Source organism: Phascolarctos cinereus, unplaced genomic scaffold, assembly GCF_003287225.1.
Source record: "Phascolarctos cinereus isolate Bilbo 61053 unplaced genomic scaffold, phaCin_HiC Scaffold_1;HRSCAF=81, whole genome shotgun sequence".
In the NCBI taxonomy this organism is placed as follows: Eukaryota; Metazoa; Chordata; class Mammalia; order Diprotodontia; family Phascolarctidae; genus Phascolarctos; species Phascolarctos cinereus.
The window spans coordinates 253,934,453-254,078,631 of NW_027555514.1; the positions used below are offsets into that span (position 1 = coordinate 253,934,453).

The 144,179-nt window shown below is 37.1% G+C and overlaps 2 protein-coding genes across 4 annotated transcripts; one reads left to right on the forward strand and one right to left on the reverse strand.

Moving 5' to 3' along the window:
• Window positions 1–2,005: 2,005 nt before the first annotated feature.
• RASSF9 (Ras association domain family member 9) lies at window positions 2,006–58,216 on the reverse strand. Of its 3 annotated transcripts, XM_078146520.1 has the most exons (3): window positions 57,768–58,216; window positions 39,019–39,063; window positions 2,006–3,735 (listed from the first exon to the last, which is right to left on the reverse strand). In XM_078146520.1, exon 3 carries the CDS (start codon window positions 3,717–3,719, stop codon window positions 2,475–2,477), a length of 1,245 nt encoding a protein of 414 aa, XP_078002646.1. In that variant the 5' UTR covers window positions 3,720–3,735; window positions 39,019–39,063; window positions 57,768–58,216; the 3' UTR covers window positions 2,006–2,474. The 3 variants fall into 3 exon arrangements, with proteins under 3 accessions (XP_078002646.1, XP_020849168.1, XP_078002645.1); XM_020993509.2 differs by lacking the exon at window positions 39,019–39,063 and having other exon boundaries at window positions 57,768–58,215; XM_078146519.1 differs by lacking the exons at window positions 39,019–39,063; window positions 57,768–58,216 and adding an exon at window positions 8,760–9,113.
• A 42,309-nt stretch (window positions 58,217–100,525) lies between these two features.
• Window positions 100,526–120,988, forward strand: NTS (neurotensin). The gene is made up of 4 exons (XM_020993499.2): window positions 100,526–100,829; window positions 103,824–103,885; window positions 112,581–112,802; window positions 120,161–120,988. Exons 1-4 carry the CDS (start codon window positions 100,757–100,759, stop codon window positions 120,311–120,313), a joined length of 510 nt encoding a protein of 169 aa, XP_020849158.1. The 5' UTR covers window positions 100,526–100,756; the 3' UTR covers window positions 120,314–120,988.
• The last annotated feature ends 23,191 nt before the right edge of the window (window positions 120,989–144,179 follow it).

Sequence of the window (144,179 nt, forward strand, 5' to 3'; positions counted from 1 at the left end):
ACCCTCATAATTAATAGAGACTTCCACATGGTATAATATGATATGATCACATAGCCCACCAAAATCCTAGTGAGCCATGCTTAACTGACCTCCTGTCCAGGTGTGAAATATACATTTGTTTCAGTTCACATAAATATCTGATTTTCCCTTCCTATGTTTTATCATTCATAACATTTACCTTATAATAATAGCTCTTGAATATACTGAGCCATCTCAACTTCATTTTTGTACTAGCATTTTCTTCCTTCCTTCCTTCCTTCCTTCCTTCCTTCCTTCCTTCCTTCCTTCCTTCTTCTTTCTTTTTCTTTCTTTCTTTCTTTCTTTCTTTCTTTCTCTTTCTTTCTTTCTTTCTTTCTCTCTTTCTTTCTCTCTTTCTTTCTCTCTCTTTCTCCTCTTTCTTTCTCTCCTCTTTCTTCCTCTCTTTCTCTCTCTCTTTCTCTCTCTCTTTCTTTCTTTCTTTCTTTCTTTCTTTCTTTCTTTCTTTCTTTCTTTCTCCATATGTGTGTGTGTGTGTGAGCACATATATTTCACTCATTTATTTACTTTGAATTCAGAAAGCTTTGCGTGTCTAGTAGAAAAACTCAGGCTATGAAGTGGTGATACAAAAGCTCCCCAAAAAAGTCAGCCTCTGAGAAATTAATCTCCATATTGGAGAGTAAGGAGATGGGTAAAAGAGGAGGGTAGGAGTAAAAAGTTGGATTTAAGAATTCCCTTAAAAAAAATCCCCTTGGTAAATAGCACTGGGAATCATTGAACAACATTGTTTTAAAAATAATTTAAAATCAGCACATCTGTATTCATATATGCATTGACATATAGAAAAAAAGCTATAACTTTAAATAATGTTCAACTGTATGATGGTGAGATTTAATGTTTTTAATATAAAACAAACAAACCTGATGTACTCTATCTTATGCCTCTGTAAAGACAAAAATTATGCTAGTGAATAACTACACATATTGTCTGGTTTGACAGTGACTGTAGTCAGCAAATCGTGAGCTGAAAAGAGTTGGTTAAATTAGTAACCTGGAGACCATTTTCAAGGGCATGCAGTTATTGGTACAGTACTTCTCAGTTCCCATTATACAGTTCAGCCAGATAGTTAATAGGAAATTGATGATTTGACTTAATAAGTTTAAGTCATCCTGAAAGCATTCATTTTATCTGATTTACTCATAATGATGTTTCTGAATCTAATTAATGAAATTTTAGTAATTTCAAATAGGAGCATTGGCATCATTGATTTAGAGCTTAGGGCTCATCTCAATCTTATCATTCTCTTTTCCTCACAGGTGAGGAAAATGAATCTAGATGCCCCTTTTGGGTTTTTTTATTTGTTTTGGTACCCACAGAAGGGTTAAAATTTGTAGCTCTCAGTATTTGTAGACATTTGGTGCATGTGGATACAGTAGAATACAATGGAAATATACTCATTCGAGAGTTAGAGGACCTACGTAAAAATAATTCTGGAGCCAACTACTCTGGTTATCTTTCACTTTCTCTGGGCCACCATTTATTCCACCTTAAAATGAGAGTATTAGACCAAATGACCTCCAAGGTCTCTTCCAGCCTTTGAGCAATAATCCTATATCAAGCTTTCTATTTGGTGATTCTTTCTGAAATTCTGTTCTATGTGTCAGTGAAATAAAGAATTCCTATGCCCCATTAATTTTGGCCTGGGCTCCTTGCCAGGCAAAATGGGTGAGAGCCACATAATTTTTTTTCTGTGGTTCTGAGTTGCTCAGAATGGTTGTTTTTTATAGCTGATGATTCCACTGCCCTCCGCTCACAAATTACTCCATGTTAGCCTCCAACACTGTAGCCCAAAGTCCTCCCAGCAGACCTTTTCAACATTTTCCAACACAGGCCTTTCTCTACAGGTTAGGAAGAGTCTAACTGAATGTGCTGAATGTCCTAAGTAGATATTAACAAACCAAAGATTAAGAAGAAGTCAGGTAAAAATAAGCTAACCTCTATCACCTTTTCAGACATGAAAGTCCAACCATTTAGTACTGAAGAAAGCTTTTATAGGTGACATTTATTATCCTTATTATAGTTTCAATTCGTTTGACCCTTTCAAAATGATGATCACTTTTAAGTTTTTACAAGTCATGTGAAACACAAACTAAGGGAAAAAAAATAACCTCTTTAAGCTCATGTTATAACTGTTGCCATTCTGTATAATGTCTCTTCATACTTGAAGTTTTTTTGTTTTAATGTTTCTAATAAACAGTATTTTTCTACCATAGAGCTTATAAAGCTTAAATTGGCATTTTTTTAAAAGTCAGCTCATTTATTATCCTTGTTTTCACCTACTATGTAAGTACTTTAACCAAGTAGCCATGTGATTTAGTTATGGCCTCTGTAGCAATTATGGAACCAAGACATCATAGCAATCTAGCTTTTACCATTAAATGTTCCCATTTAAGCAATCTTTTAGAACACGGTAGTAGGTCACGAAACAACTGTTCCATTTATGTTGACAACAGCACTACATCCCCCAAGGTGGTTTCTGAGTCTTGACTATGAGTAGAACTTATTCCAGTATCTGAGTCTGTGTCATTGGTATAGGAATGAAATACTTTCTGAGTAAAATGAGGGCCTGCCACACTACTATTGGTCCCCTCCAGTCCTTTCTCCCTATCTTCATTAGGTTGGCATCCATCTTTGATGCTGAAATGAAGCGAATTCAGTTCCTCTGCCAGGAGGTCATATTCTATCACTTTCTTCTCAAGCAAGGAGTCGTTATATTTAATCTCTTTCTGGATACCACTTAAGTGAGAATGGATTTTTAAACCAGCTTTCATACTTTTCTCCAAATCATGCTTAACACTTTCCAAGTTTTTCTTTTCTAAGTCTTCTGTAGCTGTCCCTTCCGTTTCTTCATTCACATCTATGCAAATGCTTTTGACTTCTTTGTCTATTTCAGCAGATAGCTTGTCAATAAGCAGCCGGTAATATTTCAATCGTTCTTCCAGCTGTAAAATCCCTTCGCTCTCGCTCAGATAGTCGGGTGTCTGATTTTCTTCTAGCTTCATATCTTTTTGTTGTTTGACCTCACCAGGACTGGGTATTAGATAAGAATCTTGGACGTAGTTTTCTCCCTCATATTCTACCCGATCCAGATGAAATTTTGCTTCACATTTCTCAATTTCCAGATCTAATTCTTTCATTCTTTTGACCTGCTGATGAATGGTGTGGTCCTGAGAAATGATCAAATGCACCAACGTCTCCATGCTGTCCCGGTCTTGTATAACAGAATCCTGCTTAATTTTTGCTAGTTTCCTGAATGTTTTCCTCACGATCCTCTTCTGTTTATCTAGTGGCAACATCTTCATATAATTGGCTGGACTGAGGTCCCACTGTTTTTCTGTGTTCTGAACTAGTTTAGCTTCTGCTGTCCTCCATAATGGAAGTGGAACCAGAGCATCTGCTTTAACAAGGACAAAGTGCATGTTTGGCTGTTCTTCTCCCCAGGCTTTCCAAAGTCTCAGGATTTTTGTGAGTGGAGGAAGGACCCTTTCTGAGCCTCTCCATTTTTCTATGATACAGTAATCACTGGGCTGTCCAAAAAGAAATCGTTTCTCTCCCAAGGTAGCTTCATGTTCTTCAAGCAAAGCCTGGATTACATCAGCTGCAGTGGTACGTTTGGTGAGTCCACAGACAATCTTTTCTTCTTGGCAAACCCAGACGATAATTTCCTTCTCTTCTACATCCATCTCCTTAGGTGGTGATCTAAAATGAAAATAACAAAAAATATCATCTTTCTGCAATCCCATATTAGAATTCAGAAAAGTAGCTGAGCAGTCCAACTCCTTTCAGATTTTAGGTAACTTCCTATCAAAATACATTTACCAGGCTGTATGTGGTCAATAGCCCTTGGTTGTAAAGTGAAAACAAAAACAACAAAATGAGTAATCTGACCACCAATCGAGTCATCATAATAGCTTTTCATAAAATTAAATCTTTAGAAATAGAAAGAATCTAAATGATCATCTAATCCAACCCATTTTACAGATAAGGAATCTGAGACTCATGGAGTTAAAATGAGATGCTCATGGTGACATAACTAATAAAGATCGGAGGCAGGCTTTGAACCTAGGTCCTCTGACCCCTCAGCTTATCTTCTTTTCTCATACTGTCTTCCACCATGCTGTCTGCCACTTGCTATCACAGGATTTAAACCTAGAAGTGGCCATATTGATCTTTGCCCTCATCTTACAGATAAGAAAAGCATAATGTAGAACACATGTGATCATTGATTTAGAGCAGGAAGGGCATGAAATTACCTGTCCAAAGCCACACAAATAGCAAATTATAGTATCATGGGATTAAAGAACCAAGCTTGGAAAAGACCTCAGAGGCTATCTAATCTAACCCCTTCATTCAGCAGATAAGGAAAGTGAGACTTTGGGAGGTTACATAATTTGGCTGATGTCAGATAGTAAGCGTTCAAGGCAAAATTTGAAAACATGTCCTATGATTCCAGAATCAGTGTTTTCATTTTTTGTTTTGTTTTGTTTTTCCCATTATTCCACACTATAGGTCTTCCACTTTCAAAGTCAGTAGACTTTCTGCTATCTCATGCTTCATCCAAGAGCAAACTCTATTTTTTCATTAAGGTCAGCTAAAGTCCTTTTTGAACATGGTACAATGGTAGATCCCTAGATTAAGAGTCAAGAAATTTGAAAATCTGTCATCTATCTATGTGGTCTTAGGCAATTCTCTCTCCTTATCTGGGCCTCAGTTCAACAAATGGTAAAACCACAGAATAACAGATTTAGAGATAGAAGGGATTTTTTTATGTCATTAAGGAAACTGAGTCCTAGGAAGGTAAAATGATTGACTCAAGGTCATATACACAGTAAGTGATAGAGTCAAGATCTGAAATTGATTCCTCTGATTCCAAATAGTGCTCCTGATTGTAATGGATGATCTCAAAGACCTCTTCCAATTCTAGTCCCCTGCCTGAACCTTAGTTTCTTTATCTTTAAAATAAGGGATTTGGGAGTAGGGGGTCTCTAAGATACCTTTACACACTATGTAGGGACATTTTTATCTTCTCTATTATCAGGCCTTATAATAATTTACTGTGTTGATACCAATAGCAAAATTAGAAAAAGTCTAAGGTCAAGTGAATCTATGGGGGTCTCAGTCTAAAATGGATTAAGAGCCTCAACAGCTAATACATTTCTCCCAGTACTATGAAATGAAATTTAAAATGTCTTCCACCAAAATTTAGCTGCTGCTCTTGTCTAATGTTACCATTATTGTAGTTATCATACCTGAGAATGTGGGGGGAACCACTAAGGGTTGGAAAGAGTATCATGAGAGAGCGAGGAAGATAATCAAAGTGATGTAACATAAAACATTCTATAGAGGTGTGATAGTTGGGGCCTGGAGAGAGAGATGATCATCCATTGAAAATATAACCAAGGCTTTGACTCTGCTTCACACTAGTGGTATCAAACTCAAATAGAAACAGGGCCAGTAAACAGTATGTAAGAATCCCTGTGAGTTACATATTGAATAGAAGAGGAAAAAAAATATTAAAATTATTTATGTTCCATTGCATTTTTATTTATTTTATTAAATATTTCCATACTTCTTTTTAATCTGGTTCAGAATACCCTGGAGTATGGCCAGTGACATGTGGTCCATGGGCTGAGTGTTCGACCACCTCTAATTTACACTATAAATAGACAGGAGGGTTTGGATATTTGGAAAATTTGGAAAGGAAATTTGGGGAAGGAAACTCCAATAGATTTTGAAGTGAAAACATCATTCATTGACCTCAGTTTCCTGAACTATAAAATGGAGGCATTACATTAGGTGGCCTCCAACATCCATTATAATTCTGTATCTATGATCTTTGATGGCAAAAAGATTAACAGAAGTCATTGATGCCTTAAGAGGTTCATAGTTCTTATTAATATGTAGTACATACTTGTATATACTACATAATAATATATAGTGTACATACATATTTCACATTAATGTGTACATACTCATATGTGTGCCTTAATTAAAACATGTTAATGAATATATATGTATGCACATATAACAATTGATAAGCATCTTCTTTGTAGGCAGCATTAATGCTCACCAGCCTAACAAATCACAGATTTTTGATTATGTAAATTCCATTGCAAAAATAAATCAAACTCATTTTTAGTCACATCTATTTGAGTGATAAATACAAAGACATAAAAGAAAACACATGCCTATAATATTTATAATTATGAGGAGTCAGCTTTCTACACAGAGTAAAGCATATTGGTTTTTGACTCATGGGACCTGGTTTCAAAGCCCACCTCTGACTATCTGTACGATTTGGGGCAATTTAGTTAACCTCCCTGGGATTCAGTTACTTCAGATATAAAATTAAGGGATTTAATTACATGATCTCTAAGGTTCCTTCAATCTCTAAATCTATAATTCTATGTGGGAATTTTCAGTAACAATTGATCTATTTTTAGTATTGTATAAAAGTAGGTATTGTAAGATATTCCAAAATATTTACTGGATTTATGTGAATTACAAAGGAAATACCAAAGACAATGTACTTTAAAATTTAGATTTTGAAATGTCTGTGATTTAGTAGCAATGGAGACACATTCTTCTTTATTAACTTTATCTTAAAACTTATTCTTAAAATGAAAGAATTATTGTTTTTTTTCTCAGTATAAAAAGGTGCATTAACACCCCTAAAGGCAAAGTTACAAATGAGGTGCAGAAGACTACTCAGTTGATTTCAGCCTAATGCTCCTAACTAAAAAGTAGTGTTCTGTTCCTTGGAAAAGTATTCAGAACATAGCAACTTTTTTACAAGTGATCCTCCAAAAAATTGGACCAATTTACTGCTGTTTTGTTTTATGGGACTTTTTTCTTTTGATCCTCAAGATAATGAAAAAATGTGATCCTCTGAAAACTGCTGGCTCTTCGAAGGACTTTCAAGACGTGCTGATGTAGAGTGATAGAATTATTTCCAAATTCAGACCAAAGGGAAATTACCCAAAAATATACTTGGTATTTAATTTAAGAAAATAATTTCCAAAACTAATTGTATAAAACTAGGTGAAATAAAAATAAAAATTGAAGCCTGTTTCTATTATATAACTGACCTAGAAATCAGCTTGTAAGGCTGAGATCATGCAGTCATTTTCTACTTGTCTCCTATATAATGGTTATATATTTAGGTCCCAGATTTTGCTATTCAGCTGATATTTCTGTTTTCCAGAAATTAGAATCTCTCAGGTCCAGGCTTTACCAATGGAAAAAGAAAGATCTCCTATTAACCTAGTATCTCCTCCCGACTTTGATGCCCCTTTGCATAAGAAGTTAAAGAGGCTTTTAATAGTGATAAAGCCCCCAGCCCAGATTCACAGGTTTAGCTGTATTATTCCACCCCATGAGGACTAGCCTCGTGGAAAACAAAAGCAAAAAGTGGTTCTGTCAGTATTTTTCCATGCAGGATCAGAAGGATATAACTTTCATCCTTGTTCCAGGTGGGGAGGGGAGCTTTGAGTCACTTAGGGACTGGCGTGGTGGTCTTGACTGTCAACATGCATTCATTTGGGCTTGCTGTGTTCCACAGTAATTGGGAATCAGAGATGATGTACAGCTGTTTAGGCTCTTGGTCCAGAAACTTCACTGAACTTCACTTACTACATGTGGGACTGCTAGTCAATAGCTGTTCCTCGTTATCCTTGTAATAAACCTTTTTCTCTATAAGTTTAAACCTCTCACTTCCTTTCTGGAAGCTCTTAATTAGAAACAAGTTCTGATTGGCTTGTCCATCAGGCTAATTCAAAGTCCTTATCTTGATGTGCTCTAATTAATAATATAATACTAAAGATAATAATTCAGATTTAAATCCTGCTCTGTGGGCTCCAGAACACTTTAAACATATTGTCTCATTTCATCCTTAACACAACCCTGTAAGGTAGATACTGCTATTATTACCATTTTATAAATGAAGAAATTGAGGCTAAGATATGTTATAGGGTCACACAGCTTTTAGATGTCTGATGCTGGGTTTGAACCCAGGTCCTCTGATGTCCAAGTCCAGCACTCTGCCCACTACACCAGGCATGCTTCTCAAATATGTAAGTAAATAATATACTCAAAACTCCAAGGAAGATCAGTAAATCACATGGCATCTTGATAGTTATTTTCACCCTTCCAAAAACAGACAACAGAGAACTAAAAGGATCATGGATACATTTTGAAAAACTCAAATAGGAATTTTATATCCCTGGCAATGGAAAATGAACTTTCATTACAGAAGACATAATAGTTTTCATAGCAATAATTATTAATAAAAAAATTACTGAAATCTGGAAAAAAACAATGTTGTGGAAATCAGTGAGACTACATCAAGGCAGTTTACCATTAAGTACATGATTTTGATGACTTTTTTTTCCAGAAAACTAAAAATCATCTCATTAAAAACACAAAGAAAAAACAATTCGTTCTATTTTTAATTAAATTGGAAAGTGGTCCTTTCTCCTTCGGTGATACTTGACATTCCATTTGTAGTGTCTGATACATAGTAGGCTCTTAATAAACATTTTCCTACTGAATGATTGACAAAGTCCATAGGAAGATATCCTCATCTATTTACACCAAAGTCAAAGACTTGGCAACCCTGAAGAAAGTCCCTGGCCCTGTCATGCCACATCTGGCTAATTCAGGAAACAGAAACAGAAGAAACAATTACAAATGACCACAAAGGATACCAGCAAACACAAACTTACCTCTGTACCCTCCTGTCTCTGGCCCTAGATGCTGATGTGCTTATTCCAAAACAGTAATGATGATTTTTCCAATGAACTGAGATTATTTCCTCAGTAAATCTGAATCCAACTAACTGACGCAGAACTCAGCACAATCAGTGAGACGATTCATTGGTCTACCCCGATTATAAGAGTCTCTATGTTTTGTCTCCCCTTCAGCCCCAGGGGAATTTGAAAGCCAGGACATCCACACTGGAGCCTGGGTCAGGCACCCCATGGCTCTTATGAGTCCAGGACTTTGCTATCAGGTTTCACTGCAGGACAGGACAGGGACTATGGAGAAGGGATGATTAGCTTTGGGAAGTATCTCTGCCAGCTGGAAAGCTGCCATAGGGACTCTGGACTAAACAGTCCCGAGGAAGCAAAAGGCCTATGTCAATACAGCTGTGCTCCACAGAAATGAAGCTCAGTATTGAAAAAAAGAAAGATCTGATCCTCTCAGAAAGACTAATTAGGGAGTGATCATTTATACTTCAAAAGGAACATGACTCTACAAAAGAATTCACATTTCTTTAAAATACTTCCCATATTACATTTTAAATGAGATTTGATTTATATATAGCTTAAGGAACAAATTGATGCATAAGTTTATTAAGTACCCACTGTGTGCCAGGCACTGTGCTAAGCAGAGCAAGCAAAAACAAATATTAAATTATCTTTATTTTCAAGGATTCTGTCAGGAAAGTTCATAATAATAATTATAGCATTTATGATGATGATAATAGTTAACATTTGTATTACATTTTAATGTTTGCAAGGATATAGACATATTTTCATGAATATGAAATAAGTATGTTATGCAATATAATACATAAAGACATATAAATATGTTATAAAGTGTAATATATAAATATTCTTTGTAAAATTGGATCCTCACAAGAACCTTGTAAGATAGATGCTTATTTTTGTTCCTATTTTATAGATGAGAAAACTGAGAATCAGAGTGTTTAATGACTTCCCCAGGGTCATACAGCTAGTATCTTAGGCAGGATTAAAACTCATATGTTTCTACCTCGAAGTTCAACGTCTTTATTTTTTCCCGGTACAGTAAACAACATGTACATATAAACATATGATGGAGTGCTTATGCTTGGACCCCAGCCCTAGGACCATATCTCTTCCCCAGACCAAAGACCCTAGCTCTGGCAAAAACTCATGAGCGGGCCCCAGTGAGGCAAACTATCTCTCCCTGTTACAAGAACAAGCTGACCTCTGTAGAATTTCCCTTGTATGAACAGGACTAACTTGTATCAGCAGTACTGTACTGGTTTCCACAGTTACTTTATACAATCTAGAGGTCAAGCTATAGACGTCAGTTCCCAAGGCCATCATGTTACAGACGTAACAGACCAAAATTACATCCTTCAGAAGCACTTCTTTTTCCCTCACCAGGGTTTCCAGTAGCGAATGACACCTGCACCCAAGGTGCAGCAACTGTATGTTCTTTTAGGAGCTGACCACTCCTTTATTCTGCCCCACACCACCTAATTAGCATACTTGGCACACCATTCACTGAACTTTTTCTATATAAGTTTTAGCATCACCCCCATTAAGTTGCAAGTTCCCTAAGGAGCTCTGCCTGCTGTATTAGATACATAAACTTTTTGCCACTTGGCTGGAAGACTATTCGAGTCCATGAATTCATTCCAGATGACCCTGCCCTATATACCAGGTATTTTGGGGTCCCTGTGCCCCTAAAACCACATCACATATACAGGGTGTTCCAAAAGTCTTAGTGAAGTTTTTAGCCTTAATAACTTTAAGATTTTAATAACTCTCAGGTTTTAGTAGTTTAAAACTACACTAAGACTTTTAGAACATCCTGTATACAAAATATATACAAAATGAATACAAGGAAATTTGTGCAGGAGAGAGGGCACCAGTATATGTTCTGGAAAGCAAAGAAGGTTTTCACGTTGTTAGTGTTTCTACCAGGGGTAGGGAACCTAGGCCACAGGTCCCCCATTCCTGACTATCCTTCTTGACAGAACACATAGAGCAATACTTGAACAGGCACCAGGAAGACCTAGGTTCGAATCTTGCCTTCAACCTCTACGAGCTGGGCAAGGCACTTACGCTTTCTGAATCTGTTTCCTCATCTATATCATTAGGACAATGATATAGATAGATGATAATGATTTAGATATAAGGATGATCTCCAATTTGAGAAAAGCTTCACAAACCTTAAAGAAATATATAAATATTAGTTGTTATAAATTATGCCCCAAACACATTCATGGAATTTGACTTTAGAACACAACACAATCACAGAATCTCTAGAGTTAGAAGAAATCTCAGATGTTACATGGGCATATGCTGCTTCTCCCATTCTTTTTTTGTACAGCACTAATTGTTAGGAACTGTTTTTTTCTCCTATGTTGTTCAAAATTTATCATTTGGTAACTTTCACCTATCCTTTTTATTTTGGCCTTTGGGATCATACAGAATAAATCTAATCTTTCTTCCATGTGATGGCTTTGCAACTATTTTTAGACAATTACCATGTTTCTGCTAGATCTTCTATTGGCCATGCTTAACAACTGTATTTCCTTCTAATGAGAAGTATGTGGTAGAATTTCTGCTCACCTCACCACCCCTGTTGCCCTCCTCCAGCACACTCTTGATTTTCAAGTTGGATCAAATCAACAAGCATTTTTAAAATGCTATGCGCTAGACACTGTGCTATGCACTGGGGATAAAAATACAGGAAAAGAAGCAGATCTCTCTTAAGGAGCTTTCATGTCAGAGAAATGATTATTAAATAACCAAATATTGGGGAGATCTAGCATGTCTTTCCCTTCTGCATTTGAAGATTAGGTCAAAGTTTAGTTCTCTGGAGGGCAGGGCAGATGATGAGATGAAATCTTGGAATTACTCCACCTAACTAGAGAACCTTACAAAGAATTCAGTCTAAGGTGAATTCCAGCCCATTGTGTTCCACTCAGCTGGGTCTGAGCAGGAGTGGACCCCTTTTTGTTTAGACTGCCCTACCCAGGGGTAGTCTGGATAAAAGATAAATCTCTTTGTCCAAGACTGAGTGATCAGAGTCACATCTCTCAGTCCTGATTAAAATAAGCCCACCTCTCATTATTATGTCATTCTTCTCATTGGTTGTTAACCAATCAGAGTTGATTGCCACCCTTAGGAAAACTCACTATTCCAAGGGTATATAAGCATTGAGTGGGCTCCATGAGGGGTCTTTTGCATTCCAGAGTGCTACTGTCCCCTTTTATTATCTGCTAACATGATTAATAAAATGATTAATTGCCAAGAAACTATGTCTCTCAAACTTTTTATATGTCACAATCCCAATAGGGAAAATCCAGTTTAACAAGATAATAAGTATTTATTAAGCACCTACTATCTGCCCAACATATAGTAGATGCTTAACAAATGCTTATTGATTAATATTGATTTATGGTCAAATACTGTGCTAACCTCTGGGAATAAAAAGGAAAGGGAAAAACAGTTTCTTCCCCCAAAAAACAAACAAGCAAACAAACAACTAATGGGGTAGACAACACACAAACAACCATACATAAACAAAATATATACTGCATGCATATATGATAAATTGGCACTAGCATTAAGGAAGAGCAGGAAAAATCGTTCAGAAGGTGGGATATTGGCTAAAATTTGAAAGAAGTGAGGGAAGCCATAAACAAAGATAAGGAGGAAGAACATTCTAAGAATAGAGGGTAGTTAGTGAAAATAGTCAGAAGATAGAACCTTGGGTGTGCAAGGATCAGCCAGCAATCCAGTGTCACAGGATTATAGAGGATGTAGAGGGAAATTAGGTATAAGAAAACAGGAAATATAGGAATTGTCAATCTCCTTCCCAAAATATGGAACCCAGAACAGAACACCTTATTCCAGGTTGAGAGACAGAATACAAAGAGGCTGTAAGTGTTCTTTTCTGGATGTTATGTTTCTACTTCCTCCAGCCTTGGAGTCAGGAAGACCTGAGTTCAAGTCCTATGTCTGATGCATAAGAGCTATGTGGGCTTGGGAAAATAACAGTATCTTAGTGCTTTGGGCAACTTTCTAAGACAGGTACTCTCAAGCTGAAGTTAAGGTAAATTTCAGGGGATCTTTGAACTTGAAAGAGAAAACTGCATCCTTGTTTTAATATAATTGGCTTTCTTTATAATCCTATTCATTTGATTTTATGCATTTAAAAACATGATTCTGAAATGAGATCCATAGACTGTCAATAGACAGCCAAAGAGGTACATGGCAAAAAGAGGGTGAAGAATGCTTACTTTAAGACTATATAACTCAGAGATTTATTTGCTAAACTGTTTCAGTGAAGATAGTTTCCACACTGACAGGAAATTAGTGGAATTGGTTACAATAGAGTAATATACTTTACACTCAATTTCCAATCATTATCTTCTTTTGAGGTTAATATAGATTTAGCAGAAATATATAAATATACATACATACATACATACATACATTTAAAACGTTGAACTGATGACTAATAATAAAAATAACAATAACTAAAATGTAAACTACTTATTGCTACAAAACGCTTTACAGACAAAAATATGGTAAATTTTAAGAGAAATGCTTTTTTTTGAAATGTTAGCACATTAGGAACAAAAAGCCTTCCACAACTCATCTTTCATTTGTATGGTCAGCATGATTTAAATGCTGGTAATTTTTATAGTCTGACATATAATTTACAAAAATTGAGCCACTAGCCTGAACAAGTTTAAAAGTAATGACCATTCATTACTAAACTTTGGCAAGAAACCTTCCACACCTGGTATGTGCTTCATCATGTCTAAAGCCTACTCTATGGCATTGTTTGGGTTTTGAAAGTTGCATTTATTTCATAATCCTACTATGATTGGGTTATTCATTAATTCTTTAATTCATTCAGCAAACATTTATTTAACTCTATGTGTAAGGTCTGGGCAAGTCACAAAACATCTTAGTGCCTTAAGCAACCCTCTAAGAAGCTAAATTGCAAAGATCCAGACCTACATTGGTAGAGAGACTTTGCTCACCTGGGAGTTCCCTATAAAAGAAAATCACTCATCCAATCACAGGTACTGTATCAGATATCAGATAGGGATATGAAGATTTTGTGTGTATATATATATATGTGTGTGTGTGTGTGTGTGTATGTGTATATGTATATATATGTATATATATGTATATATAATATATATGTATGTGTATGTATATGTACACATGCAAATATATAGTGTTTACACATTTTTTATATAATATATCATATCTATATATGCATAATTTTGTCCCTGTTTTCAAAAACTCTGAATTTGATAATAATAATTTCAGGTTCATAGAATGTCAGAGTTTGAAGGAACCTCAGGAAGCAACTTGCCTGATGATGATGATGATGATGATAATGATAATGATAATCCTTTCTACAACATACCTAAGAAGTTGTATTTCAGTCTTTGCTTAGAAATTTCCCATGACATTCCAAGTCAGAACATAATACTTTTGAATATCTAAAATCTTTGGGAATTTTTCCCTGACCTTGAGCTTACATTTGCCTATTTTTAACTTTTGTTTATTGCTGTTAGTTGTGCCCTCTGGGGCCAAGCAAAACAAATTTAATCCGTCTTCTGTGAGCTACTTGAAGATAGCTACCATATTATTTCCAGGCCAAATAGATCTAGTTTCTTCAATGAGTACTTTTGTGGGATAAAAGTGAGACATTTCATCACCCTAATTACCCTAACCTGATCATCCTCAGCTATCAAAGTCTTCCAAAATGATGTCACCTAGAGTTGAACTCAATTTTTCAGATATGGCCTGATGACAACCTAGGGTGATGGGACTTTCACTTCCTATTCCTGGATTCCATACTAATGCTCCTTAAGATCTAATTGTCTTTCTTGGCTCTTATATCATACCCTTGTTATCACTCTGTGTTAAATTTACAACAATACTTACATTATTAATCAATAATAGCTCATATTTGCATATTACTTTGCAGTTTCCAAAGCACTTTGTATCTCCCTAATCAAATTCAACACTTCACATTGTATTATGGTTGTGTGGCAATTGTTTGTTTATATCAAGTGACATAAAGCACATTCAAAAGAATCATTAGCTTAACTATTTTAGAGAAGTTAGAGTAAATTAGCAGAAGGACAGAGCTGATCCTAGTCACTTAGCCTATGTCTGCCTCTGTATGCACAACTGTAAAATGGGGAAAATAATAGCATCTACCTCACAGAGTCTGACTCTTCATGACACCATCCTGGGTCCTCTTGGCAGGGATCCTGGAGTGGTTTACCATTTCCTTCTGCAGCTCATTTTATAGATGAGAAACTGAGGCAAATAGGGTTCAATTACTCACCCGGGGTCATACTGCTAATAAGGGTCTGAAGCAAGATTTGAACTTAGGTTTTCCTGACTCCAGGACCAGCACTCTATCCACTGTGCCACCTAGCTGCCCATGTAGTACATTGCAAACATTTGATAAATGCCGTTCCCTTTTCTTCCCTTTCCACTGTCAGAGAGAAGAAATTATTGAAGAGTTTCTGGAGGAAGTCAGTTCTCTGAAAACCCTAGAAAAAAAGGTTTCTTGTAATATACAGTGTCTCAAATATAAGATCTTCAAGGTGTCTTGCAATTTGGAGATTTTATCATGACAAGTAACACCAACGATTTTGTATAAGGTAATACACATTCCTATACTTTTCTAGTCAAATGTGTTACTGTAAATCATAAAAAAAAGTATTTGATTTTTTGTTACATTTTCATAGCTAAGTAACACAAATATAATACATTCAGGTAATAACATTTTTTAAGTTAGTATTGGGAAGATGTTTCATTTTTACTCCTACATGTGAATAACTGATTTTGAGAAAAATTTTGATGACTAAAGAAAAAAAGAATATAACTTTGTCTTTAAAACCAAATAAACAATTGCAAAGTTCACTGAATATCTGTTAGGATAAAGGATAGGAAATATAATTTTACTGACATAGGAAATACCCTGGTGAGGAAACTCTACCTTTTAATGCAGGTCAGCACCTTCTCTCTGATTTATAGTCTTAGAAAATTGCCTAAAAATCAGGGGGGTTAAGTAACTTGCTCAGAATCACAGACCCAGTAGGTATCAGAGACAAGATTTGGACCTAAGTCTTCCTACTGCTAGGATCACCTCTGTTGCTCCTCTACTATGCAACCACTTGAGCATATCTTAAAAAAACAGACAGATTAGGGAAGGAGAGGGAAGTAAGGAGGAAAAAAAAGGAAAAAGAAGAAATTTACATGATAATTTTGTTGTATATTTGAAAAGAATAGCAAGTTGTGCAGAGTAGATTTGCTGTTTCATGTGCAATCATCTTTTTTGTTGTACTATGTTATAGAAATGCTTCCCCCATAAATTAAAATTAAATATATTTTCAAAAACAATCTCAATTATGTAATATTATTTCTTGCTACTTTTTAGATACTGGGTTTAAAATTCATTATTAAATTGTTGAATTAAATTTGAAAGTTCCATGATTTACATCCAGTTGGTACAGGATTTTCTAATAATTTATTAAACTGCATTTTCAAAGCCTATGGCAATCAGTGCTATATAGTAGAAAAAGTGCTGTATTTGAAGCCAAAGAACCTAGGTTCAAATTTTACCTCAGATACTTATTGTTTATGTTATTGTAATTGTTGCTACTGTTCAGTCATTTTTCAGTCATGTCTGACTCTTTCTGACCCCATTTGGAGTTTTCTTGGCAGAGATACTGGAGTGGTTTGCCATTTCAATCTTCAGCTCATTTTACAGATGAAGAAACTGAGGCAAACAGGGTTAAGTGATTCGCCCAGTATCCGAGGCTAGATTTGAACTCAGGAAGATTCCTGACTACAGGCCCAACATATGCCACCTAGCAGCCCTCCATGACTTTGGACAAGTCATTTAATCTCTTTAGCCCTCAGTTTCCTTGCCTGTAAAATGAGAAAATTGGTTGAGTTGATCTCTAATGTGCTTTCCAGATCCAAATGCTATGATCTAAATTCTAAACTAAAATTAAGCCAAGCTTCAAAAAAGAACATGTATATATGTATATATATATATATATATATATATATATATGTATGTATTTATACTATATATATATACATTTAAATATATAATTAATTATGAATTTTAAACCTAGTATCTAGAAAGCAGCAAGGTATAATATTATATGACTGAGGTTGGTCTTACACAGTCTATGTCCTTAAAAAAGAAAAGGATATTCTAGAGATTGTAGATATATGTAGATAAACAGATGTGTATGTGTATATACACACACACACACACACACACACACACATAGTTTTTCTTCCTCCCTCTCACTCTCCTTCCTCTCTCTCTTTTCCTGTCTTCCCCTGTCTCTAGTATATAAACATTGTATATGTGTGTACATTGTATATATAGTATGTGTCTATATATGTGTATGTTTATAATATATAATGTATTATATATTATATGTTACATATTACATACATACAAATACACAAATAAGTATATATACATACATATATAGAGATAGCCAAACATTTGGATGTGTGTGTGTGTGTGTGTGTGTGTGTGTGTGTGTGTGTGTGTGTGATTCTCCAAAGAAAAAGTCACAGATCTAGAAGTGGATGGGACCAGTTCTCAGAAGCCATCTATTCTAACCTCCTTATTTTACAGATAAGGAAACTGAGTTCTAAGGAGGCTAAGTCATGTGCCTAGGGTTACCCAGGTAGTAAATATCCGGAGGAGGAGTTTAGCTCAGTTCCTCAGATTCCCTGCTTTGGCATTCTTTCCATTAGGAAATACTGACTGGAGAGTAGCAGGCAATAGCTTTGTCTTGCTATTCTGCAGGTGGTGATCTAAGTTACCAGGCCAAGAAGGACTCTACTTCTCCATCTGCATAGCATTCCTTAGGAGCCCTGACAATCTTAGGCCAAGCAAGCATCTAAGTAGTTGTGTTATGGGAATTGTTGGAAATGAAACTGGCTGAGTGCTGAACTTCCCCAAAGCTCACTAACCTTGTCCTTCTACTAGAGACCATCACCAGGCCCTTATTAGAATCGCCATTTTCTTTTTATACTAAACCTGTAATTAATTTGGTATAAGGTTCTCTCAGTGGGAAATTCCCTTTACTAACATATATTGACACTTTCTCTGAAACCTATGGCCTCTGCAGCGTAGAAACTCAAATCTTCTGAATCAGAATTGAAAGTATATAAGGCAATGCTCTCAGCCGGATCATAACATTGACCCTGCCAAATAACCCTTTGGCTATTCCAGAACTCCAAGGCAGAGCCCAGGAAGACGGATGAACTGGGCTAGCCTGAGACCCACAGGGCTAGGGAGGCAGCTTCTGTGTCTGAAAAGAACACAAACCTTCCACACTTGCCAGCCCAACTCTGTTTTTAAGCCAACTCAATACCTAAGCAAAAACATTAAAATAGACATAGGTGAACTGGAAACTTTTCATTTGTGGATCGTCCCTCATCTTATGAATGAGATAGGTTTCAAAAGTACATATAACTTGGTTATTTTTCTCATGGAGAATGTCGTAAGTGGGAATTGGATACCAGCATAGCCCACAAAGACTATTTATTTAACACCCTTCCCCCAGCAGAATTATAAGTACTCAGTAAGCACTATTGGATCAATTGCGCCCTTGGTATAATGTGGCCTATGTAACGCATAAAGTAAGTTTGCTTTTTCTCTGTTCCTACCACACCCACATTTTATTTGCTAGCAACAAGTAGGATTAGGAAGAGTGCCATGCAAATAGTACTATTATTAGTAATGTGCTAACATTGTAGGATATGAGGAAGGATTTAGAAATGGGGGAAGAAGGGTGAATATAGCAGTGGTGGCTTCTATGAGCCTTCTGGAGGGGGCAATGTCTAAACATAGAGGGGAGAAAGGTCAGGCTCTAGCAATAGAAGCTTCCAAAAGGCCTCTGGGACCCAGACTGTTCTTGCTTGTCCTATATTCTCAAAGAGGACCAATGACATCAGGAGGGTGATGTCTTGACTTGAAAGTAAATTGGATTTCAGTGAGGTAGAACTGTGCTAAGTCATTAGCCTCACTCTCCTCTCTAGTCACCAGAGTCCAGTGACAAGACCTGAGAGGTGTTCAGGGGCCCCTTTGAGTGTTTACCATAGTGGAAAGAACACTTTACCTGGAATCTAAATACCAGGTTATTATTCTCAGCAACAAGTTGTATTACCATGGGAAAGTTACATACTTGTACAAGCCTTGGACTCCTCACCTGTCCTATGAGGATAATAACACCTTTCAATCCCACTTCACTGTTTGTTTATTTGTTTTAAAACCAGTCTCGATATTGTATCAGCATGGGGGAACTCTCAAGGTGGAAACTCCCTCCGCTGATGCAGATGTCTTCTTAAATCATAGTTTTAGAGAGTGACTGGATGCAGGAAGAGATTGGATGTGACTTGCCCATAGTGACTGACTATCTGAGTATCTGAGGCAGCATTTGAACCTAATTCTTCCTGAAACCAACGCTGGCCCTTTCCCACCACTCCAATTTGCCTCTTACATAGCTATTACAGGAGCATGTGAACTTATGGATATGCAAGCACCAGCTCAAATGTTGTAAGCATGTAATACAAGCATTATTAAACTTAGTATTATTATTATAGGAAGCAAATATGATGTAAGACAGATGTATGTAACTCAAAGACTGACTCTGTTTGTATAAATCAATTGATATTAAGAAAGCCCTATTTATTCAAAGCTTGCCTAATCTGTGCAGGGTGTGGTAGTGTCCAGACTCCCTTAGATCTAGTCAGTTTAAATTTAGATTGGGAAATTTGGTCTGATCTGGGGAAAATACTACTTTTTCCTACTAGGAAAAAAAAAGTTACATACTTCTCAAACTGAAGGTATTTCAGACAATGACTACTTTTCTGGGTATTGTTTATGCCACGTCACAATTTATGAGCTTACCAATTGTCTTACTTAATGGATTCCTTAAAACAATTAATTAGTGGGCTGTTTACTTTGCTAATATTCATTGATTTCTAGGATCAAGAATTAAGAACAGGAAGGGATTTTGAAGGATATTTAGCCAAATTTCCTCATTTTACGAAGAAACTGGAGAGGTTTGATTTCTAGTTGTCCACTTAGATTGAAGTGAAATATCCTTAAACTCTCTTAAGCATGGGATGTAGAGCTTTTAGACCTTTCAGCTGTATCCAGCTCTTCATGACTCCATTTGGAGTTTACTTGGTGAAGATACTGAAATAGTTTTCCATTTCCTTCTCCAACTCATTTTACAGATGAAGAAATCGAAGCAAACAGGGTTAAGTGACTTCCCTAAGGTCACACAGCTAGTAAGTATCTGAGTCCAGATTTGAACTCATGAAGGTGTCTTCCTGATTTTAAGCCCAGGGCTCTATCCACTGTACCACCTACCTCTCTTTTCTAGAGCTAGGTCTGGCTATAAAAGGGAATAGGAAGCCTGGTATCCCCACAAGAGCACCTTATCTACAGTCAGAAGGCCTGTGTGTTAATCCCATTTTTGCCTCTTGCTACCCATGTGACTTTGGGCAAACCACTTTATCTCTGAGCTTCAATTTCTTCATCTGTAAAATGAGAAGGTAGGAAGGACATGACATCTTTTGACACTCCTTTCAACTCTAAATCTGTGAGACAACTGGATGGCCTAGTGGATAGGTTGTAGTACTAGGAATCTGGAAGAGCCAAGTTGGAATCCTGTCTCAGACACTTACTAGTTGTGTAACTTGGGCAAGGCATTTAAATTCCCTGTGCCTCAGTTTCCTCATCTGTAAAGTGAGCTGGTTGGGCTCAATCAATGGCCTTCAAGGTTTCTTCCAGCTCTAAACATATGCCTCTATAATCTTATGATCCTGTCATCAATAACAAACACAATCAAACTAAAAGAAAGATCTTTAAATATGCACATTGCTTGAGATAGTGGACTTTACTTTTTTTTTTCTACAAACTTTAGTTGAACTGGTTTGTCTATTTGCAGTGTATTGTTCATGACTGAACTATAAGAAATCTCAGTAGCTGAAGAAATATGAAATCCTGGTGTACATTATGGTCTTAAAATGTTCTTTTATTACTCTTAGTAACAACTGAAACCCCAATTATGGTTAATGGGAAATCTTATTTCACCAAAAGTATTCTCTTTTAATGACTGCATTTATATGTAAAAACACTGCTTCTGTAATTACACAGTGTGCATTTATGACATTCCTACAGACACAAGTTATATGTGGCTATGAATGTCTTCTTTCCATTTTTATTACAGACTCTATCACACAATCCTTTAAAGTTAAAATTCCCACAGAAATCTTAATGGGGATTCACTTGTGGGTACATCCTGGGAAAAAAAAAATCTTGCATCGCCTGGTCAGTTAAATAAGCTTTGATGCTCTATTTCAATAATATTTTTGTTGCAAATCTTTTTGTGCTGTTATGCAATGTTTTTTCACCTGTGTGAGCTGCAGTCAATATTTTCTAAACTTAGACTATTGAAGTAGCACCTAACTGTTTTGCTAACCACAGACATTTCAAAGGCTATTATCATCTCTCAAGATCATAGGCAATCCTAGGTCACTTATTCTTCTACAAAATCTAATTTCTACTGTTTGCCTTTACAGATTTCATTTCAGTGAGACAGCTTTTGAGATTTCTGGACCATTCCTTTCATTAAATTTCCATGTTTCTGATGGTCCTTCCATATGCCCTCTCATTAATTATCCTTGAGTTTTCAGAATGTCTCTATGAGAAAATCAACAACCTTCCAAAGGGTCCAGTTCACATTTGAGAGGCAGTGAAGGACATCAGAGTTTGTTCGTCTGTAAAATAAGGGTATGAATAGCTATAGTACCTAAGTTGAGGAGTAGTCCAGTTTAGTAGAAGTCTGGTCTCAGAGTCTCAGAGACCTGAGTTCTCCTAGCATTTATAATTTTAGGAAGATTCTTGGGACCCTGAGAAATGGTAAGACTTGACTATTATCACGTAGCTAGGATGCCAGAGACTGCACTTGGGGATAAAAATTCCTGGGATCTTAGAGATCGTAAGGTCTTAGATCTAGAACTAAAAGGAAACTCAGAGCCCATCAAGTCTAGTCCCTTAATTTTCCAGCAAGGAAAATGAGATTCAATAACTTGCCCCGGATCACAGTTAGTAAGTGACAGGGCAAAGCTAATACTCTTCTTCTTGATGGATTACCAACTATTTCAGCAGTAGTTACTAGATATTAAATGGCCTAGATGGAGGCAGTACCCGTGTTTGGCTGATCTGCAGAGGGTTCACGTGACTCATTCAGATGCAGAGATTTACAAAGGTTGGGATCTCTGCTATTGAAGAAAGTAGGTAATGGAAGATCCACCAAAGTCTATCTCCTCCCCACCCCCAAAAGACTAATCATATATTTTTTATATTATTTTCACCTCTGCACAAGACTCAGCCTTGCATGACAGCCCAGATGAATGGACCTAACAATTTTGACTACGGATGAAACTATAGCAATGGAGTTTTCACTGAAGGATGCATTGTTCTATACGTTTGATATATACAGAGGGGTGTGTGTATGTGTGTGTGTGTGTGTGTGTGTGTGTGTGTGTGTGTGTGTGTGATGAAATACACAACTATAAAACTAAACTCAATCTATTTCAATCTTAGTGTGATTGTTCAGAAAGCATTGGAGTTCCTCAGAATTTTTGTCATGAACATCAATAATTTTATAATAGGTTAGAGATACGCACTGAATCCGTAGTTTCAATGGTGTAGGGAATTGCTGGGGGAGAAAGTACCTTCTGCTAGTGAAGGTTGGCAGCTTTCTGCAAGTTCTAGATAGATGCCTAGAGAACTGGGGCATTAAGTCACATAGCTACTATGTGTCAGAGGCCAGATTTGAACCAATACCTCTCTGGCTTAGGGCAGTTAGGTGGATAGTGGATAGAAGATGGGATTTTAGTTGGGACTAGATGTTCCTGGGGCAGCTAGGATGTGGATAGAGTGCCATGCCTGGAGTCAGGAAGACTCATCTTCCTTAGTTCAAATCTGGCCTCAGATTACTAGCTGTGTGGCACTAGTTAAATCATTGAACCCTGTTTGCCTTAATTTCTTCATTTGTAAAATGAGCTGGAGAAGGAAATGGCAAACAATTACAATATCTCTGTGAAGAAAACCCCAAACGGGATCACGAAGAATTAGACACAGCTGAAACAACTTAACAACAACAAGATGGTCCTGAATTGCCATCTACATAGGAAAATCAGAACCTAATTTATAAATATTTCCTTGGCACATAATGCTTTCCATTTTTATTCAGACTACCCTTCAAGCAAATAGCTAAAGAATCTGACTTTTAAATTAAAATTCAAAAATACCTTGAAAAGTCAAGGGAATAAAGCCTATTTTCCTCATGTCACAGACACAACTAAATGTGTGGCTAAGAGGAATATCAGAATTAGAACAGAGATTAAGCCCCTACCTATGAATAATAGCACCATGCTAACTACAAGTCGTATTTTTTAAAAGCCAAAAGTTACAATCACTGTCCAAAATTTCTGGAAATAGGAAATAATTAAGAGAGTAAAGTCATTAAAAATTAAGAGAGATTGGCAAACGTTTCCTGTAGAAGATAAGATTTTAGTTGGGACTAGATGTCCCTGAGCTGAATTGCTATCCACATAGGAAAATCAGAACCTAATTTATAAATATTTTTGGCACATAATGCTTTCAATTTTATTCAAAACACCCCTCAAGCCATAGACTAAGGAATATGACTTCTAAATTTAAATTCAAATTCATCATGAAGAGATGAGGGAATAAAAGCTTAGTCTCCCCAATGTCATAAAGACAAAGACATAGCTAAGCTGCATCTCAGAAAACAAAGATTATGCTCCTACCTATGAATGACACCAAGCTAAGTATAATGTTTAAAAAATAAGACTAATAAGTCAGAAGTTATTGCCCAGAATTTCTGTTTCACTGAGCAACCCAGCCCTTTAATGACCGACTAAATAATTGCTAGGCTTTTTATAGAAAGAGTACCAGATGCAAGGATGACCTCAAAGCAGATAAAGAGTCATTTCTGAGATAGTCCTTGCTCATTATAACTACCTAAGCAAGTTCACAGATTGATATCTTGCTGAAACTTTCAAGTACTGTCATTTTGTGATATCAAATACAATAATTATAAAGCACTTAGCATAGTGCCTGGAACACAGTAAGCACTATATACATATCAGCTAATTTTTTATTGTTCTTCATCCTTTGTTCTCAAAGAGGACCAATGACATCACAAGAGTGCCATCTTGACTTGTGCATGAATTGAATTTCAGTGAGTCAGAGCTGCACAAAGTCATTAGCCTCACTCTCTCCTCCAGAGGCATCGAAGTCCAGGGGCAAGACAAAAGTCAAGACAACTAAAGATGGCACAGGATGCAGCGGATGACCTTGACCTTTCTAAATTAAGGTATTTCCCATGCCTTAGTTTGTCTAAGGAAAGATCCATTCAATGACTAAAGGATAGGTAAGAACTGAGATGAAAGATGGCCTAATTTATCATCACAAAATATCAATCTGAACAGGGAAGATTCTCAAAACTGAAAACAACTGCTACTTACACTCATTCTAAGCCATCAGAACTAAACAATGAATCATAAAGGATTGGGCTGGGGGCTATTATTGTCCATTCAATACTGCACCAGCTATAATAATGATGATGATGATGATGATGACCACAATGATAATACTTTCAAGAGCATTCCCTTACACTACAAAATCACCATTCCACTCCATATGCACATATTAATAATAAAAGAAATGAAAATGTTTTCTTTCATTCTAGTCTTGACTTCAATTATTCTTTGTAAAAAATTCAAGCTGTGGGGCAGCTAGGTGGCTCAGTGGATAGAGCACTGGCCCTGGAGTCAGAAGCATCTGAATTCAAATCTAGCCTTAGACACTTGACACTTAGTAGCTGTATGATCCTGGGCAAGTCACTTAACCCCATTGCCTAGTCCCCCCCAAAAAAAATTCAAGCTACTTTGAACAAGATGAACAAAAAATTCATAAAGAAGGAATATTAATTATTATGAAAAAGGTGAAAAGCTAAGAGAAAGTTTGGGATTGCAGTGGAAAATAATGGCAAATTTGGAATCAAATCTTTCCTCTGCCAGTAATTACCTACTAACCTTGGGACAACTCATAGAAATAAAGCTGGCAAGGATTTCAGAAACCACCTATTCCCACCTCCTGGTATTTACAGATGAACATACTAATGCCTGGGACATTATGTGTTTTGTTTGATACTACTTTGATAGTAAAATCAGAGGTAGAATTTGAACACAGGTCTCCCAGCTCCAGAGTCTATGCTCATTCCATTCAGTTTTCTCATCTGTAAGATGTGGAAGGTAGCCTATATGACTAGTTTTAAATCTATTATCCTATGATTGTTATTGGGGCAGCTAAGTGACACAGTGGATAAAGTGCCAGGCCTGGAGTCACAAAGACCTGAGTTCAAATGTAGCCTCAGACACTTATTAGCTATGTGATCCTGGGCAAGTCACTTAACCCTGTTTGCCTTAGTTTCCTTATCTGTAAAATGGGCTGGAGAAGGAAATGGAAACCCACTCTAGTATCTTTGCCAAGAAAACCTCAAATGTTGACATGAAGAATTGGACAAAAAGCTCCTTGTGGGCAGGATGCTAGGGTCATAGATTTAGGGCTAGATGACAATAATAAATAATGTTTATAACCTATGGGATACAGCAAAAGCAGTAACTGGGAAAATTTGTATCTCTAAGTGTTCATATCAAAAAAAAGAGAGAATGAGAAAGAGCAGACCAATGAATTGGGTATGCAATTAAAACACACTGAAAAAGAACAAATCAAAAATCCCTAATTAAGCACTGAATTGGAAATCCTAAAAATTAAAGGTGAAATTAATAAAATTGAATATAAGAAAGCCATTTAATTAATAAAGGTAGAAGCCAATACTATGAAAAAATCAATAAACTAGATAAACCATTGCTTAATATGATTTAAAAAGAGAAGAAAACCAAATTACTAGTATTAAAATTGAAAAATGACTATATCACTAAAGAAGATGAAATCAAAGCAATTATAAGGAATTCTTTTGCCCAATTATATGCCAATAAATTTAACAACTTAAGTGAAATGGAATAATATTTACCAAAAATATAAACTGCCTAGATTAGCAGAAGAGAAAATGGAATATTTAAATAGATCTATTTTAGAAAAAGAAATTGAACAGGCCATAAATGAGCTTCCTAAGAAAAAAGCACCAGGACCAGATAGATTTACAAGTGAATTCTCTCAAATAATTAAAGACCAAGTAATTCCAATATTAAATAAATTATTTGGAAAGAAGAGATCCTACCAAACTCCTTTTAAGAAAGAAATATGATACTGGTACCTAAACCAGGAAAAGTAAAAACAGAGAAAAAAAATGTAGACCTATTTCATTAGTGAAAATGGATGCAAAAATCCTAAATAAAATACTAGCTAAAAGATTACAACAATATATTACAAAAATTATACATTATGATCAAGCAGGATCCATACCAGGAATTCAGGGATGGCTTGATATAATGAAAACTATTAACATAATTAATCATATCAACCAGAAAGGTAACAAAAATATATAATACCAATAGATGCAAAAAAAAGCATTTGATAAAATACAGTACTCATTTCTATTAAAACACTTGAAAATAGAGGCATAAATGGACTTTTCCTTAAATTGATAAGAAACATCTACCTAAAACCATTAGCAAACATTATCCATAATGGAGATAAGCTAGAAGCCTTCCCAGTAAGATCAGGTGTGAAACAAAGATGCCCACTGTCACTAATATTGTTCAATATTGTATTTGAAATCCTATCAATAGCAAAAAGAGAAGGAAAATAAATAGAATCAGAATAGAGAATGAGGTAATGAAACTATCTCCTTTTTGCAGATGATAACCACATAAATTATCAGCACTCCTATGTATCACCAATAGGATCCTGCAGGAAGAGATAGCTAATAATATCTCATTTAAAATAACTGTAGTCTAGACAGTAAAAAATACCTGGGAATACACCTACCAAAACAAACCTGGGATCTAGATGAACAAAACCATAAAAAAAACTTTGTACACAAATGAAATCAGATTTAAATAAATGGAGAAATATTAATTGTTCATAGGTAGGCAGGGCCAATATAATAAAAATGACAATTTTACCAAAATTAATATATAGATTCAATGCCATCCCAATTAATTTTTTTTTTGTGAGGCAGTTGGGGTTAAGTGACTTGCCCAGAGCCCCACAGCTAGTGAGAGTTATGTGTCAGAGGTCTGATTTGGGGTCCTCCTGACTCCAAGGCCAGTGCTCTAGTCACTGTGCCACCTAGCTGCCCCTCAATTAAATTATTTTTAAAAAATATTTTACAGTGCTAGAGAAAAAATAATTTAAAAAATTCATTTGGAAGAAGAAAAGGTCAAGACTATCAAACCAATTAATGGAAACAAATGTAAAGGAAGGAGGTTTAGCAACACCAGATCTTAAACTATATATAAGGCAGCAATTGTCAAAATTCTATGATACTTGCTAAGAAACAGAAAGGTAGATCAGTGGAACAGAGCAGATATACACTCTACAGCTACAAACAAACCTAGTAACCCAGTGTTTGACAAGTGTAAAGACTTAAGGTTTTGAAATAAGAATTCATTATCTGGTGAAAAAAAAAGTTGGGAAAACTAGGAACAGTTAGGCAGAAATTGGCATAGACCCATATCTTATACCATTTACCAAGAGAAGGCCAAAATGGATACATGATCTAGAGATAAAGGGAGATATTACAAGAAAATCTGTAGACCATAGAACACATTACCTAACAGATTTAAGGATAGGCGAAAAATTTATGAACAAACAAGAGATAGAGAGCGTTGTAAAATGTAAAATGGATAATTTTGATTACATTAAATTAAAAAGGTTTATTCAAATAAAACAAATGTAGCCAAGATCAGAAAGAAAGCAGAAAACTGGGGGAAATTTTTATAGACATTTCCTCAGATAAAGGTCTCATCTCAAATGTATAAAGAACATCAAATCTGTGAGAATCTGAGTCATTCCCCAACTGATAAATGGTCAAAGGATGTGAACAGGCAGTTTTCCAATGAAGAAATCAAAACAATTTATAATTGTGTGGAAAAAAATGCTCTAAATCATTATTGATTAGGGAAATGCAAAGTAAAACAACCTTAAGATATCATTTTATACCTATCAGATTAGCTGAAATGTTAAAAAGGGAGAGTGATAAATGTTGTAGGCGGTGTGGAAAAATTGAGCCCTTAATTCATTATTGGTGGATTGGTGAGGTGATCCAATCATTTTGGAGAGAGATTTGGAATTATACCCAAAGAGTTACTAAACTACCTCTACCTTTTGACCAAGCAATACCGCTGTTAGGTCGGGTTCCAAGATGATTAGGGGAAATGGAAAAGACACTGCTTGTTCTAAAATATTTATAGCAGATCCTTTTGTTGTGGCAAAGAGCTTAGAATTGTGGGGATGTTTGTCAATTAGGGAATGGCTAAATAAATTGTGTTGTATGTTCATGATGGAATATTACTCTTCTATAAGAAATGATGAGCTCAATGATGTTAGAAAAGCATGGAGAGAACTCCGTGAAATAATGAAGAGTGAAATGAGCAGAACCAAGAGAACATTGTTTACAGTAACAACAGTATTATTTTGAGAACAACTTTGAGGGAACAAGTCATTCCGACTATTATAAATACCCAAATAAACTGCAAAGTTCCTATGAAGGATGATGCTGTTTGAATCCAGAAAAAAGAACTGATACACATACACAGATACACATACAGATTTGTGTCTAATGGTAGCCATCTCAAAGTTTGGAGTGTGAAGGAAGAGGGAAAAAGAAAGAGTTACATGACAACCTTGTTGTGTACTTGAAGGGAATAGCAAGTTGTAGATAATGATCTGCAATTTCAGGTGCAATCCTCTGTTTTTCTATCCTACTTTATTATGGAAATGCTTGTTTTATTTCTTAAATTCAGAATAAAATAAATATTTTTAAATAGATTTAAGCTAGAAAGAACCTTAAATATCATTTAGTCCAGTTGTCTTTTTGGATTTCAGGACCTCTTTACAACACTCTTAAAAACTGAGGGCCTCTTGGGGCAGTTAGGTGGCGCAGTGGATAAGCTTTGACCTTGGAGTCAGGAGGATCTGAGTTCAAACCCAGCTTCAGACACATAACATTTCCTAGCTGTGTGACTCCTGGGCAAGTCACTTAACCTGACTGCCTCACCAAAAAACAAACAAACAAACAAATAAAACAATTGATGACCCCAAAAAGCTTTTGTTTATTTCAGTTATGTTTACTTATATGTACCATATTTAAAATTAAAACATCTTAAGGATGGGAAATAGTTTATTTTCTTAATTTTAATTTTCCATTATTTTCTTAAGTCTGTAAATCAACAAAATAATAAACCAAGCCCTGATTTGTAGTATTTACTCATTTCTGATGGGTAAATGTTCAAACTGAAGATTTAACAACTGGCTTTCCAGAACCATTTCGTGCTGGCTCCAGCATACCCCTGTCTCCAAATCCCACTTCCAGTGAGAACTGGTCATCTAGTCAAGCTCCTCATTTGACAGAAGAGGTCATTGAGGTCCAGAGAAGTTGAATGGCTCATCAAAAGTCCCCCTGGCACTAGAGCTGAACCTAGGTACTTTGATTCTATTTCCTTTACTGTTAAATACCAAATTATATTTATATCTGATCTTAAGAGATAACAGGGAACCATTAGAATTTACTGAATTGGAGGTGGTAACATATTGAAACTTTCAGTCGTGCTAAAAAAAAAACTTTAAAATTATATATCGGAGGCAGCTAGATGGCACAGTAGAAAGAACACTGAGACTGGAGTCAAAAAGGCCTGAGTTTAAATCTAGTAAACCTCAAAAAGTTATATAAATTCTAGCTCATGAAAAGTGAGGAATTCCTGTGCTCCGATTGTACTATGTAATGTATTGTACCAAGATTTATGTCAGAAATGGATTTTAAAAGGGGGGAGGGAAGTTGTTTAATCCTTTAAGTCATGCCAAAATCATTATGACCACATTTTGAGTTTTTCTTGGCAAAAATATTGGAATGGCTTGTGTTTTTTTTTCCTTGTCCAGCTCATTTTACAAATGAGGAAACTGAGGCAAACAGGTTAAGTGACTTAACCAGAGTCACACAGCTATAAGTGTCTGAGGCTGGATTTGAACTCAGAAAGCTGAGTCTTTCTAATTCCAAGCCCAAGGCTCTGTCCACTGTACTACTTAGCTGCTTTGTGAGGTATTTGTGGGGGGAAGGGGAAGAGGGAGGTTCCATTTCATAGTTCAAAAGGATAAATTTTGATTACTGGAGTCATTGGTGATGCTGAATGATTGCTACCAATGTCCCTATGTTTCCTGCACAGAGGTGTAAACTCTGCAGAATTCCTAAGGAAAACAAAGTATGTGGCTTCAAACAAAAGCCAGCAAACTCCTTCCCAGTTTAGAAAGACCTATTGTAAGTGTCTAGAGAACCCAATAGAATTTCTAAGGAAAGAGATGAGAGCTGATAACTTTCACTGAGGCCTGAAGGCCAAGTGAAAAGCAGGATGTGATAAGAACTGTTCACCTTTGAAAAACACATTCTTCTGGGTACTTACTGTGCCCAGGTCCCTCCTCTTTTATGTCATTCTGCTTCTGACTCCCCCTTTTCTTTTTTCCCAAAGTGCTATCATTTCCCTTCTATTCCATAGCTTTCCTGCCTTTCACTCTATCTCTCACTTCTTCCCTCTATTTTTATATCAATAAGCATTTGTTAGGTGCCTAATGTGTATGTCAGAAATTGTGCTGGGCTCTGGGATTTTTTTTTTGTTAACATTGAAACAGCTCCTACCCTCAATGAGTTCAGAATATGCCCTCATATAAATAGATACAAAACACAGAATATAGGTACAACGTTCATTTGGGGGAAAGGCACCTGCAGCTGATTCTTTATCTACACTTTGTCTCTCTTTCTCTCTCTCTCTCTCTCTCTCTCTCTCTCTCTCTCTCTCTCTCTCTCTCTCTCTCTCTCTCCTCTTTCCTCTCTCCCTCACTCCCTCCTCTTCCTTTTTCTTTCTCCTTCCGTTCCTCCTCCTCCTCTGCTTTTTCTCCTCTTCCTCCTCCCTTCTTCTTCTTCTTCTTCTTCCTTTTCCTCTTCCTCTCTCATTCTCTCTCTCATTCTCTCTCTCTCTCTCTCTCTCTCTCTCTCTCTCTCTCTCTCTCTCTCTCTCTCTCTCTCTCTCTCTCGTCTTTCCTCCTCTTTGGTCTCTTCTCACTCCTGTCTATGTTTCTCTTTGTATGTCTCTTTCCTCCTTTTCTTTCCTTATCTTCTCTGTTTTTCTCTATCTCTACCTCTTTCCTTTCCATCTACTTCTCTATGATCCTTTCCCCTTCTCCTTTCTGCTTTTTTCTTGTTTAATTGACCTTTATATGAAAACAAAAGTATATAATAATATATTACTTACTGTATATTTAAACCATTTTATGTTTTCTGATGTTAAGTTTTAAAGTGGGTAAATAAAAAAAATCTCATTTATTTTTTAAATATTTGTGTGGTTCTCAACTCCATTTTTACCCCCTAGAAATCAGACTTGGAATGGAGCATGAGCATGAAGTCCTCAGAAATATCATGTATGTGGGCAGCTAGGTGGCATAGTGGATAGAGCACCAGCCCTGAAGTCTGGAGGACCTGAGTTCAAATTCGGCCTCAGACCAAATATTTGACACTTACTAGTTGTGTGACTCTGGGCAAGTCACTTAACCCCAGTTGCCTAAAAAAAAAAGAAAGAAAGAAATATAGAAATGTCACGTATGGAGAAAAGCTCAAGATTTGAATTCAGAAGAGAAAGTGGATTAGAACTGAGTTCTAATGCTTTCTTGACTTTGTGGCCCTGAACAAGTCATTGAACCAGACCCTACGACTCTCTTCTTTTCTTTAAAATAAAGGGACTGCACTAAATGATTTATTCCAATCTAAAATCTTAAAATTTCTAGCAATGTTAAGGACTGACACTCATTGTGTAGCCTTTCTAGCTGATAGAACAGGATAAAATCTTCTTATAGTAAAAAATTGATGATTGGGTAAATCAACTATATAAATACGTAGCTAACTATGTGAATTTCATTTGACTAGTGAATTGCTAGAGAGGTTTCAAACGCAACTTACTGTTTGATAGAGAGGCAGACCAGGTAGTAAATAAAGTACCAGATTTGGATGTGAGACTTGAGTTCAAATCCTATTGTAGAGACTTACTAGTTATTTGACCATGGGTAAGTCACTTTACCCCTCAAATTCTCAGTTCCCTTAACTGTAAAATGGCGATAATAAATCATGTATTACCTATGTTTACATGGTTCCCGTGAGAAAAGCTTATGCCAATTTGTGATCGTTAAACGCATGAAATGCAGCATCAGACATTATTTTTTTTAAAAGCAGTCATAGATTTCACTTCAATAGAAGAATCTTTCACATTTTACTTTTTTTTCACATTTATTAACTTGTATTTAATTGACAAAAATATAAAATTGTCAGGGTTGTAACTGGGTAGGAGCCCCCTGCCCCTTCCATGGTAAACTTCTGAGAGCACATGGACCAGAGCTCTACAGGATAAGCTGGCATGAATGGACAATGAACTGCGTTAATGGAAGAAACAGCTACAATAAGATCACAAATCCATCCGAAGTACCAGAGGACCACTAAATGTCATCTTTTGTTCAGATTAGTCCTCGGTATTCAGTAAATGTTATTGCCTGTGCTATTGTTCATATGCATGAATGATAAATCTCAGTTCAACATTTTAGCTAACAAAGAAAAATGCTCAGAAAATCAACAAACTTGACCTATATGTTGATCTACAAATATTCTATTTTCTTTGATCACTGAGAAAGAGCTGTGATAAATATTGCATTTTCTTTGATCATTGAGAAAGATCTGTGATCTTACTTTTTTTGGGGGGAGGGGAAGGTAAGGATTCAGGGAATCTGCTGTCAAAACATTTCATATACATATACACACATATATAATATATACATATATACTCACACACATATACACATACATAAATACCTTTTATATATATACACACACACATATATATTTCAAGTCGAAACCCACCATCATAGACATATTTTATATTTCCAATTAACATTTTTTATCTGTTTCCCTCTGCCCACTGGGGGAAAAAATCTTATGAAGTATGCATAAAATCTTGCAGTATGCAGATGCAAAGATATCAAGAGGAAAAAGAAAAAAAATCACTGAATAAAAACATTAATCAATTAATATCTGTCACAGAGCTGGAACAAAAAACAATATGGGTAATGAACCTATCAACAATAGTACAACTAGTACTACATAAAACCAGATAAATATTACTTATTTTCTACTTATGACTGTCTTCTAATGGCATTTTCATTTTGTAAGAAGCTGATAACATCAATCACTCAACATATTAGGGAAAAACTTTTCTTTCCATAAGTTCATGGATTCTGTAGCTCAAAATGATCATAAATAGGGGCGTATGTTGTGGGTGTGGCATGTGTGCCTGCCTCTAAATGGGGGTAAAATAAACTGACCTCATAGCTTAGATTCTAGAAATTGATTATGATTAAAATCTAAATGTTTGCCATAATGCATTTTCCAAATACATACTCTCATAACAATTAATTAACCATATAGTTATTTCCAAGGCAATGCATATACAGTACTGGCAAATATCCAACTTTATTCATTAATATTGGCTCTTTGAGGAGAAAATATTGAAATAACAATCATCCTTTTTACCCAAAACTATCCAGTTGGATAAGCTCAGTTAATGATTAGCTTAGTCATTTCAGCATTTACTTCCAGATCCTCCTTTAGCCAGCAAAATTCAGGGTCTGTAAATTTTAAAAATTAAAAAAAATAGTTTCTAATTCTAATGACTCTAAGCTTGTATTTATAAGTGATCATTTAGTATTTTCTTATAGTTGCTTCACATTAGTTTACTTAAATGACTCATGAAATCAATCAAATGTTCTAGAATCTGAATATATCAAAAGAACTATTTTACAATTCAAGGAATTTCATTTTGTGTGGACATGGCTCACAATAATTCACATTATAAACTTGATTATGGTCAGATGGGACTTGAGGTTTCCTAATCATAGCTTTGACTACACCATTCAGTCCTTGAGAACAGTAACTGAATGCTTAGATACGCATTAATATCAGGGATAAAGTATTACGTAGACATGAACCTATCAATTGAAGATATGGTATAGTGGAAAGAGTATTGAGATTAGAGTTTGATTCCTGGCTCTGCTACTAACTTTGTTCACCTTGGACAAGTTACTTCATGTCTCTCTGGGCCTCAGTTTGTAAAATATGACATATGTCCTCTTAAGCTCCCCTCCAGTTCTAAATCCTATGACATACTTTAAGGACTTGAGATACAAGGAACTATCACTTTGTTTAACAATGTTACTTTAAAATAAATGAGTAAATGTTGAATTCGAATTCAAGTTCTTACCTACTTAAAGCTAGCATATCTTAACAGAAAGGAAACGGAAAAGGGAATAAGAACATATTAAGTATCTATTATTTGTCAAACGCTGTGCTAACTGGTTTTCTTTATCTCCTTCTTCCCTACCTCTCTTCTTCTCTTCCTTCTTTTTCTTCCTTCCTTCCTTTTCTTCATCCCTTCTTCCTTCCTTTCTTCCTTCCTTCCTTCCTTCCTTCCTTCCTTCCTTCCTTTCTTTCTTCTTTCTTTCTTTCTTCTTTCTTTCTTTCTTCTTTCTTCTTTCTTTCTTTCTTTCCTTCCTTCCTTCCTTTCTTTCTTTCTTTCTTTCTTTCTTTCTTTCTTTTCTTTCTTTTTCTTTCTTCCTTCCTTCCTTCCTTCTTTTCTTTCTTCTTTCTTTCTTTCTTCTTTCTTTCTTTCTTCTTTCTTTCTTCCTTCCTTCCTTTTTCTTTCTTTCTTTCTTTCTTTCTTTCTTTCTTTCTTTCTTTCTTTCTTTCTTTCTTTCTTCTTCCTTCCTTCCTTTTTCTTTCTTTCTTTCCTATCCTTCATCCTTCCTTCTTTTCTTTCTTCCTTTCTTGCTTCCCTTCCTTCCTCTTTCCTTTGTTCTTTTCTTCCTTCCTATTTATGAAATCATAGGATATTTCATGAATTTTTTAGAAATAGAGATTGGGAAACTGATCATTTTAATTGACTGTTTTGCCATCATGTAATACTTTCTGCATATCAGCTAACTAGTCACCTAGTCAACAAGCAATTATTAACAAGTATCTACTATGTGCCAGGACTTTGTCAATCCCTGGAGATACAAAGAAAGATAAAAGCAGTTCCTACTCTCAAGGAGCTCACAGTAGGATGAAGACAACATGGAAACAATTATGTGCAAACAAGATATCTATGTATCTATGTATCTATGTATCTATCTATCTATCTATCTATCTATCTATCTATCTATCTATCTATCAAACTGGAGATAATCTTAGGGGCTTAAAGGTACAAGTACTAAGAGGGGTCTGGCAAGGTTTCTTGCAGAAGGAGAAGTTTTAGCTGAGATATAAGGAAGCTGGGAAGGCCGGGAGATATAAATGAGGAGGGAAAGAATTCCAGGCTTGGGGACCAGCTAATGAAAATGCACTGAAATTACTTTTGTGAGGAACAGTGTTACTGAGTTGTAAAGTATACGGAGAGAAGTGAGGTTTAAGAAGACTGGAAAGATAGGCAGACATTCGCTTATGTGTGTCTTTAAAAGATACACAGAGCTTTATATGTTTGATCCTAGGGGTAATTAGATCTTGGAGTTTATTGAATGAAGAAAGAGACATGGGGGAGACCAGTGTAACAGTTAGGTGGAGAATAGACTGGAGTGGCTGACTACTCAATCTAAAAGAATGAGAGATGACAATAATAACTGATTATTTGATACTGACCTTTAACTTCAATATGTACGTGTTAGAAGGGTTTTGTGTTTTTTTTCCCAAAAAGAGGAGAGGTGAGAAAGAGAAAATAGATTTTTGTTCATTGAAAAAAAAATACTTGTGGTTTCTTAAGTGTAGGTACCTCCTCTACTAGCAAAGACTTAACTACTCTACAATTTAATGGGCAGCCTTGGGGGACAGTTTTCACCGACAAAAGTTCATCACCCTGTGGCCAAGCTGGTGATGGTCCTTTCTGAATGTTTTTTGAGTACCATCCTACCCTGGTATGTTACTCTAAGCCTTTGCAGTTTAGCAAGACCTGTGAAAATGAACACTTCGCTGGCATAATATTTGAGATTCCCCCATACCATGATGAAGTACCATGGAAGGAATTTGGTGGAGGATGCTAACGTACGTGAAATAAATGACTGGATTGTGTGGGAACATACAAATTCTTGCTTGGCTGTTCCAATAAATTACCTCAATTAGTTATTTCCTTCAGGAGGTGAGACACCTGCCTATCTGGTCATTGAGATTCAATCCACCAAAAATCACCATCTAGAAAGAATAGAGCTGACTCTGTGTGTGCCATTGCTTTTTTGGTTTGTTGTTTTTTAACTTTTGTTAAAAGAAGTTCAGGAAGTGTTTCCTTGGTTGTCAACATTAGGACAAGAGAAAATAGATCCTTGAGGAATCAGAATGGACATTTAGAAGTCTTCTGTCATACTTGGCAAATTTTTGTATTGTAGAAACACTAATACGAGACCTCTAAAGTTACCATGAGACTTTGTTTGCCTCTACTTGGTGAGTAATTATTTCCAGCTGAGAAATCTGGGGATACTTGGGGTTACCAAGTTATCATCTCGAGGGGTACACATGAATACCTGATTCATTGAAATAGCCTATTGTTTGGTATCTCGGCCTGCCTCTCCCCTTTCTAATTGAATTTCCAGAATAACTGTCTTAAAGGACTGACCATGTCGTTCTTTGACTCAATGAAGTACAATGGCTCCTTAGATAAAATGTAAATTCTTATCAATAATAGCAATAACAACAATATTAATGGCTAGCGTTTATATAGTGCTTTAAGGCTGACAAAGTCCTTTCCAAATATCTCATTTTTTCCCCTCACAACACTGGGATTTAGGTGCTATTATAATTCCCATTTTATAGGTAAAGAAACTGAAGCAGAGAGAAATCAAATGACTTGCCCAAGGTCACAGAGCTAGCAAGTTTCTGAAGCTGGATTTGACCTCGTCTTCCTAATTTTAGGTTGAGGACTCTATCTACTGCACTACCCAGTTGTCTACAACCTATCCCCGCAACTTGCAACCAACTTATTTTTTCAGACTTGTTGTTCATTGAATGTTTTTCTTCATGGGGACATTGTACATTGATTGCTCCCCTATAATAAAATTAGTTTCTTTTATGTTTTTCATATATGAATAATCACGCATCCTTTCTATGACTTTGCACTAGTTATCTCTGGCACCTGGAATGCATTCCCTCCTCACCTCTGTGTCTTATGCACTCTAGTTTTTTTTTTTTTTCAAGATTTGGCTCAAGTATCACCTCCCTGAAATTGCTCTTAATTTCTCCCCATGCCACCACTCTGTGTATTAATGTCTTATCCACAAAAATAAATAAATAAATAAATTTTTGAAAATACCATGAATTCATTTTGTATATGGTTTGCATTTCCTTTTATATGTTCATTGTCATCCCCCCTAACCCTCCCATAGAATGCAAAATCCCTGAAGGCAGGGACAGTTTCATTTTTGTACTCATACCTATCTGATAGCAGGGGCAGCTACATGGCACAGTGGATAGAGTGGCAGGCCTTGAATCAAGAAGGCTCGTTTTCCTTAGTTCAAATCTGGCTTCAGACCTTTACTAACTGTATGACCTTACACAAGTCATTTAACCCTGTTTACCTCAATTCCTTATTTATAAAATGATCTGGGGAAGGAAATAGAAAACCACTCCAGCATCTTTGCCAAGAAAAGCCCAAAAGGGGTTGCGAAGGGTTAGATGTGACTGACTGAACAACAACAGAGAGTGGAATGCTCTAACTGAAAGTCTCCTTATATCCTTAGACACTTCTTTACCAAGGAATTTTTGGAATCCCAATTTGTAGGATTCTTGAACAATAATATTTCACAATGAGTAAGGGTTAGGTTCAATTGAAAGTTTGCTTTGTTAAGCCACTAAACTGTAGGCACACCCTTGCATAATCATTTTCCTGAAATTATTCAATAACTCCAACTACACCCTTCAAAGGTTCTCCTTTCCAACTAGGCCACTCTAATGTCCAGTTACTGAAAGAACCAAATAAGTGTATTCCTTCTGTTGGGTGAATCCTCAGCTTCTCTAATGCTTCAAAGACAAGAACAAGGAGGATATTACACTTAGACCATTCAAGAAACTCTTTCCCTAGTTGGATCATTGCCCTAATTGTTTTAGGAAGGAGTACTTTTCTGGGCTGACCAATACAGAGTTAATTAGGGCATTATTTTGAAATTGATAGAGAAAGGCTAACAAGGGTTTGTCTTTCAGACTGGTCTAAAAACTTTGGATTAATGTAATTGAAATGCTTTCTTAATATTTCTAAAAGGAGGAGTGGAGCAGAAATGGGAAAGGGGAGGGAGCTTTCTCTGCTTCCACACTGGAAGAAAAGATCTCAACTTCCTGGTGTGATCATCAATGCAGGGAGCTCCAGGTTGTTTACTGAAGCTCAGAACATATGTAGGACACTAGACTAATGAGATGCTGTGGTAAGTACAAGAAACACTGGCTAGTTTGGAACATGTTTAACTTGTGATGCTTCAGTGAGTCTCATGAGTGCCTGTCAACAAAATCCAAATATGGGCCATTCATACAGGTCTTCCCTGTTAGATTGTAAACTTTACAAGCACAGATAGCATGTCTTCATTTAGTATTCTTCCATTCTAGTACAGTTCTTTGTACATAAGTCTTTAAGAAATGGACATTGAATGAATTTACTGACTCAGATAGTACATATAGAAATTCCTTTATAATTTATTTAGTTAAACTTTCATGAACTAAATGAAATTAGCTAGAAGTTACATCTCTGAAAAGGAAAAGAAAAAGATAGATTCTTTAGCCCAGTGTTATGGCAAGAACATGAACTTCAAATCAGGAGATACTTTGATATACGTTCTATGTCTGATACTTACTAGTTGTGTGATCATAATTAAGTCTCTGAGCCTCAGTATCTTCACCTGTAAAATGGGCATAATAATATCTGAGTACCTGCACCTCAGACTTTATTATAAGGTCAAATGATTATAGCACCTTTGGAGTATTTTATAAATCTTAAAGTATGTAAAAGCCAGTGATCATACATTTTCTATCAATATCATCAATGAGCTTTGAGCAACAAATTCATCATGGCACCCAGATGACATACTTCAACTACTGAATTATTGCAACAGCCTGCTGCTTTATCTGCTTGCCACAAGTCTCTCTCCACTCCAGTTCATCCTCCACTCTGTCACCAGTGATTTTTCTAAGTCAGGGCTGATCATGTCATTCCCCCTACCCCAAAAAGCTCCAGTAGCTTCCTATTTGGGGATCCAATATAAAATCTTCTTGGGGTTTAAAGCCCTTCTTAAGCTAGCCCCGACCCTCCACCTTTCCACTCTTTTTATGCCTTATATCACCCCATGTACTCTGATCCAGTGACTGTCCTCCTTACTTTTCCTCAAACACAGGACACACTATCACTAAACCGCATTTTCACTAGCTGTTCCTCATGCCTAGCAATGGTGGACCTCCTGATTTCCCTGGCTCCCTTCAAGTCACACCTAAATCCTACCTTCTTAAGTCTAATGCCTCCCCTCCATTTTCCTCAGTTTCCTTATCTGTAAAATGAGGAGCACCTACAAGTGTGTTTGTTCAAGATAGAGGCACCCATGTGGGAAACTCCAGAGACCTGCTTCTGAGAGAAGACATTCTGTTTCTCTATTACATTGCTGAAAATAGCCTCTCTCCATTGACTGCATTGCCAGAGGACAGAGGCTGCATCCTTAAAACTACCTGGCCAGAACAGTACAACTCTCTTTCCAGCTGCATCCAGGGAGTAAAAGTCCTGTTTACTCATAGCATGGATAGCATGAACTAAGCTGGGTGGGAGGAAGGGCTGCCTCTCACAACCTTCAGCCCTCTTGACTCTGAGGACTTAGAGTATGGGTCTGCTTCACTCATCCTTTTCACTTTTAGGCATAGGTGGTAGGGCTCCTGGAGGCTCAGACAGAGACTGGAAGCAAGATTCCAGGCCAGATGTTGTCACCCTAGCAGGTAAGCCATGAAAATTTATGGTACTGAGGTAGGAGACTAGGAGTAGTTAGACTTGGAATTTTGTGTGACAATGATATATAGGAACAAGTTGAGTTGTAAACCTAATCTCCCTTCCTTCCTCAGATACTGAAGTGTTATAAGGGAAGATTATGTCCGACAGGTACCATCAGGGAATGTTTGTGTGTCTGTTCGTACTATACCTGTGAAATAAATACTCCTTTGTAAAAGCTATTTGTTAGTTCAATGGAACTGGGGTACAGAAGTCCCCTAAATTAGGAAACACAATTTATAGGAGTTTGAACCAATGATTGGAAGACTAGATAGTCCCAAATCCTCGTAAAGGTACTGGAGAATCCTGGGTGAGTGGTAAAATATACCTGAACTTCAGGAAATGAGGGCCAAAATAATCACTGTTATGCTATCTCAATCAATCAATACACATGTATCAATCTCCTACTATGTGTCAGGCCCTGGGCTAAATACAGAGGATACGAAAAGAGGCAAAAGACAGCCCTTGCCCTAAAGGAGCTGAAAATCTTGTTTGCCCTTCCTTTTTGAAGAGGACCAGTGACATCTTGGGTGATGTCTTGACTCCTGAATGAATTGGATTTAACTGATGCAGAGTCGCACAAAGTTGTCAGCCTCATACTCTCTTCCAGAGTCATAGAAGTCCAGTAGCAAGACAGAAGATGATTGATGATGGTTCAGGAGGCAGTGTATGACCTCAGTGTTTTTGATGTCTGACCACACCTTCATGGCTGTTGGAATAAATTATTCTCATTTGCTTATTCTGCCAGGGAAAGTCTTTGCATGTTCAGGGTAGACATTCCTCTAATTCACCAACAGGGTTGAGGCCTGTCAGTTGCCTTCAACCTGGTTTAGCCCATGTGAGATGGTTTACCAAGGCGTGGCCTCTGCACATGCTACAGCTTCTGAGCCACAGGTCAGAGTTGAGAGAAAAGTGGACACCAAAGGGGGATGAGCAACCCTGAAAAGGGCTCAGCAAGCCCTCACACCAGAGATACTAGTCCTCCCTGAAAATCCATATAATTTAATGACTGGGACAGCAAACAAACGTATACAAACAAGTTATATACAGGATGTAGAGGAAATAATTAACAGAGGGTAGGTTACCTTCCAAGGGCTATTGTGAGGATGAAATGAGATAATATTTATAAAGCACTCTGTAAACCTTCAAGCACTATATAAATGCTTATTATTTTCAATATTATTATTAATTACTGAGATACAAATTGCCTCCTCCTTTTTGTCTTATTTCACTGTCACTGAGACACAATCTTGGTCTCATTTTTCTCCTGTTTACTGCATAGCTTTGATTTAAAAGCTTTTTTTTCAGCTAGTTTAATCCCAGTGTCATAGATGAATTATTGACATCTTATTGGCCACGTTGATGTTGTTCCCCAGATGTTCATTCCCCTCTGGCTTCCATGTGTGAGTCACTCTCAGTTCTGAATCATTCAGCCTCTTCTTGTATCTCCTCTCACCCCATTCTCTCATTCAAGCCCTCTTCAAACTATAAGAGTTGAATCAATGTTATCAGATGATGAATTTGTTCCCTTTAATTCCCCCTCACCCACTCTCATTGCTTCTTTCTGTGCTTCCTTCCACTTAGAGCTAGTCAACATCATCAGTGGATCACCCACTCAGTCTTTCATTGACTCTACAAGGCTAGATTCCCATATCCTAATGGCATTCTAAAGGTTTCATTTTTATGCTTACAATATACTTAAAAGATTAGCTTCCCATGGAAAGATGACTTTACTCAAACAGAAATCCATGCATAGTAGATTTCACCACAGCACTGCTCTCACAATTGAGAACTGAAGTTCCTTGACACGAGATTATGTTTTTGCCCATTTAATCCAGAACCAAATAAAGATTTAGCCAGTGATAAATATCTAAAAATATTTAAATCTAATCTTATAATTCAGCAGGATACGTTGCTAAACTAACCACATTTTTTAAAAAATAGTGTAAATTGTAATATCTGTTCAAAAGGGTTGCCAGATGTGCCAGAGTCAATCTAGAATGTCCTCAGGGTCGGCATCATATAATTTCATCATAGGTGAAATTTTTAAAATGAGATTCTTTGGAGATTTGTTAAACAAGAGACATGAAAGCCCATCTTCATGATAAATTCTACTCCACAATATTTTATGTCCAATGACTGCCTGTGTTACCTCAGACAAGTGATATAAGATCATTTGACTGTTTCCTTATCTATAAAATGCCGAGGTTGGACAAGGAGATTTCTGAAATTTCTTCCAGCTCTACCTGAATGATCATATGAAGTTGTTATCACTGATGAGAAACATAATAGTTAAATCCAAAGTTGACTGTGTGAATTCTCTTGGATTTAGTTGTATATTATTTTGACTAAATTTGTATTTTATATTTTACTACCCATTACAGTGTGAGGTTTGCTATGGTATACCGTCATTTTATCACCTTTAAGGATAATTATAATTAGAACAAAATTACTTTACCCTTTCCATCCTTCACTTAAATTTCTCTAAAATATGGGACTATGCCCTACCTCCTGCCATTTTCTTTCTTTCTTCTTTTTGAATCAATAAGCATTTATTTAAGCACCCATTATGGGCCAAGTATTTTCCTGAGTATGTTACAAAGACAAAGAAACTAACCCTATACCAAGCCAAACCACCTAAAATATTTAAGAGGCTGCAGAATGTAGGAGAAAGATTGCTGAAGTTGGAGTTGAGTTCAGATCTCAGCTCTGGCACTGTGGGACCTTGGGAAAGTCACTTAACCTACCTCAATCTCAGTTTCCTCCTCTATAAAACAAGGGGTTTGGACTGTATGACCTCTAAGTTCCGTTCCAACTCTTGATCTATTATCCTAACATCCTAAAATATCCTAGCATCCTAAATGTCTTATAGAAGACATTGTGGTGGGTGCTAGTGATACAAGAATGAGATACACCAACAGGCAAAAAAACAACAACAATGTGCCCCTGCCCTCAAGGAGATTACACTCTTTTAGTGAGATATAAAGTATAAACAGACAAGTAAATCTCTCTCTCATCATATGTATATACACATACATATGTGTGTCTATGTATATATATATATATATATACACATATATATGTATATATGTGTGTGTGCATATATGTGTATGTATGCATTGTATATGCACATATATGTATGTGTATATATGTATATATGTGTATATATAAATAACACCACACACACACACACACATATATATATATATATATATATACACATATACAATTTAAGAAAGAGGGAGATAACACTGAGGACTAATAGTATCAGGAAATTTTTCCCATAGGGAATGGCACATGAGCTATGTGTATATGTGTGTATACATATATATGTATGTATGTATGTGTGTGTGTGTGTGTATGTATATACATTCAAGAAAGAGGGAGATAACACTGAGGACTAATAGTATCTGGAAAGTTTTCCCACAGGGAATGAATGACACATGAGCTGAGATTTGAAGCCACATATGGATTTTAACGAGTGGTGATGAAGAGTGCAAAACACAAGTTGAGCAGCCAGTCCAAGGAATGTCAATTAGGCCAATTTGCCTAAAATGTAGGGACTGTGGGGGGGGGAGAGGGGGAGTATAGGTTGAAATCAGAAGGCGAAGGGCCTTAAATGATAAGCTAAGAAATTTGTATTTTATCCAGAAAAAATCAGGAGCCATGAAAGTAGCATGGGTCAGCATTCATGAACTCTCCTCTGTTGTAACATTTTAAAAGAATAACCAATTAATTCATTGCTAGGGTTTGAATTTCCATCCATGTACAAAATGGGCATACTTGGCTAAATTCCATAGCTAGTCCTTTACGCTACCTGCCAGTCATTTCTAATTCCACCCAATGACTCATAGCTTATCATGTTATTGAATCAATACCACAACCCCCCACCTTGAAGAATAAGAAAAATAGAGAAACCAAAGTCGGGGATGATGTGGAACTTCTAAGCAGTCAGTGAAAACTGGGATAACTAAACAGTAAAAGTCAACCAGATGTGAAGCTTAAAAATGTTAAGTGAACTTTTGCTTCCTGAGTCTAACTGCGATGAGTCAATGTTGTGTTTCCTTAAGATTATTAGCATTTCTATTATGCTTCAAAAGTCAGAGGAATGTTAGACATTCAGCATGTAATTTCTTTCATATGAGCTATTACTAGTCGCAGAATCTCAAAATTTGAGAGCTGGAAGGGTCCTCAGCAGCTGTCTACTTCAACACACATGCAAAAGAAACAACAACAACAACAACAACATTTATCTGGAACTTTAAAATTTCAAAATACCTTTATTGTTACATTAATCCTGGGAGGTAAGTGCTATTATAATTCCCCTTTTACAGTTGAAGAAACTGAAGCAGAGAGAGGTTAAGTGACTTGTCCAGTATCACAAGGCTGGTAAGTATCTGAGGTCAGATTTGAATTCAGGTCTTCCTGACTCTAGGTCTGGTATTATTATCCCCTCTGCCACCTAGCAGCCTCTAACATATTCAGTAAGTGGTCATCTAGCTTCTCTCTGAGTATATCCATGGAGGGGAGACCCACCATCTCTTGAGACAGCAAATTCCACTTTTGTGTAGCTCTGATTGTTAGGACCTCCTTAATCCTGAAGAGTATGGCTTTCAACACTGTCCAATATCACAGTGGGTTTTGTTGGCTGCCATGTCACATGTCATGTCAAACTTGTATCCATTAATGCCTCTATAACTTTTTTTTAAAATCAGAACAGCTATCTCTGTATGCCCCTCTTGTACTTAAGAAGTTGATTTTTTTTGACCACTTATAAAAGTTATGTATCCCTATTGAATTCCATCTTATTAGATTCAGCCCAAAGCTAGCCTTTCACGATCCTTTTAGATTCTGCCTATTATTCAGGATAAAAGCTACTTGAACCCCCTCACACACATACATACTTTGAATCATCTGTAAATTCAACATATATGCCTTTATCAAAACCATTGATAAAAATGTTCAACAGGACAAAACCAAGCTCAGATCCATGGGTTACTTCACTAGAGACCTCTTGCCATTCTAACAGTCCTCTTCCTCTTTTCCTTGGGGAAGGAAAGGATATAATCCAAGGGATCACTGGGAGTCATCTCACCTTTCTCCCTCATTTTCCTCCTCTTTAAAACAAGATTGGACTACATGACCTCTGAAGTCCCTTTCAGCTCTAGAGCAAACATTCTTTCCCTGAGATCTGTGAACTATACTTAAGCCCAGCACCATTGCTCCAGCATCTATCCAACATAGTGGTTTGGTAATCTTGTAAAGAAAGGAAATGAGATCAGTCAAGTGTAACTTAACCCTGTTGAAGCCACATTGGCTCTTTGTAATTATTGCTTCTCATTCTCGATATTCATCCATCATCTCCTTAGTGATCTTTCTAGAATTTTCCCAAGAATCAAAGAAATAATCACTGATTATACTTGAAGCTCTGCTTGCTCTCTTCCCTTTTGTGAAACTTAGGAGAAACTTAGACCTTCTTCAATCTTGTTGTGCGTCTCCCATTTTCCATGATCTATCAAATATCACTGACAGTAGCTCATAAATCACACCTGCTGGTTCTTTCAGCATGTATAGATAGAGTTCATCTGGGCCAGGTGACTTGAATTTATCAAGGGCAGTTAAATGCTCTTATATTATCTTCTCAGTTATCTTGGGTATCAACACCATATGAGTAATTTTTATTCTGACATACCAGTGCATTTCCTTGGCAGAGAAAATAAGCAAAATAAAACTGAACAAGTCTCCTTTTCTCTGTTGTTCAGTTATGATCATCCAATCTACCCCAAGGAAAAGTACAATCTTTTCTTTTCCCTTTTCTCTTAATAAGGATAGGGCCTGGCCCTATAATTGTGTTGCTATTGGAGCTACCAGATACAGAATTTCCCTCTCTAAATGGAGGTCTGTAATATCTCTTTATGTTATTGTCTTAGAGAATTACTGAGAGTATTGAGAAGGTGTCTTACACAGGGTCAAGTAGCCTATATTGGTCAGATGTAGGATTTTAATCCAGATTTTCCTGGCCTTTAAGTCAGATCTTTATCCACTGCGTCACACTGTGACTCCCAATATGGCAAAAAAAACAAAAAATGCTTTTTGTATTGCCTTTACTTCCCCTGAAAACCTTAGCTTATGTTGGTATTATAACATTCATGATGCGATTTTTTTTTTAGAATATAGAACCACATGCTTATCGTAATTCTCTTTTGCTTGACGTTGATTCCAGCTTCTTTACATTTCTTTTTAAAATCTAAGTTGGTCAGTAAGTTCTAGATGCCTGCCAAAGACTTTATAATCATTAGCGACATTATTTTAAAGCTTCCTTTTGGGAATGTTATGTTCACCTATGTTAATCACCAGAAGTGGGCATTTGTCATTTATTTTGCTAAATCTTGGAAGGTTCTCCGTTATGTCTTCAAAACATGCCCCAGAAAGCCGGTAGAACTCTCTGTTGTTACCAGATCAATAAGCAATTTCCTCAGTAACCCCCCAACCCAATCCCAGTACCAACACCACACAGCAGAGAATCACCAATTATGCCTTTTTCTTCCTCTACCCCTTACTGGCTGAATTCTTACCCAAGAGCTTATCTGGATCTATTAGATCATTTAAGGACCAGCAACTTATTTATTTCTTCTCAGACATCTAGCTACTTACTCTTTATGAAGATCATCAAATTTCTATTAAAGTCTGAAGAGTCAAACTGAACATATCCTCCCATTTCTTCAATTTTTAACCTTCTATTCACCACCATCCTGACAAGACTCAGGTCTCCCTTCCTCTACCTCATAGGCCCTTTCCCCCCATACTGAGTCTTGATTCTGTTTACTTTAGGGACACTTCATTCTCCAGAGCAACCTGAAGAATGGGTGGGATATTCTTTGAGTCCTTTTACTTCCTCCTGGAGAGTGATCAGTCTAAACTTGGAACACACATAACCCTCCACATGGCTGGGTCACAAGTATGAACTTGATGTAAGTCATTGAATAATTTCCCCACATTCTCTACAATGAGTGAGTTTTTAGCCTTAAAAACAAAACAAAAGAACAAAAAAACCTTTTTGTGTTTACACCCCAACCCTAACCTTAGTTACAATGTTTACATTCAATTGTCACCTTTCAATAGTTTGACACTCAACTTCTTTGGTTTGTTATTAAGAACAATTCAAGAGCTATAATCACATCTACCTCTCTTGGCTTTTCCAATTTATTCTATTCCAAAACTGATTCTACATTTGTTTTACCTTCTAATTATTCCACTTACCTTCTCTTCATTCGCTACCATTTTCTTGCCTATTACTTTCTAGGTTTCCTTCTTGAGTGTACTTTTTTAGTATACCTAATCCTTCATCATTTTTATATCCTTAATTTCTCTTGATCATTCTTCTTTGGTTGAACTAAAATCTCAATCAATGTTTAAGACTTGAGATTATTCTCCTTCAAATTTCCTTAATCTCTCCAAAAAATGTTTCCAAATTCCTCCTCCTCAGTTTACATCTATGAATTAGTTTGCTAATTCAACCCCTCTAGACACCTACAGAATTTTCTTCTCTCTTTTGGCTCAAATGTTCCTTCTTCTCTCATTTTTTCTGTAACCTTCCCCTGTAGAATCCAATGGCAGAAAAGCCAAGTCAAAGTCGGCGGTAATAGAGTAGATTGACACATCTGATCTAGAAACAATCTTGGAGTTGATTTGGTTGTGTCATTGTTACAGTACTGGGAGGGAGAGTTAGGGTGAGGCATAAGGGAGAGTAGAATACTCAGATTGGGGCAAAGCCCCTGGAGGGGCTATGGAAGCCATAGCCTGTCAAAGGAGGAGTGAAAAGAAGTGTGGCTGAGACTCATTTGTCTGAAACACCAGTCTCTCTAGAGCGGTATTCACTATTTAGGAGAGTGTGTCCACAAAGTAGAAATAGAAGTGGAAATTTCCTTGGTTGGTGAGAATCTCCCATTAACAAGGAGAAATTATTCATTTGGATGTCTCTCTAAGTAGGAACGATTGTATATTAATATTTTGCTCTGATAGACTTTGGCTAAAACAGAAAGGCTTTCTTTTGTTGGTTGGTTGTTTGCCAGACTATAGGAAGTAGAGAGATGGAAAGAGAGCATTTCACTAGATGTATCATCGGTAAAAATTGGGTTTTATTGATGGCCACATACCTATCCATTTGTGCATTTAAAACTGTAATTGGTTTGGTTTCCATCTGCTCATTCAGATTTATTTCATATCGCTACCTTTTATGTACCCTGTTCCAACCAAATAGATCCATTTGCTTCATTTTTTATAGGTCATTCTTTTCCTACCTCTGTGCCTAGCCATAGATGGTCTCCTGTGTCTGGATAGATAGATCCCTAATCTATCTATCCTATTATACCTATTTAATTCCTATACCTATTTAAATCCCTAGCTGCCATGAAAGTATGATGTATAGGTGGTATATCCTACATAAGACCCTTCTCGATGTTGTTAGCATTCTCTCACCCTCGAAGTTAGTTAATATTGCCTTATGCATACAGTTTGCATTTACTTCTCTGTATATTTGATTTATCCATCCAATGCAAGTGAGATACCTGAAGATTGCTAATGTCATCTCTTTTTATTTGCTAGAGGTTCTATGCAGACACATACATAGTAAATATACAAATGTTTTATTTGTTGTCTTTATATCTGTAAATCTTGGCACTATTTTATTTATTCACTCATCAATCCACCCATCTATTCAGCTAGGTGATGAAGTAGACGGAATGCTGGTCCTAGGGTCAGGAAGATCTGAGCTCAAATCCAGCTTCAGACAGTTACTAGTTGTGAGACCATAGACAAGTCATTTAACTTCTGTTTGCCTCAATTTCCTCATGGGGGAATGATAAAAGCATCTAACTTCTATAGCTATTGTGAGGATCAAATGAGAAAATATTTGTAAAGTTTTTAGCACAGTGCCTGGAATGTAATAGGTGCTATATAAGTGTTACCTATTTATATTAGCCATTCATTTGTTTGTGTGTTTATCTACTTACTTACATATTCCTTGATAGAGAAACTACCTCCATTGATACAGATGGCCCAGGTCTTTGAGACTTGCCTAGAACAAAGCTTAGGTGACTTGTCTGATGTCACATAGGCAGTATCCATCAAAGACATGACTTAAACCTAAGTCATCTGACTAAAATCAGATAGTAATAAGCATTTAATAAATGTTTGTTGAATTGAATTTGATTTTAAGTTTATTAAAAAAAAATGCGCATGTGTAAATGTGAAATGATTTATCAGTAACATTTATATGCAAACATTTATATGGAGAATTTTCCTTGTTTGCAGATATACTTGACGTTCTTTTACTCATTCGCTCATTGCTTAAGGTTTTAAACAACCTACTTCTCACCACTGGCTGATGAATAATTTCCCTAAGTTATATTTTCCTGCTATAATTACTTTTCACTTGGGTGATCATTTATATTTATAATTTTTTTATTTTCTTTGCAAGTTCAGCCATCTGATATGCAGAAATTCTGTGGATAATATTATAGCATGTTCTTAGCCATTTGTGGACTCCACAGGAATGGAGTTACTATGTATTCCTAAAGAAAAGTCAATCATTAATTCTTTAGAAATCAGACCTGTTCCTCCCCCCCCCCCACACCAGAAGTATAGTATTCTCAAAAGCCTATTGAGCAAATACAGATTAGAGAGCACAAAGCTATCTATGTAGGATTTATTCTGGTCTAGATATGTTTTCTGGGACTGTAACATGAAATCTCATTTTAAACAACAGATAAGTTAGATGTTTAAACACAAACAAAACCAAAATTGTCAAATTTGTCAAATGCTGGCATAGATACATACATGGAATCAACAAACTTGTTAATCAACTTAAGTCTTTCTTCCATTCCCAGAACTCAACTCAACACAATATTTATCTGGTGTTCTGTGATATTTGGATTTATTTTCCTGTTACTTGCTTTGGAAGGGAGACTTCACCAAGGACTGTTCTCAGAGGTTTCTAGGCCAATATATGCCAAAAGCTTTCAAAGACACAGTTTTGTTTTGTTTTTTAGGAGGAGGAAAAAAAAAACCTTTGCAGACATTTTGGATTTTTCCCCCTAAGATATCTTTACAGAGGTAAGAGAAAGGGAGGAAGGCCCATAGCCCCTTGGGTAGGACATGTACAACAGTGATGCAGAATGAGCAGATGTAGATAGATTGTGATATGCATCACTGAGGGTATAAGTATGTCAGGGAGAGCAATTGTCAGTCTGAATATTTTTTATCCCAACTTCTGTAACCTATTGTTATTTGAACTTTATAAAAAACAACACATACCCACACCCACACCCACACACTTAAAATATTTAGGGGGATACGTTGACCTGACTTGTGAACCTCAGCTTTTCTAAATTAAAAAAAATCATATTTCAATCTTTATGAACCTATACTATTGTGGATACTACTTTTATTGGGTGGTAAAAAAAAATCTCAGCACTTGCTGTTAATGAGAATCTCTGTTGTCTAGTTAGAGCTGAATAAATTACTGGATCCTGTGGAGAAGTGGGTAGGTAGAATAGAGTGTGGGATTAGGGTGGAGATCCCAATAACTTGCTGCTTAGAGGCAGATATGTATCAAAAATCAACTGCAACTTGGGAGAAGTTGTTTGATTTTTAAGTCATTATTAAAAGGCCAATGTATATACACTAACATAATTTTTATAACTGCCAGTGTTCCTGGTGACCAAGTCTATTTAACCTCTCGATGACAGAAAGGGACAAAATCACCACTAAGTTCTGTTACTTCTTTTCACAATGCCTTCTTTCTTCTCTCTAATAAGTCATACTAAGGCTTGCTTACTCTATGTGGCCACCAGGAAATGGAAAGAACTAAACCTATTTTAAGATGCCATGGGCCATGGTACAGTGAACACCCCCCAAAAAACAAAATCAAAAACAAAAACTAACAATACCCCCAAACAAACAAAAAACACAGTACTGAGAGCCAGAAAACTTGGTTTCAAATCCCAACTGGGTTACTTAGTATCTATGTGTTCTTGGGCGACTGTTTTGACCTCATTGGGCTTCATCTACAAAATGAAGGAGTTGGAATGGATTACTTCTGAATCTATGATTCATAATCATCTTTGTATAGGGAGTTCACTGTCACGTACATGCATATAAAATAGATACCACCACCACCAACACACACACACACACACACACACACACACACACACACACACACACCACACTGAGGGGGTGGAGGTTGCCAGAGTGGCACATAAGGGATGTCTTGTGGAGATACTTGACATCTTTTGGCCTTGCGCTTGGGAAAATTGGACCTAATATATTATAGTATAGTTCTTGCCATATATTATGGTTTGCTTTCCCAATGGTTATGTCAGTAGACTGCAGGCTTAGACAGGTCCTACCAAGCTGGAAAATCCTTCAGTATGGTCCCTGGGACAGAATGAGTCTGCTGTCAGTCTAGCTAACATCATAGAGGTTTCTTACTAGCAAGTTGGTTCCTAGCCAATGAATTCTTTGTCCATGGCCACAGAGGTGAAATTTTAATCCCAAGTATTCTAGTCAGATAGGAAGAATTTTGTGCCATTGTTAGGATAAAAATGGTCTTAAAAAAACTATGGTTTATTAATTATCCTTTAGAAGAGTGATTTATTTGGCTATAGAATAATTATTTGGTAATAGAACTGTGATATTTGCTTGATATTACAAATACATCTGATCCGTTTCTATATAGTAAGAGTACTGTTTAGGTAAATGCAGGGGAAATACACAGAACTGATGGTTAAAATCTTAGGACAAATTATTATTATGTTATAATAATCATGACTAACATTATTAATTATAGAATCACAGGATTTACTAATGGAAAGAAAGTTAATTAACTAATCTCATATCCTCATTTTACAGATAAACAAAACCAAAACCAAAAAAACCCCCAAAAACCTGAGGCCTAGACAGTTGAAATGATTCACCCAAGACCCCAGAGGAACTAAGAAATAGAACCAGGATTTGAACGTTCCAACATTTGTCACCATTCTAATGCTATGTTATCATTTCCATTGCTTCTAAAATGCATCTAAAATTAAATATCATCATTTTGTACCTACGTTATTTATAATATACACTGAGATCTGCTATTGCATTATTTCCAAGGTTTAGTATGAGATTTATATAACTTAGTTGCCATTTATGGTTTGATTTCTAGGAAGATGTGTAAAAATTCTTCAAGTGCTGTGAAAATGCCAGCCAGTGTTATTAATATCATAGGCTTGTAGGATTCTTGAGTTATATAGTAAAGTAGTAAGATAGCATATAGGGTCAGAATTTAATCATAGCTCTAAAGCTAGAAGTGACCTCTAAGATGATCTAGCTCAACCTCTTATTTATAAAATGATGGCACTGAGGCCTAGTGAGGTAAAGAGATTTGTTGAAGGTCGTAAAGTATTCTCAAATATTAAGATTGGTCTGTGATGTCATCCACCTAGGTTTTCTCTCTAATGATGCAGATCAGAGCCTATCTATGCCTGCTTATCCTACGGGACACTTATCCATGTCTTTCTAAGAGTTTTCCTACAGGGAGTCCACCATAAATGCAAGAAAAGCCTTCCTAACTTTTGCTTTATATTGTAAGGATAGTAGTAGATCCTTCAAGTGATATGTGAACAGTTAGGATTAAAGTGCCAGAGGAACTCATTTAATGAGTTGACCATTGACCAGTTTTTCAGCAAGTACCTCACAATTGATTTTATGGTGACAATCCAATATACTAGACATATGGGGAGGTGGATATAGACACAGATATATTTTAGGTAATGCATTAGATTGTGAAGTCCTTGAAGGTGGCGAACCATATTTTGCTTCTTTCTATATCCTCAGAGCTTGGCACAGTGCATTGCACATAGTAGGTATTTAATAAATGCTTATTGACTGATTAGATATAGAAACAAAGGTAGACAGAAGCAGACATGGACACTGACATAGACATAGATATATAGATATAGCTATGGACATGTAGACAGAGACACAGAAATATAGGTATGTAGAAATGGATATAGATATAGGTGTATATCTAAATATACATTTTAAAGAGCTTATGTATGATACTGAGAATCATCTTTTTAAAAACAGTATTTTATTGTAAAAAATCTAATCTAAATGAACTGTTACCTTTTACGATGCAATTTTGAGAGTCTGTTAGCTAAGAACCCAAAAATGTTCATTGGTGTGTTTTGGCAATTCCATCTCTTCCCTGATTATATGTCCAGTTATTGAATGGCTAGATGCCAACAAGTTTTCTGTTGCTTACTTACTTTACATGAGCCATAGATGCCACCCAGCTACCTCAAACAAGGGGGGAAACATCTTCAGGAAGATTTATTACTCATTAGGGACTTGAATAATTTACTGGAAAGGAGAGCTCCAACCTCTCTGCCTTCTTCATTCTTGACTATGACCTGAGATCTGCTTAGAGAGATACATATCAATTTTGGGATTCAGTCACAGAGCATTTTATTGTTTCATAGCCAAAGAAAGAATACATCTCAAAAGACCAAAGAGATATTCTGAAATTCACACTCATCCTCTTAGGGAAGATTCTTGGTTACATAAGTAGAGAATGGAAATATCTCTCTCTCTCTCTCTCTCTCTCTCTCTCTCTCTCTCTCTCTCTCTCTCTCTCTCTCTCTCCCTCCCTCCCTCTCTCTCTCTTTCTTTCGCAAAGGCTTAGTGTGAAAAACAAAGTATTCCCCACCTCCTTTCCACTTCTCCTATCATATGCTACCTTGCTTGAAATACTATTCAATTATAATTTTCCAGTTTATGCATTCCGTTGTTAAATTATTTTGCAATTGAAAGATTCAAAAGCTAGTGGATTTCTTTAAAGCCGGATTAAAGACTTTTGAATTAAAATAAAGGTTACTCATTCACTATCAAGGTGATTTAATTCTTAAGAATGGATACTGTGAAGAGTTTAATCAATGCAATGATATTTTAAAGTACTGAGAATTTCTCCATAATTTTCCCCCAGACTCTTGACCTGATGTGACTGAAAGGGGAAAAAAAAAAAAGGTTTGCTTGCTGGTATTAAATAGTAGCTCTGTTTCCAGATCCATTGAATTCTCTGTCTCCCTTTAGGCTTTGTATGATATTAAGTATCAAACCTCACTGATACTTTATGAAACATTAGCTTCTTTGTGTTAAGAACTAAGTTTACCTTGCACATAGCTAATAAAATAGCTTTTATGTTCGTACCATATTCTACAAAGTACAAGCCTTTTTAGTTTTGTGCTAATTACGATTTGCTTCCAAAAGGCCAGTCCTTTATTACCAAATTTGGAAGGCTCACTTACTTCACTACCTTTTTCAATAAACTCATTTCTCATGTTCTCTTTTCAGAATATTTAGATTTTTATCCCATGTGAAATGTAGTTAATATAGAAGGCAGAAGTCTAAAAGGTATGGTGTGCATTAAAATCTCTAGTATCATATCTGCTATCCTCATCCCCCTCCATCTTCCCCTTCTTCTCCCTGTCTGTTCTTCTTCCCTCCCTCTTCCTTCTTCTTCATCTCTCCTCCTCTCCTCTCTCCTGCTAATAATGAAAAAATTATAGTTGAGTTCTCCTTTCAATTTACTTTTTTACCAGATATCTCAGTGCACATACATTTACTTGATATTATCTAAGCATTTAATACAACAATGTATAAAATACACATGCTGTTGTATCTGACTAAACATGATCACATTTGTTTTTTGTTTTTGTGTGCTTTTTTGTTTGTTTTCTTGGCAAACGTACTGGAATGATTTGCCATTTCCTTCTTCAGCTCATTTTACAGATGAGGAAATGGAGGCAAACAGGGTTAAGTGACTTGCCCAGGGTCACAAAGCTGAGGTCTGAGGTCACATTTGAACTCAGGAAGATGAGTCTTCCTGACTCTAGGCCTAGCATTAGATCCAGTGCACCACCTAGCTGCCCTAATGAAAATATAGACCTAGTGAAAAAAAAAATCTGAAATATGGTATGCACTCATTAGCAGTCAGAATACGGCATAGTTATAGCCCATTATTTAGTTAATTATACTATTATGAATTAGTTAACCCAAATCAGCTATTGTATAATTAATGTATTTTCTGTTGAAATCTGCATATCATAGGAAAGGAGAATGTTTCCTTTTTTTTTTCATCCCTGTGCAATCTTCATTTTAGGAATAGTCACTGGTTTCTATCTGCAGAACAAAACTTGTTCACAAAGCCAAAAAAACACAGGAACCTGGGAAAAATCAACAGATGAACTCAACCAGGTCCATCTCATCAGCAGTTTCCCCTCTACTAGCTATGGAAGTTATTTATTGTATTCCTAACAATTCAGGAAAGGGAAGGGTCATTACTGGTAAATTACTGCATTGTGCCTATGTGGCATATTCCCCATTTTCAGTTTGAAATATCAGAATATTCGTCTCTTCAAATTAACCCTAGACATGTTGTGGTTTCACTACTTTAAATATATATATATATATATATATATATATATATATATATATATATATATAAGATATATATATATATATATATATATATATATATGTCATACACAAAAAAGTCTTCAAAGGAAAGTGAACCTTTGTCTTAGTAGAGCAAATTTCCATATATTGTCAATATGCCACCTTTGCCAATAATGCTATATCCCTGACAAAGCATCTCCATCAGGAGGGACATTCTAATTTGTCAAAGACACTCCAAAATGAAATCCCCCTATTTTGCAATGGACTTTCACCTTTTCATTATTGCTATGCATTGAAAATTTCATCTTTAAAGAGCTTTGTGGACTTACTTTCTTCAAAGGAAGCAGGTTTATATGTCTACAAAGTAGTTGGTCCAGTATTAACACTGGTACAATGACAATGGAGAATGAATCTCAGTGAATAGATCATTACTGGGGTGCATATAAAGATGCTTCTCTAAACTGTTGACTAAGTTTGGAATTAGTGAACTTTTTTACAAGTGGCACCGATATAATTTGACAGTACTTAATATAAATTGAATCACCTCAAATTCCTACTGACCGATATTACTTTGTAAAAACAGTAGTGGCTTTTCGTTGTATGGATTCTTCTTATACATTACCATGATTAGCACAATAAATTAATTATGAGAATAACCAGTAACAAGATTAAACCATGTTCAAAGCACTTCATTGTCTTAGTTAATGAATAGATAAGGATTTGTTTAATTACTAGGAAACTCCATCCTGGTTAAACTATGGTGGAGACATTTTAAAAAGCTGAAGATTTTTTTCTTTTTTTTTGAGAGATGTGCTTTGTTTAAGAGAATTTCAGTTAATCAAAAGAGTAGTAGAGTTAGAATCACAGGGCAAACTTATTCAAAGAACTACATTTTCCAGTTTGGAAATCAAAGACTGGAAATTTGCATTAACATTTTATCAGTCCATAATTCCAAAGAGACACTTAAAAATAATTATACTATTTCCTACCATGTAATTGTGTGCTTTCTAAATTTACAGTAAGTAAATGGTGACATGTAGAAGCAGGTACGATTGGAAGAAAAGTAGTGGAAAAGTGCCCATGCCAAAGTAAATACTTTCAAAAAAATAAAACCTGTATCTAAAATTATCCTGAGATTTTTTTTCTACCTTAAAAAAGTGAACATCCAAGGGAAACCACTTTAATAGATACTGATACATGCATTCCAGCTCAAAGTATATACACACCCATTTTTTAAACTGGATTTCTTCCTTTTGCATAATGGACTGGAAATAGCAGAGCAAATCAAAGGTAAGAGAGCGGGAAGAACAAGATAAGCAGACAACTGGTTTCCACCATCCACGTAGAAAGTTCTAAAAACTCAAAGATTCAGTCCATACAATGAAAATCTATTTAAATCTACATTTTCCATTAGGAAACCCCTCTCTGCCCCCCCCACCAAGTTTTAGGAAAGTCTCGCTTATTAGATCCTAAAAAAAAAATTATAATAGATTTTATAAGCAGTGGTATATTTGAGGGTCTTAATCAGTTATTATGAGCCCTATTGTATTTGTATCAAAATTCCAACCTGAGAAAGCCCCAGTTTAGATTTTTGCCTGGGCATAAACCATGTCAGCATCTTTGGGAACATTAAGTGAGTATGTTTCATATTTCCTTATTAAAATATCCTGTTGGGATGTAGGTGAGGGATTGGGGAAGGAAGACAAAGCGTGTTGGATAAGCAAATGGGCAAGGAGGAAAGGAGAGGAGAGTGGGAAACATTACTCCTTTTTCTGCTCTTTCTCATATTCTAGTCTAGTCTCCTTTGATCAAAATATTCTAACAATATTCTCCCCACATTGTAAGTTTTGAGTGAGCCCTTGTTGGGTAAGGGATTTTTGTCTTCTTGGTTCCCCAGGAGCTTTTCTCTCCAGAAAGGGAAATTGAAGGAAGGAGAGAGAGAGAGAGAGAGAGAGAGAGAGAGAGAGAGAGAGAGAGAGAGAGAGAGAGAGAGAGAGAGAGAGAGAGAGAGAGAGAGAGAGAGAGAGAGAGGATTAAAAGAAAAACAGGCACACATACACACAAATGCTTTACCTGTTTTTATGCCGAGTCTTTAACAAGTTTCTTCCAAAGGGAGCCATGATCTCTGGAGCAGATTGCTAACATCAACAATCCCAAAGGAAGCTGGAGTTCTGTCTGTCTGTCTGTCTGTCGGAATTGGGGTGTGTGTGGGGGGGGGAAGGCTGTGGAGGTCCCCTTCCTCCACCCTCCTCCTCAGATCTTCCTGGGTTGATTCAGCTCCCTAACAGCCCAGCCAGGAGAGTTGCTCAAAGTTGTGCAATTGGCAGCTTAACTTTGATCAACTAGCTGATTGCTGTTGTTTTGCTCCTTTGGAGTCCTGCCCAGCTTCAGTCTCGAGGAAGGCATTTATAAGCAGGAAAAGAAAAAAAAAATCGGGGTGGGGGGTGGGAGTGGAGGGAAGCCCTTCTATTGTGTTTTTAAGTTCTTTGCAGACTTACTCAACTTCAAGACCTGCCAACCCCATGGGAACAGTAATGGGCATGGAATGGAGACTTCCCAGAAGATGGCAACTTTCCCTTTTCTCCCTTTGTTCCCCACCCCCCTCCTCACCAACTGAAATGAACACACAGAAAAGGATTAAAAAGGCTTCCCCCTGTTACGATCCCCCTTGGAGCCCACCATCCTGACCAAGTCTATGAAAAGTAACCCGATCTTGTTCAGCAGATCTGATGAGTGCTGGGAAAAACACCCTTTGCCTACTGTTTCTGGTTTCTGACAGTAATCCCCCTGCCAGGGGGTAGGGGAGTCTTTTAAAGACGTTGGCCAAATAGTAGTAACAGGAGGGAGAGGGGAAGGGATGCTATGGGATCATATCTAGCTGGAGTCAAAGTTCCCTTTTCCTTTTAGAAGGAAATACCTTTGAGTGGGTCTTGTGTTCCAAAGCCATTAGTGTCTGTCTGACCTGTTTTTAGGTATTTATAGAGAGCGTTGTGGTTGGAAGGTCAGAATAAAAGGGTTTAGTGGTGTGGAAGAAAGAAGATCCTTGGGGGTTTTGGAGAACTGGGTGTAATCCCATCAAGGGCTCACAATTAGGGTGGTATCTGCTATCTGGGGCTTAGGGTTGGCTTTAAGACATGAGTAACCAAGCCAGGCTTATCCTCAGGATTATTTTTACTTGGCAAGGGGGTGGTAGTGTGTCTTCAGGGTGACATATAAAAAAGCACCCTAATCAGGAAAATTCTGTTGGACACCTAACTTAGAATTCTCCACCCCCCTCTTTTCCCTCATTTTCTGCATCACACCCCAAACCCCCTGCTCATATACCAACAAGAGATGGGGGTAAAGAGCATTGGGTCTCAACACAGATATGGGTTCAAATTCTTCCTCTGATGCTTGTTGAGTGACCTATAAAAAGTCCCTTAATTATCCTAAGGCTTAATTCTCTCATGGTAAAAGGGAGATATTTAGCTAGCCTGCTTGCAGGTATTTTGTAGTTCAGGATCTGTGATCTTCTAAATTGAAACGGGAAGTGGAAAGGAAAATACTTTGGATGTATTTGATGTGATTGAGGAAATGAGATGGAGGTTGGAGGGAGGGGCTTTCATGTTATTTCATGTAAAGCCTGGGGCAAGAATATTGTAAAAATAATGATTGGATAGTAGCATCTGTTGGGTGGGTGTGGGGTGGGTGTGCAGGGAATAGAGAACAGGAGCTGATCTAGAAACGAAATTAAGTCAGGTGCCCAACGGAATTTTCTTAATTGGGGTCCTTTTTCTACTCCATCCAGGAGGACGTCCTGCCTCCCCTTCACCCATTCCCATCCCCCACTTCTGATCGCCAGCATCCACTTCAGACAGTCAGGATTCTGAAATGAGTAACCAGGTGTGAGTTATCCCAATGCTGGGGGCTCTAGGAAACCCAGCTCCCTCTTCTGTCCCTTCATTTCCCTTGGAACAGTGACAAAGAAATTGCTATAATTGCATTCTCATATTCCTCCTTTGGTATTGCTGGTAATGCAAACTGTCTGCGTGCTGAGCTTTTCATGACACTGCAGGGGCACAGGAAAAAACATTGTTTCTTTTCTCTCTTGAAAATGCTGAATAGTCAGGAGTCCCCTCTGAGGTACGACTGATTTCATAGGAACCCTTTAGAAAGAACATTTTTTTCCCTCCCATCTAGTCAAAGCTTTTCACCAATAAGATGGAAATTAAATAAATTGTATTTTTTCCTTCCTCTTTTTGACTAAGATAACTTCTAATGGATTCGAATGCAGAATATTGCTATGCCCTGTATTGTAATACCTTTCCGATATTTCTCTTGCTTCCCCTTGAAGAGATGTCTAACTGCTTTATATTTTAAATGTCCCACAAAAAGAATGAGTATCCTGAAGTTGTAAAAGACTAATGATTTTATTAAAATAATAACTATTGTCATTTACATGTGCCAAATTTATGTTTTCTCACACACATACACACACACAACCACTTTGGGAGTGGGCCGCACAGATTGTTATCTCTATTAGATGATATGAGGTTGAAAAAAGTTTAAGGGTTATTCCCATGTTCACACAGCTAGAGTTGGAGGCAGGATTTGAACCCAGGTTTCCTAACCATAGGCTCAGCACAATTTCTACCAGGCCACAGTGTCTCTCCATCATGTGTGGATATCTATGTATCCATATTATGGTTAAGTATATAAAGTGAGATAAATGTGCTTATGTGTAATAGGCAGATTGGGAGACAGAGGACTCCAGTTTAAATACTGTGTACTTTTGAACAGTTCACTACCTGTGTAATGCTAAGCATGTCACTTTTCCCTGTACCTCAGTTTATCTACTAAATAGGCAGGGGTGGGGTGGGGATTAGACTCATTGGCCTTGAAATTCCTTCCTAGTCCTAGAGCCATGATGCTGTATTCCCATAATTTTTATTTTTTGTCACATAAGTTAGGCCGTATAAGGTTTAGGTTTCAGTTCTGTATTTTACTTACAAGCCTATCACAACGCATTAAAAATGTTATAGAAAGCTGTCAGGCAAATGCATAAATTATATATCATCTCTCCAAAGGTAATTTTTTTTTACATAGTCATCATCTATTTATAAAGAGTTTTGGAGTGGAGCACTTCCTTTATGCACTCATGTTGCTAGCTTGTATGAATGGGCCAAGGTGCCTCATTCTTACATGGAAGAGATAGAATTACAAAAGAGGAAACAACCTTCCATCTTGATTAGCAGGATTTTATGTGGCTTTTTCAAGTTAGCACAAATGGAAAGCTCAGCAAATGTCCCAACAGGATTACTCATGACAAGCTTCATGATAAATAAGCATCACTGTGTACTGTTAAGTGGTACTCCTCCTTTTAATTTGATCTATGTAGATAGACATTTGCTCTCTTTATCTAATGGAATTCAGGGCGGGGGAAACTATTGGTTCTATTATTCATCATTTCTAGGTGTTAAAAAAAATTCTCTGTGATAAAGCCATCCACCATGACTTGAATATGCTAATATACTCTTTCAATTTTCAGAATCCTATTTTTCTTTCCTTGTTTCCCCACTCCTACCCTGCCTTCTTTTTCAAACTACATTGTATTTACTTATCTGTGTCCATGTTTTAAAGGCCCTCTTGCCAGAAGGATGGGTGTTTCAATTTTTATATCCCCAGTATCTAACACAGTATCTAACACTTGTGTGTCCGACTGAATCTTGCCCAACTCCCGATTTTACAGATCAAGAAATGGAGGAATCCTATCTTATTTTTCTCTAACCTCTTCCCACTCCAATTCATGTAACACAGTCAATATCAGATTGATATTCCCTAAACATAACTTGAATCATGCCACCACTACCAACAAAGCTTTAAGTGAAAGGATCAAAATAGAAAATCAAAACTCCTTAACTTATCATGAATATGTTTTCATTGTTTGCCTCTCAGGTAATTCTGTGGCCCACCCCGCCCCATTACCCTTCTACACCAAGAAAAAAACAAACACAGATGCACTCTCCATCCATTTACTATGTCTTAAAGCTCCCAACTCTATGCTTTGACTCATGCTATTTCTTTCCACATGATAGAGGCTATTCCCCTGAAGCAAATAGCAAAGTTTTCTACAAAATGTTGATTTAACTAAAACAACAATAAGAGTAGCTTAAACTGTTAAAAAAAGAAAAAGGAGAGCCTGGAGAGAAAATTGGAGCAATGTGTTCTTCGTATTGGCTTGGAGCTGAGAAAATCCACTGAGGCAATAGTAATTATCATTAGCATTTATATAATTCATTAATGTAATGTTTCCAAAATACTTTACATATATCATTACATTTAATCCTCACAATCACCTTCTGAGGCAAGAACCCTAATTTTAAAGATTCGGGATGAGAAAGGTTCAATCAGTTTCCCAAGGACCTATAGGTAGTATCAGAGATGAGATTTGAACACAGGTCTTCCCGACTCCATATTTGGCATTCTCTCCACTCTTCCAGCTATCTGCCTGACTGGTGAAGGGGACCAGTTAAATTGCAACATTCATTGTATGGTATAAAAAGCACTGAATAAGGGGTCTGAAGATCTAAATTCTAGTCACGATTCTTCCATTTGCTAACAATGTAACTGTGGACAACTCAGACAAAGTAACTTCTTTCACAGGAATTGAGTTAATAATATCTGTCTTCATCAAATCATGTATCCAGAAGTCATTGAATTGGCTGAACCCAAAGAGTAATCATTAAAGGTTTTAGGTGGAATAAGGTTTCCTCCAATCTGTGTATGTTCTAACATTATTTAACATTGTCATCGATGACATAGATAAAGTGAAAGATGGTATGCTTATCAAACATATAGATTGAATAAATCTAGGATGGGTAGCTAACACAGAGTCATATAGAGAATTTGAGTACTGAGAGGGATTTTGGCCTCCATTCATAGTGCAATCCATACTTGGCCAAGGTTCTCCATTATAACAAATCCAAAGAAAATTCACCTAGCTTGTGATTAGAGACATTCAGTAAGGGGAATTCACTATAGCCAAAATCAACATATTCTTCTTTTGGATAGTTCTAAATGTTAGGACAAATGTTAATTCTGAATTCTAAATGTTAGTTCTAAATTTCCTGGCACCAAGTTTCAATTGGCATCTTTGTACTTTTTCTGACTCTTTTAGTTCTGCCCTTTGGCATTAAGAATAAATCTAATTCTTCCACATCATAGCCCTTCAAATAATTGAAGATAGTTAGCCCCACCATCTTTCCCCATTCCCCAAATCTTCTCTAGGCTACATTTTACCAGTTCCTTCAGCCATTTTTTATAGAGCCTTTCAAGATCCTTTGCCATCCACATTGCTTTCCTCAGTACAACCCCTCCCTACCACTCCCCCCCACCCCCACCCCTGCCCCCTCCATTAATCAATGCCCTTCCTAAAATGTAGTACTCAGAAATGGATATCATACTCCAGATATGATCTGTCCAGGGTAAAGTACATTAGAAGTGTCATTTCTATAGCCCTGCATAATTTGTCTCTCAATACAGCCTAAGATCATGTTAGTTTTTTGACCAACAATACAACATAGAAATAATATGAAAAGGAGGACATCTAGAATGAGCTCAAATCTGGCTTCAGACACTTACTAGCTGTGTGACCCCGGGCCAAGTCAACCCTGGTTGCCTCAATTTCCTCATCTATAATGAGCTAGAGAAGGAAATGGCAAACCACTCCAGTATCTTTACTAAGAAAACGCCAGTGAGGTCACAAAGAGTCAGACATGACTGAAAAATGGCTTAACAACAGAAACAACTTTCTTACGATGTTTTGTGAACTATTACATAGTTGTGAAAAAAGGACTGCATTTTAAAAAAAGATGCAGTATTCAAGTGAATTAAAGACACAGTATGTTTAGCCCGTAAAAGTCTTGACTCTTGGGGTTTGGAGAATGATCTTGATTTTTAAAGAATAAAAGAGATATTGAGTGAAAGACTGGACTTATTCTGCTTGTTTTCTCAGTGGGTAGAAGTTGTAAAGCGGCATATTTTCCACAAGTTGGAACCACCTAAAAGTGGAATGGGTGCCTATGAAGGAGTAGAGTCCCTCTCATTGGAGTCCTGAAAAGAAAAGTTATCTCATGCATAATAGATTCTAACCTTTCACAATTTTTCCATTGATCAGGTGATGAATTGCAAACCTTATCTGTGTGGGCAAGCACAATATCGATACAGATGGCAATCTGTTCATTCACATCGTCACATTTTGTGTCATCATTGCCCACATCTTTCTTTACTTCCCTAGAGGATAAAAGCAATGCACTAGAGAAATAAGGATTTTTTTGTCTTTTTCTTACTGAACAGTATTCTTGCCACAGGAAATAATGACACACTGAATGTTCACGTTGGCAGCTGTTGGCAACTAATAAAATTCTTGCCCATCAGCCTTCCAGACACATTGTCTAAGCCTTGGAATTCCTTTTCTTTCCCTTCCCTCTATCCGATCTCCTCCTCCTCCTCCTCTTTCTTTTCCTCCCCAGGCAATTTTGCCCCTCCACGAACATAGATTCTATTGTGACCTTCCAGATTCCAAGGCAGAAAGAACAGGAAGGGACTGCAGGGGTCATGTACTATGGAATGAGATCTCAGGATTTAGGGGAAGAAGAAACTAATTGAGCAACCTAGAAGGCTGAGATGACACTGAAATAAAGGTTTGAGATCTCTTGCAGTTCAGGAGGGCGTTTTATTTGGTTTGGTCTCTGGTGCATTATTATAGTAATTGCAAGCTCAAAAGGGGCTAAATTCATTGTGCAGATCAATGTTGACAATTTATAATGTGAGAAGTTTTAATAGGAGATAGGCGCAGCTATCTGGCACAGTGGATAGAGCGTGGGCCTGAAGTCAGGAACACCTAAGTTCAAATCCAGCCTCAGACATTTACTAAATGTGTGACCCTGGGCAAGTCACTTAACCCTGTTTGTCTCAGTTTCCTCATCTGTAAAATGAACTGGAGAAGGAAAAGGGAAACCACTCCAGTATCTTTGCCAAGAAAACTCCACGTGGGGTCATAAAGAATTGTACATGACTGAACAACAGAAGGAAAATGAGGAGTACCCAGTTATGTGGCACATTTGATGAAATATTTGGCACAGTAATGGGTAGTGGTTTACCCATTAGAAACCACTGCCCTAGTAGGCTAAGACAACTGAGAATTCACAGTAAATTTAGTACTATTACTGTGAGCTATTTATCGGGAGGGGATCAGAGGTCCCTTCCCTAAGGAGGGGAAAACCGGCCCAAATGAGAAAAGTGGCCGATCAAAGCTTTCATGCAGATCTGAGGCCCGAGATAGAGAGGGGGATGAAGTCTTAATGGCAATAACAACACTGCATTATCCCCTCTCCTTATAATATTCCTTGGTTACCAGAGTCACCTTTACACTGTCCGCCTGCTCTCCTCACTCTCACTATGTTACTGAACCACTTCATTTCTGATTCTATCACAAGGAAACTGGTGGAGTGCTATGAATTCCTCAGGTTTCATGTTCTGTTGCTTGGACTAAAAGGATTTTTAAGAAGTATTAGATGAGCACATAAATTTGAAAAGACCCTTTTATTTAGTGTATTTCAAGGGAAGCACCAAAGGGAAGGACACATGGCTTTAATTGTAAACACTCAAAAGAATAGGGAATAAAAAAAAAAGAATTGTAAGAGGAAGAAATTCAGGACCTTGGTGGCCCAATGGTTGGACCTGGAGTCAAGAAGACATGAGTTCAAATCTGCCCTCAAACACTTACAAATTGTGTTACCCTGCACAAATCCTTTAACCTTTATTTTCCTCAGTGTCCTCAACTGTAAAATGGGCATGTTATTAACATCTAACTCACAAGGTTGTTGTGACTATCAAATGGGATAATTATGTATAAAAGCACTTAGCACGATGCCTGGTGCAGAGTAGGCACTCTATAAATGCTTAAAAACCCCCTAACAATGGGTTTAGTACTGATGCATCTAAACTAGGACAACCCCCAAAGCCCGAGGTCCCATTATCCTACAAATACACACCGAGTCCAGGGAAAGATGGGTTTAAAAATAGAGTATGATGCTTGTGAGACTCACATAGAAACACAGGCAAACTCAGTGGTAAACGCATAAGTCCTGGTTGTTGGAAGTCCCTTCTTGATATTATATTCAGTATCCATTTCTGGTTCAAGGGATCACACACCAGATGTTGTTTCTTCCATCTGCTGGTTATATTACCACCTTGCTCTGTGTCTGAAGTTATTGTTAATGGGTCTTTCTCTGCTCCCCCCAAAATGTGTGGTCTTCTACTGGACTTCAGTCTCTATAATGATATGTTTAATAAGGGGGAAGGAGGATGCAATGGTTCACATAGGGTCACTCTAATATTCCCTTTCCACCCCAGACGTCTGACAACAAATGCCTTCTCAAGGTACTTCTGAACCTGGCCTATTGTGCTTCTGGAGTGGCATTTCTAAATTGTCTTATTATGTCATATATACAGATAGGCCCAAAGGTGGATCTGATTATGGATGGTCATCTGTCTTTATCCTGTGTTTAAAGCACTTCAGTCCTCCCAAATGATTGAGGACTTATTCCTAACTAGTTTATATCTTTGATTGATTGATTAAATCTAGAAGTTTGGGCCTTCTGTGTTTATGGTAATTGGTAAGATGCCCGGAAACAATATAAAGGTTTCCAGAGAGGGAATTCCAGAGAACAGGCCGGGCAAAAAGGGCAGGATATCTGGCAAGAAAAGGAATATGACTAAGGAAACAGAAAAACTAGGCCAGAAAAAAAACCAGCTTTTTCTTCAATGAAGCAGTGGATGGGGTGGAGATGGCTTTCATCATTTCTTCTGGTACCTAATTATGTCTCTGTATCACCTGACAATTGAATTTCAGGTCTGGAAAGCTGGTCAGCTCTTTCTCTCTCTTACTACCTGAAATTTTTAAAATAATACTTAAAGAATATTTAATTTTCTTACATGGGGAACTACCTTTTTAAGAACCCCCTCCACTAAAGAGCAGAAAGAAGTATGTGACTTAGTAGGTAAGTCTTAAGTAGCTGCCTAAAGCAGGTTAAGTGACTTGCCCACGTTCAAACAGCTCATAAATGTCACAGGCAGCATCTGAACCCAGGTATTTATAACCCTAATACTAACATTTGATCTAGTGCCATGTTGCTCTGCTCTTAGCAGGCATTATAAATAATATATTGTTATATTATGTATTTATATATAATATAACATATATATAATACATGTATATATAATATTGCTTATAAATAATTTATGTAATAACCTACATGCATATTAATATAACTAAATATTTTATTTTTATTTATATATATACATATATATGTATATGTGTATATATATATATATACATATATATGTATATGTGTATATATATATATATATATACACACACACATACATACACACACACACATATGTGTGTTTGTTGGATGGGAGTGATGAGAAGCAAGAGACCTTCAGCCTTATCCTCAACAACAGCCTACATAGCCACTGCCATTTACTGGAAGGGCTAATTTTATAGGATTTTAAATTTAGAACTGGACTTGACTCTTGAAATTATCTAGTCCTACCACTTGATTTTACAGTTGAGGAAACTGAGGCCTAGACCATTTTAATGACTTGCTGAAGGCCTCATTGATCATAAGTGACAGAGACAGAATTTGAATTCAGATTCTCTAATTCCAATTTTTTCCCCAGTTAACTATGTAACCTTCCCTGTCCACTAATATATGAGCATGAACTGATTTATCACATTAACTCATTATTACTCATAATCACATCGAGAGTTGCCTGCTGAAGGAATAGATCATTAAACTTTGAAGTCTGTTGTTTTTGTTTTTTTTTAGTATATCTATAGGGCACTAAAATAGAGCCTTATTGAATAGTATTATGGTAGCAGCTATGACCTGATCAATTGCAGATAGGGAAGTAAAGGACACTTGCAGGGACAACAAGAAAAATAATGGCTTATTGGAAGAGTCAGAAGACATGAGATCAAAACCTGGCATTGCCACATGCCAACTGTGTAGTCTCTGCTTTATCAATGGAAGAAATAATGCTTGATTAATATTAATACCATTGGCTAATAAAAATGCTGTCATGGAGTTGTGAAAAAAAGTGTTTTATAAAGTACTATATTAATGCAAGGTTATGCCTATTACTTCTCCATTAATCTAGGGTAAGGATGGGGAACCTGTGGCCTTGAGGCCACATATGGCCCTCTAGGTCCTCAACTGTGACCCTTTGATCGAGTCCAAACTTCACAGAGCAAATGCCCTTAATAAAAGGATTTATTCTATAAAACTGGGACTCCATCAAAAGGCTGCACCCAAGGACCTAGAAGGCTCCATGTGGCCTTGAGACCACCTAGTCCTAAAACTATTTGTAATCAATTTCTAGCATAAAAATCAACATCAATTCTCATGATGTCTTTATTTGAACAGAGGCCTTATCTAAAATTTAGTGTGATCATGACAATTCCAAAAAAGCTTTTTAGACACTTAAGTCCAACTAGCATAAAATATGTTTCACAAAATATGTTTCCCAAGTAATTTCAAGTGGGGATAAATAACCATTAATTCAGGATGATTGAAGTATAGGCCAGGATTCTATGCTGATGATAATCCCTTCTCTTCCCCTGGCCAGAACAGGAGGCATTCCTGTCTATTAGCAATGCCATGATCTAGTCTGGGACGACTGATACACCCTTCTGTCCAATTAGCTCATTCATATTCCACCAGCTTCAGTAGGTGTTTTCAGACTTTCAACTAATTGAAAATTAGTATTTGAATACCTGACTGGTCGGGTGTTGGCCAGATTTGTGTGCCCTAATTTAGTTACTGTGGCTTCTATTAAATTTAATTAGGTGAAGTGACACATGTACAGAAAGGTGGCTGCTACTAGAAATTATGAAACTACAAAGAAAGGTGTATGCCATATTGACAGGTACTTCAAACACATCACACATGTGCTTATGTGCATGCAAATCAAAGTTCAATCTCCCACTGAAGCAGCCATTTTTAAGAAGCTAACAATTTTATTTGTTTTAGTAATTTACTGTTTACAAAGCACATTCACATTCATTTTCTCATTTGATCCTCTGAACAAAGCTATGAAGTAGAGGAAACAGCTTCTGTAATTCCCTACTGAATATTATTCAATGGTTCCAACAAAAGGATGCTGGGTAAAATAGTGATAAAAAGAACCATGGTGCACTGGTGTTGTTGAAAGTCCCTTAGCCCAAGGCAAACAATGGCTCCAGGCCTCAAAGCCTGTTTTGTGCCAGCTGTGGGTTTGGGAGTGGTATCAGGGAATCATAGCATGATCTATTTTGGATTGGAAGGGGCTTTAAAGAATAGATGGCCTATAAACTCCTTGAGTGTGGAGATTATTTCATTCTTTATATTTGCATCCCCAGAACTTAGTGCCTAGAACATTGTAGATGCTTTTTTAAATGCTTGTTGCTAGATTTCTCTTGTCTAAACCCCTTACCTTAGCAGATGAGGAAACTGAAGCCCAAAGACACTTGCCCAAGACCAACCGGGTAGAAGTGATAGAAAGTCAGGACTTGAACCTTGTTGCTCAGGCTCTAGATCAAGTGCCTTTTCTTCTGCCCCATATTGGTTCTCCATGGCACTATGTGGCCTCTTGTTCACTACTTGCCCCCAAAACAAAAATGTCTACTCTCAAAGTTGCAAGTGAACTTAACTCCTTTATGTGGAGATGTAGTACTGTGGACAGCCACTGGGTGGTGTCTGTATCTGCAAGACACAAAGGTGGATTTTTGTGTGGTCCTGGTTGAGGGGAGGAGAGTCAGTGGATGAAATTGGAGTTTAACTTGGAGAAGAGAACACTGAGGAGGGTCATGATAGCTGTATTCAATTATGTGACATTAACATATAGACAAGGGATTAGATCTGTTTCCAAAAGAGAGTTAACACCAATGAATAAAAAATGAAGAAGACAATCTCTCTCTCTCTCTCTCTCTCTCTCTCTCTCTCTCTCTCCTCTCTCTCATATAGATATAGATATAGAAAGATAGACAGATAGAGATAGATATATAAAGATGGATGTGGATATATAGATATAGCTATATAGAGAGATAGATATAGACATCCATATCTATACAGATATCTTCATCTGTATAGATATCTATCTATATCTATATTTTATGTACATTGATATATAACATTTTAAACTACAAAAATTGTCCCAAAGTAGAATGGGCTGGCTTGTGAGGTAGTGAGTTCTCTAACGCTCAAGGTCTTCAAGCAAATGACTTTTGACCACTTGTCAAAAAGAATTGCCCTCATGTAGAATCACCTCTATGATCCTCTCTGCTATACTGTGTTGGGTGCTGGATGCTTTTCTCTGTAATTTCTTTGAAAGAATTGGGGCCACAGAAACTTGTCCTGAATATTCTCTTCTTTCAAAGAAAGAATGAGAACACTTCTACCTAGAGAAGGTCATTCCTAGGTTTAGAACTTTATTTCTCAGTTCTTCCTGGGTTGTAGGTATTATAACTAATGTAAAGATGCCAATGTTTCCAAGAGATAAAGGCATTTAAATGAATCATGAATCTAGAGCTTATGGAATTATAGAATCTCAGAGATGTAGTTAAACTCAGAGGTAAGTAGGGCTCTAATTCTTTGGAACTTCTTTCTTATGTCATCTAAATTTTCCATCAGTTGGTACTAGTTGTGTACTCTGAAGCCTAGTAGAATGAGTCTTGATTTAGCAATGTTTAAGATATTTGAATCAGGTTCCCTCTACCACGCTGTTGCCAGATTAACTATTCCTTATTCCTTGAACTGATTCTAATCTGGCATGGTTTTTATTCTTCTCACTATGCTAATTCACCTCATTTGAACCAGCTCCATTTTTTTTTAACATCCTAAGATGTGAGGAACCCAGAATTGAACCACAGAACTCACATAACCCTTCGCCTCCTGGTTTTCCAGTCAGTGAGCACTGCCAAAAGGATTAAGAATGCCAGATAAGGAAGTACCTATGACAACAGATGGATTTCTAACCAGAAGCCACAGAATCAGTGATGTTTGAACTTGGAATTAAAAACAGTGGGAGGACTGATAAGGAAAAATACTACTCCCCTAACTGACATAGAAATAATAAACTCAATACTTATAATGAGATCTGCATTTTTATATGTGGCCAGCATGGGAATTTCCTTTGCTTGACTCTGTGTATTTGTTTAAAAAACATGTTTTTCTCTGTCTCTTTGTTTCTGTATCTATCTATGTCTCTGTCTCTCCTGTCTAGTTGTCTTTCTTTCAACGGGAGAGGTAAAGTTGAGAAAATACATGCTTTTTAGTTTATGAAGTAAAATTAAGTAGTGAAAATAAAAGTTATACTTTAAAAGAAATAAAGGAGAGAACCTTTTATTTAGAGTAACTGGGAAGCTCAGGAAAGGACTGGGGTGGCAGAAAGGTTAGTACTCATTGCATTGGGCACCCTTCCCCTACTGTGGTCAGTGTAACCCGGGACTTCTTTAAGAGTTCGGTTAAGAGAAGGGGAAGGGGAAAGAGGAACTATGGGGGGGAGAGAAAGAAAGAAAGAGAAGGAGGAATGGAGGGAAGGAGAGGGAGAACCATGGTCTGAACTGTGGTCAACTGGGTTAAGAAGACAAAAGAGTCTCCTGAAAAATGAGGGCTGTGGAATTTGGGACATTTAGAATGCTGATACATTCTGTTGGTTTAGCCTGTACATTGGCATAGAAATATCTGAGGGCCCTGTGGCTACTTGGCCATGACACCGATTGAGGCTGGCCCATTAGTTTGGGGACTGTGAACAGTGGAGGCACTGGGACTCCTGTTTTCCTCACTTGGTGTTAGAGCATTCCCAACACCAAATACAGACCCATTGAATCTCACAAGTGAGGCTGTACAGGTGCTCCTGGAAGGACTAGTGTGCTTACATTTTTTCTTTTTATATTACATTTATCTAGCCGTTCACTAGCTTTTCACTCAAAGCGTGGTTCAAACAGGGCAAGGCATAATGAATATTTGCTACAGGAACTATATTACCTCTATTGTTAAAGTCTAATGGTGTGTCTAACTAACGGAAAGCAAGGCAAATTGGTATATAAAAAAGTACCTCAACAAGCTGGAATTTCAGATTGAAATTAAAAGAATAAAATTCAGTAGCAATAAATACAAAGTCTTAGACTTGGGTTAGAAAAAAATGTACAAAACTCAGAACCTTTCCTTGTTAACAATAAAATGCAATTAATCAAAGCATGTAGCAGAGAATAATGTTGAGTATAGAGACTGAGTTCAAATATCTCCACTGCTCCTCAGTACCTTTGCAACCATGGGCAGATCATTTCATTTCCCTGGGTCTCCATTTCCTGATTTGTAAGTGAAAGTTTTGGCCTAGATGATCTCTGAAGTCCCTTCCCAGTCTAGACCTATGATGCTATGATCTATGAACATATTTACCATGCCTTGTGATGTCTTACCTCATTCCACACCTGTATTCTATGGAATTTCTTTAAAAAGGAAGAAGAAATGCTTCACCATCAGTCTTTTGAAATCAGCATTGGACACCTCATTAACCAGATTTCTGAAGAATTTCAGGATTCTTTTAATCTTTTCCCCCTTTTTGTGGTTATTGAGTTAATTTGTACATCTAGTTACACTTTATTCTGCAGTAAAGATAAAAATTTTCCCAATTTTCTCTGAATTCTCATCATTTCTTTACATCCAATAATATTCCATAGCATTCATAAATCACAAATTGTTCAGCCATCCCAATGAAATAGACATTCACCACAGTAGCCTACTTTTTGTTCCTCAAACACAGTCCATCTTTCACATCCATGCTTTTGCACTGCTTCTCCCCCATGCCTGAAATACCCTCCCTCTTCACCTCTGCCTTAGTTTCCTGGCTTCCTCCAAGACTTAGTTGAAATTGCCCATTTTTCAGGAGGCCTTTTCTGTTTTCCCCAATTGCTAGTACCTCTCTCGGAGATAACCTTCTATCTACTTTGTTTTTATGTTATGTGCATCTAGTTGTTTACATGTTGTCTTCCCCATTAAAATGTGAATTCATTGAAGGCAAGAACTGTTTCTACTTTAATTTGGTATCCCCAGTGTCTGGGAGCTAGTAAATGCTTAATAAATGCACGTATTTGATTGATATCAGTTCTTTCCATTTCTGACACCATTCTTTCAGGACTGTTCCACCATCTTATATACATCCTCTGCCACCTGACCTTTTGTCCATACCTTTTAGGATCTCAGTTCAACAATGAGCAATTTCTGTCACCATATGAGTACCTTTAGATAAGCCCCCTTCTTGCTAATGCCAACAATTTCCAACAGCAGCCATTTTGTCTTTCAGAATCTTCCACTCCTCTTTAACCAGCTCCCTTTTAGAGTCTCAGTGATACTATCTAGGTTTTTTTCCTGTTTCTGAAGCCACTGAAACCTCTGAGAGAAATTATTATTTTACTATTATGTTAATAACCAATTATTAATTTGGGGTCCAGACTTTTCTCCTTTATTTCATCAACTCCTGTGAAACTCCTGTAAAAAGTCAATCTCTGAGAGACATAGCTGATTGATGATATTGTCCTTGTCTTCAAGGTGCATGGGGGCTATCTCCGTTCATCCTGATTTATAGCTTACCACTGGACCCAGATAGCTCCGGAGGAGAAAGTGAGGCTGGTGACTTTGCATAGCCTTCCCTCACTTAAGCACAATTCACTTGCAAGTCATGGCAGCGCCTTCCTGATTTCATGGTGCTCTTCAAGAACCAAGGACAAGCAATAGCAACAGCAACCACAACAACATGCTCTTCAATCTTGGGCCAGACCCCACCCAAGTAAACAAAATCCAATCTGGACTAGTTCTTACTCCTGGGAAATGAGCACCTGTCCTACCCACCATTCAAGTTTACAGTGTTCATGAAGGAAAAAGAAGGAAAAAACTCACCACAGCAGTCTGGATGAGGGTGATTTCCCAGATTGCTAGAGGTGGCTGAGTCTCATAATCAAGCCATGTTCTCAGCAGGAGGAGCTGAAGAGTTTTAGCCCACCTCCTCATTAAATATCCACCAATAAGGGCCAATTTTCTGTTGCTAAGGGAATTCTCTTTCAAGGATCTCCATGTCTTATCTTTGGTTGCCAAAAAAAAATGACCAATTATCTATTTGTTTATTACTAGCTAGCCTAATTAAATAATTCATTATTAATTACCCAGAAACTCTGTCTCTCAGTTTGTTTGTTTGTTTGTTTGTTTGAATTTGTCACATCACCTCTCCTAATTCTCTTGGCAAACTGTGTTGATGGCGCCTTCCTGATCTATTATCATCTCTAATATGACATGGTTATTTCCTCCCAAATTTCTCATCATTAATACTTTAGAAACTAGTTCCTCTTTATTGGACAGATCCAACATCAAGATACTACTCACTACCATTGCTTCTTTTGTGCTCTGAAAGATAAATTATCAGCAAGGTAAGTCAAGACATGATTAGCTGCTTTGCTTTTAATAGAGAAAGATATATCTTGATCATAGAAGTACCACATTGCAATTTCCTTTCTTTATATCAGCTTTGTAATCTGCATCAAGGTCTCAGTCTTCATTTCCTTTAACTGTCTAGGAAATACGTAATATGTTACCATCAAAATATTGCTTCTTTCCCCTCTATTTTTATTCTGATTTACCTGTACCAAGAGCCTTTCTCTCTAATTCAAGAATTTCCACACAGTTTTTTAATGTATAATGGTACTTTGCCATCCCTTTTAAGGGATGTATTCTTTTGAACATGATGCACTTTCATTGTTATATTAGAGTCAGGATTGACATTCCACCAAGATTTGGTGATTCTTATTAAGATGTATTTGCCTATGATTGTTTCATCATTCTTCCATGAAAAATAATCGTTTGGTACTATAAGTAAGTACCTGGGATTTGAATATAAATGTCACTTTCTAAAAGTATTGACCAAGTTGAGACTCTTCTATGAAATATAAGTCATTAGAAATCCTAATTCATTTATGAAAATTTAAAAGATGCCATATGATGACAGGTATATGATTATTTTAATTGAGGTAAAACTCATTTCATTTGTCTTTCTATCTCCCTCAGTGTGCTGTATACAATTAATGCTTAACTCATGATTGTCAAATAAATTAGAGCTGAAATGAGACATTATAATCAGCAATACACATAAAAACAAGACTAATTGATGCTTTTGATCGTTGTTATTGCTTGCTGTGGACATTAGCCCGGTTTTATTTGAGACGTTAATGTAGCAGAAATACTCAGCAGTTCAGGACTTGATTATATGGTACTTGGTAATGATATGGAGCCTTTGCAGCTACCATTTATACAGCACTTTAAGGGTTGCAATGCACTTTACATATGTTAACTTATTTAATTCTAAGGTAAGAACTTATATTATCCTCACTTTACAAATAAGGAAACTAAGGCAGAGAGAGGTTAAGTGACTTGTCCAGGGTTACACAGCTAGTACATGTGAGACGGAGGATTCACACTCAGTTCTTCCTCACTCCAAGTCATATGCTCTATCTTGTGGGTCACTTAATTTTCTTATAAATTATACCATATTTCCTTGGAGATCCCTTTCAAAATAAGAGTAGGGTTTTTTGGGGAATATTATTCATATTTTATTGTTGCCAGAATTTTTCTCTTTTTTTTATAATCACAGTCTTTGTAAACCGTCAACAAGTACTTTGATGTTATATACATATGTATGTATATACATATACACACATATAATTTTACCTGGGGATTAAAATCAAGCTACTTGTTGGTTACAAAGATTGCAATAGATAGATATAGATATATACATATGTATGCATATATACACACATACACATGCTCACATATGTGTGTATATATACATATTTATATTGTGTCTATATACACATATGTACATGTGTATATGTATATACATTACTTAGCACTTCATGCTTTGGTGAGTATTGGGAGACAGTGTAAATTCATTGTCAACATTTCCATTAAACTAAATGATTGAGAGAATAATATACACAGAATGTTCCTTTCAGTAAAGGTTCCAGCAAGATTTAAAAAAAAGTCACAGTTTCCTTGTGGACAAGATGTATTTATATATATATATATATATATATATATATTATATATATATATATATATATATAATATATATATATATAGGAAAGAGCATGAGGCTCTGAAACAGGCTGAAAACCCATCCTCAAGAATATCAATCCAAGGACATATCAAAGGATATGGCTACTCATTGTGATGTAGTGATCAGAGAACTGTCAATGCAAGAAAAGAGAGAACTGAGTCTGAATCTAGTTTTTTGTTTTTGTTTTTTGGTAAGGCAATGAGGGTTAAGTGACTTGCCCAGGGTCACACAGCTAGTAAGTGCCAAGTGTCTGAGGTCAGGTTTGAACTCAGGTCCTCCTGACTCTATGGCTAGAACTCTATCCACTGCAACACTTAGATGCCTCATGAATCCAGTTTTGACAGTTCTAAACTGTATGTTTGCTGGGTAAGTTAGTTAAGCCCCCTAAGCATTAGTGTCTTCATCTATAAAAAAGGATTTAATAATACTTTCACTACCTAATTCAACAGACTGTGTGTGTGTGTGTGTGTGTGTATGTGAAGAAGATCCTTTGTGAAAGTTGAAGCTCAATATAAATGTGAGATACAAAAATGTTCTATCAATATCATTCTTTTATCCTCTTCTGGAAAGAAAGAAAGAAAGAAAGAAAGAAAGAAAGAAAGAGAAAGAAAGAAAGAAGAAAGAAAAGAAAGAAAGAAAGAAGAAAGAGAAAAGGAAGGAAGAGGAAGAAAGGAAAGGAAGGAAGGAAGGAAGAAGGAAGGAAGGAAGGAAGGAAAGGAAGGAAGGAAGGAAGGAGGAAGGAAGGGAAGGAGGAAGGAAGGAAGGAAGGAAGGAAGGAAGGAAGGAAGGAAGGAAGGAAGGAAGGAAGGAAGGAAGGAAGGAAGGAAGGAAAAGAAAGAAAGAAAAAGAAAGAAAGGAAGGAAGGAAGGAAAGAAGGAAGGAAGGAAAGAAAAAAGGAAAAAACCCTCAATTTCTTAGCATGCTTATCACGTTTGAAATTAAGAGGAATACCTTAATTTGTGAGATAAATGAAGGAGGAACCAAAAGGTTATATGGGGTACAATAACAGTTTGTATCTTGGAAGATTAATTTTAATAGCAGTAAATATAAAATCCTGAACTCAGGTTAAATAAATCAATGACAGAAGTACAGGATGGGAGAGATATGGCTAGACAGTAGCTAGATATGTGTGTGTATGTATGCATTTACATACATACAAATATGTCAGCATGTGTGTGAACATGTACTCATAGGTATGTGTAGTTCTATATAATGTGTATTTCTAAATAAATATGCTATATTAAATATGTTTATATTTAAATGTACATATGTGTACATACACACATATGTGTGTGTGTATGTGTGTGTGTATGTGAACTAGAGACTTCAGATGACTAGCAGCTTAGCCTAAACTAGCAATATGATTTGGCTGTGTCAAAAATAAATATGATCCTGGATTTCATTAATTGAAATGTATTAATAATATCTGATAACCATATAGCTCTTTCCTGTTTACACAGAGCTTTAGGAACTTGATTTAACCTGATTCGGTATTGATCTGTCTGAACTTACAGTACTGCAGATGAGCAGAGAAAGATTGCTACACACTCGTTATTAATAGATCAAATCAAGCAATTTATGAAGTGAAGGCTATGGGGGCAGAACACGTGTTAGGGAAAGTCATGACACTCTCTCAGATTCCAGGATTCCAAGTTACTGGTTTACATAGAAAACCAGATGACATCAAGGTGTTTACCAAGAAAGAGATGGGCAGGTATTACCTGGGGTCTTTCTGAGGTCACAAGGGTTCTTGTAGGTATATGCTTTTTATTTAGTAAACAATATGAACCAGCAGAAATGCTGTATCAATCAGTTCACACCAGAGAATTTTCAAAGAAGGTCAGGCAATGCCCGGGAATCCAGTGGGGGCAATGCCTAACTCATGCCAACATGAAGAAGAAATTCTATGGAAACAAGGTGAGGCAATATGCACAAACATAGTACTCAGTGTCCGAGGACCTGTGTCTGAATCCTGATTTTTCTATCTTTATCCAGTGGTATGTTAGTAAATGTTTATTAACCAACTCTCCAGAAAAAAAAAGTATGCACCACACACATTTAAGTTTAGTCTTCATTAATAGCATTTTCTTCATCACTTTCCTAAGTCAAGAAAATAACAAACAATAAATCAAGGCCTTTTTTGTAGTGTGTGCCCATTTTCTAGGTATAAATGCTGACACTAAAAATTTATCAATGAGCTCTGCTGAGCCAGCTGTACTGATGCCAGTACACCCCTGCCTTGGGCACATCATGTAATCTCCGTGGAACTCAGTTTCCTCATCTGAAACGTGAAGGGGTAAGAGTAGGTGGCCTCTGAGCTCTCATCCAGCTTTATATCTATGTTTCTATGGTCTTATGAACTGTTCAAAGCTGTGAAACAGGGGTGGGTAAGGTTGAAAAAAAACTTGTAGACTTCCTATGCCAGCTGGTTCTGCTGGATTGCTATAAACTCTCATGAGGTACAAGGGTTATCATCTCCTTTTACCGATGATGAAACTGAGGATAGGATCAGGGTTTAATACAGAGGTTAGAAACCTAGTAAAGATTGGAGCCAGCCTTCTAGGTCTGATCCAAGGTTGATTATCATTATGCTCTTATTTCCAGAATATAAGAATATTGAACTTAATGGTAAAAGTAGAGGTTGCACAAGAGTCCATGGGTACTTTTCATGAGTTTCATGAACTTGAATTGGAAATAATTATATCTTCACTTTGACTTCTTTTTCTTCAAATGCTAGTTACAGAAATGCCATAAAAAGTATTGAGCAGCAAATACATCCATTTATCCGAGTCTATATGAGAGAGCTGATATACTTCTTACTGGATTATGGCCCCCAAAATGAGTCACAATGAATGAATGAACAAAAAACACATTGTTTATCAATTATTAGGTACCACAGATAATAAGCTGGGAGCACAGCAAAGGACAAAGAAACCAGAGGTAAGATTAAGATTGAAGAAGGGTGGGGCGGGGCAGGTAGGTGGTACAGTGGATAGAGTACTGACCCTGAAGGCAGGAGGACCTGAGTTCAAATCTGACCTCAGACCAAACACTTGACACTTACTAGATGTGTAACCCTGGGCAACAAGTCAGTTAACCCCAAATGCCTAAAAAAATAAATAAATAAATAAATGCTAAAGAAAAGGATCAGGAAGAATGAGGTCATGAAAAGTGGAAGGGAAAGAAATTGTGACTAGAGAGGGGTTCATAGTTCACGTCTTGGAGGTAGCATTTTTTCTAATAATTAGTGACATCTAAGTTGTGACCACTGCTATAGGTGGTACAGGAAATGTGGAGAGGGAGATCATGGGAGGTGAGGGGACTGATGAATTGAGAAACCAATGTGTGATGAAGAGTGAGCCCACAATCTCTGCTGGTTCTTGCCTAAACTTGGAAGAAAATTTGGAAACAAGTGTCAAATTTTCTATCAAGAAGTAAGTTCTAACAACCTTCTTTTCAAGGGTTCTGGAACTGAAGGGGCACAAAACAAACATTATTTTAAAAGTAAATATTAGATATAAGACCTCTTCTTCCTTTGAGAACAACTGAGCAGCAAAACAAAAACAGGAAAAAATAAAACATTACAATTACAAATTGCTACTTTTTAAAAGGTTCGACACAGACTGGGGCGATTTTATACACAAATAAGATTTCGGTATGATTTCTGAACATTTCTCTCAAGTATTTGACAGGCAATAGCACAATTATATTGTGGGAGGAAAGTAAAGCTTTCTGGAGGAATCTCACATAAAGGTTAGGCTTGGGATTTTTTAATATAAAATTCTATACTGTCTAAACATATGATCGGATAAAGTAGTTTCTTAAAGAAAATGATACTATGATTACATGGAATGATGAAGACCAGGGAGAAGATGAAATTGTAAAGAAGCATATGAAATTCTATGACTTGAAATCCAATCTCTTCTCTGATGATGATTTAACTCACAGGTAAGGGATGTTAACTATGATTAATCTATTTCAATCCAGGGTAAACTGAGGAACACATAAATAGTCATCTTTACTGTTAAATGAAAGCAAAAGATCTATTCATCTTAAAAAATTAACAGTCATTTTGCTCTCTCATGAGTCAATAAGTCAGCAAGCATCTATTAAGTGCCTATCATGTGCCTAGCCCTGTGATAAGCACTGGAGTCTGGTAGGATGACTGAAATATTAACCATTCTTCTAGCTAATAGAGGTTTTCTTGGTAAAAAACCATTTGGTTTAATAGGCCAAAATCTACCAACATTAAATATCAAACATTTTAGCTAAACCAGAATGCATAACTTCCAAAAATAAATATCATATGTCATTAAATAAGCATTTATATATTATTTCCATAAATATGGGCATTTACATTCTGTAAATGTAGTGCATTTAGATAAGGGTTCGGCATAGACATAGAGAAATAACTCAGTTGGCCAGAAGGCTAATCAATCTTCATGATCCATCAGAAACTGGATCTTAAGCTTAAAGGAATTTTTTAACTCATATATAATCTGCAATCTCCTTAGAATGCATTAAATCTTATTTCGGTAATTTGAGATCCTTCAATGCCATGAGGTCATGATCCTGAACACCAGTTGTCGTAGCATACCACTTTAGAGACAAAAAGTACATGAGTTTTGTTGTTGTTACTGTTTTATTTTGTTTTGTTTTTCACTAATTTTCAGCACTTGTCCTGGGAAATGCTTTTTTAAAAAAATCACTGGTAAATTTTTTTTGTTGCTGCTGCTGTCGTTTGCTTCTTTCTAATTAAAGTCAGGGAGAAGTAAAAAAAATATGATTAGATGAAGGTCCTAGTTGCTTTTGTTTCATGAAATAATAGGTAGCATTAGTATAAATAGCATTTATATAGCACTTTAAGGATTGCAAAGAACTTTACAAATATAATCTCATTTTATTCTTACAACAACCCTGGGAGAGAGTCAGTAAATAAACATTTATTAAATGTCTATTATGATTCAGGAACTAATCTTAAATTCTGGGGACATAGAGAAATGCAAAGGACAGACCCTGCCCTGAGGAGCTCACATTCTAATGGGGAGACACCAAGCAAATGACTATGTATAAACAAGTTATCTATAGGATTAAATGGAAAGAAGGTGGGATTTTAACTGGAAGCTAGTAGATGGAGCTGAGGAGGAAGAGCATTCCAGGTATATGGGGATAGACAGAGATAATGCCCAGACTAGAGAGATAGAATGTCTTGTCCAAGAAACAGCAAGGAAACCAGTGTGGCTAGATCAAAGAGTATTTGGGGTGGGGGTGAGGTGTAAGGTGTAAGACTAGAAATGTGGAGGCAGCAGGTTATGAAGAATTTGAATGCCATAGAGGACTTTCTATATGATCCTGAAAGTGATGAAGGCTACTGGAATTTATAGAGGAGAGGACTGACTGGGAGAATGGGGGTTTGGGAGGGGGGTGGCGCTTTTAAACTTAGGTTTGTCTTCCTTCTGATTGGCCTGGAAGTACATCATTTGGACCTCCCCTGGTAAAGGCAAGGCAATCTTGATTGGTGGACATTTTAATCAAGGTAAGCTAATAGTTTTCAGCTTCTCCCTATTACATGGAGGGGGGCAGGGTCAGTACTAATCCTCAAGTGAAAGGATTAGTCTATGGCTAGGGAAAGTGGATTGACCTTCAGATGTAACTGATTACACCCCTCTCTGACACTTAAGGAAGGCTAGTTGCTTTATGAGACCTAGCTGCTTCTAGCAATTTTGGCTAGAAAAACAAAACCACCCCATAAGAATCTCCCTGTCTTGGTCTCCTTCTTGTAGACCAGGTCAAGTCCAACTTTGATGAAGAAAAGGCAAGGACAAGGGACAAGGGACTTGTTCCCTGGGAAAGGCTTAGCTCAAGCTGACTTCTGTTTGCCAGGTAAACAGAAGTGGGATCTCTATGTGTGTGTGGGACCCAGCCTAAACTGGATAACAAGCAGATACCTTGGGGGCTGGGAGTAATTATGTTGTTCCCTCACATCCTTCAGAAACTGCCTGTCCTTCAGAAGTGGGGTCTGACAAAAATGAGGGGGGAAAATGGATCCCAGAGTAATACTGGTTATTAAGTAATACAGCATAATATCAATTTTCCTCAGAAAAGTAACCTTCTAAGTTGAAGTAGAACGGGAAGTCAGAGTATAAACAGAAGAATGCAGGTTCTGCAGCTCCAAAAGATAGTGTATACAGGAGGATAAGAGTGTATTATATCTGATAAAAGTATTTATTGAATTCAACTGAATGCAAAAGTGTAGGATATACCTCAATAGATTTTTATTTTCTCATGTGCAATACATTGTGTGATGCAGTTGGGGGAGGGGTGGAGAAAAGAGGGGAAATGCAAAGATAAATAAGATACAGGCACTCTCCTCAAGAGTTCCATATTTCTTATTAGAGATAAGTTCACAAATAATTAGTACAATGCAGAATAGAGGTGGCCTTGTAGCATTGGTCCTCTTTGAGAAGAAAGGACGAACAACAACAACAGAGGGTGTAATAGAGGTGCTTAGAGTCTACATTTTATTGCGGTTATTTATATGCTTGCAGATTGTTAAAAAAATAACTGAATAACTAATGCTACTTTTTATCAATATTTTAACCTTGCTACAGAAAAAAGGCAGGGCATGTCTTAAATATAGGTGTATTTTTTATTCTCACAACAACCCTGGGAGACAGTCAGTAAATAAACATCTAATAAGTACCTATTATGGATCAGGAATTGTACTAAGTTCAGGGGAAATAATGAAATGCAAAAGACAGACCTTGCCCTTGAGGAGCTTACTATATGCATACATACATACATACATACATACATACATACACACACATACATACATACACACATATGTATATATAAAATAGACACACATAGATATATCTATATATTATATATTATTTAATACATGGATACATGATTAAGTATCTAAACATTTACACACATACACATACACATATATGTATATATTTATATATATATATATATTTATATAAACATTATTTCTGCAAGCATGTGTGCCACTGTAATTTCTATTTTTTTCCAAAAAATATTTTCTATTTGGAGTGAATCAATATGAAAAAAAAAGTTTGTTGTTGTTTTCAATCATTAGAATGTAAGCTCCCTGAGGTAAGGGATAGTCTCATTTTGCCTTTATATCTCCATCACCTAGCGTAGTGGTTGGCCAATAATCAACTCTTAATAAATCCCTGTAAATTGATTTAGTCCATTTCACAATTTGTTTTCCTAGCTCACAGTTTCTCTCCTGGTTCCCCTATCTTCCACAAACCAGCTAGAGATAATTTTGCTCAAAGGTCTTAGTATGTCAAGGAATGTCAGACTCACAACCTCCTTAGCTCAGCAGTTAAGCCCTTCACAGTGTGATTGCAATCAAACCTTTCCAGACATATTTCACATGATTCCCTTTCACGCATCCTGTGTTCTAACCATTGTCCTAATGCGTTCCAACCACAATCCTACCAGAGATTCCCTGTAATTAACATTACTTTGTTCCTCTCTATGCCTTTGCCTGGATTCTCCCTATGCCACCATTCCCTTACTTTGAGAATTCTTCATGTTTTAACTCAGGTCCTACATCCCATTAGAAATCACAGAGCAATTGCCATTTTGATCAGTGGAAGGGGTGCATGAAATTAGAGAACCTTAATGAATTGCAGGGAAGGGAAGTGTCATATGATGTGAACAGATATAGTGTTGCCTATTGGACAGAAAGTTGGCTTTGGAGTTGGAAAGACCTGAGTTTAATTGCCCCTCTCTCCTGTCTGTGTGACTCTGGGTAAGTCACTTGAACATTCTTATTGCTGTATGCCAGTGGAGAAAATTCGAATAGAACTGAGGAAACTAATCTGTATATAAGGATCCCTGCAGGCTGCATATTAACTTATTTTAAGATGTAATATTATCTGTGTTTAATTGTATTTTTGTTTATTTTGTTAAATATTTCCCAATTGCATTTTAATCCTAGTCAGCTGCGCTTCTGAGTGTTGGGGGCCACATGCCACAACTTTAGCAGCTTTGATCTAGGCAACTCTCTGAGATAAGTTTCAGAAAAGGTGTAGACCTGGATTGGTAGAGGAAGATTTCTCATCCTGGAATTTGTAATACCTGTGAAACCACCTGCCCAATCCCTAGCCCTATGGCATGAGTAGTCAATGTTTCTTTTTAAAATAATGGATCGTTCACTCTGGTATCTCATGAAATCAAATGATATTACCAAGACATCATTCAGACAAATCAGAATTCCAGCTTCAAAACCAAATAACCATTTAGAAAAAATGAATAAATAGGGGCAGCTAGGTGGCGCAGTGGATAGAGCTCCAGCCTTGGAGTCAGGAGCACCTGAGTTCAAATCCAGCCTCAGACACTTGACACTAGCTGTGTGACACTGGGCAAGTCACTTAACCTTGATTGCCTCCCCAAAAAGTAACAAAAAAAGAAAAAATGAATAAATAAGTAGAATTACTCCATAAATAAGGATTAGTAAAGAAACACACATTTTAAGAAAGACTTTTCTGAACAAAAATTCTTTTTTTTATTTTGTAATTAAATTTTCAATTAGGTAAGGAATAAAAGAATGACCAGGAAACAAAAAAGAGGCAAGAAACTGATAGTTTTGAAGATAACATATGAAAGAATAGGATAGTAACTGACTAGAGGAAAATAAACTTTACTCAAAGAAAATTTGAAATTATACATGAGAGGGGAAGATGCAATGCAATTGGGAATATAGATAGCAAATTTCACACAGAAATAGTAACCACAGATTGCTTCAGGTGGTGTGTCAATGGAACCTTACCTTGGTGGACCTGTAAATGAAATATAAATAGTTAAAACATGTGTTGGGGGAATAGATAATTTTAAATGGTGGTTACACTCAATTCAGTGTCAGTAATGAGAATAAAATTTGAAGAACAGTTCCCATGGCAATGTCTTTTTAAAGGTTTTTTTTTCCCCTTACACTAATCTTAAATCACTGTTTTAATTGCTGAGAACTGAAAAATCTAGACATTCCCACAGTGTATTTGAGGCAGGATAGATTGGGGCAAACAGTGGTATCAGAGAAAAGTTTTACCAATGGAACATAGTACACCTTGGAAAAGTTCTGCAGATCTCAGTTACGTTATCAGGAAAATCAAGTCCTCACTGTGCACTGTATCTGTTTTCACAGACAAAACAAGGTATCTTTGCCTTATGTAGCTGCCCCCTCCTCCTCCCCAGCTGCATTATGTCTATGATCTCCATCATATTCTTAATTATTTTAGACACTGTATTATTTGCCCTTTATTGACAACAAACCCCAAAGTGGTATCAGGTGAGAAGGAAGAGATTATTTCAGGTGCAAAAAGAGCTGAAGAAAACTTGATTTAAGAATCTAAAGGAGCTTTTGTTCCTTCTGGAGGAGGTGCTATTTCAGCAAATAACGACCTTAAGACTGTGAAGGGACATGAAGAGCCTTCTGCAGCTGTGGAATTCTAGAGCATCTACAAAGAGATTGTAAGCTCCTTGAAAGTACAGACTGTCTTTTGCCTCTTTTTGTATCTCCAGCTCTTAGTTCAGTGGCTTGACACATAGTAGGCACTTAGCAGATGTTTATTAATGGATTGATTGAAAGAGTGGATGGACTCAAGATGCAGAATGAGACAGTTAGGGACATATACATTTTGAAAAGAAAGGAAAAGAGAGAGAGAGACAGAGAGACAGAGACACACACACACACACACACACACACACACAGAGACACAGAGAGAGAGACAGAGGGAGAGAGGGATTGAGAGAAAGTAATAAACAAGAATTGAACAAGATGTGCCCCTGTGGACTGTAAGATTTCAGGTGTCTACAATTCCGTTTATTTGTTTTTTACATATATTATTTCATTTCAACCTCACAACAACCCTGTGAAGTAGGTGTTGTAACATACCCAAGAAATGAGGAGACACCAAGCATAGCCCTGTATTTTAGAGACATCACTGGGGGATTCTGGGAGATGGAGATGAGGAAGAGCTGTGCCATGCTCCATCAAAAATTTGAGTACCCAGTTTGTGCTAGAAGGGGAAGGGAACAAGCAGTTATTAAGCACCTCCTATATGCCAGCCATTGTGCTAAGTGCTTTATAAATTTTGTCTCATGTGATCTTCACAACTTTGGGGGTTGGGTGCTGTTATTTGCCCTACTTTAGAATTGAGGAAAATGAAGTTAAGTGACTTGTCCAGGGTCACACAATGAATAAAGTATCTGAGGCCAGATTTTAATTCAGGTCTTCCTGAGTCCAGGCCCAGTGTTCTATTCACTGCACCACCTAACTGTCATTGTTTATAGTAATGGGGATGCTCATGGTTTCTAGGCCTCCCCCAAATCTTATGTAGCAAATACCAGCAAGGTTCAAGTGACGAAAATTTGCAAGACTTATGCTGCCTTGTATCACATGCTGCATAAAGTGTCTCTAAATTCCTTCTGTGCTTCTGTTCTGGAAGTGACTGTTAAGGTCGGTTAGGTTTTGAAGGGGCGCACAGGATATTATAACCAACGATAACTTCTGATCCTATAGAATAGAATCTCTGTCAGTGTTAATATTCAGGGTCAATAATCTCTGATATTCATTAGTCAACAATTTTTCTAAATCCATTCTTTTCACCAAATTGTGCTAAGGTAGAGATAGCTTTGCCAAGAAAATTCCACATGGGTTCCAAAGAGTCAGGCATGATTGAAACAACTAAACAACAAAGGCAAAAGATATAAAGAACATACTTCTTAGTCCTTGGGAAAATGGAGTTACAGTCCAGATGTGTCTAGTGGGACAAAAAGAGCAGAGATTGAAAAATGGGACAGTATTTAAGCATTTAAAAATGTTGAATTGTGTATAAATGCAATTGGAATTGAGAAAAGGTAAAGATCAGTGTGAACTGGAGTCATTTAAATATGTTCCATGATGGAAGTTTGATGAACCATAAGAATGGGATTTAAGCAAACGAACAGAGGCAAGGATGGGAGAGCATTCCAGGAAATGCTAAAATATGACAATTAGATTCAGATGATCTCTATAGCTCATAAAGAGACCTATGATCCTTTGATCCCCATAACATGCCTGAACGTTGGTAATGAGTTTTGTCTATAGGGCAAGTGGTAAGTAGACAAAACTAAAAAGATCATATTGGCAGTACTAGGAAATAAAGTTGAATAGGCAATTTGGGGTGAGATTATAGCTGGCCCTCGAGTCCACGTAAGAGTTTGCATTTGGAATAGGGAACAGAGACACTAGATTCTTGCCCTGGTGATTGAGATGATTTGAGGCGATTTGCTGACTTTTTCCTTGAATAGTGCCCTTCTAAAGTAAATATAAGCAGTGCCTCAGAATACTACCTAGCAAGAAGCAAACTGATTTGATCTTCCTTTTCTAATGTGATTTATTAAGGTCAGTTTCCCAATTCTATCTACTCACAAAGAAAAACACACAAAATGGGCTTTGGACTAGTATCCCAGTATTCTTGGGCGCACAACAAGACGGTGACCTGATGATTGAGACTTAAGTGGGCAGGTTCCATGGGAATGATGGTGATTTACAGGAGGTGGTAGGAGGTAGAAGATTACAAGTAAATTATTAATGGGAGTGCATGGGATTCCTTGTTTACGTGGTTCTGATTTTTTTCTAGATGATTCCATCACTTCTTATCATGCTAATTTGCCTGACGAAAACAGAGGCAAGTGGCCAGATCAGGAATTACCAGCCTAGTGTGGTGGAGCATACTATAATCCCTGCTATGAGCTGTGATAGGTAAAAAGCCAATGGATTATCAGAAATAAGGCTGCACGTATATGGTGAACCCTAGGGAGTGGGAACCACTAGGCTGCCTAAGTTGGAGAGAACTAAACTAGGTCAGAAGCAGACTAGTACAAAACTTCCATTCCAAATATCAGTGGTGGGATCAGGTCCTAGAATGACTGCTATATACTTCCATAGCCTGGATGAGATAGGGGAGCCCAGTTGAAAGAGACAAAGAGAAAGAGAGGAGGGAGGGAGAGAAAGATGGAGGGAGGGGGAGAGAGAGGGAGAGAAAAGCGAATTACTAGGATCAGAGGTCATCTAGTACTGAGCATTAGCTTCTCCCTGGCACCATAAAGAAAGTAAGAATTTGCTCAGGAAGCACTCAACTAAGCTTCATGATGATAGCTATTTTCTTTTTCCTTAATAGCACCAGACAGTTAACTTTCCCTTTATGTTACTGATTTGACAACTGGCTTCCACTTGGGTTATGAAATGTTCCTAGTGCAATCATTTCTAGGACTAGGCTCAAGTCCAAGCCCAGATGGGAAGTTCAATCAAAGGAGCAAGATACCAAGGAAAATGAATGAGAGATGCTGAGGAAGGAACCGTGGGGATATTACCAAGTCCCAGGCAATCTTTCCCCGAGATTTCATGAGTAGCGCAGGTAGGGAGAGATCACTGTGACATGATGAGAGGAACAGACTAGTCCTTGTTGAGAATGCCTCTCTTTCTCCTGTTAATATCAGCAGGGTGACAAAGATAATAAAAAGATGGCAAGAATAGAATAAGGGCTAAACTATGCTAGGGGTCTAGTAGCTGGCATCAGCCTACATGAGGGGCAAAGCTTCTCTGTGGCCATGAGGACTTGTTATGACAGCTTCCCTTAAATGACTGTGGCTTACTTCTAGCTACAACCCTACTTTCTCTCATGTAACAATGATATAGTCCCATTAAAGGAATATAATAGCACCTAAACTGGGCATGTGTTACAGTTAATATTTTAGGACAGATTGAAACGCGTGCTGGGTTAAAGTCCTGAAAGCCATCTACATAGATATTGATGTTGCCAAGATGGAAATAGAGAGGCATAGGTAGAAAGAAGATGATCGCTGTTGAGTTCATCTCCGAAAATCTAAACAGATCTGAGGACAAGGAGACAATCACAATTGCTGTGACAAGAGGAACACATGTTTAAAGATTTTATAATTTCTATATCCAGGAAGTTCCTGATGATATCCTATTTAAATTCCTTCTGCTATAAACTGGAGCTATGTTTTCAAGGCCATCTTCAAAGAAAAATAAAAGGAAGCATTGGTACTCTTTCTTTCTTAACTTTTCATCTTCAAACAAAATTACTGTCCAGAGACTGCCAAAAATGGCAGAGATGGAGGAAGCAGTGTGTGGGGAGAACATTTAAGAGGTTGTTGATATAATCATAGGATCTTAGATCTAGGAATGAAAGTTACTTTAAAGACCATCTAGCCCATTCCCCTGATTTAACAGTTGGGAAAACTTAAGCCCAAGGAGGTTGATTATCTTACCCAAGGGCACACAGATAGTAAGCGTTTAAGATAGAAACTCCTCTCACCTAACTCCAGAGCCAGAATTCTTTACATTATACCATGAGGAAATGAGGACCTGGATTTTGAGAATGGAGCAGAAGAGACAAATCCTAGAGATAAGTAGATTGAAGAAATTACAGGACTTGGTGACAGATTCTATATAAGATAAATGAATATGAAGAGTCTGAGTAGAATTGAAGCTTTCCAGCCTGTGAGATCGTAGGAAAAATAAGAAAAAGGTGATGTCAGTGACCAAAATGGGATACTTAGGAAGAGGAAGGGTGACACAGGTCAGCTAATTATTGCTATGATCAGCTGTGTCCAGTCTACTTAGGAAGTTCATTTAAAAAACAATGGGGCAGAGAAAGCAAGGAAGAGGCACCAAGACAGTCTGCATTGATTGATGGATCAATAAGCATTTATTTGTTGTTGTCCAGCTGTTCAGTTGTGTCTGACTCTTGGTGACCTCATGGATCATATTGTTCATGGAGTTTTCTTGGCAAAGATGTGGGAGAGGTTTGCCATTTCCTTCTCCAGTGGATTAAGGCAAACAGAAGTTAAGTGACTTGCCCAGGCTCACATAACTAGTAAGTGTCTGAAGCCAGATTTGAACTCAGGTCTTCAAGACTCTAGGTGCAGTGATTCATGCACAGAGCTACCTCGCTGCCAAGTATCTGTTAACAATTTAACACGTGTTAGGTGCTGTGCAAAGGGCTGGTTGGCTGGTTCTTGTCTTTTATTCTCAGAGAGAACCAAAATGATATCACTATGTAGGAGTTAAGGTACAGTGTCCTACTGTGACTGATCAGAACAATACAAGCTTGGAAGGCTTTACCACAGGTCCAGCACAAATAGTACAGGTGAACATTTGGAGTAGAGCAAAGTGCTAGAAATACAAAGAACAGAGCAAAAACTGTCCCTGACCTCCAGTAACTAACATTCTAATCAGAAGAGGGAGACACACTATATAAATATGTGTACATATATACATATGTTATATTTTATAACATACCATACTATATCGTATCATTATAATTTTATGTTGTTATATCACATCAATAACACACACCACACACACATATAGCCTCTCCCTTTCCCCATATATATATACATGTATATTATATATAGATACAAATCAGTAGATACAAGATCAATAGAGAAAAATGGAATCTTAAAGGAGAAGGCACTAGCAGATGGGCAGAGAGGGATAGACCTCTTAAAGAAGGAAGCACTTAAGCATTAAAGGAAGCTTCTGATGTAGAGGTAAGGAGGGAGAGCATTTCAGGCATGCTGGTACTATTCCTAAGACAGAATCTTTACCCCAGGACCAAGAATTTGGTGCAGAAAGGAAACTGTGGGTATAATATGCTGAGAGGAGAGACTAGTACCATCAACTTGTCTTCCAAGTTAGCATCAAGAAACCACAGGAAATGTAACAACAGCACTGGAAGGTAGTGTTTCAAGTGGCAAAGACTGCAGGGAACTTTTTTGCTTTTAAAGCTCACTGATAGATTTCAACTGGCACTAACAGTGGGGGAATCATAAGTTCATTTTTGTATATGTTGAATGTGAAGCAACAGTAGGGAATACATGAGATTATCTTCCCTTGGTAAATGGAAATATATACTAAACATAAGAGAAAGGTCAGACTTGGGGGCAGCATGGTGTCAAGGAAAATGCTGCTAGAATTGATATCAGGAAGACCTGGGTTGGAATCTGCCTTAAGATACCTATTTGCTGTGTGACCCTGTACAAGTGATTTTTTTCCCCCCCTTTCTAAACCTGAGTTTTATCATATGCAAATTGAGTGGGTTGGACTTTCTGGTCTTTAAAACTTCATCCAACTCTAAATCTTTGACTGTTATGATTCTATGTAGCTCTGTGAGTGCTTATCAAGGTGATAGCCAAAGTCATAGGAGTGAGATTCCCCAAAGGAATCCTGGTAAAGAGAGAAAAGCAGAAGAATAGGAAATAGTCTAAGAGGACACTCATAGTTATAGGGTAGGCAGAAGGCATAAGTCAAGAAAGGAGGAAAAGAGTGAGCTGTCAGAAATAGAATTGTTGAAACTAAATGGAAAGAGAAAGATTAAAAAAGAATGAGAATTGAACAGAGAGAAGTTAAATAATGAAAACATGGGGAAAAAATCCTAGGACTTGAGAAGAAGCAAAGTTTCAATTGACTTAGATGAAACTTTCATTGTAGTTGCTGAAGGCTATGGAAGATCTCAGATCTGGAAAGGATCTCAAAGGTCATCATCTCATCAGAACCCCTCAGTTCTCACATATTAAGTGCCAGGCAGTGGGCTAATAATAGCTGGGAGATGAAATGTCTTGCTCAAGGCACAGTAAGGAGCCTGGTATTGCCGGATCACAGACAACATGAATGTGAGCAAGGTGTAACAAGACTAGAAAGGTCGAGGAGGCCAGGTTATGAAGGGCTTTGAATGGAGCCATTGAAGTTTATTGAATGGAGGAGAGAATGTCATGATCAGGTCTAGACTTTAGGAAGATTAATTTAACAGGTAAATGGAGTGGAGAGAGACTTGATCTGGAGTGTGCTGGAGCCAGATCTAACAGACTTGTTAAATTTTCATCATGAGCATTTACACTTTAGGAATTTGGCAGTTGCTATAAATCAGATCTAGATTTATTGCTTTCTTGATTGTTTAGATGTAAGAAAATGTCATATGGCAGATTAAAATGAAAAAGTATGTAAGTGCATATATATGTGTGTATCTCTATCCATATCCCCCCCCATGTCCATATCCATGTCCATGTCCATCTCTATATTTCTCTTCCCCCTGGAGAGCCCAGTCATTAAACATTTATCATAATGCCTCTACGTTTCTCTATAAACATTACTTGAGCTCAGCAAGGGTACAGTAGAAAGGCTTAGGGAATGAAGTCATTACCAGGCCAGAAACCTGGTGGCTGGAGGCTAACAATGACAATGATGATGATGATGGCATTTGTATAGTACTTTAAGGTTTGTGAAGTGCTTTACACCCTTTTTTTTATTTGAAACTACTGTACCCCTGTACATGAGTTTGGAAGAACAGACAAGATATTTCAATAGCCCAGGCCTGTGGAGATGAAGACCTGTGCCACAGTGATGCCTATATCAGATGAGAGAAAGGGGTATATAGAAGAGACATTATGAAGATACAGATGACAGAAGATGGCAACAGATTGGATATGAGGAGTGAGAGAAAGCAAAGAGTTGAGGATAACACCAAGGTTGAAAGCCTAGGGGACTAGGAAGATGGTTGTGCCCTGCTGGCAAAAGGAAAGTTCAGAAGAGGGGAGAGTCTGAGGGGAAAGCTAATGAGTTCAGATGAGTAAAATGGGGCTCAGTAGGTTGATTTACAAAAGGTGACAAAGGTAATAAGCATCAGAAGCAGTATTTGAATCTAGGTCCTCTAACTAGAGCAACTACTCTTTTCATCTGCCTCCTGTAGAAATGGGTTGATAAAAAGTGGATTGAGCAGGATAAATGTTGGCAGTGAAAAACAGGAAAAGAATTTGGATTGTAGCTAACAGGGACAGTTGGATCATATGAAGACTATTTAAATATTTAGGTAACAGCATATTTAAAGACAGAAAAAAAGGAATTTTGGAAGAGGAAGAAGTTGCAGAAGTAGGACTTTTGAGGAGGTGGGAGGGAAATGCAGGTCTAAGTGTTAAGCCAAGAGAGAGGAGAAGAGAAACTACTGTCTTAGAACAATGAGAGGAAGATGAAGATATTTTGAGATGAAGGTAGGAGTATACAATATTATCCATAATGTACAGAGTGAAGTAATCTGATGAGTGTGAGGGTGGGTGGCAGAAGAATTTAAGATAACAAGGAAAGCCCTAGGATTAGTTCTGTGGGTTAGGGAGACAATAAGGGATGAACAAAAGGATTGGTAAGTTGCAGCGAGAGCCAGGTTGAGGTTGGCTAACATTGTTTTTTAATGGGCCAGGTGCATCTTCCTCCATTGGCTTTCTGGGGCTTGGGAAGAAGGGTAAAGAAAAAAAAATGGAGTGTAGGTGACTCAGATATTGGTGAAGTAGAAATATCAAAAGGTCACAAAGACAAGACAACCTAGTATGCTGCAGAAAGTAGCAGTAAGACAGTGAATCAAGTGACTCCGTGCTCTTCAGAAAGGGGCTGATGAATTAGGTAAAGTGTGTGAAATTGAGTGATTCAAAGACCCTGGGCAAAGGAAAGAAGAAGATCTGGTGGTCCTGGTGGGTCACTCGGAGAGATGCTATAGGTTCCCCATTATCTCTAGGGATAAAATTGCACTGGCTCTGGAATCAGAGGATGTGGGTTCAAGTCTAGCCTCTGCCACTCTATATAACCTTGGATAAGTAATCTGATCCTTACTGGACCTCAGTTTCCTCATCTGTAAAATGAGATGGTTAGACTAAACAATCACAAATGTCCCTTCTAGCTTTAAATATAGTATCCTGTGAACTCTCAACACAAACTCTAACTTAGCCTGGCATTTAGAATCCTCCACAGCTTGGTTCCCACCTATCTCTGCAAATTTGTTTCATGAATTTTATTTTACAAATAAATTGGCCTATTAGCTGTTCCTTTGACTCAGTGTTCTAAGTCCTCGCACCACATCTTTGCACTAGCTGTCCCCTCTTCCTGGAGTGACCTACCGCCTCAACCGTGTTCTTCAGATCCTGAGCTCCCAACAAGCCCTCCAGATAGGCGTCATCTCTGACACTAAGACTTGTTTTTTCTCCAGCTGTGAGTGTTCTCCTCTGCCTTAAATTAGTTTCTACTTGTTTTTCTCTGTATGTGTTGTCTACTCCCCCAAGTGGAATGTAAGCTCCTTGAGGGCAGCATGATTGCAGCTTCTCTTTCATCTTCGTTTCAATCAATAGAGCAATTAACAAGCACCTGCTTGTTATTTAGCACCTGTACCTGGAACTGTGGTAAGTTCATATCCCTAGTACCTAGTGTGCAGCAAGTACTTAAATATGTGAGTGTATAAAGAAGGTTGAGGGAGTGTTGGATTGGAAATACTGTTCCCCAATCTGGTTCCTGGTATTTGTTTTGTTGTTGCTGCTTGGCTTTCATTCTCGAAGAGGACCAATGACATCAGGAGGGTGATAGCTTGACATGCAGGTGAATTGGATTTCAGTGAGGCACAGCTGTCCAAAGTCTCACTCTGTCCTCCAAGTTCATCAGAGTCTAGTGTCAAGACATAAGTCAAGATAGCCCAGGATGCAGGAGGAGACCTTGGCCTTTTTAAGCTAAGGTGTTGGTGAAGGGAACTCCAGAGGGATATGGGTAACCATGGAGGTGAGAGGGATGGGCCAAGAGAAGAGCAACTTTAATCTCAAGAAAGCTACATCCTTTGATTCCAGAGCCAATAATCTTTTATCCCTAGAGAAAACAGGAAGCCAGTAGCATCTTTCCTACTGACCCACCAAAATCACCAGATCTGTCTTCTTTCCTTTGCCCAGGGTCTTTGAATCACTCACTTTCATGCACTTTACCCAGTTCATCAGCCCCTTGTTGGAAAGCATGTCTTGTGGCGATGAAATCTATGCTGTAGTCATGCTGGTATATGGCTCATATGGAGCAGCATTGGAGGTGTATGGAGTCAAAGGTAGGAAGTCTGTAGAAGTGCATCAATGCAAATGTTGAAGTTGCTAAGATGGAGATTATGGAGATGAAAGGGTTAGGTAGAGAAGAAGAAGGAATACCAGCTATTGAATTGATCTCAGAAGATGGAATTTGATATTGGGACAGGAGACAAGTGTAACAATAAAACAAATGTTTTAAGGTCATATAACTTTTATAGTTAGGGAGTTTATGAAGATATCTAATCTAAATTCTGCCTGCAAAAATGTCGCTATATTTTCAAGACCAGGTTCATGAAAAAAAATCTATTATTTCCTTTGTTAGACTTCAATGGTTAAACTGAAATATCTCCCAGAGACCAATGAAGATGGTGACTGAGGAAGTAGTACTGGCAAGCAGAACATTTAAGAGCCTGTTAAGATAATCATGGGCAGCTAGGTGGCGAGGTGGATAGGCCTGGAGTCAGGAGTTTAAATCTGTCCTCACACATTTTCTAGCTGTGTTACCCTGGGCAAGTCACATAACCTTGTTTTCCTCAGTTCATTCTTCTATACAATGAACTGGAGAAAGAAATGGAAAATCATTCCAGTATTTTTGCAAAGAAAACCCTAAATAGGGTCACAAAGAGTCAGACATGACTGAAAACACTCAATAACAACTCAGATAATCATAGGAGCATAGATCTAGAGGTGAAAGGGACTTCAAAAGCCATGTAGTTCGATCTAATGATTTTACATTTGGGATAATAAAAGGCCAGGGAGGTTAATTACCTTGCCCAAAGCCTCATGGGTAATAAAGCATCAGAGAAAGAATGTAAACCAAGGCCCTCCAACTCCAGAGGCAGGGTTCTTTCCACTGTATCATGAAAGAGTGAGGAATGAACTGGATTTGTGGGATGACAGTAAGAATGGAACAGAAGGACTAAAGCTAAGAGATAACTAAAATGAAATTGTGTGACTTGGTAACAGATTAGATATGACATGAAAAGAGTGGGAAGAATCCATGATGACTTGAAGCTTTTTAGCCTGTGAGATTGCAGGGGGAACAAAGGTGATGGCAGTGACCAATATGAGATAGTTAGCTTCCATCAAGTGGACCTGGGAGGCAGCTAGGTGGCTCAGTGGATAGAGTGCTGGGCCTGGAATCAGGCAGATCTGAGTTTGACTCTGGCCTCAGATACTCACTAGCTGTGTTATCCTGGGTAAGTCATTTAACCTCTGCCTCAGTTTCCTCAATTGTATAATATGGCTTCTAGCTCCAACATTGTTATAAAGATCAGATGAGACAATCTTTGTAAAGCACTTAGCACAGTGCCTGGCACACAGTAGGCACTATGTAAATGTCAGCTATTATTATAGTCAAGTACTTATTTTCTAATCCTTTGTTTACTTTGATAAATTTCCTCTGCATTCTAAGTTACTCAAAACTCACTTAAGTTATAGGACCTGAAATCAGATATAATTATCATACAAGTCTTACTATAAAGCCATAGTAGAATAATATGTGCCTATCTACATGTGCATATACACATATATGCCTATATGTAGCCACATATGCAAACATATATAGATATTTCACACTTACTATTTTTAAATATACTGAGTTATCATGTGTAAAGAAAAAATGATAAGTTTAAGCAAAATGTTCCCTGGTGAACCCAGACTGGGAACCAGAATACCAAAAGCTAAGGATAAAGATTTATAATAAATGATACCTGTCTGAAGCCTGGTGGGATGAGGTTGGGAAGGAAAAACTCTAAGAAGTTGTTTTGAAAGCCTTTACAAATACAATTTACAGGAGTAAATTCAGTATTATCCAACTAATCTACCCATTTTACAGGTGAGGAAATTGAGATTTAAGAGATTTAATAATATATTTAAGGTTGTATACATAGTAAGAAACAGCTTGAGTGTCCCAACTTAGGTGAACACTGACAATAAATATGGTGCCTTTTTCAACATAACAGACTACCTTGAATTCAAGAGGAAAAATAAAAAAATCATGGGCAAGCATGGGAAAACCTAGCAAAGGGGAAGAAGTTAGCCTAATACAGCCTTGCATATAGCAAGTAATCAATGAATATCACTAAATGCATGATGACTTATTCTGGACCTATTTGGCATTTCTAGGGCTACTCTTCTGAATAGCAAGATTTGAGGGGGTACTAAAAGTGTCTTCCTCATCAAAACTAAAATTTTTCTTACCTACATATTCCTTTGAGTTAAGACATTGCGCTTGTTGGTGTGTCTCTAACACACTGGTAATTATTTTATTCAGCTTTTCTGCTGATTTTTTCCCCCAAAGTGAGGAAGTTAGTATGTGGGAAGGTATACTTTGTCCTGAGGTGAGTAGGAGGTCCTGGCAAAGATAATTGGATTTGGAGTTAGAGAGCCTGATTTGAATCCTAGATATGCTACTGTATGTGTGATCCTGAGTAAGTCACTTTATACCTATAGAATTTAAGCTCCTTGAGGTTAGACATCATTTAATTTTTTCTTAATATCTTCAGTACTTTGGCACATCATAGTCATTGAATATATTGTTGTTCATTGAGTAAGGCAGAAAGGTGGCACAGAGGAGTAAGAACTGGGTTGGGAGTCAGGAAGACCTCAGTTCATTTGCAGTTTCTGATGCTTAATAGCCCTGTGACCCTGGGAAAGTCAATTAATCTATTTCAGCCTCAGTTTCAGCATCTGTATAACAAAGGGGTTGTACTTGGTGACCATTTAAGGTCTTTTCCATTTCTAAATCAATGATCTAATGTTTAGTTGATCTCCTTGGCTTTCCGTTTCCTCATCTGTGAAATAAGAAAGTCATAACACCCGTGAATGAACTTGCTTAGCTGAGATACCTTGTAGTCTTTTCTTTCAACTTTGCCAGACTTGAGGTTATTTTGTGGTGGGAAATAAGTTTTTGAAAAGAATTATTTTTAGCTTTTATTTACAGATGGTTGAATGGTAGGTAAAAGAAGTATCGTTAAATGATGGAGATTGTGACCCCTTTAGCAAGGAAACCTAAAATTGGAGTCTAAGGATTTAGGTTCAAACCCAGTCTCTAACACTTTTTGATCAAATCACAGCCTCTCTAGACTGTAGTTTCCTGATCTGTAAAATAAAGATGATCGGACCCAATGATCCACCTTGGCACCTTGGAGGTTTAATACATAAACATGAGGAAAAAGATATGGAGGACACTAGGCACAGAATTCACCACAATTTTGACAATGATTTAAAAAAACTAACAGAAAACATTTTCTATTTGGTCCTATTACTATTTTGCATTTTGCTGGCTCATTCCCCCCAAAAAAATTGATAAAGAAGTTTCATCTCTCTGTCTCTCTCTGAAACTTCATAATCAATTTCATATGTGTATATATGTGCATATATACATATATGTACACACATATATGTATATGTATATATAGATATACACACATATATGCATATATAGTTGTTTATTTTAAAAATCACTTTTTTTCTTTTTTAATTTCTTTAATTTTCATTGAGAAAACTTTTCAGAAACATCTGAGTCTCTATTAGAACAATTAGTAGGATTCTGTCAACACAGGACAAGAAATTTTCATTGACTGAAAGAGTCTGCACTAAAGATATACTGGGAATCATACCTACTATTCCTGTTTGGTTTTGTTTCTGTTTTTTAAATTATCATTATTAGTTTTCTAGTAGATATGCATATTTCTCAGAATAGTATTTGAATGAACATGGAGAAACCAACAGCAATTAAAAAAAAAAAAGCAAAGCGCATTTACTACTGTCTTGATTCCACCAAAGAAATTATTTCCTAGCGATCCAGAGATAGGAAAAGACAAATAAACAAAATCCCAAAGCTTCTAGCACTTTCAGGCAAATTGTTGGTGTGGGAAGCTTTATGAAACTTCCATGGCGCCCCCTGATGGAAGCAAAGAGCTACTCACACCTTTTCACATAGAATTAAATTCACCCTTCATTCACTTATATCAAACTGGCCCCTTGCTTCCTCTTTTCCATCCTTTATTTCTTGACAATTCCCTATACAGATCAATGATATCACACATTGGAGCAGTCAATACATTTCTTAAATACGTAGATTGTAAAGATGTTGTTGCTTATTAAAGTAGTTATGAAATGGGTAATGTTCATCTTTTCTCTTCAAATTCAGGGAAAGGGGAAGAAATTCATGGCAATTTTCCTGTATGACACTGAAGGTAAATCAATTTTCACTCTCTTGAAAACTGAGTATTTTGGATTTTGTTTTCAATAACAATTAAGGCACTGAGACTTTGTAAGATACCCCCTCTAAAGAGGAACACCGAATTTTCTCTTACCTGATGCATGTAAGCACAGAATATTCTCTCTCTTCTCATCCCTCTCCCCACTCTATGAAATACTCTAAGAAAAAAACCAAAAAGAAAAAAAAAGACTCTCATAAAAAGGCAGTTTGAGCAATTTTCTTCTGAGAACTGCATATGACTGTCATTGTGCTAGTGGGAAAAAAAAGTGAAAGATTTCTGTTAGAAAAGTGATTCTTGGGGATGGTGTGTGTATTGGACTATCAGCTTTCTAGAGGTAAAGAGCCATTTTCTCTAGGTACAGAAGAGGATGATGAGAAGGAGAAGAAGTTCGTGAAAAGGTAAATTCAAGAAGAGACAGAGGATGAAGAATACCCATTCTTATTTAAGGTAAGAGTTAGTTAAAACTGGATAACAGCAAGAGAGATGCAGAAGGAAGGGCAGAGGCAATTTATTTAAAAATGAGGAGGGACCAATATTGATCAGAATTTACTGGGGTCCTAATATATTGTCTTCCTGCCTACCTAATCTTAGATAAATATGCTATGTTTGGCAGACTTTCTCTCTGCAGATAAAATCTGCTTTCCAAGATATTCATTAGAATTTATGATCTTAGATAAGTTTGTCATCCTTTCAAAGGAACAACTATTAACATGATCATATAAATCAAACAAATTGGAGAAGAAAAGTCCACTTATTATTGAGACTATGTTGTCCATTGAATATACCTTTGGACTGGTTTACTTTTGCTGAGCTGATTTGCATTTTATGTTGTTAGGTTGTGAGGGTGGAAAAGAGAGGGAAAATATACTGGGAAAATGTGATTAAAAACAAGAGATATTCATAAAAATCAAGTCAAAAAATAGCATGCATTCTATTTTTTTCTCTCACCTCTCTTTCTCCTAATATATTTCCATTTTTTGCCTTATCTCAGCTCAGTTCACTCATTTGGTATCATGCTCTGCCCATCACACTCTTTTTCCTCTGATTTCTCCAAAACCTATGCTATTGAAAATACTAAAATCCAGAGGACACTTGATCACAAGTTCTGTTTTTCAAGCATGTCTTCTTATTATTTCTGGTTGCTGCTAACATTAAAAAATAAATAAATAAAGTCACTGACTCCCCATGTATCTATGTTTGGAGATTAGGACTGAAAACCAGGGACTTCAGGACCAGTGATCTTCCATGAAAAAAAAAAATGAAAAGTTTTTGGAGAGGACAGCAATAAGTGGAAAAGAGGTGCCCAGCTACTGGCAGGTTTCCTGCCTAGGGGTCCAGTTTGCCCTACAAGGCAGCAATTTTGAATGGCTCCTGAGTACGTCAGAAATGTAAAGCAATACAATTAGTGAACAGCATCAGTCTCACTCAAGATTCATCTGTGGAGGAGGAGAGGGAGGCAGAGGGGAAGGGGGAGGAGAAAGTGTAAAGGGAAGGGGGAAGGAATCAAAGGAGGCCATTTCACAAAGAGATAATCCCTGTATATTTGTGACATCATCCCACTGCTTATGTATATATAGGGAATCGTCCAGAGCTCCCCTCATGGTTCACTCACTTTCAAAGTCAGCTGAAGGCAATAGGAAAGCAGAGAGATACTCGTTTGCAGCTTCGCTCGCTCTCTCTAATATTTATGGACTTTACTTTCTAGAAGACTAAAGTATGATGTCAAGAATGAGAATTCACCTGGTCTGCATGATGTTTCTGGCTTTTACCTCCCAGAGTCTGTGCTCAGGTAAGCTCAGCTGCTCTTTGCTAAGTGAGAAATAATCTTTTTTAAAAAATTATTGTTTTCTGCTATTTATGCTAATGCACCCTTAGAGAATTTTTAACTTATTCCAGTTTTTGTTCCATATGGATATATAGTGTGAATGCCTGCTTAATTTATCTATGAAGACAGGGAAGTACATAAGTATTTTCTTTAAAAATCTGCAAAGCTAGTGCCAGTGTGATAGATGAAAATACTGCTCGACACTTTTTGAAACTCCAACACTGAACGAATAAGGCTAAATCAGGCTTTTTTTTTTGCCCAATTGAGAGTGCAGAGGCAGTATCTGTCAAACCAATCGGGCACTCATCATTAAATTAAGACACTTAATTATCATCCCCATTCAGGCTTTTAGTTTTTTTCTCTCCCTTATGATTGGTAATGTGCAAAAATTCTAAACACATACTAGTGAATATGAAGATAATAGTGAAAGTTGGTTTGTGATTACCAAGAATGATTATTGCATCTAATATGAAAGACTTATAACTTTTGATGCCTACAACACATCACTACATACCTTAGAAAATTGAGCAATCTTTGTATAATATCAGAGAATTTTTTTTTAAAAAAGTGGTTTTCTATTTGCTTTGGAAGGTACTATAAGCAAATTAGGGAAAAATCAGCAGCCCTATTTTTTTTTTGTAGATAGAATAAAGCTGACATATTCTTATGTATTTGGTACTTGGGAGAAGAGGCAACAGGAAAGACATTGCTGATTGCATGTTATTTTAGAACTCTCTCACAGAAGATAAGTTTGCAATAGACAGTGGCTCTTTATAGCTTTGCCGAGTCAAAGATGCTTGCAGAAATAAGCTTGAAAATGAACTGAGAAAATATATGTCAATTTCGGACATTCTTAGCAATAGTTATATGGGATATATATAGCAATAGCCACATAGTTATATGGGATGAAAGACATAGTTAAATTATATTTGAAAGGATTGGTTATTACTTAAACACTTTGCTCATTAAATCTAAAACAGTCTTCTGAGATGAACCGTAATTTATAGGTTTCAAGCATAGACCATTTGAGGATGGCTTATGGTATTCAAAAGCACATATTTTCAGACATTAGCTTTTTTCCCCCCCTGCACAGCTCATAGGTACAGAACTTATGAAATCTAACTCCGTCTTTATGTTCAACTTCTATCTGCATTTTAAAAATTACTATAACAGAAAAATGCATAAAAGTGTTTTAAAAAGAAATATTTTTTTATTCATGCAAATTTTGAGAATGGTGATTTAACATTTATAGGAGAAAATAGGTCTAATTTGATAAAGCTTTATTTTGTGATATGTTGTACTCATTCTTACCACATAGTTGCATGTCATGAAAGCTATCTTTGAAAGGGATGGCTGTTGCTTAATTAAACACTTGGTCCCAAACATCTTAAACTGCTTTCAACAGTGATTCCTAATTTATGGGTTTTAGTGATTGACCACTTAAAATGGCTTAGGGTATTTGTCTTTATTTTCTTTAGGGAAAAAAAAATAATGTAAAATATGGTCCCTAAGGAAAAGCAATCCTGTCTCCTTGGAAAAGTGACACCTCCTAGTAAAGCCTGTTAACAAATTGTTTATCCAAGCTTAATGCATCTGTTCAGCCCTTTCATGTATATATGAGGAGATAAAAGGCCTCTGTCATTTATTCACTGAATCTAGCTTGTCTTAAAATGAAAACATAAGACAGTGTTGTTGAATTAATATAGCAGGCTTTTTTTTTAATAGAGCTCTGTCAGTTTACTTAAAAGAGGTCAATAAAACTGTTTAAATGTTCTTTATGAAAAGAAAATCCATGAGAGCATAAAGCAGTGATTATAAAGACTATAGAAATTTTCAAGTCCATGAGTCAGGAATATTCAGCCAATTTTCCCCCCTAATTTAATGTGAGAATAGACCTTCATTTCCTAAATGAATTGCCCATTACCACTTCCTTGCACAATAAGACAATTGCTTCAAAATGTATACTCAAGTCTAAAATAATATGTGAATTCAGAAAAGTCATAGTACCCTTTGCTCAAAGGGTCAGTGAAGCGTTATTGACTGTTGTCAACAGACTGTTGACTGGACTGTGTTCTAATTTTAAGACTTTCTCTTGGACTCATACATCATGCATTTTAAAATTATATAATTTAGAGATGAGGCAGTACATGTGGTCAGTACATTAACAGTTGAAATGCATGTGGAATCACAGGATCTGGGTTCAAATTACAGCACTGCTACTATAATCCTTGTGTGACCTTGGACTAGACATTCGACCTTATAGGCTTCTCTTTCCTTTTTTATAAAATAAGAGGTTTGCACTAGCTGACCACTTGGATCCTTCCAGCCCTAGGTCTTGGATACTATGACTCCTTTAAATTGAATAATGACAGTTTTCAGATGTGGCTTACATGCCTGGTAAGGATCAAATACAGGATTATATTTCCAGGAAAACTGAAATATACAATATCTATGACCCAAGTACATACAATATGGAAGATATAGAAATTATTTAGAGAAATTGCTTCAATCCAATGCCTTCTTTAACAACCTTACATGCAGATTTTTTAAATAAGAGTGTCTGTTACTCTAGACACCTATTAAGAAGGTAATTTTAACTGATTTTTCTCTCTGACTCTGTCTTTCTATCTCTGTCTCTATGTCTCTCTGTGTGTCTCTGTCTCTCTAACTCTGTGTTTTTATCTATCTGTGACAGAATTTCCATCCTTCTCTGTGTCTCTGTCTCTCTAGCTCTGACTCTTATGTTTTAATTTCTCTCTTTTTCTGTCTTACAGCCTATTTCTGACTCCCTGTTTCTGTATCTATCTCTCATATTTAGAGAAGAAACTCAGTCCCTGATTAAATCTTAGCCTTTTAATATCAAACCAAACCAAAACTTTCTAAGATGATCATGGAACTGTATGGTCTAGCTAATTAATATTTGATGATAAGCAGGTGTTTTTTATTTTTTCCCTTCAGATTCAGAAGAGGAAATGAAAGCACTGGAAGCAGATTTATTGACCAATCTGTACACATCAAAGGTAATTCTTTTTTCTTTCTTCCAGTCAGTGGCTACTGAACATAGGTCCTTTCATTATGAACATGGTCTCCCTTTCTGATGGTAATCACTTCCAGGCTAGACCTAAAAGTTCATTTCAAAGCATTTCCTTTTTCTGAAAGATTTTCCTCGAGTTCAAAGGAAGTGTAAAGGTGTTGACATTACACAGAGAAGGCTAGCATGACTCTCACTCATTGCAGTGTTGTTTTAATTAAATGGTCACATTTGATTTCATGAGAAAGAGGCAAAGTCACTGAAGGAAAAATGTGTTTCCAGTCTTATTAGATTAGGTTTGATGAAAGGTTTATTGATCTCAATTTAAATGCTTCCAATGACAACTAACTAGAAAGTTTTTAGATTGTGTAAAGGAAACAGCAAATGTTTTACAAATCTTTAGAATAAAAGATGGTAACAATGGGAGGAGACAATATGGTAGAGTGAAATCGAATTGAGGTTAAGGATACCGGCAATATCAGCACTGTCTCCATCACTAACTGGTGATTCAACCACAGTTCAAGTCACATATGCTTAGCCTTCTTGTTGACAAATTAATGGAACTCAACTTGAAATATTTGTTCAAAGGATGCTTAGAATCTTCTTGAAGATACCTAAGAGGTCATTGAGTCTATTGAATTGGTGACAGATGAGAAGATGACATGAGAAGACTGAGATCCAATGAGGAAAGGGGGTTTGCCCAAATCACACAGGTGGACAGAGTCAGAATTTGAATCCAATAGATTATTCTTCTAGAGTTGAAAAGGAACTGAGAGGCCATGTAGTACAAACGTAGTCATTTTGAAGTTGAGGAAACTGAGATCTAGGGCAGGATAAATGCCTGTCCAAGGTCACACAGAGAGGAAGTAGCAATCAGTAATCCAAACCAGGTTCTCTGATTTTATATTCACTGCTCTTTATACTCTTTATACTGCCTCTTGTAGACTAATTGATTGACAAGCCTCCTAAATGTCATGTCAGTGCCTGGTCTACAGTAAGAACTTAATAAATGCTTGTTGAATGATTCATGCAAGAAGACTGTGCTATTTTTAGGTGCTAAATATCATTTATGCTAAATATATGACTAAATATTATTTGGGGCAGCTAGCTTACACAGTGGTTAGTGTACTGGGCCTGGAGTCAGGAAGACTTGAGTTCAAATCTGACCTCAGACTGGTTGTATGACCTGGACAAATCACAACTTCTATTTGTGTCAGTTTCCTCATCTGTAAAATGAGGATGATAATGGCACCTATCTCCCAGGGCTGCTGTGAGGATCAAATGAGGAGACTTAGCACAGTGCCCAATTATAGAAAGCCCTATATAAATGTTAGCCATAATTTATTATTATTAATGCTAATTTTATTAAATGAGAATAGTTATGGACTCAAATAATTTGGGCCATCCAACACTGAGTGTTTCTTGTTCTTGAGCATATTCCATCATATAATTATAGAACCCAGGACCACTGGTGTTTTCTGTGGGCCTGACATATTTGAGTACGAAAGGCAATTCATTTCAGGCAAGTACCTTCTATGTGTCAGGCACCATTTCAAGCATGAGAAAGAGACACCAATGAAGTAACCTCTACTCTTTAAAGGCTTATCTTTTTGAGGGGGAGGAGTCAATACATTCACAAAGTACATACATATATATGTGTGTATACACACCTACATACACACACACACACACACACACACACACACACACACACACACACACACACACACACATATATATAAGATAGCGTAGTGCAAGGACAACTGAAACATGAGGGATAACTCTTATCTGGGCAGAGGTAGTAATCAACGAGATTTCCTGGAGAAGGTAGTGCCAGATTTGAACAATCAAAAAACATTTATTAAGCACCTACTATGTATCAATGCTAAGTGCACACGTTCTGAAACAGTCCCTGCCCTCCAGTTAATACTGAAGGATAAAGCACTCCAGTAAGCTCATGCTTGGTTTATGGGAACCTAAGCACAGCGATACTGACTCCTGGACTATATGTGGCAAACACCTAATGATTAATCTCCCTCCAAGGACGCCAGAACCAACATTGACAGAACAATAATTCCCAATATTGTGCCATAAAGTATATTTGGTCATGATGGTAGCTTATGATAAGAACCAAAGGAATGTTTTTGACACCAGGGAATCTAAGATATAGTCCTGACTGAATTCTGAGACTAAAGCAGATACAACTCATTGTACTGACTCAACATTAATATTATTCTTTCTAGGGGGATTAGGGAGGGAGTGCCCCCATATATTGGGCCCATAATCCAGTCAAGATCATCTCTCAGATCTCTTGATTCCAAAAGCGCTCAGGATGTGACTAAGATGAAGATTGGTTATGAATCTAATATTCATCGTTTGAAGGGCTAGAGATTTCTTTTTAAACAACAATAATAGTAAGCAATGGCTAGCATTTATACAGTGTGTTAAGTTTTTCAAAGCACTTTTCAATATTATCTTATTTATTCTCACAATAATCCTGGCAGGTAGGCACTATTATTATGCCCATTTTACAGATGAGGAAACTAAGACAAATGAAGGTTAAATGACTTGCCCGAAGTTATATAGTTAGTATTAGGATTTATACTCAGGATTTTCTGACATCCCTTGTCCCACATAGGTGAGAGTTTAGCATCAGATCTCTTAATTTGATCTGTGAGTCCTGGACTTCATAAGCAGGACTTCTCTCCAACTTAAAGATGATCAATTATTTGTTTCTCTGCACCTTCTCAGAGAAACTGGATTGAAATCCATCAGAGACAACTAGCAAATACACATCTCTGGTTAGATCTAATTGATATGGCTAGATAATTTCAGAGGAATATATTTCCACTTAGCTCAATGTTCTTATAGTGAATTCCTTATAGTGTGTGTTATTGATCCAGCAGCAGGCTGAATGATGGAGAGATTTGACTAGAGAATTTCTGAGCCCATTTCCTTTCCAGCTCTAAACCTAAGATCTTCTGATATTGAGGCAGGTGGGTGGTACCACAGTAGATAGAGTTCTGGCTGTGGAGTCAGGAAGACCTGAGTTCAAATGCGACCTCAGAAACTGACTACTTGTATGGCTAGATTCTCAGCAAGTCATTGAACCTGTTGCTTTTAGTTTCCTCATATATAAAATGGGGATGATAATAATAGCATCTATCTTCCAGGGATGTTAGGAGAACAAAATAATATTTATAAACAACTTTTTGAACCTTAAAGTGCTATATAAGTACTAGATTTTTATTAGTAGTAGTATTATTAATTATTTATTACTTAGCCTCTCCTTTAGTGGGGCTCATTAGTCTGGGAATCAAAGAATGGAGAATAAATCATTTCACCTCTCCGGACCTCAGTTTCCTCGCCTGTAAAAGGAGAAGGTTGAATTTTATGACTTCAAAAGTCCATTACCGGGGCAGTTAGGTGGCGCAGTGGATAGAACACCGGCTCTGGAGTCAGGAGGACCTGAGTTCAAGTTTGGTCTTAGACATACAACACTGACTGCCTGTGTGACTCTAGGCAAGTCACTTAACCCCAAATGCCTCACCAAAAAAAAAAGCAAAATCAAAAAAAAAAAAAACAAAAAGTTCATTACAAGTAAGCTTCTTGAGGAGAGTGGCTTTCCTAGCCCCACCCTTTGTATCCCCCCAAACTGGCAAAGTTACATAACAAGAACTTAGTAAATGAATTGAATTGAATGAAATACAACGTCTAAATCTACAGTACTATGAATTTTTGATTTTTTTTCCATTTCCTATTTCTATTGTGGAAGATATAGAATATTAAGTATTTTAGAGATCACGTGATTGAATCTTTTCATTTTATTGATCAAGAAACCTTTACTTTTACCAATACTTTTTCTTGGTGAGGCAATTGGGGTTAAGTGACTTGCTTAGGGTCACACAGCAAGTGTTAAGTGTCTAAGGTATGATTTGAACTCAGTTCCTTCTGCCTCCAGGGCTGGTGCTCTATCTACTGTGGCCACCTAGCTGCCCCATTACCAACACTTCTTACATGGAACAATCCCTCAAGGAGAATGGACCCTGACTATGTTAGTTTTCATAGTTGGAGACTTAATTTTGGATTTAAAGGGTTGTTTTGTTATTGTTGTGGTTGTTATTGTTTGTTTTGTTTTTTGTCTTCAGGCAAAGCCGTGGCTAAAAAGATGCTTAATTCCTTATTTGAACAAACATAAAATGTTGCTTAAAAAGCAACATTTAAATTTATTCCTTTAGGAAACATTTTGACGAAGACCCCAAAATATAATTATTCCATGTTTCTTGTTAACCTAAATTATAGCTCTACATTTGTTCAATGAAAATTTTTTTTTATTTTTTTGGGAGGGAGGGAAAGATAGGTTTTCAATGTGTTTAATAGAAATTTGTAATTACAAAGGCATGCATCAATATTATGAAGTTGGAAAAGGAAGCCAAATGATGGCTCTATCCTGAGCAGGGAAATTAAAAAGAAACAAATACTTTTGGTAAAATAACAATGGTTAGTAGGAGACATTAAAATAGTAAAGGGAGGTAAGGGGAGAAAACTCATTTCATACACCATGAAACCTACCCCAAACATATTTGTTGACTTAGATAGTTGAAAAGATAACTGGATTATTAGATTTATATTTTAAATCTAGAAAACAACTGTTTCACTTCCATGTAAATGGATATATAAGCCAGAAATATTTAAAATTAAACCCAAGAAGACTTCCATTAAAATTTATATTTTCCTTATTTTCAGGCAGCTGTTGGTGATTTAGGCATTTTTCAAAGGAATTAATTTCATTTTCAATATCTCCCATCCTTTCAAATTTATGAACGTCCTGTTCATGTCATCTGGATGGAATACCTAATAAGGTCTCATTAGACTGAGGGATAAGGTGTTAGAATAAAGTGGTGGTTTGAACAGAATATACTGTTTGTTACTTAACCCCTAGTATGAGAAGGTGACCTAAAGGTACCAGAAGGGCTCTGAAAATGTACGAAGATGGTTAAAATACGAGCTTTCCAAAATTACTGACAATCAAATTCTTCCTAACATGTTCTCTGTCCCTTCTTCCCCTTACTTTCCTCCATTTTGTACCAAGACTGTCATTTCCCCATGTATATGATATATACCTACTTTATTCCTGGGATATCGAGAAAGTAAATTACTTGCCCACAATCATTCATCTGATATGTGTCAGAAATGAAAAGTCCTCTAATCCAAGGCGAGCTTTCTATCCTCTATGACACCCTGTTTTTCATTGCCATTTTTTTTTGTTGTCGTTCAATCGTTTCAGTCACATCTGACTCTTCACGACCCCATTAGGGTTTTCATTGGCAAAGATACCAGAGTGGTTTGCCTATTCCATTCCCATTTTACAGAGAAATAAACAGAGGTTGAGAGACTTGCGCAAGATTATAGGGTCGATAGGTATCATAAAACCCAGATCCTGTAATGCCCAGACAAGAGCACTTTAGGTTATACTATTTCAGTAACTGAGTTCAATAAACATTTATCAAGTGTCTACTAAGTGCCAGGCACTGCTGGAATGGAAATGGAATTGAATGGAAAAGAAGGACCAAAATGGAGCACTGTTTGGCCTCAAAGAGCTTCTATTCTATTAGAATGACAACTATTTCTCATCTCCACCTTGGCCAGCTTTGAAGGCACAAGGTAGAGCTTCCAAAACCAGGAATAATTTCACCTCCTCTAGATATAGTCTTATATGTTTCCTAATACAGCACATTCATCAAACTACTATATCTGTCTCTATGGAGGACAATTAAAATTAAAACTTTTAAAAATAGTTTGGAAAGGATAATTTTTTGATTTTTAGTTTAGTTTTTTAAAACTTTACTTTGTTTCTTGCTTTTGAAATTGATTATAGAGAAGAACTATAAATCCTCATCTATAAAATATATTAAGGAGTAATGAGGACACCAACTTGACAGGAAGTTAAGCTACTTTCTTAATAGCTCATTCATAGTAATTTTTTGAAGCTGTTTTCTATGGGAAGAACAAAGGTAATTACTGTGGAATCTGATCACTGAAAGCACTGATGCTATACAAAATGATGAGACCTACTTATATGGAGACAGTCCTACAGTTTTTGTTGTTGTTATTCAGTTGCGTCCAACTCTTTGTGACCCCATTTGTGTGTTTTTTTTGGAGAGCAAAGATACTGGAGTAGTTTGCCATTTCCTTCTCTAGCTCATTTTACAGGAGAGGAAACTGAGGCAAACAGGGTTAAGTGACTTGCTCAAGGTCACACAGCTAGTAAGTGTCTGAGGCTGGATTTGAATTCAGGTCTTCCTGACTCCAGGCTTGGAGCTCTGTCCAACTGTGCTACCTAACCATCTGCAGTACCTACCTGCCCACCGTCCTTCAGTTACCAGAGCTGTTCTTATACTGCCCTTAGCTCTTATATATCATTATCATGGCAGTAAAGTAGAGTGAACTCTACTTGGGGGAATAAAAGATTCTCTTTTAAAATTCATTGTATCCAACAAACCGAGCATAGTATCTTGCCTTTTTCATGTGGTTAAGAAGTATTTGTTCAGTTGAATTGAGTTGGGTAAATTCTTTAGATTAGAATGTACAATGGAACATTTGTGAGTTTTTAATATTTCCTTAGTTCCTGGCTCTTTGAATTTTGCATACATATTCATTCTGTTGACCTTGTCGGCATTTCTGGTCTACATACGTGCTTTTATTACCTACTAGAAGGTACAGAAAATGAGAGGCTGTCACTTTTTTTAAAATGATGAATGAATTTGTAGTGACTAAATAATGAAACGATAACATCTATTTTTCTTACTGTACCTTATCTGTTTTGCAAGACCTGATTTCCTGAAGAAGCTCAGGGTAAGGTTTTGTTTGTAGCATTACTGTTTATTCTGAAGGTAACTGAAGACTGGGGAACACACATTGTACTCTGTTCATGTCTCTAATACTATGTTATGTTAAAAAAACACACACACACACAGTCCCCTTTGTATCACCTTCTCTAGTAAACTTTCTGCAAGGCAGTGAGAATTGTTGATCCTGTCAATATTATTAATGGTTAAGGATCATAATTAATAGCATTCACACTTACTAATACTTGTGATATTACTAATATTCATAGAATCATAAGATCAGGGCTAGACGTTGGAACTCCCAGGTCAGGAAACTCTTTCTACCAATTCAGGTCCCCATGGGTTCTCTTCAATTTCTAATCTTAGGAAGTTGCTTCAAATGCTGAAAGTTTAAGGGGTCTACTCAGGGATACGTAGTCAGGAAGTGCCAGAGGCAGGGCTTGATCCTGGAGGCCTTACTTCCCCCCAGAATGGTTCTTCATCTACAATGCCATGCTGTTCTTGCATGCAGGTGACCCCCTAGGGTCATAGGATTAGAGATCAAGGAGGTACCTATGGCTCTCCAGTTCCAGTCCTTTCTCTTTTTTATGAGGAGTGGATAGAGTGCTGGACTCAGAGTCAGGAAGACCTGTGTTCTAATTTCAGCCCACACCTTCATGTTGTATGTCCATGGTATATAGACAGTATTTAAGTAGTGATTTAAGGCTTGCAAAGCACTTTACAAATATTATTTTATTTTACTCTTCAACAACCCTGAAAAGTACGTGTTATTATTATTCCCCTCCTTTTATAGATGTGTAAACCGAGGCAGTCAGAGGTTAAGTGACTTGCCCAGGGTCACACAGCTAGCAAGTGTCTGAAGCCAGATTTATACTAAAGTCTTCCAGACTCCAGGCCCAACCCCTCTGTTCACTATAGCTCCACCTAGCTGCCTCTCAAGTTCCTTAATTTCTCTCTGAGCCTCAGTTTCCTCATCTATAAAATGAGAATTACAATATCTGTAGTACTTGACTTCTCAAGTTATTATGATGATCAAATGAGAATATATGTGAAATGCTAGTTCTTGCTATTATGATATTAATTTGTTACTACTACTATTTTCTATTTAAAATATTCTACAGTCCTATAGGTCAGCCCCCTACTTTGCCATTCCTCTTCATATCTCACAACATAGTTGATGATTTTGGCTTTCATGGAATAATGATGGTCATTGGAACTACATTCTCCCCTCTTTCTTTTTATCTGAATAGTAAAATGCAGCTGCTAAATGACTAATTGGCATTTGAGTTTCTAAAATATAAAAGTAGACGCATTTCAAAATCTATTCTCACATAATCACAACTTTAGAAACATCTTCAAATAATATTTCATTAGAAAGACTAGGGGCAGCTAGGTGGCACAGTGGATAGAGCACTGGCCTTGGAGTCAGAGGGCATGAGTTCAAATCCAGCCTGAGACACATAACACTCACTAGCTTATGTGACCCTGGGTAAGTCACTTAACCCCAATTGCCTCATCAAAAAAAAAAAGACTGCAAAAGATAAAATAATTAATAATTTCCTTGTTTAGCAACAGTTTTTAATTACTACCATATATCAGCCTCCTCATTAGTTAAATGAGGGTTCTGAACTGAGAAGGTGATTTTTAAGGTCCCTCCCAGCTCATTAGATGTGGTGAGCCAACGACTGTGGTTTTTAAACACAGAATCTAACATAAAACATAGCAGTTTGTTTAAAATGTCAAGCTTGATCCTATCACCAGTTTACCCATTTCTCAGATGTAAACCAAATTTGAAGATGGGATCTTCAGTTTTATATATTCCTTTGCCTATCACAGATCAGTAAAGCAAGATTTCCTCATTGGAAAATGACCCTGCTGAATGTGTGCAACCTTGTCAATAACTTAAACAACCAAGCTGAAGAAATAGGAGAGATTGGCGAAGATGAGCTTCTCTTGAGAAGGCAGTTCTCAGCTTTAGATGGCTTTAACTTGGAGGCAATGCTGACCATCTTCCAGATCCAGAAAATCTGTCAGAGCAGAGCCTTTCAACACTGGGAGGTAAGACATGGAATGCAAACCTACTTTTTGTTACACTGGTGCCGTGCCGATTTCTCTTGATTTCCTTCCAATTCTGACAAGTAGTATAGTAGCAAGACTCACAAATGTTGGAAATGAAGGATGTGGTTCCCAATTCTGGCAGCCATCAAAGTCATTTCAAATATTTGGGGTTGAGTACAATATTTCCCTCCAAATTTAGAGGAGGATATAATTTAATGGAGATTTAATCCATATAATATGTATTTAATTCACACTCAAGGAAGGACTTTTTTGATGCCCAAGGAATCTTAGGGAGTTCAAGATATTCATATTTTTGTCAAGAACCATGAAATCATTATTGGTCCTCTGTCAATAATTTCACACTAGGAATGGTTTCAGTTGTTATAAGAATTTATTAGACTAGTACAATTTGAGTAGCAGTTAGTGCATCTCAAAATAGGGTATCCCGTTTCCACTGTGTATGAATTTCATTTGTTTTCAGCAACTCCCGTCAACCGCACTGTAACTCAATTATAAAATATTGTTCATTATTCAGCACTGCAAGGACATGTCTAAGTCAGTGTCTTCCAAAACAAACAGAATGGTGAATTGATAAAACACATAATTTCTCAACTTCCGACTGTTTCTGCCTTAGTGATTAACACATCTCAGTGCCTGTGGTTTGGAGTGTTCAGACGAAATGCTCAGGATAAGGAGGGAGCCAGAGCTACTGCAAGGAAATATAATCATGGACGAATAGAAAAAGGAATTCATTTTTGAGGACCTATAGGAGCAATAGTTTGGTGCATCAGGAGTAACAAATTTTCTCAATAAGTTAGTGAACCAATAATTATAAAATTTCAGTCTAGATAATCGTGTTTAATTATTCCTACATCAAATGTATGATTTGGAGCTGTTAACCAGAAGTTTTTGATTATAAAGTTTATTTATAATAATATAATTTAACTTTAATATCATGCCCAGAACAAATCATCTGAAGCCCAGAATCCTACTTAGCCATAGATAAAAGTTACCTTATCTCATAGCAAACTGAATATTGCCACAGTAGATACAGCAATATATTAAGAGAGTAGAGAACTCAGCAAGACTGAGTTCAAATCCCACCCCAGACACTTTGTTGTGAACCTGGAAAAATTACAAATCTCTCTGTGCCTCAGTTTCCACATCTACAAAATGGGGGTGGTAATAGTGCCCACCTCAAAAGGTGATTGTGAGGCTCAAATGAGAATATATAACTTTATTTGTATGTATGTGTGTGCATAGTGTCTATGTGTGTGTTTTCCAAACCATAAAGTGTTGTACAAATGTTAGGTATTATTAATATGATTATCTCTCCTATTCTGTGGATCTGTTCTGTGAACTTTATTTCAAAGATGCTAATGTATAATCTATCATGTGGGACTATCTGATGTCCACTAAGAGAGTGAAGGGATTGTTGCTGATGTTTTGCTACCTAAGTGGATGAGTTTGGGACCATCTTGAACTTTTGGAAAGGCTTAGCATCGAAATTCAGTAGAACATAAGCTACTTGGTGATGGGAGTTGACCCCCCAACCCCCAGCCCAGCACATAGGGCTTTGTACACAGGAATAGATGGACATATGATTTCATTGCTGAAGTAGGGAACTCCCAATGAGGATTTCCCTCTGCCAATGTATATTAGCATTTTCCCTGTTACTTCTAGTTTTAATTGCCTTAGACATTGAGAGGATTAGCAGATTAGCCAGGCTCATTGGGCCAATATGTATCAGATGCAGATTTTGACCCAATGTCTTCCTGGCTCAGAGATAGGCTCCCTATAGTCTGAACCATGTTGCCTCTCACTCTCCACTTAGGAGGTGATTGGTAAATATTTATTGAATTTATTTCAATGCTGTGGGGAAATAAAATCCTGGCAAGTAAAATAAACATCTTTGGTTTTTTTTTTTTTAATTCTTTCAGTGGTGGGCTGGGGGAGGAGTAGAATTAAATAGTCTTTTGGATTGATAACTGTGATGATTGTCCCTCATCTTTCATATCCGAGTTTTATGTTGATCACAGTATTCACCGTGGACTATCATTAGTAATTTTTCCAGTCTGTCACAGAGAGAAAGAGGAAAGATAGCAGGATGACTTCCAATGTTCCCATTAAGGCATACAGAACAGAAATTCTTGGGAAGAAAATCTGTAGACCTGACTAATTTTCATTTTGCCAGTGAATTTAGTCATTCTTTGATTGAAAGGATGCTTAATTTCTTTAAACAAATTTAATTTCTTTAAACAAAGATCTTGCTTCTGTAAATCACTGAAGGAAGGGGGAAGCTATAGGGCTAGGGGATCTAGAACTATATTTTATTTTTTTTGGGGGGGAAACTCCTAGTATTCTCTTAACTTTCTTTACAGATACAGATCAACAACTTCTCCAAAATGTATAGTTTTAGGGAGTTGTGTAGAGCACTGAGAAATTAGCTGACTTGCTTTTGATTCCACAGCTAATATGTGTCACAGGCAGGAAAGCCAATGGGTCTTCCTAATTCCATGGCCCACCAGCCCTATATTGTCTATTCTATGTCATACTATTGACAACAGAGGATAAGATTCTCATGGGTACAACAGGCAAATAACAAGACAGATTTTTTTCGGGCAAAGACTCCTTCATCCTGACCAAAAAAGATGAAAAGGAAGACGTGATTTGTCATATGAGACATATTCTGATACATGATATATCAGATAAGAAAATAAAGGCTATAAAGTAGTGGGCTTTTTAAAAAAAATTAACACATTATTGAATGATTTAGAAATAAAATGATATTATTTAAGGTACAGCGAAAGTAGTTATGGACTTTGTATAGAAAAACTAAAGATTTGGAAATGGTATTTTCTCTTAGTACTTTTTTTTCCTCTCCTCCTCATAGGGAGTAACGGCAGGTTGAAATCTATTACTTCAAGATTTTATTCAGTTTATTCAGTTGGTTGTCCTTTAAATTCTATTAAGTGATTTACTGACAATATAATGAACTCAAAGTTTGTCAGACATAACAAAGGTCTGACTAAATCTTTTATCCTACGTTGGGCAAGCAACTGGAAATAGATTTTCTAAAATGGTTTTTAAATTTTCTGTCTGTAAAATATTGGAACATCATATCATTAAAATAAGTATTCAGAGTGCTTTTAAGTATAAGCCATGCATGGTGGCCTTTTCCCATCAAGATTTAGTATGGAGATTCCATAACTCTCTTGGGTTGCCAATTAATCATGGTAGAGCTAGTATGCTTCAACCTCAGCTCATTGCTTCCAGGATAGGAACACAGTGGCTAGTTAATAACCATGAAGAGCATATGGGAAGAACAGCCTATAGACACTGAATTAATTTTCAGGTTTTCTGAGTTGGGAAGTCTGGTAGGGTCTTGTGAGGCAGCACCACCAACTGAACACATAAAAAAAAAAGACCATTAAATGAAAGTTGTTTAGATTGTAAAAAGACTCACATATTAATATAAGGATTAGAATACTGGGAGCAAAGGCTTAGAAAGCTGTTCATTTACTTGAACTTATGCACCTCTCACTAATGAAGAACAGGAGAGGAGAGAAATTCTATGCCCTGCAAATTACCACTGCTTACCAAAAGTTACTTGTAATTACTGATGTTGAATTAGATCAAAACTGGTCTAGATTACTTCTTCCCCACCCCTTTTCATAAACATTTAACTCAACACACATTTATTTATTCATCTGTTTATCTATCTATCTATAAAGGTAGCTTGATGGTAGAGGGCATAGAGTGTGGAACTTGATCTGGGAAGACCTGAGTTTAAATCTTGTCTCAGACACTTGCTACCTGTGTCATTCAACCTCTGTTTTAGTTTCTTCATCAGAGGAATAAGAATTATAATAGCATCTATTTTATAGGGTTGCCGTGAGGATCAAATAAAATAATGGATGTAAAGTTCTTTGCAAAAAAAACATTGTTTAAGTATCACAACCATCACCACCACCACTACTACTACTACTACCACCACTACTACTACTACTACTACTACTACTACTACTACTACTACTACTACTACTACTACACTACTATGCTTAATATCTTGCATAAGAATTAAACTGTAGTAGAATAATTAAGATAATTTATAAAACACTATTGTAGAATGTATTACTTGTTTTGGAGAATACTTAATAAGGTTTGGTAAAAGCACATTTTCCTGGATTTTTATAAAGTGGATAGAAAGGAAAGGGTAGGGAGAAAATGCCATACAGATTTCCCAAATTTAACAAGCAGTCATAACATGGAAAAATTAGCAGGAAAAGCAACATAATTCATATGAGAAAATAACTAACAACCAATAGAATGAGATGTTTATATTAAAAAAAAGAGGCATGAACTATGAATACTAAATATAATGAGAGTTCCTAACACAATAAGGTAAATTTGAATTCACAGGCATCACTGAGACATGGTAAGATGTGACTAATGACCAGAATAAAATTCCAGAAGGATATATACTTTATTCAAGATAAATAATAGATGAATTCTTTGGTTGGAATATCATTATATATTCAGAAGATACAGACAGATGAGAAAATATAGGAACCTGAAAAGCAAGTTGTACTGAAAACATTTGGGTGAGGATCAATGGAGAGAGAAATGGAAGTGATGTTGTTATCAAAATATTTCTCAATACCCTTAGACAGAAGGGGGAATTTTATGAGTAGTTAATGAAATGCCACATACCTGATGTGGAAGCATGATTCAGAAGCAATTAGAGACTTCAACTCTCTGGACATCTGCTGAAGGTTAACCCCTGCTCCACTAGCAGCAGGAAAGCTAAAAAATGTACAACTTCATCTCCTCTTTCAAATGGATGTATATGGGAGAACTGCTATTCTGAACCTATTTCTCATCATCAAAGAGGGATTTTTTTTTTCTTCAATGGAACCAGCAGCAAACCTTGAGGCAGGTAACAAAATTATCATGAAGTTTGAGACAGAGAAGAATATCAGACGTAATTTGATGTGCATTTTAGATTTGGAGAGAGGCGACTTAAAATGATTCAGAGAAAGGATGTAGAAAACAATGATCTAATACTCTTGAGTCATGGGAATCTCTGAGAGTGATATTATGAAGACACCAACAGAAGGAATTCCCATGATGAGGGAAACATAGGGCCCTGCATATAGGGTTAAATGGGGAAATCATTAACTAATCATTTTTTAAAGCTATGTATACAAGATTCAAACAAGAGATAAATGAAGGTAAATACTAAAATATAGCACAGTCTAATAAGAATTGTGTCTGAAATGCATTCAGAATGGCCTAAAACTTGAGATTGAAAATTTGGGATTGTAGAAAATGGATCTTTATCTATGTCGAGGAGAAGAGCAGAATCAAAGAGAGAGAATGATTGTTCAGGGTGAATGGGATGTTGGTAATGAATGATAGTGAGAAGGATGAACCACTCAAAACTTCTTTTGCTTGTTTTCTTTCCAAGGAGGATGATCTTTAGACTGGGGATGATAAAACAAAAATAATTAACAGGGAGGTGAAACCGAAGATAAATGAGGAGGTGGTAAGGGAGGACGTGGCTGCCTTCGATAAGTTTAAGTCATCAGGATTAGACAAATAACATTAGGGTATTATTAGGAACTGGCAGGGGTAGTTATCATGAAAAAATCCTGGTAAATAGACAGGCTTTCCAAAGACTGAAAAGGGGCTCGTAAAGGTCTATAAAGCATGAGCCAGAGAGTTGGATTTTGATTCTTGACAAATTTCTATAATATTCAATTAAAAGTTATGAAAATATGTATTCAAAATCTAGCAATCATCAAAAAACAAACAAATATAGCTTCATCAAGAATAGGCCATACCTGGTTGACCTTGTTTCCTCATTTATTCTCCCTGTCTCCTCAGATTAGATATTCTCATTCTGTTTTGTACTGGGTCAAGAGGCATACCACAAATCCATGGAATTCCATTCTATCCAATTCACATGAAGTCATCAAAATTATTAAGCATTTATTGGTTTCTAGGCACAGTGTTAGATCCTGGGGGATACAAAGATACCCTGCCCTCAGGAAGCTTACATTCTATTGGAGGGAAATAATACATGCACAGAGAGGTCGTATATGGAAACATGAAGTAAGCCTTGCCTGGAATGCATAGTACATATGAGATAACTAGAAGCTAGGGTGACATCAGTTTTGACAGGAAAACAAAAACAAGAACACAAACCAGCACCAAGGACATTAATTAAGGACTGGAGTGATGCCTTATTCAACACATTCAATTCAACTAACATTTATTCAGGGCCTATGACACTTGCTTGTGGCATTGTCTTAGATGTTCAGCATATCAAAAAGGTCTTGCACTGAGGAAGTATCATCTGTTTTCCTCATTCTTATTCCAACTCCCCTGACCAATTCCTTTCCCCACCCCGCTATATCAATCCCAGAGATGTGAATCTAGAATGATTTGGAATGATCATAGGAATCTGAGTTCTAGGATATCCCAAAAGTTTGTGACTACTCTAGTAAAAAAACAAAAGATTAGGTTTCTCCTTGGATCCCAGTGTTACATTGGGTTGGCCTTGAAGCAAAATAAACCCTTAGATTATTTCCATAACTGATCAATGTAATGGAAAACTATAGAAATTCACTCAAGCCTTTTATTTTTTTTGTCCATGAGATGGCTTTCTAGTCTTGCCAGAGACTGACTAGGGCTCTGAATGAATTGAAGACAAGTCCTTCTGTTTAATTGTCTCCTATATTGGACTAGCCACCTAAACTAAAAGAACATGAAAAATGCCCTAAGATCCTTCAGGATCCCCTGGGCATGTCTCTGATGTACATGAACTATGTAGAACCCACCATAAAGTACAGGGATAATGGGAAGAACATTGTGTTACCAGTCAAGAGTCTTCTGTTCTTGGCCTACTTCTCCCCCTTGTCATGTGACCTTGAATCAGGCCTTTTAACTTCTCAGTTTCCTTAGCTATAAAACTGGAGTTATTTTGAGGGGCAAATGTGATATTATTAATAATGGTAATAATAGCTAACATTGATAGAACTCTTTAAGGTTTGAAAAAGTCCTTAGCATTGTTATCTCACTTTTTCCTTGCAATAACCCTGGGAGGTAGGTGCTAACTTTATCCCCATTTTACAGATGAGGAAACTGAGGCAGGCAGAGGTAAAAGGACAGGGTAGGGTAATACAACTCTTAAGTGTCTGAGGCCTGATTTGAACTCAGGCCTTTCTGATTCACTCCAGGTGATTCACTCTCTCCACTAAATGAAAGGAGTTTGTCAACTTTAAAATGGTATGTATGTATAAGGGATTATAATTGTATATCCCTGATTCATTCAGATTCTGTATGTATTACAGCTACTGCAAGAAGATGTTCTGGATTCTGGAAATCTGAACCGTGAGAAAGAAGAAGTAATGAAAAGGAAAACCCCTTATATCCTGAAGCGGCAACTCCATGTGAATAAAGCCAGAAGACCCTACATACTTAAAAGGAGTGCTTCCTACTATTGAAAAGGAGGAAAAAATATCAAATTTAGTTTATGAGTAACTGTGCTTCGTGGTCCTTATAATTCAACATACAAGCATATCAATGTGAAAGTTATATGACAAAAGAACAGAATTGTTTTTGTCTTTTCTGCAATTGTGGTTTCTTGAATGTGATTTTTTTTTAATCAAAAGAATTGGACAGAAAACATTCCAAATAAATTTCATTTCTAAGCATGATGTATTGTGTATAACAAAAACTATTAAATATTAGCAACAACATCTGATTTTGTGATTTCACAGGAAAACTATTTGAATTATTGAAATTAATCATTGAAAATATTTTATATGTTATACAAAATTTCATCCAGTGTTAATAGTGAAATCCTTTGGTTTATATCTCCATCCCAGGCAAAGCTTAGGGAATATAGTTTAAGCCATCGATAGTCAAGTAAGCCAGGATAGCTGATAAACCTATTGAATGCATTAGTGAAGAGAGAGGAAAATTCACCCTTCCTTGTACCCATTTTGAATCTGCAAGATTCATAGATAGAGAGTGATGGTCTTAGAGAAGTAAGACTCAGGAAAATTCCTGAATAATTGTTGATAATTATTTATATTTCAATGAATGATCTTTTGATTAAAATAAAAGCTTTCTGGAAAAGATACTTTGTAGGTAATAAAGTGAATCAAGTCATCAGATCCACGAGTCTCAGAGAAGTCACTTTCATCAAACTAGTTCTTCATTCCATCCTCTCCTCTTTCCTATTCTGTGGCATTGTCCAATCGATGGCATCTGAACTTTGTTGGGGGGAAGTGTTATGTAGGTACCTTTCCTTTTGATTGGATCGAATTGTTTGGAGCCTAGAGATTAGAAGTGATAGGACATCAAAAGCAGTAATTGATGAAGTTGTTCTGAGATCTGTCTGTACTACACAGCCCTTCACAAAACCTCTTGGGAGTTGTAGAATATTGTGCACTCTGAGTTAGAACAGTTCTTCCTTAGCGAAATCCCTTTGTAGCAGAGAACTTTTTTGGGGGGAGAGGAGGCGGTGAGGAGGGGACTGGAACTCTTTGGCTTTGCCCTGGGCGGGCAATAGCCTTACCTCAATCTCCCTTCCCTTAGGGAGTCAGAAGCTGCTGTTCCTAATTAAAGAGGCACTCAAGCCCTGCTTTACCCAGGTAATCTCAATAATAAATTACAGGAATGCTCACCCCATTATATTGTCAAGTTCACGTGAAATGAAGCTGTTTTCTTCTTCACTGCCATTTCGAAAGACCACATTAATCAGGTACAGAAAACTAGTGTGATAATGGATCTAAAACGGGACTTGTCTGTGCAATGCAAAAAGTTTCATCTCTGTCTCTTCATCTGTCTCTCTCTGCCTCAGTCTCCCTGTCTCTGTCTGTCTCCCTCTCTCTTTTCCTCCCTCCCTTTCTTCTCCATCTTCCTCTCTATCCTCTTTTCCTGTTTCTCTCTCTCTCTCTCCTATTTTTGCTTATGTTTACTTATAGTCTCTGTCTTTCATAATCTACTGAAATAGAAGATATTAGAATAAATTAAGAAAAAAATAGGCTCTTTTATAGGTTACAATGCACATTTACTTAGTATGATCCTTACAACAACCTCAAGAGATAGGAGAGAAAGGCATTGTTATAACTATTTTAGGAATCAGGAAATTGAAGTTCAGAGAAGATGAACATCTAGTGTGGTTACCAATTTATAAAGGAAAGCACTAGAACTAAAACTCAGGTTTATGATTCCAAATCTCTCCCCTCTCCCTTCTGTTCTCTACTCCTCCCATAAGGAACAGGATAGAGATTGAAGAATTCCTTCATTTTAAACATTGTCAGAACCCTTGTAGTAAAATATTCTAAAATGATTTTTTTAAAAAAAATGTCTATTAACAAATAACACGTTATTATTTAAAAAAAATCCTTAGTGTATTTCAGGGTTTCTTGTAGCTCATTTTGAGAAATGTTGTTTGAGGGAATTCACAGATGAGGAAACTCTACCAATGAAGTATTAGAGTTACCCAGAATAACAAGAGGTTAACAAGAGACTTCCCCAAGGTCATGCCAATCAATCTAAGGTGGGGGTAATACTTTAATCCATGACTCTATGGCAAAAGGTTCAACTCTCATCACTACACTCTACTTTCTCTCCTTACTACATTATGAAACTAAACTTATCTGGTTAGGCCAAAGATTTTATAGGTATAGTGTGCCAGCACTGAGGAATTTTCTTTATCAAGCCAGAATTTAAACTTATTTGCTACTTATAGCTACAGAGAGTTTCTTGGGGAATGGAAGGGTAAAGTTAACTTGCCGATAGTCACATAGACTGGGGTATGCTAAATCTTCCCACAGAAAATTCTCCTCAAAAAAAAAATTAAAAAAATAATTTATTTTCTCTTCCTCCCACAATCCCTTTGAAAATCAATTAACCAATCATATATATTTATTAAGTACTTACTATGAGGCAAATGACATACTCTACCTTCATGGAGTTTACTATCTAATGGAAGAGACAAAATGTAAACAAATCTATACAAAGCCATTTGAATACTGGATAAATAGGAAATTATTAACCAAGAGAAGGCATTAGAATTAAGAGGGATTGGGGAAGGCTTTCAGTAGTGGAATTTTAATGGGGCTCTGAAGGAAGCTAGGGGAGGTATAGTTGGAGTGAAGGAGGAGGAGGGAGCACATTCTAGGCCTGGGGAACAGCTAGGGAAAATGCCTGGAGCTGAGAGTTTCTTGTTCTTCAAACAGCCTGGAGGCCCGTGTCACTGGATAAAAGAATACAAGTCTGGGAGTAAAGTATAAGAAGATGAGAAAGGTAAGAGGGAACTAAGTTATGAAGGATTTTATATGCTGAACAAAGCATTTGGTATTTGATCATGGAGGCAATAGGAAACCACTGGAGTTTATTGGGGGAGAGAGAGAGTGATATAATCCGACCTGTGCTTTAGGAAAATCACTTTAATACTTGAAGGTAGGATGGATTGGAGTAGAAAGAGATTTGAAGCAGGCACACCTACCATCCATCTGTTGCAATAATCCAGGTGTGAGGTGATGAGGGATTGTACCAGACAGAAGAACAAAACCCTTGTAACAAACATGCATGACGTTAAGGTCCCCCCCCCCATTTGTCTTCTTGAGTTGTGATATTTGTTTTGTGTTTTGGTTAACAATACTCAAGCAAAACAAATTCTCATATTGTCTACATCCAAAAATGTGTGTCTTTTTCTTAAAGCAAATACTTCTACTGGTCTTCCCTCCAATACGTTTTAGATTCAGACTTTTATGTGCTGGTGTGTTGGCAAATCTTTAACAACCAGCTGTCTAAAGCGGGGTGGGGAGTATACTCAGGACACTTCTAAAGTTTATTCGGCAATATTAACACTTTCTCCATCCCTTGCTTAAGTTTAGACAATCAACAAAACAATAAGTCAAACCCTGATTTGTAGTATTTGCCCATATCCAGGGTGTGAATACATTTGCTGAAAATGTAACCATAGGCACTCACTGAGCTTGTTGGAGCAGGCTCCAGCATAATTCTGCTTAGAACAATCAATCAATAACCAAATATTAATTAATTACGTGCTATGTGCCAGGCATTGTGCTAAGTGCTGGATATGCAAATATAATAACTACGTAAATAATTTCTACATGAATTCAAATGAGAAAGTCAAGTACATATATGGAAATACAGCCTAATTGTAAAGGGAAAAACTACAAAGTTGTTAAAGACAAGCTAGTTTGTGAAGGAGGGAACTAACAGATCATTTTTTTCCCAGGCCCTCAGATGGAGAGGCAGCTTGGAATGGTGGCTTGAGAGCCAGACTCTAAATCAGGAAGGCCTGGGAATAAGTCTCTACTAGGCTTGTGACATACTGGCTATGTGACCTTGGGCAAATTTCTTCATCTTTCAGTGCCCAAAGAGACTCTTTAAGACAACAAGTGGAGTCTCGATTGGGAGTTTACATTGATAGAGGGAGTTCTTCAGTGGATAACTCCCTCAGCTGATGAAAATATGGATTTGGAAAAGACAAAAATACATGTCATTAAAAAGCTTACATTCTACTGGGAGAAAACAATATGAATCCAGTGCTGTCAAGCTCAAAGAGAAATAGGGGCCACTAAGCCCTAGAAAGGATGAGTGCATATTGACTCAGTTTTAAAATGTAATGTTATTGATGTTTTATCACATTTGCATTTATTCTGTTCACTATTTTCCAATTACATTTTAATCTGTGGTGGCCTTCACTAGGGGAGCTGAAGCAATGCTTGATACCTCTGATGTATACAAATATGTGGAAAACATGACTACAGGAAGGTGGGAGAAAATGCTAGTTACTTGGAGGTCAGGAAAGGGCGTCATGTAGGATGTGAAACTTTAATATACAGAGCCAAGGGTGAGAAGAGAGAACATTCCTAATAAGCCATAATGAACAGGAATTTATTAAACCCGGCATATGTGACAGATAATGTGCAAGATGCTGGGAATGCTGAGACAAAATCGGAACAGTCCCCCTGGCACTGGGTGGGCAGAAGGTGGCCTTTGAAAAGGGACTTCAGCAAAATGTGGAATGTTAGATGCAACTGAGGTAGCTGTCAAACACATGGCCTTCATATGACCCTAACCACTCCATGTGTGTCCCAAATTGAATTAAAATATAATTGGGAAATATTTGACAAAATAATTAAAAATATGATAAAGTGTAAATAATGTTACATTTTAAATTTGAGTCAGTATGCAGCCCATCAGAATCCTTATGTGTGGTTCAGTAGCAGCTAGGTGGCTCAGTGGATAGAGCTCTGGGCCTGAAGGCAGAAAGACTCATCCTCCTGAGTTCAAATTTGGCCCCAGACAGAGCTGTGTGACCCTGGGCAAGTCACTTAACCTCATTTGCCTCAGTTTTCTCATCTGTAAAATGAGCTGGAGAAGGAAATGGTAAACCATTTCAATATCTTTACCAAGAAAACTCCAAATGGGGTCATGAAAAGTCAGACATGACTGAAATGACTGAACAAGAACAAAAGCATATCTGTTTGAGTCTGACACCATTGATGTACAGGGAATAATCATTTTCCTAATTTGAGAAACCTGTGGGCATCAGGAGTGGACTAAAGGAAAAAGTATCAAAGATATATCTGGATCATTTTTACTTACAAGATAAGGATCCAGTGGAAACCCACGTAGGAGCAGGATACATTCTGGATTATGGATGGTTGTCTTGGCTGAGCTAATTTTTTTATGTCATTAGAGATAATACCTTGATGCCTTATTATTTTTTTCAGTTCAAATAAATGGAATGAATAGCCATTAAACTTTCAACTATTAAGAAAAAAAGTTACCTTTTAAATTTTTTATAGATGAACAGATAGGAGATAGAATGGATGTTGTCTCAATAATTTTAATATGCTAATTTATTAAAGAAAAATATGCAAGAAAATGTGAAAATTCATAAAGAATTCAACAGAAGGAAAGATAGAAAAAAATTCCAAAATAATAGAAAAAAGGTTTTCTGAATATAGCCTTTGTAAATTCCTCAAACTGTTTTTTAGTCACAGACTATAATTTAGATGAAAAAGAAGTCTGAAGACATGACAGTTGAAATTTGATAATTGAATATAATTGGCGAAGGAAAACTTTTTTTTAATATCATTATCACTGTTATTTTTCATGGTATTATCTTCATTCTGTACACCACATACACACACACACACACATACAAACACACACAAAACCAATATTACCAAGTAAATCAAAAGCCGTTTAAAAAACAAACCAACAACAAAACTATAATGGTGAACAACTTTTAAAGTTTAAAAATACTTCTAAAATAACTGGTGTTCATGGAGAATGATGTGATTTTATTAATTTTGATAGCAGAGATGTTTTGAATCAGACAGTTTACAATTCAGCAATCTAGTTAATCCCTCCTCTGGACAATACATTGTGCCCAGCACTGGGTATGCAAAGAGAGATCCACATAGACCCTCTTTTCAAAGAACTTTCAGACCGGTTGCTGAGGAGAAAGAGTGAGGTCCATGTATGCAAATAACTACATAATTCAAAGTAGGTGGAAGGAAATGTCAAGGAGAAGTATGATGAAATATTTTATGAGGGAGAGAGTGGTCACTTTCTTCAGAGAATGGCTAAGAGTGTCAGGGAAGTCTTAATGAAGAGGTGGTGGGTGATGCATGTTCAGTTGTTTTCAGTCATGTCTGACTCTTCATTTGGAAAGGTAATAGAGTGGTTTGCCTTTTTCTTCTCCAGCTCATTTTAGAGATTAGGAAACTGAGGCAAACAGGGTTAAAGGACTTGCCCAGGGTCACACAGCTGATAAGTGTCTGAGGTCAGAATGAACTCAGGAAGATGAGTCCTCCTGACTCCAGGCCTACTCTATCTACTGCGCCTTCTAGAGGCAGTTATACATGACTTGGACCTTAATTGGCATCGTGGGACTTAGACTGGGTGGTGGTTGGTGAGGCATTCTGGAATGGAGGATGTCTAGGGCAGGAAAAGAAATAAGTGTATGGGAAAGGAACAAGGGATACAGAGAAGTTTAGTTTGGCTAAATTTCACAGTAATTGAAGAAATAGTACAAGAAAGTGCCTGAGACTTGGCTGAGAGAAAATTTGGGCTCATAGCATATATAGAAGACTATATGTAAGTGCTCTGAGAAGAGGGAAAAGAATGTCCGGACTCAAGAATTGATTTCCATGTTGAAAGGGGAAGTGCTTACTCACTGGAGTTGGAGTCAAAAGACCTGAGTTAGTGGTCTCACTCTGCCACTTACTAACCTCAAGATTTCATATCTCTGAGTTTTAGATTCCTCAGTTATGAAGTGGTAATAATAATAATAATACCTGGCCCCATTCAAATCACAAGGTTTTTCTAAAAGTCAAATAAACTGGCTTGTGTGTGTGTGTGTGCATGTATGCATGTATGCATGTGTCTATGGTGTGAAGGATTTTGTAATCATTGTAAGACAGAACTCTGGACCTTGTACTTGCAGGTTGGGTCCTCAGAGGGCAGCTGGTTATTACTTCTCTCAGGGATACAGGGGTAAATCTGTTGAGTTGAAGATTCCAATACTATCATTCATGAGACCCCATCTGGTATGCCCCCTTATATCATTCATCCATTTAACATCACTCTGATATCAACTAGCTAACCAACTAACTTCATTCAATGTCCATTCATTCAACTAGCTTTTATAAAGGGGCATTTACCAAGACGGCATGATAAGGGCTAATGTACAGTAATATCCCCCAAAACAGAAGGTATACTCTCCCTTCCACATACCTACTGTAGGCAAGTGGACTCAAAATTAAACTGGTTATTAATACATCTTCTATCAACATGAGGATTATTTCCTCTCTCTGAGAATCCTTTTCTCTCTTCTTGGAGTAATGACTGAGTTGACTTCTGAGTTTTGGGGTCATTCTCTTGTTCAACTAGGCTGGTTCCTTTCTGGGCTAGATTCAAGAGGGTACTTGGAGGCTAATGTCACATCATGGACTCCACACCAAACTGCTGGTATTGCATTGTTGATGTCTCTAATTTTTCTTGTGACCTGTCAAAGTTCATAATGTGGTCTTTTCCATCTCTGGGTATTTGTTCACCTAAGGAGAAAACCTAAAACTATTCTGAAATTGAGGGTGGACAAGAATTACCTCCCACCCCAATTAGCACGGCCAGCAGCACACTAGATGAGTCTCCACAAGTGTTGGTACTAGGTAGGACACATTTCACATGCTCTAATGACTGACTGAGTGTTCATTGACCGGTCTCTCCCCCACCCCATTACACCACAAAGTAGTATATAAATGTCAGTTATTGTTATTATTATACACCTTTTCCACTTCCATTAAACTCCTAGAGAATGTGAGCCAGAGAACTCGTAAAGAACATGTGACTCATCACTTACCATCCGTACAAAACCCTGGAATCAAAGCAGAAAACTTGTACACATAAAGAATATGAGGGCTGGGCTTCATTCTGAAATAAATTCCAGATGCAAAAGGAGTGCTCTAGACTATTTCTCCCTCTCCCCTTTTTTGTACCTTTATACTTGTTAAAGTTGGATACCCAGAAACAATAAAATGGTAAAAACCAGGCTTCTCATTTTCCTTGCAAATAACGTATTCAATCAATATTTGTTGATTGATTGACAGATTGAAGAGACAGAATGTTATTTTTCAGTTGCAGACATATTACATCAGGCTTACCCATGTACTGTTACTATTTCTCAAAGCCAGAAACAGCCCAAGGCAGAATCTTGGGGTTAGAAAAGTTAGCTTTCAGCCTTCTACCTCCCAGCTTTCCTCATCATGCCTTCCCCTCTTCCTTAGAGGAATGATCCTCCCTGCCCTCCCTCATTCCCCCAATCTGAGGTACTCAGAGCCCTCACACTCATCTCCATTATCCTCATACCCAGTAGAAGGTAAGCTCCTTGAAGGTAGGTACCATTTTGGTTTTCTCTAGCACCTAGATTACATCCTGGCACATAGTAGACATATAACAAATATTTTTTGAAATAAATATAATTGAATTCATATAATAAATAGAATTTAGAACTAGATAGGATTTTAGAGTTCATGCAAGTTCAATTCTTATTTTACAGAGGAGGAAACTGAGGCCCAGAGAGTTTAGGTGACTAGTTCAAGGTCACACCATCTACCTTAAAAAGTATTGGAGGCTGATTCTTATCCTAAATCAGTGCTCTTACTGATCATGAATGTATTTCATCAGATATGAGAGATGAATACTTTAATTAGTTATCCTTCTATGGGGACATGTGCTAAGATGAGTCAAGGGGATGTTTAAAATGGAGATGACTGTGCTGATGTATAATCTAGGATATAGATTAATTTGGACTGGGACTAGATGAGTGTCCATTTACATTTATGTGTTTACCTTGAAACCTAAGATGCCATTTGTAGGATTTTAAGAGGAGGGATGGAGACGGGAAAGGGAAAGGGGTAGAATAAAGAAAGGGTATTTTGATTCTGCTTCCTATTATAAAGAAAGGGGAAAAGGAATCTCTGTGTGTGTGTGTGTGTATGAGAATGAGAGAGACAGACAGAGATGTATTTATAACTAAATATATGAATACAGATTATTATAAGTGTACATATATATATATATATAGAGAGAGAGAGAGAGAAGAGAGAGAAATAAAACCTCTCATATACAGACATTCATTTATATAAGTATCATCTATCCATCTATTTATCTACCTATATCTATCTACACACAAATTTGAAGGAGTTTTGAACTCTGATTAACACAAAGACAAAGTATGATTGCATAGCACAAATGAGCATTCAAAGCCCTTTACAACCCACCCCCTCTACTCCTTTCCAGTCTTCTTATCCCTCGCAGTCTGCCTCTCACCCCACATGGACAGCTAGGTGGTGCAATGGATGGAGCACTAGGCTTGGAATCAGTCAGACTCATTTTCTGTGTGTCCCTAGGCAAGTCATTTAACCCTGTTTGCTGCAGTTCCTCATCTGTAAAATAAGCTGGAGAAGGAAATTGTGAACCTATCCAGTATCTGTGCCAAGAAAACCCCAAATGGAGTCACGAAGAGTCAGATAAGACTGAACAACAAAATGCCCCCATATGCTCTTGATATCTAGTGGCTCTGGCCTTCTTACGGTTCCTCATACAAAACACTCCATCTCTTGGCACCTTGGCCCCATTTTAACTGTCTGTCTCCTTAGCCTGGAATTCTTTTCTTCCTCATTTCTACCTCCTGGCTTCTTTCAAGTCCCAGCTAAAGCTAAAATCTCACAGTCTGCAAGAAAACCTTTCCTGATAACCCTTTAATTCTACCTTTTTCCTTTTGTGGATTATTTCTGATTTATCCTGTACATGGTTTGTTTGTACATAATTGTTTACTTACTTTCCTCCTCCTCCCCCTGCCCATTAGACCATGGCATCTTTGAGAGCAGGGTCCATTATCACTAAACAGCAAATGGAACAGTTCAAAAATGAACCCAAGTCTTCTGACTTCAGACCCAGGGTTTTTGCACTATCCTCCTGGTGCCAGAATTCTGTGAGCTTGACTCTAAAGCTTTACATTTTTCTAGAATCTTGCAACCCCTGGCCACTTCGTTCTACCAGTGATCCCTGTAGAACACTCACAGGAAAAAAAAAATAGAGCTATTTGCATCAGCCTAAATTCTCCTGGATTTATGGTTTGAATTTCTTTAGCCATTTCTGAGGTTTTAGCAAAATTATTGTATTTTACTAGGCTACATTTTCATTCCAACTGCTTTAGGCTTTGGTAGGTCATTCAATATATGGAATTACATTTTAGAAAACTGAAATCTCAGATGAATGCTGAAATACTTGCTACTGAAAAATGTGTATAAATGAAATGAAACCAGTCTTCTTGTGGGTTCTCCATGTGTTCCTGGGGGGACATTCAAGTATTTGAATTGAAAACCATTGCTTAGGTCTGTCATTACTGGTAACTTGTGATGAAGTGGGAAGTAATACTTTCCTCGTGGTGGTTATCAGGACACTGTTATGAAAGGCAAGGGTATCTGTCGTTTCCCAGAAGAACTTAGCACATGCCTGGATTTAAATCCTGTGAGTGTTAAAAGCATCTTCAGTGTAGGACTCGTAAATCCATCCCTCTTCAATTTTAAAGGGTCCTAGTAGCATTTCCTTAATTAAAAACACACTTGTAGCTTCTGGGATATGAAGAAGCCCTCTAATTTACTAGCTATTCCAGGGGTCGGAAGCCTGCAGCCTCAAGGTGGCCTTGAGGCTGCAGGCTCCCCACCCCTGATCCTGATTTTGATCAAGGAGATGTTCCTTATATTCAAGGCATTGGATTTAATGTTTGATTTAATTGTAAATGTTAAGTGTGACGTAAATGGTATTGGAAATGGAATGAGCATTGTCTCCTAATACCATAAATGTGAAAAATTCTAATTGACAAAGGCTTGCCAGGCTATTTTCATAAAAGCTCTGCAGTGTGGTAGGGTAGCCTACAAAGCTTCCTTAAGAGAATTATAACTTTCAGGAATAGAAACTTGTCTGGAGTGCTATGTTTAGGTTTGGTTACTATGATTTAAGTAGGACATTGATAAGCTAGGAGAGTGTCCAGAGAAGGGCAACCAGAAGGAAAGGCCTTAAGTCTACAGCACGTGATAGGTAGAAAGAACAGAACATGTGTATCCTAGAAAAAAGGAGACTTGGGGGAGACATGATAGCTGTGTTTAAGAATTAGAAAGTTTGTCCTGTGGAAAAGGGATTAGGCATGTTGGATTTGCCCGCAGAGGTTGGAACAAAAACCAATGCACATAAGCTACAAAGAGGTAAAGTTAGGCTTTGTGAGAAATAACTCATTCGGACTCAGGAGGGATGAAGTTAAAAGCCCAATTTATTACTCAGTTGCAACGCCAATGTCCCATGGACTAGGACACATTGTTCCAAAGCAGGAATTCACTATTTATCTCTAAAGCTGGCTGAAAAGTCCCTCCTCCACTTCCTCTTTGGCTGAGTACTCCATAGTATACAACTTTCTGGTACACCTATCACATCTACTCCTCAACATGTCTTCCCTCCTTCTTCATACATCCCATGTTCAGAAAATGGTGTCTTAGCTCTTCCTGCAGGTAGAGAAGCTAATATTTATAAGCCTATTAAGCAAGCACACTTTAAGCAAAGCTTAACCTTTGTCTTACTAACTTCTATCAGCAAAACAAGGTAAGACCAGTTTTATCCTATTTTACCTAGTTACTTTTAGCAGTTGTTTCAATTTTATGGAATCTTTTGTTCTGATTAACTTCTATCAGCAAAACATGAGACCTTTTGTATCCTGTTTTCCTTAGTTACTTCTCTATCAGTTTGCTCCAAATTTATGGGAACAAACATTTTCCTTATATCTCTCAGGCTTGATGTCAGGAAAATACTTTTTATTGACTCCAGTTTTCCAAGAGTAGAATGTACACTGCCCCAAGAGGTTGTGAGTTTCCCATTTTTGGAAGTCTATAAGCAGTGACTGGAGAGTATCTGGGTATATTATAGTGGAAATGTCTTTTGTATATAGGTTGGACTAGATGACTACTGAGATCCTTCCAACTTTTAAATTCTGTCATTCTATGATTCATTTTCTCCTCTTTTTCCGGAGCCGTGTTGGAACATCATAATTGCATCTCATTTAGTATAATTTTTTCTTGCCTTTTATATTCTTGTAGTCATGGTATATTTAATATTTTCCTGGATTTATTTGTATCAGTTTATATAATCCATTTGCATGCTTCTCTGAATTTTGTATATTCGTAATTTCTTATGGTTCTATAGTACCTCATTATATTCTTGTGCCACAACATCGTTAGCTTGTCCATAATCAATGAGAATAAACTTTGTTTCCACTTCTTTGCTGACACAAAAAGTGATGCTATAAATATTTTGGTTGGGGGCAGCTGGGTGGCACAGTGGATAGAGCACCGGCCCTTGGAGTCAGGAGGACCTGAGTTCAAATCCAGCCCCAGAAACATAACTCTTAATAGATGTGTGACTCTGGGCAAGTCACTTAACGTCAATTGTCTCACCACCCCCCAAAAAATGGTTTATAATATAGGACCTTCCTTTCTAACTTTGTCCTCCTTAAGGTACTTGCCTGATAGTGGGATTTCAGAAGCAAAGGCTATGGGCACCTCAATCATTTTCTTAATACAATCACAAATTACTGAACAGAATGGTTGGACCAGTTACCATTTCTACCAATAGTGTGGTAGTGTGCTAGACTTTACATAGTCCCTTCAACAATGACTATTTCATCTTTGTTTATTCTTTGGATGAGAGGTAAAACAATCTGAAGGTAATTTTGATTTGCATTTCTCTTTTTATTAATGATCTGGAATAATATTTCATATGGTTCTTAGTTTTTAATTATCCTTTTGAGAATTTTTTTTTCATTTCCTTTGGCCACTTATACATTGGCTAACGGCTACTAAATTCTTTATTATTTTATATATTATAATCTGTCCACAGAAAATCAACTTTTTTAAAAAGAAGAATAGGAGCTGCTTTGTTTCTCTGGATCTAAAATCCTTCATCTTTAAAATGAGAGAGCTTAGATTAAATAACCTCTAAGTTTATGACCTTAAGGTCTCCTTAGAAAGCTCTCCACAAGGTACCTCAAGGAGAAGTAGAGGCCTAGGAAGAATTTGTGATAAGGGAGATATGAAACAAAACTGGGAGGGATAGAAAATCTGTTGAATAACAAACCTAGGATCCAAAAAGATCTTTGTTGGGCTAGAATATCAGGCTAAATATAACGAAATTATATTTAATCTGAATGAATGTGAAATATTAAATTTGGGTTTATAACAAGCATCCTACTCAACTTTGAAACTCCTTGCCTAGATTCATTGTGGTGTTTTTTTTTTCCCCTGGAGGGGATGTGTGATTATTTCTGCCCTCCACAGCATGATCAGAAGGGAGCAATCACATGTGTGTAAAGGAGGTAGCTCCCATGAGAACCATCAGCTTTACATCATGGCTATATACCTCTTACACCTTTGTGTCCTGGAATCCAGGCAGGCTTTGCTGTTGTCCCATTCTGCCTTCAGCCATTATTACTCTCTGTCTCCAAAGATGCCTTTTACCACTTCTCCAACCAAAAGAGAATGTTACTATTCCTTTGTGAGACTTTTATAAGTCAAGGTGTCCAGGAGCTAGTTACAGACACTTTCAGCTTCTTTGTTTTTGGGGTCTACTACTCTCTAATATCTAAAGGACTTCCAAAACCTCTTGAAATGCTACTCAAAAGAAAGTTCCCCTGCCCTCTATTATAGTTGGGTTAGGTAACCTAATTCTTTTAAACTCATCATATTCAGAGATATACAAATTATGTTGAAGCCTCCATAATCTGAAGGAGTCATTCAATAGAAGGGAAGACTGGACAGTTTTCAGCTATATCCCAGACACTATGACAAAGGCTTTTGTCTCTCTTACGTGTTAAAAAAAATGCAATCAGGGTATTATTGTACTATTTTTTCTTAATAATTTTGCTTTTGCTTCTCTCTCTTTCTTTCCTTCTTTCTTTCTTTTTTTTTTTTTTTTTTTTACAAAGTACAGTTCAATCAGGAAGGGGTCAAAGAACACTCCTACCTCAATGACTGTGATATAAGGCCATAAGCATCAATTAAATACATTTTAAATTATTTTCCTTTATTTTTTTCTTTTATTTTTAATGTATTTTAATTAATATATATTTATATTTCTATATGTATTTCTATATATTATTTTTATTTTAAAGTAAGACATGTTGCAAATAACAAATCAAAAAGTTTCCCCAGAAATAATAACTAGTTTCAGTATCCTGATCATTATTTTTAATAAATGGTAACACTGAATATATAATTTCTATGTGAGAAGGCTGTTCTTTTATGGATAAGAATTGATGAATAATGGAACCACTCTCTTTTGAAACTTTAAAATGAGCCCTGTGTTGTCACTACTAGAAAATGAGCAACAAGTCAATTGTCCAAAATCATTTTTTTTATTCCCCATGAATTATCACAGACTCATTGGATGAATTTGTTCTTTACAAGATTGGTTTACTGACATGCTGGGATTAGGACAAGTTTATTTACCTAATGACTCCACTAGCGATGGGCATTTTGTGCCCATTTGAGGAATCGCAGGGGTGAATGATAGCTTTATAAGATCTATAAGATTCTGTTCAAGGGGACCATTTCCAATCTTATTCTTTACCTTTCAGAGAAGACTTGGACATATTTTTTGAAATAACTGCAAGTCTGGGCTTAGCCTGAAACAAAGATGAAAGATGTCTTCACCATCCTTACCAGGCTATTTCAAAGTAAATTTTTTTTCTCTAATATCCAGTGGGCAGAACTGTGAAACAATGATTTGTAGACACTTGGCTGCTGCTAGACATTTTTGTGATTCAGTCTCACTGCGTGGTCAGAGAATTTAGTCTGGTCTTTCAGAATAGTGGACAAGTAAGCAGAACTCCTGGCAGGCCCCTGGGCTATGCAGTGGATAGAGTGCCAGGCTTGACGTCAGGAAGACTCAACTTCCTGAGTTCAAATCTGGCTTCAGACATGTACTAGCTGTGTGACCTCAGGCAAATCACTTAACTGTTTGCCTCAGTTGCTTGTCTGTAAAATGAGCTAGAGAAGGAAATGGCAAAGCACTCCAGTATCTTTGCCAAGAAAAACCCCAAGTGGAGTCATGAAGAATTGAACACGACTGATATAATTGAACGACAACGGGCAGGGCTCCAGAAAACTTATTTGGTTCAGATGTTTCCTTACCTATGGGAGCAGGCAGGTTGGATTGATTCGGGGTCAAGATAGGAACGGTTTTTGGAACCCTTCTGTCCCTGGGACATGCTCAGTTTGATTCACTGTCTTAGAGGCATCAAACATGCTTGGGTAGAACCAGATTAAAATGTAATTGGGAAATATTTAACAAAATGAATACGGAGAACAAAGGACATAGATAATGCTAATAGGCAGTTTTCTAAGTCAATATGCAACAGCAGAGATCCTTGTGTATAACTTGGTGGCATCATTTGTATTTCAGTTTGATTCTACTGTTCTAGCCCACCAGATTGGCTGTCCTAAATCCACAAAGGATTTTGGGTTTCATATGCTGGTGGGAAGAGTAATGTCCTTCCTCACTAGAGCAGAGTTTACTTTTTCTGTGCCTCTAGAATATAAAGTGTTACAGTTTAGGGAGCAAAAGAAGTAGTGTTGTGGGAAAAATTCTCCATTTGGACTCAGAGGGCAGATGTTCGAAACTCAGCTTTGTCATTTATATGTATAACCTTGGACAAGTTATCTAAAGTCTGGGCCACAATCCCTTGTTTTATAAAATGATAGCATTAAAATAGATGAATTTGTTTTGTTTTGAGATTGAGTCTCCCTGTCTTAGCTGTGCTGGAAGCTCAGTAATAGAAATCCCATGTCAATTTAACCCTACCTTAACTCAAGAGTTCATGAATCCTTGGCCTCCTTAGCAGAAGGTACTATTGTAATGTGCCACCACACCTGGCTATATGATTTTTAAGGTCACTGCCAGTGCTGGACCTCTATCCACCATGCCATTGTGACTCTATTATAAATGTCTAGCTTACATCTTTGTGGTTCATGCATGCCTTAATGTTCTTCTTAGCATTCTCCAAAGATTGGGGCAAGGCTGGCCTGCACAACCTATGGCTGATTATGGAGTGCCAAAGGATTTCGGGTGGTCCGTGAAAAAATGTAGGAGATATTTCCTCTATGTTTTTGTGAGCCTCCCGAAATCCTTTGGCATGCCACAGTTTATACAGGCCTGAGGTGAGACAAAAATTATTGTAGGCTACCTCTGTAGGGGAAAACACTTAAACTGTAATTTTGGCCTGCCTCTCCTCATTTTTACCTTCATCTTCTTTAGTCACAAATCTGAACTAATTTTGAAGGTCAAGAAGAGTAAAGAAAAGACCTAATTCCACAAGTTAACTTGTCAAAAACAAGGTTGTCCCTTGGCAAAATTATATGGGCTAAGTTCCTATATGACTCCCTTTAATATCTTTCTCTGTTTTTCCTGAGTGTTTAGATTCATCACTTTGCCTCCTGCCTGCCTGAGAATTCCCAGCCAGAATTACTCACTTCTCTGTAATTGCTGTTTTATACTTATTTCATATTATTTCCCTTTACATGCTCTTTAATTCCAGTCAAAATGGCCTACCAGGAATTATCTGAACCAGACATAGCATCTTTAATTGCTGAGCTCTTGTGCAGCCTGTCCCCAGTGCATTTCCTTCTTAAACTTATTTCTGAGAATCAGGGGTGTCCTGGATACAGCTCAAGCTGGCTGAGGAAAGGCAGTTATTAAATTTTCAGTATGAACACTTACATCTTGATAATCATCAAATACTATGCATTGGGCTTGATTCATTTTTTTCCTTCTTTAAAATTAATTTATTTTGCTTTATCAACAATCACTTGCGTAAGCTCTTGAGTTTTAATTTTTTGTCCCCCTTACTCCCCACCTCCCTCCCCAAGATAGTGCACAATGTGACATAGGCTATACATATATATTCCTATTAAACATATTTTCACATTAGTCATGTTATAAAGAAGAATTAGAATCAATAGTAGGAAACACCAGAGAGAGGAAACAAAACTCAACAGAAGAAAAAAAATGGCAAATAGTATGCTTTGATCTGCATTCAAACTCCATAGGTCTTTCTTTGGATATGAATAGCATTTTCCATCATGAGGCATTTGGGAGATGTCTTAGATCCTTGCATTGCTGAGAAGGACTTAGTTTATCATTAGTCATCACACAACTTGTTTTCTTTGTTTTGTTTTGGTTTTAGGCAATTGGGATTAAGTGCCTTGCCCAGGGTCACACAGCTAGTAACTGTCAAGTGTTTGGTCTGAGGCCGGATTTGAACTCAGGTCCTCCTGACTTCAGGGCTGGTGCTTTATCCACCGTGCCATCTAGTTGCTCCACACTTCACTCAGCATCAGACTATACAAGTCTCCAGGTTTTTCTGAAGTCAGCCTGTTCATCATTTCGTATAGCACAATAGTATTCCATTACATTCATATACCACAACTTGTTCAGCCATTCCCCAATTGATAGACATCCTCTCAATTTCCAATTCTTTGCCACTACAAAAATAGCTGCTATAAATATTTTTGTACATGTGAGTCCTTTTCCCATTTGTATGATCTCTTTGGGATATAGCCCTAGAAGTGCTATCGATGGGTCAAAGGGTGTGCACATTTTTATAGCCCTTTGGGCATAGTTCCAAATTGCTCTCCAAAATGGTTGGGTCATTTCACAACTCCACCAACAATGCATTAGTATTCCAGTTTCCCGACATCTTCTCCAACATTTAGAATTTTCCTGTTTTGTCATCTTGGCTAATCTGATAGATATGATGTGGTACCTCAGAGTTGTTTTGATTTGCATTTCTCTAATCAGTAGTGATTTAGAGCATTTTTTCATATGACTATAGATGGCTTTAATTTCTTCATCTGAGAACTGCCTGTTCATATCCTTTGACCATTTATCAATTGGGGAATGACTTGTATTCTTATAAATTTGACTTAATTCTCTCTATATTTTATAAATAAGGCCCTTATCAGAGAGACTGGTTGTAAAAATTGTTTCCCAATTTTCTACTTTCCTTCTAATCTTGTTTGCATTGGCTTTGTTTAGCAAAAACTTTTCAATTTAATGTAATCAAAGTTTTCCATTTTGCATTTCTTAGGTCAGGATTGCTACTCCTGTTTTTTTTTTTTTTACTTCAGCTGAAGCATAATATATTCTATTCCAGCCTTTTGCCTTTACCTTGTGGGTGTCCCTCTGTTTCAAATGTGTTTCTTGTAAATAACGTATTGTAGGATTATAGTTTTTAATTCATTCTGCTATCTACTTCCATTTTATGGGATAATTCACCCATTCACATTCACAGTTATGATAACTATCTGTGTCTTTCTCTCTATTCTTTCTCCCCCCCATTTATGCTTTTCTTTCTCCTTTCTCTTCTTCCTTTCTCACTAGTGTTTTGCTTTTGACTACCACTTCCCTCAGTTCCGCTTTCCTTCTATTGTCCCCCTCTATTTTCTTCCCCCTTTACCCTTACTACTTTTTCCCACACTTCTATCCTCCCTCCCTTTTCTTTCCCCTTTTCCCTCCTACTGCCTATAGGGCAAGTTAGATTTGTAGCTGATTATATTATTCCCTTCTTGAGACAAATCTGATGAACTTAAGGTTCGAACAATGCTCATCTCCCTCCCTTCTTTCCCTCTGCTGTAACAGGTTTTTGTACCTTTTCCTGTAATGTAATTTACCCTTGTCTGCTTCCTCCTTTCCTTTTCTCTCAGTACATTTTCTTAAATCAGATTAATCCACTCACTTGGATCCATTGATTAGATTTTTTTTAATCATTACATTAAAGCCAACTTTTACCCACCACTTTTATATATACCCCTTTAACATTGTATAATAACAATACAGTTCTCAAGGGTTACAAGTGTCATCTTCCCTTATAGAGATGTAAACAATTTGACCTTATTAATAACATGTTGTTTCTTTCTGTCCTGTTTACCTTTTTATGTCTCTCTTGAGTCTTGTATTTGAAGATCAAATTTTCTGTTGAGCTTTACTTTTTTTTTTTTGATAATCAGGAAGGTTTGGAAGTCCCCTATTTCATTGAATATCCATCTCTTCCCCTTAAAGGTTATCCTCATTTTCATTGGGTAGTTGATCCTTGGTTGCAATCCAAGCTCCTTTGCCTTATGGAATATCATATTCCATGCCCTCCGGTCTTTTAATGTAGAAGCTACAAGGTCTTGTGTGATCCTGACTGTGGTTCCATGATATTTAAGTTATTTCTTTCTGGATGCTTGCAGTATTTTCTCTTTGATCTGGTCATTTTGGAATTTGGGTATTATATTCCTTGGCATTTTCAATTTGGGATCTTTTTCAGGAGGTAATCAATGGATTTTTTCTATGGCTATTTTACCTTCTGGTTCCAGGACCTCAGGGCAGTTTTCCTTTATGATTTCCTGAAAGATACTGTTCAGGCTCTTTTTTTCATCGTGATTTTCAGGTAGACTAGTAATTTTTAAATTGTCTTTCCTGGATCTATTTTCCAGGTCAGTTGTTTTACCAATGAAGTATTTTACATTTTCATCTATTTTTTCATTCTTTTGTCTCTGTTTGACTGATTCTTGCTCTCTCATAGAGTCTTTAGCTTCCATTTGCCCAATTCTAGTTTTTAACAAATTATTTTCTTCTATTAGATTTTGTACCTCCTTCCCCATTTGGCCAATTGAATTTTTTAGGGACTTGTTTTCTTCAGTGCACTTTTTCCCCAGTTGGCCAATTGTATTTTTTTAAGGACTTGTTTTCTACAGTTAATTTTTGTCCTTCTTCTTCTTCCAAGCATACCTCTCATTTCTTCTCCCATTTTTTCTTCTACCTCTCTCATTTGACTTTCAAAATCCTTCTTGAGCTCTTCCAAGAAGGCTTTTTGGGCTTTAGACCAGGTCATGTTTCCTTTTGAGGTTCCAGTTATGGGTTTCTTGACAATGCTGTCCTCTTCAGAATTTCTGCCTTGATCTTCACTCTTCCCATAATAAGAATCTATCATACATTTCTTTTTGCTCATGGTGTTTGCTTATTTCCTGGCCTTTAAAGAGATTGAGCTCTCTTGCTGGGGAGCAGAGGGCACTGACCCAAGCTTTTTGTGTTGGGAGCCTAGAGTCTGGTCATTGTCTTTGTGTGCTGGGCCTCCCAATGTTGGCAATTGGAAGCTGTAGGGTTCTGGCAACTTACCTGTTGTTGAGCTGCAACCAGCAACACTGGAACTCTAAGCACTGGATTGGGTAATGTGTTCCCTGGAAATTTCCTGCTCACCTGGGCCTTTCCTTCCTTTCACTTTCTTCAACTCCTTTTAGATGGATGTTGCAGGATGTTTATCTGCCTGGGGCCCCTTGGAGCTCACCTTCTCTTAGTTTTGTTTAGGCACCAGGAGATATGGTTGCTATAGAATGTTGAGGCACTTGGTGGTTTTCCAAGTTGGTTTCCACCAGTTCACCCACCCTCACTGAGGCACTTAGGGATCCTGATGTTGGTGTTTGCCTGCTCCACCACCTGGGTTTCAGGATCTCCTAGTATGCTGAGGTGGGGCTTTCCACTAGCTTGCTGAGATGTCTCCCATTCTGTACTGCTCCCCTTCACCCAGGGCAAGAGGGGACTTTCCTGTTAATCCCTCAAGCTATCTGGGCTACTAGATTGCTGCACCTTGTCTTTCTTCTGGTTCAGCTGCTTCAGGGTTTTTCCTGGGGTGATATTTTCTGGGCTTTCACAGGTTAATAAGGGAGAGTAAGAGTGACTTTCTTCTTATTCTGCCATCTTGGCTCCCAGAACCCCCATCTTGGCTCCTGGAAGCCAGAAAAGTATTATGTCTGAGCAACATGTTCCTTCTTGATTCATTTTTTTTCTTTTATCTTTTCTTTAAATTTTATTTTTAATTAATTTGTTTATTTTTAGTTTTCAACATTCACTTTCACAAGATTTTGAGTTCCAAATTTTCTCCCCATCTCGTCCTTCCCCCCCCAACCCAAGATGGCATGCATTCTGAATACTCCTAATCTGCCCTCCCTTCTATTTCTCCCCCCTTCTCTTATCCCCTTTCCCTTCAATTTTCCTGTAGAGCAGGATAGATTTCTATACTCCACTTGCTGTATATCTTATTTCCCAGTTGCATGTAAAAACAATTTAAAAAAAATTAACTTTTGTTTTTAAAATTTTGGGTTCCATATTTTCTCCCTTCCTGTCTCCCTACCCACCCTCATTAAGAAGGCAAGCAACTTGGTACAGGTTATGCATGTGTAGTCATGCAAAACACTTCCATAGTAATCATGTTGTGAAAAACTAAGTACATTTCCCTTCATTCTATCCTGCCCCCCATTTATTCTTTTCTCTCTTTTGACCCTGTCCCTCCTTAGAAGTGTTTGCTTCTGATTACCCCCTCCCCCAATCTGCTCTCCCCTCTATTATCCTCCTGCTCTCTTGTCCCCTTCCCCCCCCCCCATTTTCCTGCAGGATAAGACAGATTTCCATACCCAATTGAGTGTGTATGTTATTCTCTCCTTAAGCCAATTGATTCATTGTTTGCGGATGGTTTAGACTTACAAAAGTGATGGAGAAAATGTCAATAATGATTAAATTTAATGGCATCATATGCACATTCCTTCCCATCCACTACCTCAAAAGCCAATTATTAAACATTTGCCATCACACTCCTGCTTATAATCCTTAAGTTTCTTTAAAATCTACCACATGGACCACCTTGAACCATCTATGGGAATTCTGTCCAGATGCCTCTTGCTACAAGTATTTTCTCATTCCTCAAAATGCTCTATATTATCTGTGTACAAGTTGCACCCTCCCTCTCACACCCCAGTACAATGTAATTTCTTGTAAGTCAGAGACTGTTATTTTTGGCTTTATGTCTTCAGAATCTTAGTAGAATGCTTTGCAACTAGGATCATCATGGGATCACATGTTAACTCTGAAGAGACTTGAGAGGTAGAGTAGTTATATGTATATGTGTATACACACATACACACACACACACACACACAAATACATGAAAGATTTGATCAAGAGATTGCTGATCAATGGATTTCTACCTAGACCTTCTGATGAAGTAGAAGAATATAATAAAGCAATTTTCAGAGACAATGAGGTACAGTGATCTTTGTACAGGTAATAAAGTTCTTCAAGGAAACTTGAAGGGATCTCCTCATTGGCTGGCCTGAGGCTCTCCCAAAGACCTAGTTATCATTAAAAATGAAAAGCCATGCTGGTTAAGTAAAGGGCATCAAGGCAAAAGATAGCTTTGTAGAGGATGACGTCTTGAAAAAGTATAGAGAACCAACTCTAGTAGGGAGAATTAGCATTTGTACTGGGTTTTGTTTTTCTTACCTTCTTAATGGGTAGGGAAGGGGAGAAGGAGAGAATTTGGAAGTGAAATTAAATAACATTGAATAAAAAAGGGAGAGAATTAACCCTGGCAACCATCAGATAGCAAACATATTGTACAGGGAGTCCAGTGAAATGCCTTGCACAGAAGAAGAGATGCTGTATCCAGGGGGAAATAGTATATGGATACCATAAGAAGAGAAAGAATTTTAGTCCTGCAGTGCTCAAGGTGATGGGGTGTGGCCCAAGCGAGGTCTTTGCCCCTTGCCCTAAAGGGAATCTGGCTCCCCTTTTGTCTACAGGCCCCTGCCCCTCATCTCCCTTTGAAAGCCTTAGCTACCTTTTAATTTCATTCAGATACCTTTCAGTTCCTTCATTATCTATTCCCATTGTCTATTCAATCTCTTAGACATTCTAGTCTCTAGGAATTCTCATCCAGACCTTTTTCCCAGACCCTTTTCCCAGACCCTTTTCCCAGACCTTCCCTGGTCACCCAAAGTATATAAGATCTACCCTGGCCCTCATTCGGGCCTGAGAATCTCAGGCCCACAAGGCTGAGAACCTCTCGTGCCCAGTCATCTTTACGGGTATCACCTGGCCTATATGTTTTACCACTAATAAACTTTTCCTCTGGCTGAAGAAGATTTGAGTTGAATTCTTACAGACAGGGCCAGTACCGCAATCTTGGGGTCCCAGCACCCCAAAACCCCTAGACCTCTTCAGAGGCAGGAACTGCTTTGGATACATGTGTTTCCTACATGTGTGCATCTTTAACAGTGTACACACTCTCTCTCCATATATATATATATATATATATATATATATATATATATATATATATATATATATATATATATATATGTATGTATACGTGGGGCGGTGTATGCCTGTTCCTCCTATTGTCACTGTGTGTATATGTGTGTGTGTGTGTGTGTGTGTGTATATATGCATATATATGTATACACACAAACATATATATTTTTATGTATATGCTGTTTTTATGAATGCCTTTGTTTTGAGCTGATTATTAAAGGAAACACATTGATGGGGGCTTGTAAACTATTGTTTTAGGAGTGTAGACCCACAGAATATCTTGAATGCAAACTTCAGAGAATCTACTACAAACACATAGATGTACATATACACAAACACGCCCATACTCACAATTCTCAATTATGAAACAACAATCCTTTAGGTTGACTATTTTTTAATGTTACCACACATATATAAATATTTGAATTTAAATAACAACCCTAAATAGTTATTGTCTAGGGTAGAATTCTGAGTATCAGCAACAGAACATTATTTTAAGTATATAATGAGATCTAGATGATGGCTGTTCATGATAGATGATAGTTAATGAGGTAATATAACATGTAATTGAAGGGT

Bases quoted from the DNA above. Each gene is read 5' to 3' on its own strand.
- RASSF9 (XM_020993509.2), bottom strand. From the start codon at position 57,814: ATGGCTCCCTTTGGAAGAAACTTGTTAAAGACTCGGCATAAAAACAG. The intron at 3,736-57,767 runs GTAAAGCATTTG...TTTTCATTTTAG, and splicing joins AAGACTCGGCATAAAAACAG to ATCACCACCTAAGGAGATGG.
- NTS (XM_020993499.2), top strand. From the start codon at position 100,757: ATGATGTCAAGAATGAGAATTCACCTGGTCTGCATGATGTTTCTGGCT. The intron at 100,830-103,823 runs GTAAGCTCAGCT...TTTTCCCTTCAG, and splicing joins CTCCCAGAGTCTGTGCTCAG to ATTCAGAAGAGGAAATGAAA. The intron at 112,803-120,160 runs GTAAGACATGGA...TATGTATTACAG, and splicing joins GAGCCTTTCAACACTGGGAG to CTACTGCAAGAAGATGTTCT.